This window comes from Lontra canadensis, unplaced genomic scaffold, assembly GCF_010015895.1.
Source record: "Lontra canadensis isolate GAN:19392208 unplaced genomic scaffold, GSC_riverotter_1.0 scaffold5, whole genome shotgun sequence".
In the NCBI taxonomy this organism is placed as follows: domain Eukaryota; kingdom Metazoa; phylum Chordata; class Mammalia; order Carnivora; family Mustelidae; genus Lontra; species Lontra canadensis.
This window is the reverse complement of record NW_022630999.1, coordinates 17,289,248-17,433,426: the sequence shown is the minus strand read 5'-3', so window position 1 is coordinate 17,433,426 and position 144,179 is coordinate 17,289,248. Positions and strand designations below refer to the sequence as shown.

The 144,179-nt window shown below is 46.7% G+C and overlaps 1 protein-coding gene across 1 annotated transcript; it reads left to right on the top strand.

Annotated features, from left to right (window-relative positions):
* Positions 1-56,046: 56,046 nt before the first annotated feature.
* Positions 56,047-135,295, top strand: FAT2 (FAT atypical cadherin 2). The gene is made up of 24 exons (XM_032851606.1): positions 56,047-56,250; positions 76,389-79,668; positions 81,517-81,831; positions 86,624-86,682; positions 88,060-88,371; positions 89,341-89,551; positions 91,100-91,239; positions 91,845-92,126; positions 93,196-93,406; positions 96,570-100,628; positions 102,350-102,546; positions 104,917-105,070; positions 106,888-107,121; positions 109,385-109,768; positions 111,732-111,946; positions 112,913-113,050; positions 113,655-113,798; positions 116,321-116,518; positions 119,783-120,593; positions 123,877-124,022; positions 127,790-128,231; positions 130,317-130,470; positions 132,077-132,534; positions 133,614-135,295. Exons 2-24 carry the CDS (start codon positions 76,410-76,412, stop codon positions 134,144-134,146), a joined length of 13,056 nt encoding a protein of 4,351 aa, XP_032707497.1. The 5' UTR covers positions 56,047-56,250; positions 76,389-76,409; the 3' UTR covers positions 134,147-135,295.
* The last annotated feature ends 8,884 nt before the right edge of the window (positions 135,296-144,179 follow it).

Below are 144,179 nucleotides of genomic sequence, written 5' to 3'. Positions count from 1 at the left end.
GCCATGAGACACACAGCCAGGCGTTGAGCCCTCGGGTGCCCAAGGCTGGCTCCTGGGCTTAGTAGAGAAGACAGTGTGCTAGGGGAAAAAGAGAGAAGCCTGCTGACCTGGTCCTGGTCCCAATCCTGGCAGTAACTGCAGGACTACCTGATTCCTGTCTCTGAGCCCCCAGCTTTCTGTCTGTAATCAAAGTGTGGTAGGGGCACCTTGCTGAACAAGGAGCCCGATGTGGGACATGATTCCAGGACCCTGTAATCACGACCTGAGCTGAAGACAGACACTTAACAGACTGAGCCACCCGGGTGTCCCTCTGGAGAAATGTTGTAATATAATACGTAAAGATATTTGTGTGTGCATATATAAGTATACATACTTTTAAAAAAAATTTTTATTTATTTAAGCAATCTCTACACCCATTATGGGGCTTGAACTCATGACCCTGAGATCCAGAGTCCCATGCTCTCCTGACTGAGCCAGCCGGGTGCTGTAATAAAATATACATTTAATAAATATACATTTAATAAAATATATATTCTATTACACAGATTGGATTATATTATACATTTTATTATGTGCTTTGTTTGTACTTTAAAGTATCACTAATAATCTTTCCTCAGCAATGATGTGTATTTGCCTCCCTCCTTCTGGCACCTGCATCCCATTCCACGATACAAATGTCCCACAGTTAAATGGCCCTTCTCTGCCCGTCTCCCTCCAGCCCAAGGAGTGTAGAAATCTCATGAGGTCGTCCCAGTTCTAGTTCCCGAGTCACTGTGGGAATCTTGTAAGTCTTTCCCTGCCTGCCCATCAATTTTCCCACCTGGTTTAGCAACTTCTGCCTTCCCTCCCAGGGGCTCCTATGAGGGTCTCTTGAGATAACATCTTACGAAGGCCTTTGCCAAAAGCATGCCTTTTTCTGCCCCTGGAAGGAATTATTTTCACTTGTTCTGAAGAAGAGTCTCTGCATGCACTTGTAACTCCTGCCAAGAAATCTGAGAGGCCCCGAATTCCTCAGCGCCTGGATCCCAGAATCACTTAATCTGCTAGCTGCTCCCTTCCAAGGGGCACTGAGATGAGGGAGTTACATGCTGCTTAAAGGCTTAGAGGGTGTCAGCTTGAAGAGAGGAGAGAGTGAGGGAGCGTCTGCTGCCACTTGGCTCGACCTCGCAGATGAAAAGGTTTGGGAGAAGCAAATGTTTACAGGGATTAGGGCAGACACACTGGAAGAGCCAGAGTTCCCCTCTGCTTCTCAAAGATGACAGAGGATTGTCATCATCAAAGCCCCCTGAGGAAGACTAGGACTCTTTCCACCCAGAACCACTTAGCATAGGGGACTGTGAGCACCTGAAGTTTTGTGGGGGTTGGGGCAGACCGTCAAGGCTGCTTTACCTTGCGCAACTCCAGGGGGCTCTGTTTACATTGATGGTGCTGTGAACAGTGCCCAGGAGAGGTACAAAGTGACGCTGATGACCATACTACAGCAGCCAGTATGATCTTTCTAAAATGTAAAAACAAACAAACAACCAAACCCCAAAACAACAACAACAACAAAACTAATGATTTCTTGTTATATCCCAAATAAAACCCATATATCTCTCTGCATGATCCAGCCTCATTTTCCTAGCTTTATGTCCTACCATCACCCTGGCTCACTAAATTGCAAACACATTGACCTTGCTGATCCTCACACTGGTCTAGACACCTTAGCTCCTACCTTTGCATAGGCTGCCTCTAGACCTTCCCAAAGTTGGCTGCTTCTTGTTATGGAATGCTCATCTTATTTTCAAACATGGGCCCTTTCTATTCACTCCCATCTTATATTCAAGTCCCATCCACAAGAAGCTATGTTCCTTTTGAATATACTCTTCCTTTTTCCAGCAGCTGGCAGATTAAGCTTATATCCATAGAATCTGCACAATGCAAGGGACCTTATAGACATTCACAGTTATTTATTGAACAAATATTGACTTGAGTCAGGGCAGTGATGACATCTTTGAAACTGTAAGGTGTTGTACTTGGATGAAAGCCATCCCAAGTAGCTGAGAGCAAAAAGAGTCAGAGGAAACTTAGTGTCTCCTAGTTTCATAAGTTCTTGAAAAACAGAACTTTTCTTTGGGGTCAGTCCATCATTTTATCCCTCCCTGCCTATATAGGCTTACAAATGGTGGGGCTAGCAGTAATGACCCAATCCAGCTCCTTTACTGTAATGACAGGGAAACTGAGACCTTCTCAAAGGGGAAAAAGACACAGACATTAGAAGTTGAGCTGGGACTAAGAACTACTGGGCCGGTGTCCACTGTATAGATGAAGAACTGAGTGGGTAATGTACTTTGAGGGGCACCCTGATCTGCCCCGAGAAACCCATCACAATGCCCCAAATTTCTAAGCATTTCTCTTTCATATGGGTAAGGGTAGTGTATCTGTAGAAGACTCCTATGAAAACAGAAATACTTTATCAACATCTCATCCCTCAGAAGAGATTTGCTTCTTAGATAAGCAGATGTGGAAAAGTGAAGGATGGGACCTGAGTGGGGAGAAAATTCCATGGGTGGTGGTGGCAGCGTTTGTGATGAAGGGAGAAGTTTGGGGGCCTAGGCTTGGGGGCAGGAGAGTGGAAGCGAGGTGTGGCACCCCTGCCAACCTCTGCCAATCTCATTTTGCCTCAGGCTGGCCTGAAAAGGGAACCACAGAGAACTGTTCGGATGCCAATAAATGAATACCAGCAGCAAACAAAGAGCTGTTTGTGCCGGGGAGAACCAGTCCCACGGGTGGTTTGGGTGTAGCGGACAGCAAGGCTTAGGTTTTGGGACAGATGGCATTTAGAAAGCTGAGGAGAGAGAGGGCCATCCCCTGTTTCTCTAGGCCACCCTGCCCATCACCCCTGAGTCTTGGGAACAGTCCGTATCAGAGACACCTCCCGGGGGGGGCTGCAGTACCCCATTGGAACCCCTGTTCAGTCACCCTGCCCCCTTGGAGGGTGAGGTGAGGGAGACCCAGGTCAGGGGGTCTATCTAGAGTGCTTGGACAGCTGGAACAGGCAGAAAACAAGCAAGTTCAGCAAGACTCTGATATTCTAGCTAAAAAGCTCGGAACTGTCCACACCCTACTCCCTGCAGTCCACAACTAGAAACATCTCCAAGAAACGCAGTGGAAGTAAATAATGTTACCAGTAGACCTGGGCCTGAGCATTCCCTGGTTCTGTCAACGAGGTCTGTTCCATTCAACCTCTGCTGCTCCAGGGAGGGAAATATAAGGCCAGGAACTGCCTCCAGGGCTTAGTCTGAGCTTGGCAGAATAGGCTTCCAAAATGCATGGCATTTCTCCTTCTTCTCTCCTTATTCAAAGCCTATCTGTTCCAAAAGGCTCTGCTAAAATCCTTTCTGGTCCACGGCAGCTTCTTTCCTTTGAGCTCTAAGGGCTGTTTTCCTCCCTTGGCACTTTGCACAGGCGGCCCCATATCACCACTGGTTGTTGTATCCCCAAACCCTCCTTGAGCTTCTTGAAGGCACCGTGCTGAGCACACAAGAGGATACCCCTGATTAAAGCCTGGAGCCAGATGGATCCTATGTCCCCATGATTGTCTCTTCCCCTCAAGTATAGATGCAGAAAAGTAGAGTGCAGCGTACCAGGGGCTGGGAAAAGGGGCAAAAGGGAGTTGCTGTTGAATGGGTACAGAACTTCAGTCCTGCAAGATGAAGAAGTTATGGAGACTAGCTGCATAACAATGTAAATATCCTTATAGCTACTGAACTGATTACGCTCAAAAATGGTTAAAATGGTAAATTTTATGTTGTACCTGTTTTTCACAAACTAAAAAAAATTAAATAAGTCTTTAAAGCTATTAAGTGATGTAGCAAACCATGGATGCTCCCCAAGGGCAGGGATTTTTATCTGTTTTGTGCACTTCCGTGTCCCTTGTCCCTTGAAGGGTGCCTGGCATGGGGCACGTGTTCAGTACATGTTTAGGGAGTGAGTGTACCCTAGCCACTTTGCACTGATGATTTATTCACAACCCCTGTATTTAAAAATTATTTTTCATTTTTAAAGTAAACTCTACCCCCAATGTGGGGCTCGAACTCCCAACCCCAAGATCATGAGTCACATGCTCCACTGACTGAGCCAGGTGGGCACCCCTATTCATGACCACTTTAAGTGTGATGATGATACTGCAACCACTTGGAAGGTCAAGCCAAACTCCAGAGTGTCTTATGGGACTTGCCCTTTCCCCTACTTCTTGCAACCAGCTGGTGCCAGAGCAAGGGAGCCAACTGTGCGTGGGCTGTTATAACTCAGAACCTACCTATCAGCAGACCTCACTAGCATTCTTATGGGGAACTTCAATAAAGAGTCATGTCTCAAAACACTCTTTGCTAACTTGCCCTATCAGACATGAAGATATCAAACCATATCTGAAACTGGACAAAACAAAACAAATAACTATGTCCGAAGGGCACAGTACTTCTCATTTCTGTTACAATGACTGTTTTGGCCATATTCCTTCTCTTTCCCAACATGCTTGGCTTGAAGAGGGGAGCTGTGATTTGCCTTCATCCTTTCTTCAGCATTCTTACACAATTTACTTCCATTTGCTCCATATCTACTCGCACCCACTTTCCCCCTTTTTATTGTTTATGTAAACTTTTTATTGAAGCAAAATACACACTCAGAAAAATGCACAAATCTTACGTGTACAACTCAATGAATTTTCACAAACTGAACACATCCATGTAATCAGTACCCAGTTCTGGAAACAGAACATTACCAGCTCTCCAGAAGTTCCTTTGTGTCTCCTGGAAAGACTCTTATTGATTTCTGGTCCAATATTTTCATTTTGCATGAAAAAAACCAAAAACCAAAAACCAAGGCCCAACAGGGAAAAAGACCCGAGCTGATAGCACAATGCTCTCCTGCTACCCTGTAGACTTGGAAATGCAACGTCTCTTGCACGGAACACACCCCCTGTGGTGCCTCCACAAGTCCCTGTATTGGAACAGTCTGGGCCCCTCATTCCCCTCTGCCTGGATGGTGCTGAAGTCAGGGCATGGGCTGTACCTGCTTTTAGTGGGACTGTTGCTATACCCTGGCCATTCCCAGGGTTCTGTTCTGGCCTCTTCCCCTGACAACATTCTCCCAAGAAGTTTAACAAGTTTGTGCCAGAAGGGCCCTAAAGATCTGATCATCTCATGGTTTGCAAAAGAAAGAAAAAAACAAAAGGAAAAAGAAAGAAAAAAGAAAGAAAGCCCTCAAAATGTTATTCTTAAAATTCCCTAAATTAGTGAGTTATTATTACAAAAAAAAATCTAAAAATAGAGAAGCATACTAAGCAAGCATAGAATATTCTCTTGTCTGGATTGTGAATCAGTCAGGGGTACAGGTGGCTGCATGGTCTATGGGCTTTATACGTGTGTGTCTGTGCAATTTTTTCTTTAACAGCTGCCTCTTTTCCTTTCCTCCTCCTTGGCTTTCTCTCAAAGTCATTGTTTTGCTGCCAAAAGCGGGATGAGAAGGAGATGGGAAAGAGATAGAGTGACTGCCCCTGGCCATGTACCACAAAAGCCCAGGCTTCTCATTCATTTTTGGTGTGATGACTTTGTGTGTGATAGAAACACAGAGCAACAAGGGTGTTCTTAGCACTGAGGTCTCTGTAAACAGGATCATGTCCTAGAAAACAAAGAAGCTAGAATGGGATGCAGCTGTAATGAATGTTCAACCACATAAGCCTTCATATGGATGGTGGATCTCTCCCACAAGAATGCAAATAAAACCCAAGTCCTTTGACTCCCAGGGCAGTGCTCTTTGTAGTCTTGCACCTCAGTTCTCGGGTAATTCTATTCACTTTTTCTATTCTGCCCTCCTTCCTCCCCAAACATCTATGGGTACTTGTACTATGGGTGCCAATTTTGGATTTGTGAAACAATGTCATCATGGCAATAATGCGGCAAGCTTGCCCTTGAAGAACTGAACTGGCTCGGGAAATCTGGCCAATAGCATGCATAGCAGTCAGAATAAATTAGGTTGCAAGTGACAGAAACTGAGATCAAATGAACTTAAGCAAAAAGGGAATTCATCAGCTCATGTAACTGATAGGTTGGGATTTCAGGCATAGCTGGATCAAGGGCTCTCTTCTCTCTCTCTCCCTTAGCTCTTCTCTCTTTGCCTGTTGGTGTTGGCTTCTCTTTTTTGCTGCTGCTAGGCTTCCTTGCATGGATGGGTGTGGTGGGTTGAATCATGGCCTCCAAAAGATGTCCATGTCCTAATCTGCAATTTGTGAATGTGTTACCATACATGGTAAAAGTGATTTTACATATATCATTAAGTTAAGGATCTTGAGATGGGGATGATTGTGGGTTATCCAGGTGAGCCCAATGTAATCATGGAAGTCCTTATAAGAGGGGGCACGAGGGTCACAGTAGAAGAAGGAAATGTGATGAGAGAAGCAGAGATCAGAGAGATAGAGAGTGTTTTGAAGATGCCACTCTACTAGCCTTGAAGATGGAGGAATACACAAGCCATAAGCCAAAGATTGGAGATAGCCCCTAGAAGCTGGAAAAGTCAAGTAATGAATCATTCCCTAAGGCTTCCAGAAGGAATGGGACACAGGTGGCACATTGAATTTAGGACTCCTGACCTCCAGAACTATAAGATAATAAATGCATGTTCTTTTAAGCCACCAAGTTTGTGGTAATTTGTTACTACAGCAATAGGAAATGAACACAATGGGCTTGTGTCTCCAGGTTTATATATTCTTATGTACTAACCCAAGTGGTCTATGGAGGTGGAGAAAGTTTCTTTCTCCCAAAGTCCCCAGGAGACTGCCAAAGATTCTCCATGGCCACAATCAGGTCATGGGACCAGTGTACCAATCACTGGTGCCAGAACATGCAAGTGAGAAAGCTGGCTCAGCCTGAGGGTTGTGTCTGGGGTGGTGGCTTGGGCGGGCACACTGTGACCCACAGGTCCCTCGGAATCACCTGAAATGGAGAGACAAAGGCCTGCTGGAGGGGTAAAAACAGGACACATTCCCTGCAGTAGGGAATATTTGGAGTGATGTGAGGAGAAACCAAAGGCTGGATTAAGAGGTGCTGAGGGTAGGAGGCATGAGTGAGCCAGAGGAGTGGCAGACAGAATTGTCTGAAAGTTCTGGGCACTTCTGAGCCACATGAGAATTTTTGTTGCTGCATTGCAGAGTTGTCCGTGTGAGAATAGCTGGAGGCAGATTCTGTGTGTGTGTGTGTGTGTGTGTGTGTGCATGTACACACATTCTCTGCACACATGTGCATAGGAGGTAACTGAGTATGGTGGGTAAGCTCTGAAAAGTCCGAGTTCCTAGCCCAGCTCTGCACACCGACTAGCAGAGCAACCTTAGGTAAGGCTCTTCATCTCTTCTGAGACTCAGACTCCTCATCTGTAAAATGGGGACACTGGGTTGGAGGTTAGAGTGCTTGCCTTTTAAATTTTCCTCTTGTTTGGGAAGCCAGGGGCTGTGAGCCCTCAGTAGAGGCTATCCCTGGGTGAGCTGGGCATTGCGGTTTCAGAAACTCCTCAGGCTCCGTCAAGTCCGCATGCATTTGGTTCTGACATGCCTGGCCTGGGATTTCTTCCAGGCTTTCTGCTTGCAGCCCCGGAGTTTGACTCCATACCTAACTTGTTCATCTGGAGCTCACGGAGAGAGGACTAGTTCATTTGTGCTCAGTAGCTGCCCAAGGAACCCCGTGCAGAAGGCTTGGGAAAGTAGCTTCTGTTTGGGAATAAGATGTCAGTGTCCCACTGGAGAGTTGAAACCATCAGCAGTTGGGCCTTTGACCACTTCCTGCATGCCTGGCCCTGTGCAACTCCTGTCAACCAGAATTCAGCTCCACTGCATAGCAAAATGCCAAGGAACCACAGCTTACGCATTAAGGGTTGTTTTTCTTGTTTATAAGGAGGTTTGACACAAGGGGTTCCATATTGATGTGATGGTGCTGTGTGATTATCAGGAATCTGGAATCCTGTCTTTTTCCTTTTTAGGGCAGCATTTCCCCAAAGTCTTCGGTCAGATAAATTTGAGCCATACTACCTACTATAAATCCCCTTTTAGAGATGGACTCACACTCAATCCCAATATGCTTTGGACCTGCACTGCTTCCCTGGCACTTTTTATGGATAATTTTTAAGAAGTATATGCTTTTGGAGGAGGAGCAAGATGGCAGAGGAGTAGGAGACCTAAATATCATTAGGTCGCAGAAGTTCAGCTAGATAGTTATCAAATCATTCTGAACAGCTACAAACTCAACAGGAGAGCAAAGAGAAGAGAAATTCTTTTTTTTTTTTTTTGTTCCTTTTTTCTAAGAAGAACAATTCTAAGAACAGAAAATTGACCACTTTCCAGAAGGTAGGATGTGTGGAGAAGGGAATCCGAGGCAACATTTGAGAAGATAGACCATGGGGGGAGGGGCTGGCTCCCGGCAAGTGAGAGAGCAGCGGAGCACAAAATCAGAACTTTTAGAAGTCTGGTCTATTGAAGGATATCATTCCAGAAGCTAAGCGGTGGGGCGGGGGGGGGGGGGGGGGGGGGGGGGGGGGGATGTGGAGCCCTCACGGGGACAGTGTGGTCTCAGGACCCACAGGGTCACAAAAAGACCAGGGATGTCTGAGTGTGGCAGAGCTCCCAGGTATCAGAGTTGGGAAGCTGGTTGCAGAGATGGAGCTGAGGAAGGGCTCTCAGCTCGGGATTACCTTAAACTGTGACCCAAGGCACAGCGGGGCCACTGCTTTTCAGGCAGGGACCCAATAAGTAGCAGATCTGGGGAGACTCAACTTCCTCCAGGAGGAACAGCTCAGGAGCACATTGCAGGAATCTGCTGGGTTTGGAGACTTTGAATGGGACCGTGAGCCAGGGATAAAAATGCTCGGTCACAGGCCAGGTGAGCTCGGAGTGCAGCCAGAGACCAGGGAGACAGGAGGGATCGACTGCTTTTCTCAGAAGGCGCACTGAGGAGTGGGTCTGAGCTCTCGTCTCCTCCAGGCCGGAGATTGGGAGACCGCTATTTTCATTTCCATCCTCCAGAGCTCTATGGAAAACATTCAGGGAACAAAAGCTACTGAGACTGAACCTGAGCAGATTGCTTAGCCTGGCCCCTGGCAAGGGCACTGCGATTCTGCCTTGGGCAAAGACATCTGAGAGTCAGTACAACAGGCCCATCCCCCAGAAGATTACCAAGAACACCCAGCCAAGACCAAGTTCACCCATCAATGAGAACTATAGAACTCTAGAGCTAGGGGAATATAGCACATAGAATTCATAGTTTTTTCCCCACAATTCCTTAGTATTTTAAAGTTAAAATTTTTTATTTTATTTTTTTCTTATTCTATTTTTAAAATTTCCTTTCCTCTTTTAACCTTTTTAAACTATTTTTTCTTATAATATCTCTTTAAAAATCTTTAAAAATTTTCATTGTTATAGTCATATTCTATATCTTCATTGTATTTAACCTTATTTTTTGTATACATATAGGTTTTTCTTTCTTTAAAATTTTGGGATACAGTTTCTTCTAATAAATCAAAACCCTAAATCTAGCACATGGGTTTATTCTAGTCTCCAGTCTGGTCACATTCTTTCCTCTTTTTTTTTTTTCTTTTAATTTTCCAACCAACTTCTTATCTTATTACTTCTTTTTTCAGAATCTTTTAAAATTTTCATCTTTGCAGTCATATTCCATCCCTTCATCGTGTTTACCCTTATTTTTGTATATATATGTTTTTCTTTTTTTATTTGCTTTTTTATTGTTTTAAAAGATTTTATTTATTCATTTGTCAGAGAGAGAGCACAAGCAGGCAGAGTGGCAGGCAGAGGCAAAGAGAGAAGCAGGCTTCCCGCTGAGCAAGGAGTCCAATGCAGGACTCAATCCCAGGACCCTGGGTTCATGACCCCAGCTGAAGGCAACCACCCAACCAATTGAGCCGCCCAGGCATCCCAAGTTTTCTTTTTTAAAAATTTTGGGAGGTAGTTTCTTCTAACAGACCAAATACACCCAAAATAAAGTGTGTGGCTCTGTTCTATTCACTGGTCTAATTTTATTTCCCCTTTCTTCTTCTCCCAGGATTGGGTCTCTTTGGTTAGTGTATATCTACCTCTGGGGTCTTTGCTACCCTTTTAGTATTTTGTTCTCTCATCCATCTATTCTTATCTGGATAAAATGACTTGGTGGAAAAACTCACCCCCCCCCCCACACACACAAAAGAACAAGAGGAAGTACCACCGGCTAGGGACCTAATCAATACAGACGTTAGTAATATGTCAGAACTAGAGTTCAGAATGACAACTATCAAGGCACTAGCTGGGCTCAAAATAAGCATGGAAAATACTAGAGAATCCCATTCTGGAGAAATAAAATCCCTTTCTGGAGAAATAAAAGAACTAAAATCTAGCCAAGTTCAAATAAAAAGCTGTTAATGAGGTACAATAAAAAATGGAGGCTCTTACTGCTAGGATAAATGAGGCAGAAGAGAGAATTAGTGATATAGAAGACCAAATGATGGAGAACAAAGAAGCTGAGAAAAAGAGAAACAAACAACAATCGACCACAAGGGGAGAATCTGAGAGATAAGTGATACCATAAGACAAAAAACATTAGAATAATTGGGATCCCAGAAGAAGAAGAAAGAGACAGGGGGACAGAAAGCATATTGGAGCAAATTATAGCAGAGAATTTCCCTAATTTGGCAAAGGGAACAAGCATCAAAATCTAGGAGACACAAAGAGCCACCCTCAAAATCTCTAAAAATAGGTCCACATCCTGTCATCTAATAGTAAAACTTACAAGTCTCAGTGACAAAGAGAAAATGCTGAAAGCAGCTTGGGACAAGAGGTCTGCAGCATACAAGGGTAGAAATATTAGATTGGCAGCAGACCTATCCACAGAGACCTGGAAGGCCAGAAAGGACTGGCATGATATATTTAGAGGATTAAATGAGAAAAAATATGCAGCCGATGTTACTATATTGAGCTAGGTGGTCATTGAAAATAGAAGGAGAGATAAAAAGCTTCAAGGTCAAACAAAACTAAAGGAATTTGCAGACACTAAACCAGTCCTACAGGAAATATTGAAAGGAAACCTCTAAGAAAAGAGAGAGCCTAAAAGTAACAGACCAGAAAGGAACAGAGACATATACAGTAATAGTCACCTTACAGGCAATACAATGGCACTAAATTCATATCTTTCAATAGTTACTCTGGATGTAAATAGGCTAAATGCCCCAAACAAAAGACACAGGGTATCAGAATGGATTAAAAAAAAATGAGACCCATCAATATGCTGTCTGCGAGAAACTCATTTTCGACCCAAAGACACCTCCAGATTTAAAGTGAGGGGGTAGAAAACAATTTACCATGCTAATGGACATCAAAAGAAAGCTGGGTGGCAATCCTTATATCAGATAAATTAGATTTTAAGCCAAAGACCATAATAAGAGATGAGGAAGGATACTATCATACTTAAAGGGTCTGTCCAAGAAGACGATCTTACAATTTTAAATATCTATGCCCCTAACATGGGAGCAGCCAATTATATAAACCAATTAATAACAAAATCAAAGAAACACATTAATAATAATATAATAATAGTAGAGGACTTTAAAACCCTCATCGAAATGGAGAGATCATCTAAGCAAAAGATCAATAAGGAAATAAATGCTTTAAATGACACACTGGACCAGATGTACATAACAGATATATTTAGAACATTCCATCTCAAAACAACAGAATACACATTCTTCTCTAGTGCACATGGAACATTCTCCAGAATAGATCACATCCTGGGTCACAAATCAGATCTCAACTGCTACCAAAAGGCTGGGTTCATTCCCTGCATATTTTCAGACCATAATGCTTTGAAACTAGAATTCAATCACAAGAGGAAAGTTGGAAAGAGCTCAAATACATGGAGGCTAAAGAGCATTCTACTAAAGAATGAATGGGTCAACCAGGAAATTTAAGAAGAATTTAAAAAATTCATGGAAACAAAGGAAAATGAAAACACAACTGTTTAAAATCTTTGGGACACAGCAAAGGTGGTCCTGAGAGGAAAGTATATAGTGATACAAGCCTTTCTCAAGAAACAAGAAAGGTCTCAAGTATACAACCTAACCCTACACCTAAAGGAGCTGGAGAAAGAACAGCAAATAAGGCCTAAACCCAGCAGGAGAATAAATAAAGCTCAGAGCAGAAATCAATGAAATAGAAACCAAAAGAACAGTAGAACAGGTTGATGAAACTAGGAGGTTGTTCTTTGGAAGAATTAAAAAGATTGATAAACTGCTGGCTGGAGTTATCAAAAAGAGAATAGAAAGGGCCCAAGTTAATAATATCATGAATGAAAGAAGAGTGATCACAACCAACACCAAAGAAATACAAACAATTATAAGAACATATTATAAGCAATTCTACAACAGCAAATTTGACAATCTGGAAGAAATGGATGCATTCCTAGATATGTATAAACTACCACAACTGAACTAGGAAGAAATAGAAAACCTGAACAGACCCATAACCAGTAAGTAGATTGAAGCAGTCATCAAAAATCTCCCAAAAAACAAGAGCCCAGGGCCAGATGGCTTCCCAGGGAATTCTACCAAATGTTTAAATAAGAATTAATACCTATTCTAAACTGTTCCAAAAAATAGAAATGGAGGGAAAATTTCCAAACTCATTTTATGAGGCCAGAATGACCTTGATCTCAAAACCAAAGACCACATCAAAAAAGAGAATTACAGCCCAATATCCTTGATGGACACAGATGCAAAAATTATCACCAAAATACTAGGCAGTAGGATCCAACAGTGACTAAAAGGATTATTCTCCACGACCAAATGGGATTTATTCCTGGGTGGCAAAGTTGGTTCAACATCCATAAATCAATATAATACAACACATTAATCAAAGAAAGAACAAAAACCATAAGATACTCCCAATAGATGCTGAAAAAGCATTTGACAAAGTACAGCATCCTTTCTTGATCAAAACTCTTCACAGTGTAGGCATAGAGGGTACATACCTCAATATCATCAAAGCCATCTATGAAAAACCCACAGTGAATATCATTCTCAATGGGGAAAACCTGAGAGCTATTCCCCTAAGGTCAGGAATACAGCAAAGATGTCCACTATCAGCACTGCCATTCAACATAGTACTAGAAGTCCTAGCCTCAGCAATCAGACAACAAAAAGAAGAAAAATGGCATTTGAATTGGCAAAGAAGAAGTCAAACTCTCACTCTTTGCAGATGATAGGATACTTTATGTGGAAAACCCAAAAGACTCCACTCCAAAATTGCTAGAACTCACAGAAATTCAGTAGAGTGTCAGGATATAAAATCAATGCACAGAAATCAGTTGCATTTCTTTACACCAACAGCAAGACAGAAGAAAGAGAAATTGAGGAGTCGATCCCATTTACAATTGCACCCAAAACCATAAGATACCTAGGAATAAGCCTAACCAAAGAGGCAAAGAATCTGTACTCAGAAAACTATAAAGTACTCATGAAAGAAATTGAGGAAGACACAAAGACACAAAGTTCCATGCTCATTGATTGGAAGAACAAATATTGTGAAAATGTCTATGCAACCTAAAGCAATATATACATTTCATGCAATCCCTATCAAAATACCATCAATTTTTTTCACAGAAATGGAACAAATAATCTTAAAATTTATATGGAACCAGAAAAGACCCTGAATAGCCAGAGGAATGTTGAAAAAGAAAACCAAAGTTGGCGGCATCACAATTCTGGACTTCAAGCTCTATTACAAAGCTGTGATCATCAAGACAGTATGGTACTGGCACAAAAACAGACACATAGATCAATGGAACAGAATAGAGAGCCAGAAATGGACCTTCAACACTATGGTCAACTAATCTTTGACAAAGCAGGAAAGAATGTCAATGGAAAAAAAGAGAGTCTCTACAACAAATGGTGTTAGGAAAATTGGACAGCCACATGCAGAAGAATGAAACTGGACCATTTCCTTACACAACACATAAAAATAGACTCAAAATGGATGAATGACCTCAATGTGAGACAGGAATCCATCCAAATCCTTGAGGAGAAAGAACACAGGCAGCAACCTCTTTGACCTCGGGCACAGCAACTTCTTCCTAGAAACATCTCCAAAGGCAAAGGGAAGCAAGGGCAAAAATGAACTATTGGGACTTCATCAAAAACAAAAGCTTTTGCACAGCAAAGGAAACAGTCAACAAAATCAAAACACAACTGACAGAATCAGAGAAGATATTTGCAAATGACATATCAGATAAAGGGCTAGTATCCAAAATCTATAAACAGCTTTTCAAACTCAACACCCAAAGAACAAATAATCCAATCAAGAAATGGGCAGAAGACATGAACAGCCATTTCTGCCAAGAAGACATACAAATGGCCAACAGACACATGAAAAAGTGCTCAACATCACTCAGCATCAGGGAAATACAAATCAAAACCACATTGAGATACCACTTCACACCAGTCAGAATGGCTAAAATGAGTAAGTCAGGAAATGACAGATGTTGGCAAGGATGTGCAGAAAGGGGAACCCTCCTACACTGTTGGTGGGAATGCAAGCTGGTGCAACCACTCTGGAAAACAGCATGGAGGTTCCTCAGAAAGTTGAAAATAGTGCTACCCTACAACCCAGCAATCGCCCTACTGGGTATTTATCCTGAAAATACAAATGTAGTGATCTGAAGGGGCACATGCACCCCAATGTTTATAGCAGCAATGTCCACAATAGCCAAACTATGGAAAGAACCTAGATGTCCATCAACAGATGAATGGATAAAGAAGATGTGAGATACACACACACACACACACACACACACACACACACACACACACTGGAATACTATGCAGCCATCAAAAAAATCCTGAAATCTTGCCTTTTGCAATGATGTGAGTGGAACTAGAGGGCATTGTGCTAAGTGAAATAAGTCAATCAGAGAAAGAAAATTATCATATGATCTCTGATATGAGGAATTTGAGAGGCAGGGTGGGGGGTCATGGGGGTAGGAAGGGAAAAAATGAAACAAGATGGGATTGGGAGGGAGACAAACCATATGAGACTCTTCATCTCAGGAAACAAACTGAGGGTTGCTGGGTGGTGGGGGGTAGGGATAGGATGGTTGGGTTATGGACATTGGGGAGGGTATGTTGTATGGTGAGTGCTGTGAAATGTGTAAGCCTGATGATTCACAGACCTGTACCCTTGGGGCAAATAATACATTATATGTTAATAAAAAAATAAAAAGACAGAAATAAACCCCTCTCATATGGTCAATTCATTTATGACAAAGGAGGCATGAATATACAATGGGGGAAAAGACAGTCTCTTGAATAAATGGTGCTGGGAAAGCTGGACAGCTACATGTAAAAGAATGAAACTAGACTACTTTCTCACACCACACACACACACACACAAGAAGTATTTGCTTTTTCATTCAAATAGTTCATATTTGCTGTGACAACGATTTAAGTACAAAGTGACAAAAAAAAAAAGAACAGAAAAGAAATTGGTGTTATCTTTTCACCCAGAGAGATACTTTATTAGAAAATTGGTACATTCCTCCAGACTAGATAATAAAAAAATATGCAAACACAAGTATTCCCCCAAATGGGATCATTCTCACATACTATTCCATAACCTGTTTATTCCATTTAACAAAATATCATGAACATCTTCCCAAGCTCAGAAATATGGTCATAGTACCAACTTAATTCATTTGTGTCTTCAACAGATTATTTGGTGTCTAAGCAGTGACAGAGGTGAGCTACTCCAGGTAGGTTGGACACTATTAGAATCTACCCCTTCCTCTTGGGGCTCCGCTTTGCTCTACTGTGCCGTGTTCCACCTTGGAGACTCATTTCCTCCCTCCCTCTTTCCCTCCCTCCCTCCCTTCTTTTCTTCCTTCCTTCATTCTTTCCTTCCTTCCTTTCTTTTTTAGATTTATTTATTTATTTGAGAGAGCAAGTGAGCACAGGCGGGGGTGGGGTGTGGGCAGAGGGAGAGGGAGATGGACTCCCAAGAGGACTCCATGCTGAGCTCATGACCACCCTGAGATCATGACCTGAGCCAAAACCAAGAGTCAGATGCTCAACTGATTGAGCCACCCAGGCATCCACCTTGTGACTCTTGATCACACACACACATATGTAGACACACATGATTTAGATAGATATGACTGTTTATCAAGATATACATAGAGGGGTCAATACCTCATGATAACAGCTTGACCAATTTTTCCATAAATTCCAAAATTTCCCTGTAACCACCACTCACATACAGAACATTCCTGGTACTCAGAAAGTTCCTTCTTGCTCTTTCTCTAGTCACAGACCCCTCGTAACTGAAACATATTTTGGAGTGTGTGGATTTTTCACAAGGGTGAGTTCTGTTTCTGAAAGTGGATAGAATTTGAGCACTTGAGCACAGACAATATGCTGTGCCTGGGACAGACAGGGTAGGCCAGTGAGCATTATTGAGGACTGGAATGTGCTCCATGGGACCTTCCACCCACCCCTCCCAGCTGGGCATGCTGGAGGCAGAGGTTTAAGTGTCTGAGCTCCCAAGTCGGAGGAGGCGAGCTGTAGGGCTCATGGCAGCACTTCCCATCTGTCTGGTCTGGGCATGCCCAAGTGGAGAGGGCAGTGGAAAGGGCAGTAAGCAGGAGGTAGGGGGTGGGAGAGAAAGGATGAAAGGCCTTCTTCATGTTGCCTGGGGTGGAAAGAGGGGGGTGCCTGGACCCAGTAGTACTGAGTAAAATAATAACCAGTTCTGAGGTGGGGATGGGGTTGTGTGGGGAACGAGTATGGAAATTCAGATCTGGAGCACAATGTATTAAATAATGGTAGTGTATCAAAGTTAAATTTCCTGATTTTGATCATTATACTGTGGTTATATCAGGGAACGTTCTTACTTAGGAAATACACACTGAAACACTGCTGTGTTTGATTTACTCTTCAATGGTTCAGATAAAAATAGACGTGGGTGTGTGCAGGCGGGCACAGAGGAGAGGATGGTAGGCAAAATGAGGCTGTAAACAAAGGATGAATCTGGGTAAAGGGTTTGTCTGAATGTCCTGCACTATCCCTTCAACTTCTGGGGTTAAGTTCGAAATGACAACAAGATACAAAGTGACAGAATGTAATGGTGTCTGAGACCTGCCTGGGTTTTGGATGTGTTCGCTCTGACACTGGTGAACAGTGTGCTCTTGAAAGGCTTCCCCTTTCTCTTTGGTCAGGAGGCTTTACCGTGTAGGTAAGGAAACTGCATACCAGATGGTCTTCATGAGACAGCAGCTCTGGCTCTGGAAACCTGAGGCTGTGGGTTTGTGGGATCACGGGACCAAGCAGGTGACCAGCACGCTGCACGGCTGACAGTGTGGAGTCTCTCTGTTTTACCCTGCCCATTTTTATCAAATACCCTGAGGTATGGGGTTTCTTCCTACAGAGGAGGAAGTGTGGGTGGGGGGAGGCAGTGACTCTTCAGGGGTTGTCTTTCTCCCTGATTTAAAGTAGTAATGGAAAAATTTTAAGTGTGGAAAATAGGAAAATGACAAGCAAGAAGCCCAGGCATCTATACTCCCATTCCCTAATGTTGACACCAGTTTCACAGGTACGGGCTGTTAGACTAGGAGAGAATCCCCACTTACCCTGTAACAGGGAAAACTGAGGCTCAAAGCAGGGATGGGGCAAGAGGGAGGTTGGGGGTTGACTTGTTCAACATTACAAAGATGCCCCCTGATGGCACGATCAGTTTTAGAGACCATGTGCTGTGAATCTCAGACAAGCCCACTATTGCTTTTTAATATATAAATGTTATTTTTTCTAATTTCTTAAAAACTGCCTAAGATTTGAAAACACAGAGAAGTCTGAGGGGTCGTATCTGGTGGATTTGCTTGCTGGTTTTCCTACTCTAAGGATCTCCAGAGACCAGATGGAGCTCTCGTCTCTACCTTTGGGTCCTACACCTGGCCCTTTCTCCATCCAGCAGCCGGGGCAGGGCAGGGCTGGGCAGGGCAAGGCAAGGCAAGGCAGGGTGTGACTCTGCTCCTTAGCAGGGTGTTAGCAGCTCACCATCAGCAAAGCACCAAGATCCTGAGTCTTCCCTGCTGATTCCTTCTCATACCCCCATTGAAGGTTGAGTTGGGGCTAGCCCAAGGACTGGGTACCACTCCCAGAACCTGACCGTGGGGGCCCAGCACAAAAAAACCTCTGTGCCTTGTCCTACCTGGAATTTCACAATTAGTGCTTCAATCCTTTAACTTAAATTTTGGCCAAATTCCATGGGTAGGTATGTATACCTCTAGGGTTTATCAAGAGATTGGGTCATTCTGTTTGTGCTTTTCTTTTTCTCACTCGCTAGAACACCTTTTGTTCTTTTCTCAAGCACATTTAATATCTGAGTTCTGCCCTGGACCCATCCCTGATGGACTTTATTGTGAACCTTAGGTAGGTCAAAGGGAGACTGCCTGAGGGTGGATACATTTAAGTTGTCTTACAAAATAAAACAAAAACAGTGGCAAACAAGATGCTTATCCAGCTGGTATCTTGGGCTAGGCAGTCTGCTAAGCACTTGACTGGCATTACTACATGAATCCTTGCAATGACCCCATGAGGTATATTTCCTTCTCCCTGGTTTATTCCTGCAGGAAACCTGGCTAGAGAGGTTATATGTAGTTGGAAAGAGAAGGAGGGATGGGGTCAGGGATGCAAATCCAGGTCTGGCTCTGGGAGAAGGAGGTCACTGTCGCAACAAGCTCCTAGACCTTCTTTTCGCGCACCATCTCTGGCAGGGGACAAGTGCTGTGTCTCTGTCCCTCCTCCTGACCCAAAGCCCTGCTCAGGCTGTGGCACAATGAGACTTGGAATGTGCCAAGCTCGTACAGCTGAGGAAACAGAGCAGAGGCAGGGCTGCTGGCCTGTACAACCCTGGGGGCATCCTTTCATTGTGTTCCAAATGACAGTTAGGTCTCAGAGTTGTGAAATGCAGGGCCTGTGAGAGAGAGGCAGGGACTAGCCCAAGTCACGCAGCCCCTCTGAATTGGGAAAGGACCCTGAAGCCCAGACAGCCCTATCGGTGTGCTGCGGGGGAATGGGGAGGGTAAGGCTTGCCAGATGGCTGGATGCCTGGGGGCACCTAGGCAATGTGGTATCACTCCAGCCATTCCTTAGGGGGAGGCCTTCTCTGCAGAAGGATCCCCAGCCCCCTGCGTCTGGCCCCACAGGACAGGGAGGCACAGGTGCTCGGGTGTAGCTGTGCAGCCTGGCCAGGAAGCCTTCTCACCCTGGTTTTGGGCAGTTCTTCAGGAAGGCCTGGCCAACAGCAGTGAGTGGTGAGGCCCACTCCTGGAGCCAGCCCTGGCCTGGAGCCTGTCCTTTCACATGCAGTGGGGAAGGAAGTTCAGGTCCAGCAGGTCATTCCTCCCTTATAGAACCTGCCTGTGGTGACCCACCAGCTGCAGGGTGGAGAATTCCAGACACTTCTGCCCAATTTCCAGGATCTGCCCTGGCCTGGTTCTACTTTTCCAGTTGCATCTCAGACCACAGCCCTCTTTGTGCTCTATCAACCCCAGACTACTAACATGTTTTGCCGAGCACCTGAGCTCTCCTGCTGCATGCCTCAGCTTGGGTTGTTATCACCTCCCCAAACACTACTCTCTAACTTCTGTTCTTCCCTGGCTGAAATCCTACCCACTCTGGAAGACAGTCCAAACCTAACTTCTCTAAGAAGTATTATCTTAGCATCCAAATTATTTTTCCTTTGGGTTTTGAAAATATTCAACTGTCCATCCATCCATCCATCCATCCATCCATCCATCCATTCTTCCATCTATCCATCCATCCATCCATCCATCCATCCATCCATCCATCCACCCACCCATCCATCCATCCATTCTTCCATCCATCTATCCATCCATCCATCCATCCATCCATCCATCCATCCATCCACCCATCCAACCATTTATCCACCACGACCACTGTGTCCTAGGTTTAAGGATTAAGCAATGAATATTGCATGGTCACTGCCCTCCATCAGCAGTTGGTGAGGGAGGCAGACCCCTAAGCAAGGAATGTAGTTAAGTGCCACCCTAGAGGAAGGGAGGTCAGCAAAAACCTCATAAGCTAGGACAGTTTATTTCACTTTAGTATGTATGGGGCATCCACATGGAATCAGCTCCACACTACATTTGGAATGAAAAGAATAGCCATTGGTGAGAGGCAAGCTCTCCAACACACACTGACTGTCAGCAGTGCCATTCTGTGTCCTTAATAAGTCCTCATGCTAACCTCATCCTTCCTTTACTTTGCAGCCTGCTTTCTTATACACCCTCATTTGGGTCCCACAATAATCTGGGCTCTTTACAGATGAAGACACTGAGGGTCAGAGGTCAAGTGACCTGCCCACACCACACAGCTAGTAAAAGCAGAGCCCAGACCAGAACCAGGTTCCTTGACTTCTAATCCACTGGCCTTTGTCTGTGTTCCTTTCAGTTGCCTTCCTCTGAGTTTCTTGCTTATTCTTTCTGCCTCCCTTCACCTCACGGTTGCTGAGGGACCCTCCTCCCCACAGGCTCAAACCTTATGATAGCTTATTTCCCCCTGCCCCAATCAAAATGGCCAATTCCTGTCCCCTTCCATCCTCACTGGGGAGTTGGGGGGAGGGCAGAAGGAGATTGAAACAGTTCTCAATGGAAGTGGATCACTAAGAAATGTTCTCTACTTTCATGCTCAGTCTCCTTGAAATTCCTTACTGACCTAGTTTAAGCAAGGGCCTCTGCATCTCTAGACTTGGATTGGCCCACTTGGCCTAGCTGATCTACAAAACCTCTTCAGAGGTGATCACTGGTCAGCGTTGCTATCCCTCATTTCCTCTCTTCCTCCCAGTTTTTCATGTGCTCAGCATGCACTGGGCACTGTGCCTGGAACTAGGGAAACAGCTAATATGATGGACACTCCCTACCTTTGTAAACATGGACATCACAGCCTTTCACCTCTAATTTATTGAGGAGGAGTCTCTTCTACTGGGAACTTGGACTACAGGCCCCAAGGTTCGGTCATCCTGTCTAGGGATTCTCTTTCTGGTTAGTCATGTTTTGGCTGTGTGACCTCGGGCAAGGAACTTAACCTATTTGGGCCTCTGTTTCCTTATTTAAAAAGGGGAAAGAATCATAACTTCCTCAAAAGGGAGTTGGGAGTTTTAAGTGAACATATATAAAAAATAAATATAATTATTTAATGTTTACATTAAAATAAAATGTATTTGTTTATAGAATAAAGTGATTTAAAGCTTGGACTCTGGAGTCACACAGATGGAGATTCAAATCCCAGATCTGCTACTAACCAGCCCTGTGACTCTTTTTGTGTCAACAAAATGGGGATAATAAGAGTAAGGACCTCACAAGTTTGTTGAGGGGATCAGAGGAGGTCATGCATGTGAAGAGGTTAGCTCAGTGCCTGGCATTTTATAAGCCCTCAGCCTTTCTGGTTCCTTCCTTCCTGGTTCCTATAAGGCTCTGTCTTCTTATAGTCCTCCTCCGACCCCCATGCTCTCTTACTTCTTCTTTTCCATTGGAACTGTGTTCTAGTTGTCACATGAGCAGGCAATTCAGACAAAAACATATGTGAAAGATCCCCTCCTTCGACCCTATTCCCTTCATCTCCAGGGTTTCTCTATGTTGCCAGTTCTTTTCCCTCTTTCAGAGACTTGTGTGTGTGTATCAACAAATTGTTTATAAGTTCTCTCCTTCTTTACACAGATGGCAGTTTTTTTTCCTCTCTCTCTCTACGTATATAGTTCTGTATTTAGCTTCTTACTATTTAATACTGCAATATGGAGGTCACTCCATAGCATATATAAAACACCTTTCCATTCAATTTCTATAAAAAGTTGTACAATGTTCCGTTACATGGACGGCCCATAGCTGATTTAAACAGCCGGGTGCTGAGACATCTAGGCTGTTGGCAATCTTTCCCAGTTAGAGACGGAGCCCCAGAGAAAATGCTGTCCTTTTGAAATGTCTTCCCGCCTCTCTCAGCCATGCTGTCCCACCCGAAGGGACATGGGGATGGCAAGACACAGGCAGCAGGCAGTACAGCCTGGAGGTGAAACGTGTGAGCCCCAGAGCAGCCAGAACAGGGTCTGACTTCTGGCTTTACTACCTGCTGCTCTGCTGCCTCAGACCCCTGTGCTCAGTCTCTGTAAGGCAGTGGGGCCTGGGAATTCACATTTCTAACAAGTCTCCGTGTGATACTGGCATGAAGACTATACTTCGATAACCACTGTGCTAAGCTACTAAAATGGGGAATCTGGTAATTCCCATCTCAGAGGTTTATGTGGGGATTAAGGTACGTAGCCCCTTAGCACTGTTCTAGTACCAGACTAAGAAGTTAATACAACTTAGTGATTATTTTTATATTGGCCGCCTCACCACTGAGAGAAAACTTAAACAGACACAGGAATGATGCATGGCGATCCCTTCTCCAGGGACTTAGGGGTATCCTGGAGCTTCTCCCCCAAATCTGCTTCAAAACTTAAGTCTGGAATGGCTGGGGAACTCTGTCAAGCTGCCTGGCCATCAGAAATTGTCATTTTTATGGTAGCTGGGAATGGAGAACTGGGGGATAGAAGCCCAACCTGGACCTAGCCCTGACTGCAATGATGGATGCTTCTGTGGTCATCGTCCTGTGTGAGCCTGCTCCCTGGTTAAAGGGTGTGCACAAGAGGACAGAGAAGGGGCTCGTCCCACCCAGCTCCTACCCTAGCCATCAAAGGGCTCTTCCATTCTCAGAGCCCTTGTAATTTGCTCTCATTAATAGTGCTTTGTTCTTGTGGGGTGGGGTTGGGGGAGCAGTAGTGGAGAACCCCAGGCGGCCACTGCAGGCCTGATCATGCTTCCACCACTCTCTCCTTCCGGCCCTGGGAGGGGGAGCCTAGAGTGAAGGCCATGCTTTGCTCCTTCCCACGCCGCCCTCTCTGCAGAGAGATAGGGACTCAGGAGAGTTGGTAGCTGGTGGAATTGTGTGAGTCTTAGTTGGAAGAGGGGCACTTGGCAGAGCACCAAAATCATGGGGGTGGAAGAAGGGTCTGGGTTGGGTTCTAATTTGCTGTGTTACCTTGGGTAAGTCCTTTTCCCTCTCTGAGGCTCAGTGTTCTCTCTTGTAAAATGAGATGTGCTCAGGCTCTGCTCCTGGTACCTGAGCCAGTGTCGAGTCATAGAATTAAGAAATCAGCAGCATTTTCCTTTGGCTCACTGGTGCGCTGTGGCAGAGACACTGAAATTCTGGCACCTGCCATGGGGCCTCCTCGGCTGCCTAGTGCCCCAATCTGCTGCCCTCTCATCCTACCCTCCTTCCACCCCCGCAGGTGTGCACTCTCTTTCCGAAGTCTTGCAAGACACACCTCTGTGAACCTGTGCTTCTCACTGGCTGGGGGACATCAGGCGAGTCACTAGAGCACTCAGGGTCCCCATGTGTAAAGTGGAAATTACAGCATTATATGCTGACCAGGGTTTTGAGAGCATTCAGGGAGACAAGACATGCAGGGTGCTTAGCGTGGTGCCGGGCACAGAGCAGGTTCTCAATACCCGTAAGCCATTCTTGCAATTATTATCATTACTGCTTTAAAAGCTGAGCAGAGCCAGGGCTTTGGACAGACAACATCTTAAGTCTTGAGACCCTACTTTGCATGATTTTCTGTTTCAACATTTTACCATTCTCTCCTCCTCTCTCCACTACTCCTAACATCTACTTACCCAAAACTATCCAAGTTATCTCTTTTTTGTCAATAAAAAGATACAGTTTTATTCCTTTTTGCCTTCAACAAACACCCAAATATTTATAAGAGGCCCCTCTCACATCCCAGGCAACCATCAAAACAAAAAAGGCCGTCTCCTCAAATAAGTTAATCAGTAATTATAATCAAGAAGTGCTCTCTGGATGGCATGGTAGAGGGAGGAAGGAGCTGGGGCATCTTAAACCAAGGTCCTCTGCAGGCATGGTTTGGCTCACAAGTCTGCAGAGGGGGCACTTCTCACATCAGCACAAAATCAAATACTACAGGATCTCTGTTCCAAGCGCGCACGGTGGCCTTTAGAGGTGGCCACATGTGGGTGGAGGAGGCCGTGCGCAGCTATGACAGTGGGGACAGTGGGATTTGCTAAGTGACTGCTAAGTGACTAAGGCACTTGGCCTCTCTGATCTGATTAGCTTATTTAATCAGGGCAAGAAAACTGACTTTTCTCCGTCCCAGGAAGGACCGCAGAGTCCTTTCACCTGACAGAATGGCTCGTGTGTGTCTTTTACTCATGACCGAGAACCCGAGTGCCTTCTCTGGGCTCTTTACTGGGGGACCGATGAATCCATGTGCCCAGCTCTTGAGAGAGGCTAATAGGAACAGCCAGTGTTTACTGAGCTGCTACTATGTTTCATGTTTACCCTTTACCCATAGTAAGTCACTTTATTGTCCTAAGAGTCTTACAATGACAGCTATTACTATCCATATTTTGTAGGTAAGAAACTGAAGGCATGGAGAGGTTAGATGCCTCACCCAAAGTCCTAGAAGTTTGGCTTCAACTGCTACACTGGAGATTCTCATGGAGTGGTCTGGGGACCTCTGGGGTCCCAGAGACCCTTGGTTGTGGTCCACAAGGTCAACATAAATTTTGTTATTACTAAGAACCTGCTTGCCTTTTTTACTCTCATTTTCTCATGAGTGCACCATGGAGTTTTCCAGAAGCTACATGACTTGTGATATCAACCCCTGCCCCCACAAGCCCTGCCAAAAAATGTTGTTTCCTACATAGCCTATATTTTACACAAGACGCTCACAAACATTTCTGCCAAATTTCGTGACCACCCATTTAGTTGTTCTCACTTGGTATGGTGACAAATGGAACCTGAATAATGAAAATGACAATAATATCAGAAATTCCAGTAAACATAGATGTCCTGGAGACAAATGCCCCATCACGGCAGATCTAGAGAAAACTTTCTGGAAATGTTCACAGGTGTCTCTTGCTGCGGAATCTGGTCTTCCTGATGGCGATCTTTTTAATCTTTCCTATTACCTTTGATCTGGAACTCTGCAGGAAACTTCTGGGAGAAATTCCAAAGGACAAAAACATTTGAGAGGAATTTCATTCCAGAAATATTAAGTTAGGATCTGCCATGAACATGATTCTAACTTTCAGTGTTTCCGTAAAGATTTCTTCAAACGATGAGAGCTATGTTTTTCAGCCGTGTTTGTTCAATGACTACAGTCTTACGGGATGTGTGGCTATCTCGATGCATCCCAGAGTGTTCTGCATCATGAGTGGCGATTTGGCTCACCTAGCTCTGCTTTGAACTCTGTAACCCAAGCAGAGTCTTGCCTGAGAGCTGCTCCTGTTTTGGAAACTCACGATGGCACAGTGTCAAAAGGAATGAGCTTCAGATCTGACCTGAAAGGTAGTGATCCTGGCCGGGCAGGTAGACATTCTAGAGCCTCAGGTCTTCAGCTGTGAAATGGAAAAAGAAATCGACCCTTCTTACCCTTACAGCTTTGTTCTAGGGATCAGATAAGGTAAATACTTTGAAAAACAGAAAGTGCTTATCTCTCTCTGGAGGAATTCCCGCATGCCGATCTGCCTCCCTGGACGGAACCCACTCCGGCCATATAGCGGTGTAACCCCAGAAGTCCTACAGTATCCCTTGCTCTGCTGTAGCCGAGCTGGCCCAGGCCCGCAAGTTAGTTTCAGCGCCTTTATACTTGTTACACGTTCTTGCATGGAATGTTCTTCCCTTGGGTACCTGCATGGCTGAACCTGATTTCCCTCCCATCTCTGTTCAAATGTAGCCTCAGCAGGAAGGCCTTCCCTGACACACCCTCTGTGGCCGACCCCCAGGACTTCTCTTACTTCCCGTACACCGCATCACTGTTCTTTGTCACACGCGTGCATTACCTGTCGACTACAGGTAATAGGAAAGATTATCTGACTACAGTGTCAGTTCCACAAGAGTGGGCACTTTGCTTCGTTCTGCTGTAATCCTAATGCTCAGAACCTCGCAGGCACACCCTACTCCCCCAGAAAAAAAAGAAGCAGCAGACAATAAAAAGACAAGAAAAGTGCAGCCTGCCATCTCAGACTGTGAGACAGGGCGGGCTGGCTGGAAGAAACTTCAGCGGGGCAGACACAGAGAACAAAGAAGAGGAGACCCCATGTTTCCTCCTGCTCCCACTCCCACCCCTTGGCTTAGATGTATTACAGCAAAGCCTCAGTGTAATTATGGGCATTTAGATTGTTTACTCCTTGCTAACCACCCTCTTTGCTCACTAAATTGGTCCAAAGCCTATGGCGTGAGTAACTAAGCGTGCGGCAATTTGGCACGTGGTGTGCCGCAGCAGCAATGGGGTTCAGAGACACCGCTGCCTTCACGCTAACTGGGCTCCGGGGACAGCCCTCTGCCGATGCGGGGCTCAGACAGGCAGCTTCCACTGCCCGCGGCATTTTGATGTTCTGGCAGACATGCAGGGGGACTTGCTCAACCCTGGGGTTCTTCACTCTGGGCTTCTCACAGGTGCCTGATTGGTCTCCCAAATTTCAGGCTTGCTCTGCACCCTACCCAAGGGGGCAGAATAATTCCTCTCCCCACTTCCGGGGGAATAACATCCAAGCTGCATCTGCCTGGCCTGAATTTTGCATGCCTAGCTACCTCACCTCACATGTCCCTCCTCCTCATTCATCCCTTACCTGCTTCCCTATACAGGCCTACCTCAGGCCATTGGCACTAGCTGTTCCTCTCACAGCTGCCTCCTCTTATCCATGTAGTAGTTTATATGAATGATGGAATGGATGATATGACTGAGCAAATCCTTGTCTCTGTCTGTATCTTCATTTCCCCATCTGATAAATAGGTAGAGGGATTTAAGTTCTATGTTCCCGTCCAAAATGAATGTGTGAGCATTAGGCAAGTCGTTTAATGAGGTCACAAAATTTCTTTTTCTTGGAATTTTTTTTTAAAAGTAGGCTCCACACTCAGCGTGAAGCCCAATGTGGGGCTCGGTGTCAGGACCCTGAGATCAAGAGTCAGATAGTTAACTGACTGAGTCACCCAGGAGCCCCGAGGACACAAAGATTTTTGAAGACTACTTGGGCACTGGGTTCTAGGGGCTATATAAATAGTGGTGAAAAAAATAAGATGGAAATCCTGCCCTAAAGGGACATACTTTCTAGTGGATGGAGATTGACAGACAATAAACATAGAAACAAGATGATTTCAGTTACTGGTAAGTACTGTAACAATGAAAATAAGGGAATGTGATGGAGAGTGAGCTATGGTAGGGGCTTTAACTAGAGTAGTCAAGGGGGGCCTCTTTGAGGAGGTGACTTTTGAGTTGAGACCTGAATGACAGAGAGTTGAGACAAACATTCCAAGGAGGAGCAGCAAGTACAGGAGCACAGAGAAAGAAATGCGTGTGTTATCTTCAAGGAGCAGAAAGAAGGCCTGTGCAGCAGGGGACATTGTCTGGTGGGCAGGAGATGGGATGAAGGTCTTGTCCAGAGGCCCTGGTACACAATGTGCTGGGGGCTATGGGACATCCATGGAGGGTTTTAGGAGGAGAGTGACTTACATCTTAGAACAGATCATTCTGGCTGCTTCTTGGAGAACAGACAGAAAGGAGATAGGAGAGGAGGTGGGAAGAACAACCATCCACAGGAGAAAAGAGGGCATATGGGTCAAGGGTGAGGGGCTGGTAGAAATCAGGGTGTATGTTTTGGAGGTAAAGCTGAGAGGACTCATAGATGGGTTGAATGTGCTTGTGAGACAGAGAGAGGCACGTGGGTTGTCATTAATAAGCAATGAGTAATAAACATGGCTCCGTGATCCCTGAGAGATGCTAGTTTGCCAGAGAGCTCAGCATTGGAGTTTGTGCACATCCGAAAAATAGTACGGTGACCTCTGTGTTTCCTACTTGTAGTTGTCTTTGAGGGTAGGAACCATGTGGGTTTTGTTGCTTTAGCCTTGATGCCTAGCACAATGCCAGGCACAGAGTGATGCTCCTAATGGACATGAAGAGTCCCCAGAGCTTGTATCTCTCCCAAAGTCCTCCCAGGGAGGCTGGGCCAGGAAGGCATCCCTGGGCTCACAAGCCACCTGCTATCTCATAGTCCCATCAGTCCACAGTTAACCAATCAGAGTAGGTAAGACAGCTGTGCTGCATTCCCACTGCCACGTTCAGGTCACCCAGAGCCTTCTCCTGGGCCTGTGCCCCCTCACTGGCTCCAGGAGCCCAGGAGCCCAATTTTGATGCAGTCTGGCTGCTTTCCCATCTTAAAAAATATGCCCCCTATTTACATTCACCAATAGTCTGGGCCCCCATCCCTTTCTTCTCTTGTGGGTTATACACACATGCACAGAGGCTTTGGGGAGACCTAAGAGTCTGCCTCATACTAGCGGTGAAATGTCAGTTGTATGGGGAGGTGGGGGGATGTTAAGGGCAGGGGGATGATCTGCATTAATACATCCTTCTCTGAGCTGAGGAGATCCCACTTTGCCTATGATTAAGGAAAAGATATTCCTTCTCCAGAAGGTCTTCCCCAGGATGCTTCCAGAGGGGAAGAGTGCTCCCCCAGAGCTTCTCAGCGATGCGACTCTTGAGCATTCTTGGCTCAGACTGACTGATTATGCAGGCTTCACCCTGTTCCAGGGCTAATAAAAAAGCACAGCCCCAAGGTACTGGGGCTTTGTGTTAAATTTTTAATAGTCACGGTGGGTTTGATCCCACACTCCTGGGCAAATTAGTCACTGCAGGTTCAAGTGAGGAATTTATAGACAGGCCTCAACAATCTGCTTCTAATTTTGGGATGGAAACTTTGATTTAGGAATCCTAAAAGGCAATATGGTATCGTCAAGGAGGCCTAGGTTCCTGCCATTCAACAAATTTTATTAATCTATGTGTCTGGCACAATGCTGATCCAGGCTCCTCCCTCTGAGTCTGGAGCTATGTAATTCTGAGCAAGTTATTTCCCATCTTTGGGCCTCAGCCTCCTGACTTGCAAATGATGGAGTGGGGCTCTTCCCAGCTCTTTCCAACTGTGACATCCTGTGTCCGGGTCTATGAAGGACAAATGGCATCTCCAGAGCTGCAGGTGCTCCCTGGGAGGCCTCCCTTAGGGAATGTTGGCCTTGTGTGTAGAACAGTTCCTAGAAGCCCAAGCTTGCCCTGCCCTGAATCCCTGCTTGCCCTCCTGCTGCAGGGCGAGGGTGGAAGGGGTTAAATTTGGCTCAGCAAGGCAGGAATAGACTTTCCCAATCCCCTCCCTCTTCGGGTCTCTCCCCTTTTTGTTCTCAGGGATTTGCTCAGCTTGCTGAGGTTAGGTAAAACTCCTTGCTGGGCTGGGAGCTGTGAGAGAGCTGAACTGTAGCAACTTGCCCAGGCTCTTCCCCCAGGCAAGAAATCTGAAGCTACCACAAGGGGTGGAGAAATCTTGGAACCTGAGACAATGATTCTGGCTGGAGCCAGAAGTGCCTTTGGAGATTACTGAGTCCACTTGGTTTGCAGGTGGGGAAACTGAGGCCCAGAGAGGGGGCTTTTCTTAGGTTTACCCAGTGAGTTAGAGAGAGAAGCAAATGCAAGTTCCAAGATTCCCAGGCCAAATCCTTTCTCCTGGGCTGATGCCTGGACTTTAGGAGACAGTCTTTTGGGGCTGAAGCTGTCATGAATAGAAAATTTGGCGGGGGAGGGGCGCCTGGGTGGCTCAGGGGGTTAAAGCCTGTCTTCATCTCAGCTCATGATCTCTGGGTCCTGAGATTGAGCCCCGGGGTTGGGCTCTCTGCTCAGCGGGGAGCCTGCTTCCCTTCTTCTCTCCCTGTTTGCCTCTCTGCCTGCTTGCGATCTCTGTCTGTGAAAGAAATAAATAAGATCTTAAAAAAAAAAAAAAGAAAGAAAGAAAATGTTGGGTGGGAACAGAAGGAAAGGAGAGGGAACATAACCCCAGGTGTCATGAAGCAGGAGAAAGGGGCTCTTTGTTGAGGCTTTTTGGGGCTGCCTTCCTGATATACATCCTGCCTCTGCCAGGCTGTCTAGGCATCCCAGATGTCTACCCCTTCAATCCTCAGATTATAGCAAGCTGGTTTACTTTTACCAAGAACCCAGCTTGGGTGGTGCCTTCTTTATTTCTTTAGGGCTCAGTTTTTTAAAACAGACTTGCTTCAAGTCACAGCTTCTCTTCTTACTAGCTGTGTGATCTTAGGCAAGTTGTTTCACTTTTCTGAATCTGAGCTACCTGTTTGTCAAATGGTAGTGCTACTAGTACCTTCTTCACAGCACCGTAGAGAGATGAATGAGGTAATGCAGGGCCAAATGCAAACTAAGCGCTGGAGAAATGGCCACGGTTACTGGCACTCCTCTGCCTTTGGGTGGTCTATCACCATCTTTCTCGTCTTCTCTTTCAGTAGAATGGACCAATCTCTGGGTTTGCCCTCCTCACAAGGTAGTATGAAGCTCTAGTAAGATAACAGAAGTAAACAAGCTTCATAAAGGACTATGTGGAGCCAGTAGTCTCTCTTGGTGTTTCCTCTATCTAGTTTGTCCCATGGCCCCATGGCTCCTGAACAATACCCAGGTTGACCAGTTGTCCATCAGCTCAGGCTGTGATATAGGAGAAACACTGGGAGCCCAGATGCACTGGATTCATCCTGACCATACATGAGTTAAACAGCTCTGGGCATATCATTTTGCCTTTCTAGGACAGTTTTTTGCCCACTGCAAGATGGGGCCCTGTTTTTCCCAATTCATAGGTCTATGTTGGACACTGCAAAACTCTCTGCCTGCTCTGTGTCCATTCCCCCTTCCTCTGTATCCACACCTGATTTCCATGAGATATCCAGCCTCCTCTGACCTCCAGTTTTGACCAGTGGTTTGGGGCAGCTGACCCAATCTCTGCTCCAGTGTTGGGTCTGAGACCACCCTTGCCAATCACAGCCCTAAATTCCCTTTGGTCACTGTGATTGGTTCAGGGTTGGGACTGGGAGCAAATCACAGGCAACCAACATTTATCCTGGAACTTTGGCTTATAGCGATAGGGAGAAATGACTCATTCTTTTTTCTATTTGACAAGAGCCTGGGAGAATGAGAATTTGGGGCTCCCAGACACCATCAGGTGTCAGGAGAATCTACCTGATCATTAAGCAAATGCAAAGCAAAATAGACAAAAGGCAGAGAAGGGCAATCTTCTGCCAGTGTTGTTCGCACATTGAGTCCTAGACCTACCTAAAGCCAAACTATTCCTGGACTTTTTGGGAATGTAAGTCAACTTATTTATATATAATATATATAACTATATATAGTAATAAAAAATTATTTCCTATCCTTCTTTATTTCCTGTTTCTATTAATTGCTCTCTCTATCCATTTTTTTTTGCTTAAGTTGGTCTGATTTGGCTTTTTTATCACTTGCAATCAAAATTTCCTAATTAAGGGGCACCTGGGTGGCTCAGTGGGTTAAAGCCTCTGCCTTGGTCTCAGGTCATGATCCCAGGGTCCTGTGATCAAGCCCCACATCAGGCTCTCTGCTCAGCGGGGAGCCTGCTTCCCCCTCTCTCTCTGCCTGCCTCTCTGCCTACTTGTGATCTCTCTCTGTCAAATAAATAAATAAAATCTTTTAAAAAATTCCTAATTAAGACAATAAAAGAATTATGATACTCATTGGAATAAACAATGTTAGCTGTTGACCCAATTTCCATTTCCCTTTCTTCCTTGCTAATAGAACCCTGGATGGGGGATGGGAGCAGGGAGAGAGTGTGGTTAAGTCCTAGAAGAGATGTGATGTTTGATCTAAGTTAATCGTGACAATCCTGTTTCTTGTTTTTCAGAATCATTGCATTAACTGTGATCATGTGACCCAGTTCTAGACCATAAAACAAGGAGAAATCCACTGGAAAGTAGGTGTCTGGGAAAGTAGACAGCCAGCATCACCCTTTCTCCTTCTTCCTGCCTTGAAAAAGGATATGATGACAGGAATTGCAGCAGCTACATTGTGACCATGAGGCAGAGGCCAAAAGAATTACAGAAGTACCTGTTCTCATGTCATTAAGGCCTAAACTAATACCAACAGCTGTCTGCCTGTATGTTTCTTATGAAAGAATAAAAACAAACATCTATTTGTTTAAGCCACTGTTAGTTGGATTTTCTGTTATTTGCAGCTCAAAGCATTCTTAGGAGTAAATCATTTCACTCACAGAATTCAAGTAGCTATCCAGCAATGTCACTGATTTCCAAAACTCAGACAAGAATGCTAGTTAAGAATAAAAAAGCCCAGCTGTTTTTGCTCCTTAGGGGAAAAAAAGGTTGGGCGGGGGGAGAGAAAAATAACATTTATCGAGTAGTTACTATTGCCAGGCAGTGTGTTAAGTCCTTTAGTAGCATATAACCCTAGGTTCAGTTGAAAATACTATTATTAGTCCCATTTTATAGGTCAGAAAACTGAGCCACAGAAAGATATTTTTTAGGTCACTTGGCTAGGAAATGCTGGGGACCAAAAGGGTTCTGAGTAGCCACAGTGGATTCTACCATGTATTTTATTCATAAAAGAGCCCCATTGCCCGGAGTTGATAGATGCATTTTCTACATGGTATAGGCATGTAGTTCTCTAACAGACTTACTGTTGTAAAGAATGGAGAGACAAGGGCCCCTGAATTAGGTGACAGCTGACACTCTGTCACTGAACAATAATAAAAATACAAAAAAAGGAAACCCTGGCTTTTTCAGTGTAGGCAAAATAGCCTAATAGACCCGCATAGCCCTGAGGATACTGCTGTATTAAAACTCAATTCAATGATTAATGTTTTATAATGGCCCTGAGTCATCAAGGAAAGATGAAATGATGTTTCACTTCTTGCTTGAGAAGGCAGGGAAGCATGCAATAATACATCTAGGGAAGGTTCCCACCTGAAATGCTTAGAACAAAAGAAAATTTTAGCATTTTTATCAGCGATATCTCCATTTCCTGCTCCTCAAGCCAACTTTCTGGAAAAATCAGCTCACAGAATGCTTTCTCCCCTAGAGGCCCAGAGGCCAAGGTGTTAGGGGACTGCATTTCTCATCGCCACTGTCCCAAGATATTCCCTTCTCAAGCCTGTAAATGTCAACCTGTGTGCTTCTGGCAAAGGTGCTCTGAATTCTCATGCCTGGGGGTTACACATGGGTGCGCATGGTGGAGAGCCCAGCAGCAGTGTGAAGCCTTGGAGAGCAGCAGTTAGGGCCTCTGCCTGCTGCCTGAGCGGGGCCCACGGAAGGCTGCACAAGGAGCAGGCTCTGAGAGGCAGTTTGTAGACCTAGTGTCCAGCTTGGTTGGGGTGGGGGGGGTCACTGAACAAAGTACCTGAAGGGAAAAACCACACTATGCTGAGACTGGACGTGGCCTTCGATGTTTGTAATCCACCCTGTTCTGTGAAGATAAGGAACCTGAGGTCCAGAGAGGGGAAGGGGCTTTTCAAGTTCACACATCAAGGTTATGGCAGGGCTCAGAGCCCTGTTCCTGACTTTGGACCAGGCAGAGGGGAACATCAAATAAAAGTCTGAGTGCTGGAGAGGTCCTCGGAGACTTGTGTCCCGAGTGAGGCATGGGATCAGCCTAGCTGACGTTCCTCTCCCAGCCTTGGCCTCCTCTTTGGGACTTCTGGGGCTTCCCAGGCAGCTGAACCGGGGGGTGGGCTCTCTGAGATATTAATTTAACAAATTTATATTTTGTATCTAATATGTTCTCGTAATAGTGAGAAAAATCACAACTGCTCCCTGTCCTCAAGGGGCTAACAGTAAAGTGTAGTGGCTGAGATGGTAGGTTCTGGTATCATTTGCCAGGCACCAAGATTGGGGGTCACTTGCTCGCTGCACTTAGACGCAACCTGAATCACAGAGGCAAAGACCAACATATAGACCAACAGGACAGCCACACAGGCATAGGCAGAGGGACCTACATCTTCACACACACATACTCTGTACACCCACAGACATACACTCACAGATGTATGTATAGACATGTGCCCACATCAGAGACACAGACACATGAATATATGGACACACACAAAGCACACACGTGTGCACACACGCAATGTGCTCTTGCATTCCTCCCTGCCCCCCATGTGCAAATTGCAGTTTTAGCAACACTGGAGACACCGTCTACAAATTTCCTGGTAAAACACTTCCTCAACAATGCCTGACCCCAAACCAGGCGTGCCTGGGTCCCTGCCCCACATCCCTTGGTGCTATAGGTATTTGCTGAGTGGAGGCTGGAAACCAGGATCTGAACCACTCCTGCCTGATTCACTCCTCTCTGGGCCACAGAGCTTCCTCTTCCCTGCTCAGGGCAGCTTCCCAGGCTCAGCACCTTGAGCTCTGCCCCTGACTCATCCTGCCTTAGCGCAGTATGAGGCCTGCGGTTTGCACAAGCTGGGGCATGATCTGCGGCAGGGATGGGGTGATTCTGGTGTGGGGAGGGGGGTCACTGTTAGGTAAGGGCCCTGGAGGAAGTATAGGTATGAGTTGTGTGTGGGTAAGGGCACAAGGAATGTGTACCAATCAGTCCTGCTGGAAAGTTGCCTTGTGGGGGCAAAGGGGGAACCCAGCAGTAACCCCAGGATTGTCTGCAGTCTGGATTCCCCTCACCCTGGAGCTTCAGGGCCCCGCCTGCCCCTTCTGCCCCTGCATTCTCCCCATGGAATCGAGAGTCTGTGGAGCCAATGGGATGGTTCATCCCAAGCCTGGGACCCTCACTTCCCGATCACATTCTGGGCACCCAGGATCTGGATTTCTTGTTCAAAGACCCCCAGCTAGTTTCTGGGGGCTGTGCAGCAAGCCTCTGGCAAGCATCTTCCTCCAAGGGCAGGATGTACACCCTTAAAGGGTGGGGGGGGGGCAAACTGGTGCTGTTTGCTGGGCAGGAGCTGGAGTGGGGTGGGTGGAGCTTGGGCTGGGAGGTGTAAGCACCTTCCTTGTGGGAGAGCAAGGAGCAGGGAGGGAAGGCAGGCAGACTGAAGCCTTGGGGCTCTCCAAGGGCGCTCTTGCTTAGTGCCTTGCCTGAAGTCAGTCTGTCCTGGTGCAGGGATACGGAGGCCTCCTGGTGGCAGAACCATGAAGCTGAGTGTCAGGGAACCTGGACTCTGGGCAACTTCTGCCACTGAAGAGGGAGGGGCATAGTCTCTGAGGTCAGTTACCTGGGTTCCAAATTTCTGGGGATGTCTAGCCATGCGACTCCAGACAAGATGCCCTCTGTGAGCTATAGTAGCACAGTAGCTGGTACATAGTAAGTGATTAATGAGCATGATTATTTCTGACCTTGATAAGTCCCTTACTTTTCTCTGAGTCTCGACTCCCTTTTAGGAAGAGGAGGGATGACGTTAACCCAGGATTAGGCCCAGGGTAGATGCCTCTCAGTGCCTGGGAAGCCCCACAGACAGAGCACAGCAAACACGTTGAGTACTCTCTGGGTGCAGAAGGCAGCCCTCTGCTCTCACTGACGGCTTGGACCTGCGTATCCCCATCAAAGGGCTTGGAGAGAAAAATGGTTCCCAGACAGCTGTCCTCCCTCATCTCAGGGCTTTGGCATATGCCCGTCCCATTGCTGGGAACACCTGCACTATCTTTCTCTTCTCACCAGTTAACTGCCATGTAGGTTTCAGATCTTAAATATCACTGCCTTGGGAAAGCTCAGATCTGCTGTGACCGGTTTACATTGTTCCTTGGATCTACATTCCATCTATCGTTATATCTAGGTAGGTGATCACTGGATGCCATTTCCTCCAAGGGCCTTCCTTTCAACCCTGTCGAAGTTCTGTGCCCTCCCGACGTACTCCCAAAGCACCCTGCACTTTACATTTCACATTTCATCTGTGAAATCTTTGTATTTCATCTCTGAGGTGTAGATGAAATGTCGCTTCATCGTGGAGTTCCTGGATCAAGGTCGGTTCCCCTGCTGTGTGTTCCCATGGTGCTCCTTACACTCCTTTCATAAAATGCACAGAACTTGTCAAACTTGTCATGACTTATTCAATATCTGTCTTCTCGCACCAGAACAGGAACTTCCCGTGGCAGGAACATACTTGCCTATCCACAGTTGTATCCCTAGCATGTAGAACAGTGCTTAGCATATTGAAAGAACTAATAGCTATGTGTTTATCCTTTCCCCTCTGCAGGGAGTGTGTCTGCACACACACTCACAAACCTACTTTTACTCTCAGTGCCTGTGACAGTGGCAGCTGGCACGAGGTAAACTCTCAGTTGGCACTTACTGAATGAAAGGATGAATAAGTGAGTGTATTCTCTTCTACTACAGCCGAAGCTCGGGAGGCCAGAGAGCATGTCTTCAACGATGGTGTTTTCCATCTCTTGTGAAAATGGGATCAAGGGAAGGCTCCAAAGAATGTCCCTGTTATAGGACCAGATGTCCAGACTCCCACTCCAAACAGACACAGTGGGGCCTCCAGGGCAACCTGCCCCATTCTCCTATCTGGCCCCACACTTGCTTTCCAATCTTAATTTCCACAACTTCCTCCTAAACTTGGGGTCTCAGCCATGGACACCGTCCAGGACGAAGGAGGTAAAGGTACCTGGTTTTCTCCATTGTCCAATGTCTGCCATGGAGAGCCTCACGGGATAAAGGCAGGAGGAGATGTGCTAGTTCAGTGGGACAAAGGAAGATTCATCAAATCCATGACATTAGAGCCCAACTACATCCCCCTAGTCTCAGCCTGGCTAGATAATATCCAACACCTAAATTGGGTATTATCTAATATCCAACACCTATATTGGGTATTATCTAATATACCCAATACCTAAATTGGGTATTATCTAGCCAGGCTGAGACTAGGAGAGGTGTAGTAGTAAAGAACAAAGGAGGACAGGCATTTCATGCAGAGAAAATAATCAGCAAAAGCTCAAAGCAGGACCCGTTGAAATTTCTGGCACTGTGGCTCCCCTTAACAACCCTCGGGTCCAGCGCTATGCAGGGAGCAGAAGAACTGCCAGGGGCTGGAAGAGAACCCGGAACTGGTATAATTTTAGAGGAAATAATGGTAAATAGGTAATAATGAAATAGGTAAAAGGAAATCATGGTACCATCAGCAATAGCAAAAATAAGATGTGGCCTTTCTTTCAAAGAGACCATTCATGGTGCAACCGTGCATGGGACCTTGCCTTTCCTGGATCTCAATTTCCTGATCTACAAAATAAACGTCTTGGATGAGATGGTGCCTCCAACTCTCTCCAGCTCTGTAGTCCTGTGACTGAAACTAAAGTCTCCCTTGGCTTCTCCTTCCAGTTCTGGATCAACACCAAGACTTGTGACCAGATATGAGGTCAGTCTTGATGATTTCAAGACAAATGAGGGTTCTGTCCGTGCAGCTGGTGCCCATTTCCTGTGCCCAGAGCCCTGTCCTTGTGCTCGATGTAGCTGGCTGTCACCATGCTCACGACATCACCTGCCCCTACCAGCCTTTCATCCTCTGGGCTCCTGGAGCACCCCCAGAGCTTGGCCAGGGGAAAGGTGGCACAGCAGGTTAGGGAGGGTATGTGGACAAAAGGGGACCTATGGAGGGCTGGCAGGGCCTGGAGGACACCCTGATGATCCTTGGCTCGATGGCCTAAGCTTCCGCTTTCCTTTCCTATGTCCACATATGTTTCTTGCAGCCAGTAGGTTTTGGAATGAGTCAGACCTGGCTTTGAATTCCTTCCTTGCCACTTACTTATTGTAGGCATTTGGCCTAGTTTGCTTGTTTTTTACTCATTATTTCATTTGCTCATTAGCTCAGTTTGTTTGTTGACTGATCCATTTATGCAGTACTCAATAAATGTTTAAGACTACCTACTAAGTGCCCACACAAAGCAAGGAATACAGTGTTCAACAAGCTGACTTTGTCACTGCCCTCATGATACGGTGCATCAGGAATGCTGGCCCGTGAGTCCAAGGGGAGAGCCACTAACGTGTGGCTATCAAGCATTTGACATCTGGTTGGTGTGACCAAGGAACATTTTAAATTTTATTTAATTTTTATTAATTTAAATTTAAAAACAGATACTTGGTTTGCTTTTAAGTATGCTTGAAATAATGGGATTGTGAAGCTACTTTTCAACTGCAAATTTTGTGAAATCCAAACACAGATCAAATATTTAGGATTTAAGTCAAGATGTACTGGACATGTTTAAAAACACATCAGATTTTAAAGTAAGAAAATACTTTAAAATCAGATTTTAGTAAGAAAATAGGAACGAGAAATACTCCACTAATAAATGTTTAGATCTTGATTACATGTTGGAAATAACATTTCAGATACATAGAGTTAAATAAAAATATATTACCAAAATGAATTTCACCTGTTTCTTTTTACTTTATAAACATGGCTGGTGGCAATTTAAGATCACATATGCAGGTCACAGGGTCTTCCTGCTGGACAGTGCTGTGTTCGATACCTCAATAGGCTCATGGGATTGCAGGGAGCAGTAAATGCAATGCTACATAGAAAGGGCTTCCTTCAGGGGAAGTACTCAGTCAGTGTTAACTACACCTGACCTTCAAACACTGGGCGGTACCCCAGATCACTCCTTTCCCTCACCTTGACAAGCGGAGCCTATTGTAGCACCAAAATCCAGTTCCCTTTGCTGACTGTGACTTTCCCCCCCAAGCCTTGCAGGCCTTTTATGCACAGGGCCTTCCATGTCCCACCTCTTGTCCTTAGGACACTCCTAGACCTACGTTACAGCAGGGGCCCAGGGGCCCCTCAATGCTCCACTCGATGTCATCTGTTTTCCTTCTTCTTCCTCCTCTCCAGCAGAGCACTACCTCAAAATCTGGCCCACACTCCAGGACTTTCTAAGTCACTTTTGGATTTTACAGATTGGTAAAATGCTCCACAATTTGGGGGATCTAATACAGGATTGCTTTTCCCCCCCGCCAAATAGGGTCATTGAAATTAAAAAAAAAATTATTGTCTCCTATCACCATATTTCATAAAACAATGCTTTTAAAAGTGGGAGTTATTATTATTATTATATTTTTTGGCAGAGTTTGACCATTCTAAAATTCATGTAGAAATGTAAAGGACCCAGAAAACACAAAACAAGCTTGAAAAAGAAGAGCAAAAGTGAAGGACTCAAATCTCCCAATTTTAAAACTTAGTACAAAGCTATAGTAATGAAGACAGTATGGTACTGGCTAAGAATAGGCATCTGGGTCAATGGAAGAAAATGGAGAGTCCAGAAATAAACCCTGACATTTATGGTCAATTGACTCTGACAAGGGTGCCAAGACACCTCCATATGGAAAGAACAGCCTCTTCGACAAATGGTGTTGAGACAATTGGTTATGCAAATATAGAAGAACAAATTCGCACTCCTCTATCTCATGTACACACACCTTAGCTCAATATGGATGCTTGACCTAAATTTAAGAAGGGTATAAATATAGGGGTAAATCTTTGCAACTGTGGATTAGGCAATGGATTCCTAGATATGACCCCTAAAGCAGAAGGCATAAAAGAAAAAAAAAAACTGATAAATTGGACATCATGAAAGCGAAAACTTTTGTGTTGTAAATGACACGATTGAGAAATGAAAGGACAAGCCACAGAATGGGAAAAATATTTGCAAACTGTATATCTGATGAAGGACTTGTATCCAGAATATATAAAAAGCTCTTCCAACTCAACAACAACTAGAAAATGGGAAAGGGATTTGAACAGACATTTGTCCAAAGAAGATATACAAATGGTCAATAAATACCATCATACTTGGCTTATGGCACAGGCTCAGGAATGGTTAGCTGGATACATAGAAATAGACGAGTTCATTAAGTAGATGACAGAAATAAGCAAATGAAAGTAAGTTGGCAGGGATGCCTGGTGGCTCAGTGGGTTAAGTCTCTGCCTTCAGCTCAGGTCATGATCTCAGGGTCCTGGGATCCAGCCCCGCATCGCATCTGGCTCTCCGCTCAGCAGGGAGCCTGCTTCCCTTCCTCTCTCTCTCTGCCTGCCTCTCTGCCTACTTGTGATCTCTCTCTGTCAAATAAAGGTTTGAAAAAAAACAAACAAACAAACAGAAGAGCAGGCCAGAGGATGGACAGCCTATTAGGGAGGCGTGCAGAGCTCTGATGTGAGTCCCAGATGAGTCCCAAGTCCCCTGCTTTACAGCTGTGGGCCTTCGGGCATATTAGTGACCGTGAAAACCCTCAATGTCCTTAGTTATGTGGGGGATGTGGTGAGGAATAAACAAGAGCATCTGTGTCAGGTGACATGACACAGGTCTGAGACACGGTGAGTACCCAAAACTCACCAGCCATATCTGTTGTTAGATAGGCCTTCATCTCTGATTCAAGGACAGTCCTTTAAATGAAACAAAGCGAGCTTTATGAAAATCTCACTGGCTTGTCCTTCTTTTTCTCATTTTGTGAAAACTAGTGAAGGCTTCTGTACTGGCCACACCACCCACCTGTCCCCCTTACCCCTCACCCCCTGGGGGAGCAGGGTGCTGCCCCCGCCCCCCAGCGTCATCCCTCCCTCTGAGCAGGAGACTGCCAGGGCTGGAAGAGCTGTAGGGATCCAGACACACTTTAGGAATGGAATCAGTCTTCACATGACATGAAGATACTAATAATCATAATAATAATCATAATAACAGCTAACCATTCCTGAGCCTGTGCCATAAGCCAAGTATGATGGTAAACGTCTCATGTGTATCATCTCCCTCAGTAACCCTCCAGGTACTCAGGGCCACAGTGCTAGTCAGTAGTGGAACCCTCAAGAGCCTGCCAGCTTAATGCAAAACACTCCTACTCTTGATCAAGGGGCAGCTAAACGGGGCCTGACTGCAAGTGTTTGCATCCTCGCTCAGATCCTGGACGAGTTATCAGCAGCCCCGTTTTCCTGTAAGGTGTGTGTCCTCACGATACAGTGTTACTGCGGTAAGCACTTGGCCCACGGTACTGCATGGAATCCACCCAACGAGGTGTGAGGGCTCAGTGTTGGCTTTCATTATCACTCCGCATAGCTCCTCCTTAGGAGGAAGCCCAGAGGGAGAAACAGATGACACTCGGGCTGTTCTGGTTGGAAAAGGGGGTGAGGGTCCCAGTTCAATCTGTTTTCTCTTCTGCTGCCCCTCCCTGCAAGGCAGACCCTAAGAACCCCTCTTTGGGACCCTAGGGCTCCCCAAAGCATAGTTTGAAGCCATCTTCTTACCCCCATCCTTATTCATTATGCAGATAAGAGCACTGAGGCCCAGAAAGGGGAGGACACTTGCCCAAGGTCACACAGTCACTCAGGGGCAGAGCTAGGATTAGACCCTTGGCTCTCTGCCCCAGTTGGGGGTCCCTAGTCTCCCTGATGCCTCACAGAGGTTGTGCTGTTGCCAGAACTCCCAGGTTGGGCTCCCTCCCCTCCCCCAGTCTCAGGGATAATCCTTTAATGAATTAAGTGGGGCAATTATGGGAGGGGAGAAGGAGGCTTTGTTGCTTTTTGGTAACCAACTGGCAACGTAAAGAGTCTCATTTACCATCAGTGGAGTACTCAGACATAAACCCTCCGACTTTCCACGTCTTCACCAGCATTTCCTCCCCTCCACGTTCCCCTTCAGTTCACAGCAACGCCCTCCCGTTGCGCCCTGGGGACAAAGTGGTGAACAAGACACACACAGCACCCCTCTTGTGGGGTTTCCATCTAGTACGGCAGTGGGACGTCAAACAAACAAAACCAGAACAAAACCCAAAAAGAGAAATACTCTCAAGCTATCTGCCAGTTTGCAGTTCTCTTTCGTCAGAGTGGAGTCAGGGGCTGGATCTTGGAGGAGGCACAGGACAAGGCCTGGCTGTTGCTCCTCCTTCTGCCTGGAATAGCCCCTCTCTGATCAGTGCCACTGGCTCTTGATCCCTCCAGGTCCCCTCATGGGTCCTCTGGTCAGAGCGGCCTTCCCCGGCCATCTTACCTGAGCAGTTCCAAGCTACTCTAGCCCAGGCTCTGCTCTATTTTCTCCCTTCCTCCCTCCCTCCTTCCTCCCTCCCTCCCTCCCTTTCTTCCTCTCTCTCTCTTTTCCTTCCTTCCTTCCTTCCCTTTCCTTCCTTTCTCCCTCCCTTCCTTCCTTTCTTTCTTTCTTTCTTACTCTCTCTTTCTTCCTTCCTTTCTTTTTTCTTCCTCTCTTTTTTTTTCTTTCTTCTTTCTTAAGATTTTACTTATTTATTTGAGAGAGAACGAGCACAAGTGGGGGAGGTGGGAGAGGCAAAGGGAGAAGCAGACTCCCCATTGAGCAGGGAGTCCAATGTGGGGCTTGATCTCAGGACGCTGAGATCACGACCTGAGCTGAAGGCAGACACTTAACCGACTGAGCCACCCAGGCGTCCCTCCGCTTTATTTTCTTTAGAGCACACAGCTCACTGAAAGCAAGGTGCTCTGATGTCTCTGATGTTCCGTCCAGGGCAAGTGACTTGGGGTTCTAGCGGGACAATTAAAAGAGGAAGTGGGAATTCAAGTGTCTCCTTTGGCACTTTAGCTTGGACATCTATCTTCCTCACAGCCTTTCTGAATCCACTACCAGGGGTTCAGGCTCTTCCTGCTCTCCCACCCCCTAAGGCAGAGAACAATTTTCTCCACCAGAGTGAAGGCCATGAGGGAGTGGTACGAAGGAGACCTATGACACCATCTCATTAAAGAGTATAAGACAGGGCCAATTATCACATGATCCGAACAGCAAAGTATGCCAAGGCGACCCAGCCACAGTCCTGTGGGAGGCAGGGGCCGGAGCAGTTTTCAGCTCACTTCTTCTGGAAAAAGCCAGATAGTAAGGGTTTTGCGCTTTGTGGGCCACACTGTGCCTGTGGCAGCTCCTCACCCCTGCTGCGACAGTCCCACTGGTTACAGACAATCCATCATCAACCGTGAGGGCTGCTTCCTGGTAAAACTGTGTATAGACAACTAAATGCGTTACAAAGTATCAGACTTGACTCTATTTCTTCAATCATTTAAAAATGAAACACAGTGCACGAATATAGCAGTGCACGAACAAGTACAGAGAAGACAGTGTTGGGTGGCCTTTCTGGGAGGCTTTCTGAAGGAGGGACATGGAAGCCAGGGAAGGACTTGGATGGGGAGTAGCAGAGGTCTGAGTCAGAGGTAAGAGCAAGGACACATACTCATACACAAGCAGGAGCTAGAGGAGACTCCGGAAGAATGAGTAAAGCAGGCCGGGTGGGACTGGGGGCCTGGGGAGACTTAGGCGCTCACGTCCCATTGAAAATGTGGGGCAACTGAGCTCTAGTGCGTTGCTGCCCACATACCCCCTTTTGAGATCATCCAAACTGTCAAGAGAAGTCTGGGTTTTGGGGTAGAAGTTCCCAATTTTTAAAAAATTGTCAACAACATAAAGCTTTTATTGAAATTAAAAACTAAAAAAAACTGAGAGCGGGTCAAATAGAACACGAGAAGGGGGTGATTGTGGTTCATGGATCATTAGTTTGCAACTCGTGGCTTCCCAGGTTTATGGAAATCATGCAAATTGGAATGGGGGCGGGGAGCTTCTTAACCAGGGACTGTGCCTATGAAGGCAGGTGGACGCCTGGAAGGGGGGAGTGAAATGCACCCAACAAACAAGACCTATATTCCAGGAGAGTCCATTCCACTGAGATGTTTCGGAAGAAATTCTTGTTAAAGTAAGCACAAACATATTTAGATAGATTGCAAAAATTACATACTTTTCCTTTTCTTTAAGTTAAGAAAATTATTCATTGGCATTACATACAATAAAGTTCACTGGTCTTTATAGCGCAGCTCAAAGTACCAGTTCTGCCTGTTCCTGAACTCCACATATCACAGAGCATATGCCGTCTGGGGTCTGGATTCCTTCTCTCCACATGTTGTCCAAGAGGCATCCACGTCATTACGTGTGGTGGGGTTTGCTATTTCTCCTGGTCATGCAGTCTTGTTCCATTTACCTGTTTTACTACCAGTGGACATTTGACTTGTATCTAGTTTTTGGATTTTATGAGTGACACTGCTATGATGATTTGTGGACATAGGCACTGGCTTCCTGGGGTATATGCCTCACGTGGACTTGCTGGTGGCGTGGCTGTTCTGTGGATCAAAGAAGGCAGTACCATGGGGAGCCTGGGTGTCTCATCTCAGTTGTTAAGTGTCTGCCTTTGACTCAGGTCATGATGCCAGGACCCTGGGATTGAGACCCACATCAGGCTCCCTGCTCTGTGGGAAGTCTGCTTTTCCCTCTCCGACTCCCCCTGCTTGTGTTCTCTCTCTTGCAGTGTCTCTGTCAAATAAATAAATAAAATCTTAAAAAAAAAGAAGAAGGTATTATTTGCTGTGAGTGGTTTCAGACTCTATCCGCAGGCCCCTGGGACTCAAGTCCACTCTCCCTTGCAGTTAGGTGAACTCACTGGAAAATTTGAGAGCACTGGTGTAGGGGAAAGGACATGGAATGAAGTGGCAGAAGGCAGAGACCAAGAGATGGCCCCATTATTAGCATCATTTTGTACATAACCACATCGAGCAAGCTGATCTGTCTGAAGCCAAGTAAATATTAAGGGGAGACCCTGGATTTAAATCCAGAGTCCGTCAACTCCAGAGTCGTGTTTTTAACTGCTCTGCTCTAAAACCTGGGCATGAGACCCTATATTTCACCTGCCCAGCCTCTAGTTCTCTCCTCTCACTAACAGCATCTCAGTGTCTTTGGGGAGGTAGCCAGTGGCTACTTGATGTAGTCTCAGTGGGCTGTCACTCTAAATGCCCTCCACCCTGGGCCAAGGTGCAGGCCTGGGACCCGGCCCAGCACCCAGCACTAAGCTGAGGGCACCAGGTGTCTAACATCCCTAGGGTGCAAAATGTAAGGATGCGTTCACTCTTAGGGTCAGACAAGCACAGGGTCAGCCTCCCTTCATTCCAAACCCTGCAAGGGACCCAAGCTCAGCCAGCTCCACCTTCCTTAAGCAATCCGGATCTCGAGAGGAGGGACATTCGTCCTTCTGAGGATTGCCCAGAGTGGATTGCCCACTCCTTTCTTGTTCTCCTCTTTTTGGGGGGTTGAACTGTAACCCTACACTCTTATTCATCCTCTGTGCTATTCATACCCACGCATTAAATTCCCTTTCTGCACCAAGTAAGCAGGTGGAGTTGGTTTCTGTACCTTTTATTTATTTATTTTTTTAGAGAGAGAAAGTGCAAGTGGAGGTGGGTGGGGGCGGGGGTGGAGGGGCAGAGGGAGAAGGAGAGAGAGAATCTTAAGCAGCTTCCATGCCCAGCGTGGATCTCACAATCCTGAGATCATGACCTGAGCCAAAATCAAGATTCGGATGCTTAACCCACTGAGCCCTCCAGGTGTCCCTATTTCTGCCCTTTTGAAGAGCATACTATGTGCTCCAGGACATGGTGCCCAACATTTCTGAGTCTCATTTTCTCCATATGGAAAATGGGGATTCATGGCTTAGCACTCCAGCTGGAAACAGAGCAAGTCCCTGGGGAGAAAGTGCCTCTGAGCCCTGCTTCCTAATTCTGTTTCTACACTGGCACCACCGAGGGAGTCTTCACAGTCTGATGTCCGGGCTTGCACCTCATCCTGATGCTTTCAGAATCTCAGGGTGGGCCCAGGCACTTTGTAAAGCAACCCCCCTGCCAACCCTGGCCCCGAACATGCTTGAGGTGGTTATTGTAATGAGCACCCAGGGCTGAGAACACTGTGGGAAACAAGCCCGGGGTTCATGCGAGCACTTCTGCAAGGCTCCGTGGCTCCATGCCTGGGACTTTACTACAGGCATTAGAGTGGCCTTCATCTGGGCAGCAGCCAGAGGGAGGAGAACAAGAACCACTTATCTTCCTTAGGCTTCCCTTATCCCTGGGTTTTCAAGGTTCCCACCAGCAGCCTTGAGAAAGCCAGTGGGATTAGCTCAAAATCCTTAGGCAATCGGAGCAGCCTATGTCTCGTAGTTGCTGAGGGGTCTGAAATCTCGGAGCGTAGGGCCATCAAGAGGTCATGTGGGCCATTTCCTGGCCCCTGTGCAGGAGGCACTCGTAGGCACCCTGGAATAGGCAGCAGGAGAGCAGGGTTCAAATCTCAACCCTGCCAGACACCAGCCGGCGAAACTGCGCAAGCCACAGCAGCTTGGTACCCTCGAGCTGGGCACGTCCAAGTACTCTGATTCAGAGGACAGGAGAGGGACCCCACAATCTGTGCTTGTCTGTGCGCACTCTGGTATTGCTGGGCTCTGCAAACTGCCCCCAAGGCTGAATTATCAGGGTAGTTCTGAAGAGGGAAGCAGAGCTGAGCATCACAGCGGAAGGGCTGTGTCAGGGAGGATGGGCGTGCTTTGGATGGCGTGACAGAAGTGGCTTACAAGCCAGACACTGACCTCAAGCAGTCCCAAAACAGCAGGCCCTTGGTTTGCTCAGCTGTTACTCGATGGAGTAGGACGTACTGTGTATAATATAAATTCCAACTCCCACATCTATCCCTCTAACAGTCATGCTATTTTTTTTTTAATTTTTAGAAATTTGAGTATAGTTGACACACAATGTCACAATAGTTTCAGGGGTATAATATAGTGATTCAACTTCTCTATGCATCATACTATGCTCACCTTTATACTATGCTCATCACCAGAGTACCATCTGCCACCACATAATGTTGTCACACTGTTGTTGACTCTGTTCTTTATGAATCTCTCACATTGTCCCATTTAGGTATACCTAGGCCTGCGAAGTCCTTTAGATTCACTTACAACCACTATCCGCTGACAATTGCAAGCAGCTTTATGCAGAGCTATCCTCCAGTATTTCAGGCACTGATTATCATTATTTGTAGCACAAAACCCTCATTGGTTACATGGTAGTAAGAGTCAGTAAGCAGAGGGGCCCAATCTACCCTTAGATACCTGATCCAAAATCCAATAAACCTGGACCAAAATGATCTATCTCTCTGCTTGCCCATCCATCTACCCATCCAACCACACGTCCATCTGTGTGTCCATCTATCCATGCATTGCCAACTTTCTTTCTTTTCTTAAGATTTTATTTATTTATTTGACAGAGATCACAAGTAGGCAGAGAGGCAGGCAGAGAGAGAGGGAAGCAGGCTCCCCGCTGAGCAGAGAGCCCTATGTGGGGCTCGATCCCAGGACCCTGAGATCATGACCTGAGCTGAAGGCAGAGACTTAACCCACTGAGCCACCAGGCATCCCTGCCAACTTACTTTCATTTGCTTATTTCTGTCATCTACTTAATGAACTCATCTATTTCTATGTATCCATTTATCATGAGTTGGGCTCTATAACAATCTGTCTATTCAATTTAGCAAACATTTATTCAGAGCCTGTCATGTGTCACACACTCTCCCGACTTGAATCTCCTGCTGCCAGTCTCTGTATACCTCTTCCTCCCTCTAAATGCTTTCTCCTCTGACCCTTCTACCAAACCTATAATCTGTGTGATCACAATCTCCATTTGCCTCTCTCCTGATCCCCACTCTTCCCTGGTGGCATGTGAATAGACCCCTGGTCCTTTCTTGACTGTCCTGACCTGGTTCCTCCATTCCTGCCCCATGCCAGACTCCAGAGAAATACTGATTGACTGGATCCCCAACTAGGCTGTTTGCAACATTTCTTTTCCAGGGTTCTGTCCTCTTCAGTTCCCCATCTGGGACTATGGACGGTGTAAATATTTTATTCATAATGGGTGCTTTGAATTCATAGTTCTTAGGAGTTGGAAAGGACTCTTCAACTTTTAGTCATTCAACAAAACTTGCATAGGTTTGCTTGCTAGGTGTACTTATCAGGCACAGAGTTTACGGACTACAGCCTTATTTTACAGTTGGGGGAGGGAAGCTCTGAGAAGGGCAGGGGCTTGCTCAGGGCCCCACAGCTATAGCAGAACCTTGAGGACAGTGAAGAGATTGTCACTACTCTAGACCCAGACAGCTCCTGAGTTCCCCACAGACAGATGTTGTGTGCTTGAAAGTCCCTAGGTAGGAGGCGTTGGGAAACCACAAACTACCTCACCAAGTCAAACCAGTCAGGCCTCATCAAGAGCCATGCAGAGCTGCCTTCTGGGTGGCAGGGAGAGAGAACCTGAGTCAGTCCTCGCCTGCACAGATGCCATCAGAGTGACCCGGGCTGTCAAGGGAAGGAGGAGGTGGCCCCAAGGGAAGGGAAGTGGAAGGAAAGGGAAGGGAAGGGGACCAGGAGGAAGTGAAGGGAAGTAGGAGGCCTTATCTGAGCAGTGGAGTGTAGTTCCAAGGACTGGACTCCAATTAGACCAGACTTTCCCTCATTCTTGGAAAATATCCTGCTAACTGCCCATCTCTATGTTAAAATCAGACTCAGAGGATGTGAGATCAGTGTTTATCTAGCTCAGAAGTTCTTAAACTTGAATGAGTCCCAGAATGACCTGGGAGCTCCAAATGTGGGGGATCTATGTGTACACCATGAAAAGACCCCAAGACAACTGTTGAGTATGTTGCAGAGTGACACACAAGATACTATGTTAACAACCCCCCCCCACAAAACCCTCCAAATGCTGTTTCCTTCTGGTATATTTATGTATGAATACAAATATCTGAAAGGTTACACACCTGAGTGATTTTATTGGTTGCCTTTGGAGAAGGTATTTGTGGTGGCAGCAAAGAGGGCTTTAATTTTCAATGTACTGCTTTATTATTTCACAAAGAAAATGAATCATATTTTACTTGTGTATATGCAAAGTTTAGATAAGATTTCTCCACATTTTTTTTTTCCATTTAAGTTTCTGGGGGCATCTGTGCAGCTGATGCGTGAAATGCACTTTGAGAAAAGCTAGTCTAGCCCACCATTGTACAGATGAGCAACTCAGGAGTCAGAGAGGGTAAGGAACTTGCCTAAAACCACACAGCATGGAAGTAACTGAGTTGGGACCTGAGCCCAGGATGTTTTACTTCAAGGCGGTGCTCTCTCTTCTCCACAGTGACTCAAAGGAAAGCCACCAGGGGAGGCAGTGCAGGCAGTAGACATGTTTCTGGAGCAAAGTGGGCGGTGCTGGGACTCCGTGCACCCCTGAGTCAGGCTGGTTGGCAGCCACTCGGGGGGCGGGAGGAACACAAGGACAGTGGTGGAGCTAGAAGGGCAAATATTGCCCATCTTTCTAACTTTTCTTTGAGCTGCCCTGTTCCAGCCCTCCACCCTTCTGGATACCCCGGCTTTTGTGCGGTGTGCATCTGAGCACTTCCCGTTTCCAGAAGGCGCAGTGGCTCCTGTGAGGTCGGCCTTGGAGGTGATGGCTGTAGACAACTCCTTCTGTCTCTCGACCTCGGCTTCGTCATCAATCACCTGTGCAGGGGACCGAATCAGCAGCTCTTAAATTGGGCTGCGCACCCTCTTGGAGGCTCACTTAAGAAGCAGAATCCTAGGCCACTCTGTAATGGGGAGTGGGGCCTGGAATGTGCCTTTTTTACACCCCCTCTCCCCCTTCTCACCAGATGATTCTTACAAGTCTGAAGTTAGGAAACTATTGGGCTACTAGTCTCTCTTCCCTGAGTGGTCTTCCCTGGACAACCAGCCCTGAGGCCTGGCCTGTGAGGAGAGCCTGGGGTGCTGAGGAAGCCAGTGCGGCCAGAGATCCCTGCTCCCAGGAGACCCTGGCCCTTCTCCCTGCTGCTCTGTCTAGGCCTTGGTTCCGGGGTTCCAGGCCGCAGGGTCGGCCTCTTCCTAACCTGGGCAGAATGTCTGGAATGTGGCTGCTGAGGGAGACAGGGCTGCCTGGGCTGCCAGAGCAGTCTCTGGAATTCACGCAGCAGAGAGTAGACTCCTGCCCCTGAGGGCCTCTGCCCTGCTTGCCTTCAAGTGACCCAGCAGGACCCAGGCACCAAGGGCGGGGAGAAAGGGAGGGGTGCGAGGCCCTGAACAGGCCAGCAAAGCTCACTAGGCCTCCGTTTCTTCATCTGTAAAATCATACCCTCCTTCTCAACATGCGTGGCCCTGCCACACCTCCAAAGCCATTTTGCATCTATCCATCCTCTGCACCGCACACATCCCAGTAGCACCATGGGAAGAGCTATGGGAAATTCACAGATGAATTCGACACCAGACTGATCCAGAAAACGACCACTTTTTGCCTCAGGCACCCTGGTTAGTGTTTTACTGATTCATCCCTTATTTAATTCTGACAATTCCTGCAAGATAAGGAAAGCTACTACCTCAGTATGGCAGATGAGGACATTGCTACCCAGAGAGGCTAAGTCACTTGTCCTAGGCCACACAGCTGTACACACAGATGGCAGCAGATGGGTTGAACCCATCCGTCTAATTTCAAGTCCAAACTTCAACCTGTGCTCCACTCCTCTGACAAACAGGGTAAGGGGGATGAGGACCATACAGGGATCCCCCGCCCTGACCTCACCCAGAACAGGGCAGTCTGCTCCACAAGGGCCCGGGGACCCTAGCAGTGGGTGGGGAGGCGCAGTGGGGGCGATTAAGAGATGCCCGTGTGCAGGTGGCCTTGTGGTGGACCAGGGTAGGTGCACACCAGGTAGATGCAGGAGGGATGGCAATCTGGACAGAGGCCCAACTAGCAAAGGGGGAGCGTTGGGTCGAGGTTGGGGAGCAGAAGGCTGGCCGATGTGCCCAACTGGCTGCCTTCCCTGCTGGGCCCAGTGCAAAAGGACAATGAGAGGAACCTGATGCCAAAGTATCGAGATTCCGAGACAGAGATAGCAGAGCACTGAATTAAGTGTAAGCCTTTCTAAATGCGGGTGGCAAGTCCTTGGATCCAAATCCTGTGTTTTGGTTGGAGCATCACATAAGGGGGGGGAGGCTAGAAGCATGTTTTTGTTTTTTTTTAAATAAATAAAGTTGTTTTACTTGAAGAACCTTTAACAGAAAAGTATATAAAGTCATTCCATAAATGTTGACATAGAGATCTTAAAATATGCCTTTGGAAGAGTCCTCAGTTAAGTCCCTCTGCTTTCCAGAATTAAATAAAGCCAACAATCACCCAACAATCATTTCCTAGAAACAGTTTAAAAATTAAAACAAATAACAAGAAGAAAAAACCCAGCCACTGTCACCACTACCAGCAGCAGCAGCAGCAGCAGCAGCAGCAGCAGCAGCAGCAGCAGCAAAAAATCCTTCAATAGGCTCATGCTTGAAGTGGGGACACATCCCACTTTCATGTAAATGGAGTGGCCTCAATGTTTGCTTCCACACTCGATTAAAATTTTCCATGATAGAAGCATGGGTTTTAGAACTAGATAAACTGAGTTCAAATCCTCACTCTCCCACTTAAGGGTATGATGACGTTGGACAAGTCACTTTGAACTTTCTGAATCTCAGTTCCCTCCTCTGCAAAACGAGAATGAAAATAATAGTATTGCATCAGGAAGATTTATTTGAGGATCATAGGAGATGATGCTTAGTCTAGCACTTATTAAATTATAACAAATTATAACCACAATTATTATTATTGCTGTTGTCCCTACACAAGAGGGAGAAAGGGGAGATGAAGCTGGAAATGCAGTACATGGTTGTGGAAAAGGGGATGTGGGAAGGGTACTGGTTCCCTGGCAGGAACCACATCTGAGCCCCAAGTCTGGGGGCAGGTAAAGGTGGGGATAACAGCAGAGGTTCTGTTTCAAGACCTCAGAGTGACTCCCCCCATCCCAGCTTCCTATTGGGGTGACCTAATCAAGGCCACAAACCAGCCAGCCTGGCTCCAGCAGCTCTCAGCACCAGAGCCCCACCTGCCAGCACCAGCCTGGGGCAGGCTGAGTGAGGGCTGGATTGGCAACAGATGAGCTCATGCCCACCGGCCCGGCCAACAAGGCCGGACGCTTCTCCTGGCAGGAGCCCGTCAATACTGCCAGCTGGGGGTCAGGATGAGCTGGAGGGCCTGGTGGCGCCCAGATGCCCACGGCCAGCAGGTCTGCTGAGTGTTTGATTACATTCCCGAGCACCCCAGGCAACGCCAAGGCTGGCTGTTCCAACTCCTGCTGGGTCCCGTCTGTCCGCTGCAGAGCTGACATCCCAGGCTCGGCCCCCACGGCCCACCTGCCTCCACCTTCTGCTTCTCCCTCTCGGCTGTAGGCTGCAGCCCTCATGAAGCCAGGTGGCCTCAGCCCCCAATGACTTCATCCTCCTTAAAGGCATCATGTCCCTTTGGCAGCCAGGCCTCTGGAGTCTTTCCTGTCCACAGGTCCATAGCCCAGACTCCAGGGTCTCTGCTCTGTACCTGCTGCTCAGCCTCACTCCCATCCCGCTGGGTGACCCTCTCCAGTGTGATGGAAGGGACCCCAGGCCTGGAAATGATAGCCATATTTCAAGTTCATTGACACACTATCTCAAAGTCGCCAGTTCCTCAGCCAACTGTCCCCAGTGAACTGAATCTTCTCTTGAGGCTGGTCTTCCAGGGTGGACACCGCTCACTGGACACCTGCTCTGGGTATGCAACACAAATGGGTAATGCAGGAACACAGCAGTTCCCTTCACCTGGGTGACCGCCATTCCCGTTTCTCTGGGACTATCCTGGTCATAGCACTGAAAGTTCCGATCCCTGGAAACCCCTCTGCCCTGGGCCAGCCTGGATGCTGGTCAGCTCACCCTGCACATGCACCTGTGTGATCCTGTCTGTCTCTGATGATTTGTGTCTGATTTTCACTGAAAAGATCTGAGACTTGAGCCTGCCCCAAAAGGAATCGAAAGGGTGCAGTGTGTTGAACATGAAAATAATATGGTCTGTGCTTTCAGACGTTACAGGCACCCTAAAGTTGGCCACCTAATCAGAATTTTCCTCACTGCTCAGGCCCCCCGCTTTATACTCTGCCCTATGGCAAATGTGGACAGATTGCTCTGGAAAGGAAAATCGAGGAGGGAGAAGGAAGAGCTCATCCGGTCCACAGGGGTAATGCGGCTTTCCTCAGGCCCGTAGGGGGAGAGGACAGAGACAATTTGCTAGGTCTCTCTAGTCTACAACATCCTTGTAAAGAACATTAGAATTTTAGAACGTCAGAGCTAGGACTTAAAGATCTGAGTTCAACACCTGCTTTGTTGAGATAGGGAAACTGAGGTCGCTACAGAGGATTCGGATCAGATGACATTCCTTTCAATGCCTAATGCTGTGTAGGAAACCCTGGTTAGGGCCCACCCAGGTGACGCTGGTGAGGCCAACGAGCAGTCTTGGCTGAGAACCACCGACTTAGACAGAGATCCATTCCTGAGCAGCTTACAGTGGAATGGACCAGTATGAAGTGAAGAGAGGCGCCTAGGAAGTAGAACCCAAAGCAGAGGGTCACACAGGAGGTTCTGTTGTGGGGGCTGCAGGGGGTGGGGGACAGATCCAGGACAGTGCAGCCCAGTGGTTCAGGAGTTCAGACAGATGGGAGGTTGAAACTTAGCTTAGTCTAGGCCTGTGACCTTGGGCAAGTAATTAAAGCTTTTTGGAGTTCAGTTTCTTCATCTGAAAAATAGAACATAGTAACAGTGCCTAATCCACTGTGGTGGTGTTTGGAGAAATGAGATAATCCCTGCAGCTGAGCACTGAGTCAAGTACCCGACATAAAGACTAGCTATTATTGTTACTATTACTTCTCCCTCAGGTCAGGGGCACTGTCGGGGGCGCTCATGGAAGGGAGGTGGCTTATGGGCTGTACCGAGATGGATAGGGACAATCTTCGATGTCCAGGAAGCTGTCCTCGAGCAGTTTCCAAGGTATGCTGGGGGGGACACTGAGGAGGCCAATTTCCCCGGTGCATGGGGCACTAGAGGCCGGCAGATGCCCCGGTCAGGTCCTGAGGCCAGGAGGAGGAAGGTCCAGGGCCTGGGTCAGGAGTGACAGGGGAAGTAGAGAGGGGATGAATGTCAGTGGCATTACGGGGTTCTGCAATCCATACCAATATTCATCCCTCCCTTCCCTCCCTAGGCTGCAGGCAGTCCTGGACAGGCTGGAGGCCAGCTTTGGCCCAGATAGGGACCTGAGGGAAGACAGCCGCCTGCCACTCCACACATGACTAGTCAAAGGGCTCATGGGACCACTCAGCCACCTTCCCTTGGGTTAATGCCTAATCGGCTCAGACTCGGAGACTTGGGCGGCAATCATTCAGGTGGATAATTGCCGAGGTTGGTCTTCCCCCTGGAGCTCCCTCACGCTGCATACCCCCAGGCCTCTCATCCAAGTCTGAGGCAGCTTGCAGGATAGAGGCCTGGGGGATTCTCCCCACTACTGGGGAGCTCCTCTGGATGTCTTGGCCAACATACCACGGCAGCCCGCTTGGCACCATGGTCATCCCCAATGCTGGTGACAGATCCCCAACTGTATGGCCCACAGTGGCTCCATGAATGAATAGCTCCCGAGAGCTGGAAAATAGCCAAGAGCCTCATTACTCCTTCATAAGCACCAAGACCAGAACCTTAATGCTTGCAGTTATCCTTAGGATCCAGCCTGAACTTCTAGAAAACGGCATCCTAGCCATAGAATCAAGCTTCAGTTGTGGTCACATGGCAGAGAAAATAGATCTGTTCTGAGCAGCCCCAGGAATTACCAGCCTATTTAACAATCGAGGAAACAGAGACTTAGCAAATTCAAAACATCTGCCTTGGGTCACATAGCCACTCTAATAGTAGTAATAATACAGATATGTAGAATTCTTGTTTATTGTCCAGGTCCAAGGGTTGGGGCTCAGCTGAACATCAGATAAAGATGCCAAGAGTCAGAACTGACTGCTGGGATAGGTAATGAGCTCCCTATAATTAGAAGTATGCAAGCAAAATCTCACTCATCAGGGAAGCTGCAGAGGGGCTGCAAGTCCTAGGGAGTGGGGAGGGAATTGGATAGGGTGGTTGTAGAGCCATTTTCAGCCCTGGAGGGTGGGGGCGGGAACTGTTTCATTTACCTCTACATCCCCAGCACCAGGTACAGTCCCTGGAAGAGTGTAGGTATAGAGCCTCACACAACACAAGCAAATGAATGCATTCTGTAACTAAAAAGCACAGCAGTGAGAGAGGGAGGAGGGCTAATTCCTGTCTGACTTTTCTTCCCTTCCCTTAAAACACCAGTTCTCAGCACAGCAAGCACATTAGAGTCATTTGGAGAACGAGAGCAGAACGGCGCCCCATAAATTGTACCAAAACTAAGATGTCCTGCTTCCCGGTGAGATGCAGGCGCTGTGCCTGGCACTTCACATACATTATCTATCCCACGAATCTGCACAACCTTATGAAGCCAGGATTCTTGTTACCCCCCCATTTCACAGATGGGGCAGCCAGAGCTTGGAGAGGATAAGCCGTTTACGAAGAAAGTCATAGCTAGTAACAGTAAGAAGAAGAATTACCAGGAGACTTAGGGGAGACTTTCTCTGTTAAGTGACTTCCATTTAACCTTTATCTCACTGAGTCCTCATGAGGTAAGAGTTACTGTTTACTCCCATCTTTTCTTTTCTTTCTTTCTTTTTTAAAATATTTATTTATTTATTTGACAGAGATCACAAGTAGGCATGAGGCAGGCAGAGAGAGAGGAGGAAGCAGGCTCCCCACTGTGCAGAGAGCCTGATGCAGGGCTCTATCCCAGGACCCCGGGACCACGACCTGAGTCAAAGGCAGAGGCCGCAACCCACCGAGGTACCCAGGCGCCCCACCCCCATCTTTTCAAAGAAGGAAACTGAGGCTCTGACTCAGTATCTCACCCAAGGTTCCTGAGCTCCTAGGTGGCAGCACTGGGGTTTTGAATCTGGCCGGGGAGGGTCTCGGATCTCAGCAGTGTCAGGGAGGAATGTGGAGGGAACACTGGCCGAGAGCTGAGCAACCCAGGTCCTTCCCTAGTCCCCTCATGGTCTCTGTGTGTCCCCCCAAGAGTACTACCTGCCTAGGGCCTCAGTTTCTCCTTCTGTCAAACCTAGGAGGGAGGTGGAGATGGGCGTCATTTCTTAGCAACTTTCCAGCCGTCATTTTCCATGACTCGATTCCCCACTGAGTTCTGGGCCACAAACCAGTTGGCTTCCTCCTTCCCTCTCCGTGAGACAGAGAGCCGGCAGGAGGGGGATGATCCGCCTCAATTCTCCCACCTCCTTTTTCCTCCTCCTCCTGGGCTGGGACACACCTACTCAACTTTCTCAGCAGCCTCCTCGGAGTGCGAGTGCACCGGGCTTTCCTGCTCTGTCTCTGCACCTCCCTCGGGAGCCTGTCAGCCCAGTGCGTGTGGAAAGGGCTCCAGCCCAGCAGCCCACCCTGGGGCACCCTCCCCTACCTGAAGGGCGTAGGTAAGGACGGCTGGAGGATGGGAGGTTGGGGGAGGGGGTTGCGAAGCGAATCCATTCTTGTGCCTTGTTCCAGAGCAGGTGGGGGTGTTCCAAGGCTCTTGGAAGGTGGGGACGGGACCAGGATTTGAGAGGGGCAGGCATGGTGGGGGTAGGGAAACCTGGGCCCTAGGTGCCTACGTATACTGAATGAAGCCAGAAATGTAGCCAGCCCAAGCCTGGGGGCTGGGGGCTTGGGGCCCAGGAATGGACAAGGCCAGGGTTTTTGATCTCATGAAGGAGCAAGGTCATATTTGCACGTGTGAAAAGTTGGAGTTATGTCCTTGGAAGAATGAAAGTGTCCGCGTGGGCTTTCTGGGGCTGAACCTTCCGGGGGGTGTGGTGACATTTTCCTACATGCTTTAAGTGGGGAAGTGCTGCGGCCAGGGAACCAAGAGGTGCTGGTTTCTTGTGTGTGTCCAGGGGGGCAAAGGAGTCCTCTTACAGAAAGCACCTGGTGTGGAGGAGGGAAGGAGCGCCCGAGGGACAGTCAGATAACCTGGCCGGCCCTGGCTCTTGTGTGGCTCTTGAGGCACCCTGATTAGAACCTCAGCTTTCCTGGCTATAAAAGGAGGGTGCTCACCATCTGTAAGGGCTGTAAAAGGCTGTGAGTCTGAGAGGCACCAGGGGCAGCCCCGGTGCCAGTGCCGGGTAAGTGGGAGCAGTTCTTTCCCCCGTCTTGGGGGAAGCAGGAATCTGATGCATATCTTTGGAGGCAGGTGAGCTGGAGTGGAACGCTGAACAGAGCCACCAGGCCAGAGTTCAGCCCTCCACTGGAGAGAGGGTGTGCTATATGTCCCAATGTGGGGAGCAGCAGAGCACACTGGCGTTTGCCGAGGGCTCGGAAGGGCTGCCTCTGTCCCCTGCCACATTCCGGTGCTGGTGGCCTCAGCTCGGAGAGAGGAAGGAGGCAGAGAGGCAGGCTTGGGGTTCCTTTTACTGATGGGGAGCTGAGCCTGGGCAGACTAACAGAACCCTTCACTCAAAACACTACTAACTGCTGCTGTTACTGTTGGTACTTGCTGGATGCTTCCTGTGTTCAGGACTGGGCTGAGTATGCACGGTCATTTGAAAATCGTGAGTTTTTGAAGGAGGTTGGAAAGAGCATTTCATTATTCATGTCTCTGTAACTCACAGGCTGTGTGCTCTAAGATGTTTCCATACCTCTTTGGGCCTATTTCCCTACATATAAAATAAAGGTGGCTCAATTAATATTATGATCCATTCTTGACTGCTTCACCCCAGTAAGCCTGTTGGGTAGGCAAAGCAGGAATGGCTGTCTATGTTGCAGATGAGGGACGCGGGGCAAGCTCAGGTTTCCCCCAGTGTTCTCCACGGACCACAGGTTATACTGTGGCAGGGAGGTGCTGAGTCCATGACATTGGCTAGCCTGACAGAGTGCAACAGTGACACCCCCCTCCTCCAGGAGCTCCCAGGGCCTCAGGTTTCTCATCTGTAAAATGGAAGAGGAGCTAGAGGGACTCAAGGTCTCTCTGGAACCCCCTGTGATTCCATGACTCTTAGGGTTCTCCTTAAGGACTCAGGCAACAGACCCAGAAGCGCAGGGACATTCTCCAGCCCCTCTGTATCAGCTGTGGCTGTGCCTTCTACAGGGAGGGTCGGCCAGGCTCACTCTACATCAGTCCTCTGTGAGTTGGGCCACCACGCTCCTGTCCCTGCACACTCTTCCTTGGGTGCAAATGAACTCACCTCAGGCTAGAAGTTCTCCTTCCAGCTGCCCCATGGTATGCCATGGTGCTGGCACTCCTGCTGGCTAGGTGGGGCCAGGTAGGAGAGAATGTGGGGCAAGGGCCATGTCTTGAAGAAAACCAGGCAATGATGTCGGTATGATCAGGGACCTTCTGTACCCCCTGGATGGGCCTTGCCTTTTGGGCCCATCAAAGATGCTCATTGCATAGCTGGACCGGGCAGAGCCTCTGGAATTTCCCATGCTTCCTGGGTTCCCAGCACAAGTAGAGTTGGCTCAGAATATCAAAGCTACTCTTTCTATGGCTAATGGTCTTAATGCTTACATTTATAATGAGGGTTTCTAGACAGGCTTACAAAGACACGTGTGTATTCAAATCCTGGATGTTATTAGTTGTGTGACCTGGGCCTCAACTTCTCTAAACCTCAGTCTCCTAACTGGAGAAAGAGGGCTAATGATAGTCCTTTTCTCAGAGATGGATGTGACATTTAAGTGAGTTCATGCAGGTAGCACACAGGATCGTATTCATTACGCTCACAGTCATCAGGTAACCAGATCTCTCTGCCTCCCCTTGGTGGAGACCAGCTCACAGCTCCCTGAAGTCTTCCTTCGTAAGACAAATCAGAGTTGGAATTATTAATTATTTGAGGGTTCTTTTTTTTTTTTTTTTTTAAGATTTTTATTTATTTATTTGACAGATGGATCACAAGTAGGCAGAGAGGCAGGCAGAGAGAGAGAGAGAGAGGAGGAAGCAGGCTCCCCGCTGAGCAGAAAGCCGGACGTGGGGCTCGATCCCAGGACCCTGAGATCATGACCTGAGCCGAAGGCAGAGGCTTTAACCCACTGAGCCACCCAGGCGCCCCGAGGGTTCTTTTTGGACACTCTCTCTCCTACTATGTGTTGCTTACTGCTCTGGCCCCCGTGTCCAGCACAGCGCCTGGCCCATCAAAGATGCTCATTGCATAGCTGCTGAGAGAACACATGAATCTCTATCTCTAATTCATAGATGAGAACTGTCACTTAGAGGAACTAAACATTAGCCTGACCCATCACAGGTCAATAAGAGCGGGGCACAGAAGGATCCTTAGAGATAATCGAATCAGACAGATGGAGGTGCCACAACCTGGCCAGAGAACGCTGAGCCCTTGGCTGAGGTCACACAGCAAGTGAGCGGGGAAGGCAGGATTACTCCCCAGACATTTTCACTCACCTTTGCTCCTCTCTGTTGAGCCCGGTTCAGGAAAGGGCATTGCTTCCTAGTCAGGTCATCCATCTAGGAGGCGGGAGAATCATCTTCACCTCCGCAGAACACAATTTGGGATCCATAACCAGGAGGATGGCTAGACTGAGTTGCCCTTCAGGGGATTGGGGACATAAACCTCATCAATCGGAGCCCTGCCCCAACGCTCACCAGCACACACACACACATAGGCACACGCACGTGCATGTGCACACCACTCCATCACTACCGCCCGCGACTTGGCAGGTATCTGTATCTGTACAACTAGAAGGGTCCTCAGGAGTTCCCTGAAGTCTCCGAGAATCGTTGGTCCCATTAATGGATGGAACCATAGATTCTGAATTACTTGCCTCAAGTCACCAGTTTGTAATGCTGTCCTGGGTTGTTTGCAGCCCTCAGGGAGCCATTGCTGAGCACGGGATTGAAACACGGAAAGGGGAGCTCTCATTTACCGGCCTTTCTGTGTGCCTGACGCCAGGTTAGACCCGTGCACAAGGACCTTCTGTTCTGCATAACGGCCCTGCAGGCCAGTAGGCCCTACCCAGTAGCTCTTCCTCTGATTTTCTGCGTGGAGACAGGAGACACTCAGAGAGGCTCAGCCACTTCCCATCCGTCCCACAGCTTCTGTCCTCTGGGCACTGACTTCACTACAACTAATGAGTGTGAGCGTGTCTCAGGCCCCCAGAGATTCATGGTTGGGGGAGGCAGGCCTATTAATGGATGGTTTAGTACCTTGAGGGAGGTAGTAAAATAAAGGCAAACTCAGACGGGCCTGGGGGCCCAGAAGTGATAGTCAGCCCAGTTATAGAGTCAATGAAGGAAGGCTTCTTAGAGGAGCTGGCATTTAGTATCAGTTTTGAAGTCTGAATAACGAAAATGAGGAAAGGCAATTCAGAAAGAGAAAGTAGCATGTGTCGAGGTAGGGCAAGTGTGTGCAGGAAACTATCAGCTGGGTGGAGAATGCTCAGAGTGTGCCCTGAGAGATAGGATGAGGCCAGGTCACTGAAGGCCCTGTATGACAGGCCAAGGAGTATGAAAGAGGTGATGCTTTAAACATTTTCCAGTTTGGAGCCTGTGGAAGAGAGAAATCCCTCCCCTTCTCTCAGTCCTGAGTCTTTTCCCGTTCCTGAGACTGGAGTGGCCCCCGCGAGGCACCTATCCATCCCCTTGCTGGGGGCAGGAAGCCCACAGTGGAGAATTCTCCATTACCCAGTTCCCGTTCAGCTCCAATGCCCACAGCAGCTGGCCTGGGTGCAAGCTGAGCAGGAGTGTACATGCCTGCTGTGGGGTAACCTTAGTGTGCGTGTGCTCACGCGTCCCAGGTCAGGGCTGCTGTCTGTACCTGCGGCGTCCTCTTTCCTCTGGATCCTCTTAGCAAATGCATGACTGCGTGGCACAAAATGCAGGATTTTAGATGCGCCAGGAGCTGAGCCTTGGGAAGTGGCCGAGCTTGATACCAGTATTGTGCCAGGGTTGGGCACATGAGCTCTGGAGCCAGGGTACTCCAGCTCCAGTCCTGCCTGCACTGCTGTCTGTGACCTTGGACACATCACTTCACCTCTCTGGGGTGCAGGGTGTACAGTGCTATCCACCTCACGGAAGTTGTTAGCATAGCAGCCAGCACATACTAAAAACTTGCTAAACGTTAGCTACTGTGACAGATTTGGGGGCTCCTGAAGTCTAGGGAATTGGTGCAAGAGAATCATAGCATTTTGGAAAATTCAAATCCTAGAATCTCAAACTCTTGGAAGCACATAATTAGAAGAACCCTATTGGATCCCTCGTGTAAGTCTCCACTCTGTAATGATTCCTTATATAGCGTCTCCACTGTGCTCTTTTTTCCTTCTTGCACACATTCAAGAACAACGTGCATCACTTGTAAGTTACAACTTGACGAATTTTGCTAAGTGAACACAACAGTGGCTAACCAGCAACCAGAGCAAAAACAGACACCCCCAGCTCCCCAAGAGCCCTCCTGATGCTCCTCGCTAGTCACTCCCCCATCTCCTCCCACACACAAACATGATGATTACCCAGCCAGGGGGGCTGTTGTCAAATACCTTCTTGTGGGGTTATGTACCATCGTTAGGAGGATTCTGATTATTAGAGAGGCTCAGTGAGGTAATTTGGAACTTGTAAATGAAACTTTACCTTTGAGTTATTTTTACTGTCCTATTTCAGTGGTAGCCTAGTTTAGGGCTGAGCTACCCAAATGCCTAGGGCTGTTTTTAAAAATACAGATTCCTCAGCCCCATCCTGCATCTACAGCACTAGAATGTGGGATCTGGGTGTGGGGCCAGGGAATCTGCATTTTTAACAAGCTCCAGGGGAACTCCAGGTGAGGTCCAGCTTGATTTGGGAACCACTAACTAGTGTTTCAGAGCTCAGACTCTGTTTTTCCAATCCACATGCCATCTTGCTGGATATTGACTTGGGACAAGGCACTTGGATTCCTGATCCTTAGTTTTTTCATCTGTAAAATGGGGATAAAATGATAGCACCTCCATCCTTGGGTTGTTGAAGGACTCTGACATCCACAGACATCGTTAAGTGATGAAGCTACAATCGGTATGGCTATTCCTGAGAAAAGCCCATGTGGTGTAGCCCAAGGAATATTGGACTTGGTATCTGAAGACTTGTGTTTGAGCCCTGACTGGGCCACTTGCTAGCAGTATGACCTTGGACAAATCTTCTGACCACCTCCCCACCTCCAGGTCTCAACTTCCTTATCTATCAAATGGAAATACTTTTTGCTCCCCTCATAGGGTCTTTGAGGGGATCAAACAAGAGAATAGACTGGATAACTGCTCCGAGGATAGAAAAATGCTTCAGGAAGTAAACCCCAGCGAATGGGGACTCAGCTGAACCTGGGAACCTGGTAGAAAGCGGGTTTGCCTTGCCCTTGCGGTTCTGTGGAGGGCGGGCCGGATGGGGGTGGGAGAGGGAGCTGCTGAGTCGTTGGTGTTCCACGGTCCTGGTATGCCCTGGCACAGCTCCCGTGCCTCTTGGTTTCTGAGAACTGTCTCCTTCCTGGTCCTGGGGCAGGAAGAATCCAAAATCCTATAAGCAATGAAATCCTGCGCCATGTGCCATATTCAGAATGCTTTTATTATTTCAATGTCTTCCCTTTTATTAGAAGTTCTTTGAAGTCCTTTACTAGCATTTCCAGAAAACTTTTTAATGAAGTATAATATGCATACAAGAAATGCACAAATCATAAGTGTATGGCTCAATGACCTTTATAGAAACTAACCAGTTCCCAGATGAAGAAACAGAACATTACCACCATTCCTGAAATCTCCTTTGTGCCCCTTCGAGTCACTAACACCCTCACAAGGGCGACTTGATCTTACTCTAATCCACAGATAAGTTTGCCTTTATGTAGTTAGAAGAGTACACCATGCATTCTTTTGCATATGGCTGTGTTTGCCCCAGACTACGTCAGTGGGATTCATCCGTATTTTTGCCCAGAGCAATACTTCATTTCTGTCGCTGCTTAGTATTCCCCAAGATGAGCATCCTACATTCGGCTTTTGGTGGACGTTCAGGGTGTTTCTACAGCGGGGCTATTATAATAGTGCTCCTCTGAAGATTCTGTGTGAGTCTTCGGTGAGTGTACGTGCACACTTCTGTTGTGTCTCCTAAGAGTGGGACGGCTGGGTCATGAGGTGTACGTATGTGGATGGAACCCTTTCGTTTTCCGGTTCGTTTCTATTCCCTGCAAGTGGAACATGGTTCACGGGGCTGAGTGTCTATCCGGAAGATAAACAGACCTGACCACAGCAAGACAGTCGCCTCTGGGATGCTGATGCACAGGGAGATCTGCAGACTCAAAGACTCTCGGTGAAAGTCGGACACAGGAATCAGACCTGTCACTTTCCCTATCCTGTCTGCTCTTCTAATTGACGCTAGAGATAACCTTGTGTCTGCTTTGCCCGAGGGCCAGTGGAACACTGGCAGACCACCTACAGGGGACAGTGTGCACTTGAGTGCACACAGTCCTACTCAATCAGACTTCTTGAGATGAGGCTGTGATCTTGAACCCACTGACATTTGAGAAGCACTTCTTAGGAGCTTCCCCACCTCTCTGCACTGGGGCCTTGGAGAGCATCACATATGGGATACCCACTTTGAAAGGAGGCCCGGTAGAACACAGGATCTTAATGGAAGAGATGACCTTGTTCAGCAGATCCCAAACACCAGTCCCACCAGAATCACCCTGGGAGCTTGTTAAACATCTATTCCTGAGCCCCAGCCCTAATGGTCTTATTTAGTAGATCTGGGGTGGGCTGGCAGATATGTCTTTTGAACCCCCACCCCCTTAGTGGGAACCACTAGTCCCATTCAGTGGTCAGCCCTGTCTGGTGAGAGCACAGTGGGCCCCGTGGTTTTATTCTGTGTCTGCCATGGAAGAGTGGAGCAGAGTCACTGTGGGAAAGAGGAAATCAGTGTGGACTGAGCTCTGGGGGCTTGGAACTCCAGGCCTTGGCCTGGAGCCTACCAGCAGATACTGGCTTACATCTCATTAGTATGCACCTTGCTGCTCACAATCATCCCTAACCCTTTCCTGCCTCTAGCCTGCCGTCAGGTTCAGCCAGCCGCACTGCATGGACAGGGGCCTCAGAGAGCGGAACCTCTAGTCATGTCCCACTGCTAGAATGCCGCTCCCTGCCTGCCCGGGCCTGCATGCCTGCCGGCTTTGTGCTAGGCAGTTCTGCTCAGAGTGGTTTGGACTTGGCTGGACAGACAGCACGGCTAGGCTGGGCCAGGCCAGAGGGAATGGGATGGAGAGGGAGGGCTGGAAATAGAGCCTTTGCTGAGAATCCGTGTTTGCGGGGCTGAGAGGACACATGGTTACGTGATCCCTCTCCTCTCCCAAGTGCTATTTCCAACCCCGGGCACAGAGAGGCAGGGGATCAGGTCACACAGAGGTGATTTGAATTTTAATCCCGCCTTGGCCACATGCTGGCTATGTGCATTGGAAGTTAGGGAACCTCTCTGAGTCTCATTTACCTCATCTGCAAAATGAGGATAATTATAGGGCTGCTGTGAGCAAGTTTAAAAGCTGTAATGCATGCCGAGCGCTTACTATGGGGCCTCTCCGCATAGTAAATGTTCAATAAATGTTAGCTGTGACCAGTGTCTACCTCTGTAAACATTTTGTCTTCCCCAAACCTCGCCATCCTCCGGGCATCATTCGACCATAGCTTAGTGGAGGGTTAGCTCTGCTAAAGGCCAGAGAGCAGGGACCCGTCCCAACTCCCCGATAAACAAGTGGAGGTCCCATAAAATGAGGGGGTTTTGCTCAGCTCCCACTGGGTCCCCTGGTTGGCCTTCTGATGGGTGAATGAGGACCCTCGACCCCAAAGGAGTGGGGCTCATTTTCATCACAGTGTTTGCAGGTGTGATGGTGTGTGTGATTGTGTGTGTGTGCAGGTGTGAAGGTCCTGTGTGAGCCATTGTGAGGACGGTTTTAGGCCCTTCATTTTAATTAAGCTTCACTACACCCTGATGATTATCTTCTCCAATTTACATGTGAAGAGACTGAAACTCGGTCAGGATGACTAGTTTACTTCAGGTCACACAGCCAGCAAGGGTCAGGTCACAAACCCAGGCTGGACTCAAAACCCGGTGGCCCGAGGCCGGAGCCTGAGCCAGTGACCACCCTGTTCGATGGCTCTGACAGTAGCCTCCCCACCCCCCAGGGGGGCCTGACTTGGAGGTAGACCTGACCGGGAGTGGCCACAGGGAGGGGGGGGCGATGGTATCATGAATGAGGAGTGATGAGAAGCTTCCATTCCAGCAGCTTCTCAGAGCCAGCTAGGAGGAACAGGGTCCACTTGACTGGTGGCTATGGGGCCTGGGAAGGCAGTTATGTCCCGGATAGAGAGGGGAGCTGTGCTGAATGGCCTTATGCAGATTACAGAGGACGGGGCCTGGAGAGGCCAGCCCAGCAAGCCAGTGTCAGAATGAAAAAGATCAGGAAATTCACGTTGTTGGGTGCGTCCCCAACATTCTCCACTTTCTGTCTTCACTGCCACCTCACACCCACCACACTGCCCCCCTCATCCTCTGACTGACATCACACGGATTAGCTCTCTGCACCCACTGAGGGGTGGGGAAGATGACGGGAATAGAAATTACTCCTTTTTTTTCTTTTTTGAGAGAGAGAGAGAGTGCACGTGCATATGAGCAGGGTGAGCGGCGGAGGCAGAGAGACAGAGAGTCTTAATCAGGCTCCACGCCCAGTGCAGAGCCTGAAGCAGGGCTTGATCTCATGACCCCGAGATTATGACTTGAGCCGAAACCAAGCGTTGGACGCTTAACTGACTGAGCCACCCAGGTGCCCCAGAATAGAAATTATTCTTATTATTTTGATGCTGTTCAGGCTGCTGCTTAAACTTTGTTATAGACCATCGCAAGGAGAGAAGGGATATCACAAAGACCCGTGTGTGTGTGTGTGTGTGTGTGTGTGTGTGTATAGAAGGGTGCTATGGCAAGGAGCTCCTGGAACATAGACTGGGACTGGTACACATACAGAGAATAGTTCCCTCTTTCCACAGATTCTTTTTGAACACCTAGTGTAATAGTAGTAACATTACTGTATTTTTACAATAGTAATAATTGATAATAGTAATAACACTAGCTACTTTCTGTGTGCCTGGCACTATGCTAAATGTTGTCCATGCAGAAGCTCATTAAATCCTCCATGAGGTAAGAACTGCTATCACCACATCACAAATGGGGAACCTGAGGCTGAGATAGACAAAACCATCCCCTAGATACAAGCAGAGGCAGGATGGAGGCCAGGTCTGACCCTGAGGCCTGGCTCCTTACCCATGCAGTCTCCTCCTGGCTGGTGACTTTGTGGGTTACCGAGGAGCCTGCAGGTTGGGAGAAAGGCTGGGTTGAGGGAGCAGCTTGGTCAGTGCGGAGAGCCCGGGAGAGGGAGACTGGGATCTGGTTCTAGTTGTGCCCACTGCTGCCATATGTGATTTAGTGCAATGCCTTCCCTTCCCTGGGCAGAGTTTTCCCATCTTTCCAAACAGATTAGACTTCAAATCATTTTCCAACTGTGCCCTCAGGAGGCCTGAGGCTTGTGGTCACAGAGATGCCTGGGAGGGTGGAGGTGGCGGCAAATGGGATGCAGGGCTCTGCAGCCCCAACTCACATCTACCACAGCACCAGCTCGGTTGGATCCACTTTACAGAATGATAATGATGGTTTAACAGTAACAACAGCTAACATTTACTTCGTGACTGCTGGGTGCTATGCACTGTGTTAAACATTCAACACGAACCATCTAGTCAAACCTTCCAAACCACTGCCTCAGGTGGGTTCGCTTATTTTCTCCCTTTTAAAGATAAGGAAAAGCAGAGGCTCAGAGGTCAGGTTACCTACCCAAGGTCATTCAATTTGGAACTTGGTGTCCCTATGTCTGAAAACTCACCCCTTTGCAAAGGATTCCACTGGATCTGAGTGGCAAGAAGCACAAACAGGAAGTGCCTCCACTAGACGAGGCTATGTAGCCGGGACGTTCCAGCCTCTGCAAGCAGTGCTGCTTTCTGGAAGAGGCTCTCCAGTTCCCTGGGCAAGTCTGTCCCATGACTTCAAAATACAACCTTCCTCCCTCCCAGAGAGCCACCCCAAACCTAGACCTTCAGGACAGCCTTTCTCCCCCTTCCTACCTCTCCTCCCATGCAGGGATCTCCTAGTGCCTTTCCAGCCAGGAGGAGAAAATCGAGGGTTCCTGCGGGCCTTCCTACAAGGCTGACCTCCCACTCATGTCCCCATCTGGCCCAGGGCACAAATGTAGAACCTAGAGGAGTTGCTCAGTTCCCTTGCTTGGCTCTCAAGCTTCTAATCGATAAGTATCATTCTCCACCCTGCTGAGTGGGAGCTGGTTTTCATCTTACAAACCACTGTGGCCAGAGAGCCCCCCAAGAAATGGGGCAGGACTCCTCCCCTCCTGCCTCTCCCCCCGAGCCCACTGCTTCTGGGGTGCCTTGGGTTCAGGGAGTTTTCAGCTCCAAATGCAGAGCCCATGGATCCATACGGGATCCCAAGAGGAAGAGACTTTGCTCCCTCTGGGCCTCACTGAGGGTCAGGGTCCGCAAATCAGAATGCCTGCAGCCAAACTGTCCTCACAGTGTAGACAGAGATGTGAGCATGAATGGGTTTCTCTTCCATTAGAAAATTGACCTTGGTGACAAACAGTAGCTGAAAGACCCTCCGTGTCTGGGAAGCAGTCTCACGACTTTGGAGTGTGCACGACCTCCTTGCTCCTGCCTTGGGGACTCCGCACTGCCTCTTCTTTTCTGTCTGAAACCCTTTCTCAAGAAGACTCTGTAGCTCTCGCCCTGCTCAGATGTCACCTTGTCACCCTGATTTATCATTCCTTCCTTTCTGTTACTAGAATAGAATCCCCACACAAGCAGGGACCTCATCTGTCTTGTTTTCTGTTCTGGAATGCCCTCACAGGGTGGGCCTCAATAAATAAGTATTGAATGAATGAATGAGTGAATGAATGAATAAATGAATGACTTTGGCTGAGAAGGCCCAATAATAAAACATTTTCTCATCCTTCTCCACTTCGTCCCTTTGTGTCCTCAAAACCCAGGTGCCTGGAAGCCCTTTGTTTTCCTCACATAGCCATCTCCCCACGGTCCCATCAAGATGTTCATGGGTCCTAAGCATCATAGCCCCTTCATCCATGAAAAAATATTAGACGTTATATCTTACGGTAATGTCGGTATAAAGATAAATATATTTTTCTATATGAAAATATTTCCTTCAACCTAAAAGTTTGTTTTCTTTCTTCTGAATTTAATAGAAATTCAGAAACAATTTCAGGGGTCCCTAAAAGTACCATGAGCCTTGGGGTGCCCACTTGGGTGTGCCTACCAGATGGAGGGACCCTGCATCCTTCTCTGAATCCCAAGCATCCTTGGTTCCTGGTTCCTGTGCCACGTTCTCTAGAGCTGAGGTGGCCAATACAGTAGCCAGGAGTCATGTGTGCCTATTTAAATTTAAATGAAATAAAATTACAAACTCAGTTCCTCAGTTGTACCAGCCACATTTCAAGTCCTTGATAGCTACAGATGGCTAAGGGCTCCCATCCTGGACGTCTCAGATATAGAACATCCCCACCATTGCAGGAAGTTCTTTTGGAGAGTGCTGTTCTAAATAATTGGGTCCAGCTACACCAGCCCTCTCTGAGTCTCTCTTCTTGGAATATGGATCCCAGGTCTTGGATGGCACTTGAATCCATCACCTATTAGGTGGATGAACCTGGGCAGAGCCTTCAAATTATCCGAGCCTCAGTTTCTCATTTACAAAATGAGGGTCATATTAAGTGTCATAATAATGATGGTGATGTTGGTACAATAATTAACTTGCATTGAGTATATTCCAGTGCTGGCTGTTTGTCATGCATTGACTCATTCAGCCTTCTCAGCAACTTCATGAGATTGGTACTTAGACCATATCCCTGGGACCAGAGAGGTGACATAACTGCCCAAGGTCACACAGCTGGTGAATGGGAGAGCTGGGATCGGAAACCAGGCCTATCTGACTTCAGAGCCCACTTTCTTGACTATCAATTCTATCCAGTGCTGCACCCCTTCCCTCAAAGCCAAGTGAGATAATGCATGCAGATTTTTTTTAACTTAAAGATTACGTTTAGATACAACGCATATTTTGTCATCAACAACAGTATCAGAACACTAACGACGAAGGGACCCCCTCCAGTCCCAGGTCTCTTTACCCCATGACCTAAGTAAGGACTTCCTTCGTCAGTCAGCTCTGCCTTCTAATTTCAGGCGTGGGCAGGCCCGACCTTTGACAGCTATCTTGAGGGCCTCTCAGGCCGCTGGTGGTTCGGGCTGCCATTTACCAAGCCATTACTGGTCCTAATAAGGTGTTCCTCTGCGTCTTTTCCTCCCTGCACATTCAGCTATCGTATTATCTGTCCCCCCTGCAGCCCTGGGAAGTAGGTAGGAGTAGCTATTATTATCTTCAGTTTACAGACAGATAAAGTGAGGTTCAGAAGAGGTTCTGTGGCCTTTCCAAGGTCATACAACCCATCAAGGGCTCAAGCCACTGGCTCCTTTCCTGCTTATGTCCAGTTCTTTGACTGTTTTTTTTACAGGAGGACCCGGCAGGGGCTGCCTACAAACTAGCAAGTGACTCAAGGGGTTCATCCAAGTTTCTGAGAAGGAAATCAAGCCTCTCTTCCCACAGGGAATTCCAGTTGGCTTAATCCCATAGAGCTGCTGTTCCAGCACCGTCCACACCAGATTGGGAGTCTTGAATGGAAAAATCTCCTTTTTGATCTGATATAAGACCTCAGCATGTAATTCTCTTCTGGTCCTGCTGCTTCTCAAAAATCTTTAGTGGCTCCCTACTACTAAGAGGAAAAATAACCTCAGCAGCTAAAGACTTCATGACTAGCGGCTACCTAGAATGTCACTATTCTTTCACTGATGATTTTAATTCTGGTTCAAAGGCACCATCCCACCTCTCCCTCCCCATCTTTCAGCCATTGTCACAAGTAGAATATACTTGGGATTCTTTCTTGAGAGGGAGCAGAAGCCAGCCCTAACACTGATGCTTGAGGCAGACACCATGGAGAGAAGGGGAGTGGATCAGAGAAAACTTACTGAGGGCACCCAAATCCACAGTAAGTTTACATTTGGATTTTGGGGGGAGTGTGGACATTCTCTAATCCAGAAAAAATGAATCCAGGGCCTCTTTTTCTCATGAAAGGCTCTCCAAACTTTAAATAATATCTCATCTCCTTGTTTCTTCCTACAACTTAGGAAATCCAGAGCACCTAGGTTCAGGAAGTCTGGCTGTGTGTTTTCAGTTCAGCCACTACCTTTCTTGGTGGTCTTGGGTGTGCTGTGCAAATCTCAGGGTCCCTTATCTGTGAAGTGGGAGTAAAAGGACAGATGTGCTTCCTAGGAGTATTAGGCAACTACTAATGAATATTTGGGACATGCCACAAAATGGGATGGTGTTGGGCCATGAGGGAGAATGTCCTCACTGGTCTGTGCCTGGGTACTTCTGGGAAGGACATGTGTGTGGGGGGGTTGGGGGGGGATTCACTGCCAGAAACAAAGCCTGACAGTTTCAAGAAATCTGGTAAAAGCTTCTTTAGTGGGAGTTTGATTTGACTTTGAATTCCTCCGCGTACATCTGATTCCCCATGGAAGGAACAGAATTAGTCACAGACTTCTAGAACTAAGGACTAAAGTCACTGCACATGGGCCATTACAAATATAGATCATAGTACATTAGAATCCTAGTGTATCCAACTGTGTGTCTTAGGACTTTTTTATGACAGGACACAGGACACTGGAGTAGCAGAGCCCCAGCTTCTCAGATCTGGAGGGGCTCCTAGAGGCCAGCTATCTAGTTATTCAAACCTGCGCTCCCCAGTGGGGGTGAGGGGCAACACTGTGGGCAGGGCCCTAGCCCTCAAAACCCCTGCTCCTAATAGCATAGATCTGCTTTAATCTATTTACAATTTCATTAGGAAAAGAGAGATTCTGCCCCTGAAGGCAATAGAGGGGTCTGAAATCACAGATCCTTTCCAGCCCCTTCACCCAACAGACAGCACATCATTTACAGAGGAGGAAAGAGGTTCACAGGGCTTAGGTGACTGACTTGACCAAGGCCACCAGGGAACAAATGACTTTTGACCCAGGTCTCCCAAGAGCCAGGGTAGCTTGTCACAAGGACCATTGTGTAAGCATCAGTGACTGTGCAAGCCTGATTCACAGCCAGAGGAAATCCATTCCTTGCTTTAGGGGCTCTTTTAGGGGTTAGTAGAGACCACAGGCCTGCACAGGCCAAAGAATCATACCTGAATGAGTTGGAAAGGACTTTAGAGCTCTTCTCATCTCCCCCAAGGGCAAGAATCCCCCTAGAGTAGCACCATCCTTCACAGGTGGCTACCCAGACTCTACCCGCGCTCCTCAGTGACGAGGAGCTCTGTATTCTGAGATGACTCATTCCAGAATGGCACTGGAGGTCACTAACCAAAAGAATGACGAAGGAGCTCAGAGCATTGCTCCTCCCACTTGTGCTTAGACTTTTTATCAACGGCTTGGATAAAGACACGGATGTCACAACCACCAAGTTTCTGAATGCTGGAATCCAGATTCTTTTTTTTTTTCCCTTAAGATTTCATTTATTTACTTAACACAGAGAGAGAGAGAGAGATCACAAGCAGGCAGAGAGGCAGGCAAGCAGTCTCCCTGCTGAGCAAAGAGCCCAATGCGGGGCTCGATCCCAGGACCCTAAGATCATGACCTGAGCCAAAGGCAGATGCTTAACCCACGGAGACACCCAGGCACCCTGGAATCCAGATTCTGAGAAGTTGGAGCAGTGAGTTGAAGCACAGGGTGAAATGCATCATAGTCTCATTAAAGTCCTACAGCCCTGAGTTGGAGGAAATCAGCTCATGAAGGACAGATTGGGGATGGTGTAATAATACACATGAGAGTTTTCATTACCTACAAACTCAGCAGTCAGTAGTATGAGCTGGCTGCTAAAAGAAATAGTACTTGGTAACATTTGTTGAAAACTGTGTCACATATTACATTCAGCATTTATGTACATTAATTTCATTCTCAAAATAGTATTATTAAGGAGAGAAATGAAAATCAGACAGTAAGCCACTTGCTCAAGGTCATACAGCCAGAAACTGTGCTATGAACCACTTTCTGCTGTCTTCCCCATCTGGGAGACGGGTCTGGGGATTTCCAAGGAGGCAGATCTGATTCAGATGTATATTCTAAAAGGGTCCATTCGTGTGCCCTCACCCTTGCATTTGCTCACACCTGTGCACCCACAAGCCCCATGGCTACCAACTTATTTGCTCATACCATATTGATTCTGTCAAGCAGGCACATACCATTAATGTATCCATGCAACTATTCAAAAATTGCCACCTAAGTATGTGTGTTCTCTCTTGCAAATGTGCACATTCACCCTCATGCAGATTTTCCTCTGAGTCTGGGGAGCCAAGAACAGGAGGCCCCACCCCAGACAAGCGCCTGCTCGCAGCTTACCAGAACAGCCTGTGGCTGGGCCAGCAAGCTTAGACTCGACGAGAGACCAGAGGCTTCCTGCTCCGCTGAGGCACAGGCTGGGCTTTCTCCAGAGGGTTACGTGGACCCCACCCACACCCCAACCTTAAGCAGGCTTTGATTCAGCCTTGGCTTTGCAAACTAATAATAACTAATATTTACTGAGTTGTTTTCTATGGGCCAGGAGCTGTGCTAAGTCCATTAATGGGCATGATTTTCTTTATTTAGTCTTTATAAAACCCTAGGAAAGCAGTATTCTTAATAGCCCCATCTTACAGATGAGAAAACAGAGGTTTGAGGAGCTTGACTTCCCCAAGGTTATGTAGTTGGCAAGCAACGGAGCTGGGACTTAATCCCAAAAGGTCAGATTCACAAAGATCCACAGTTTCTCTTTCTGGCAATGTGGTCTGGAGGAAAGAACCTGGCTCTGGTTCTTACCCTATGACTTTGGGCAAGTCCCTTTCTTTCCTTTTCCTTTTTCTTTTTTTTTTAAGATTTTATTTTATTTATTTATTTGTCAGAGAGAGATTGAGAGCAAGCGCAAGCAGGGGGAGCAGCAGGCAGAGGGAGAGGGAGAAGCTGACTCTCTGATGATCAAGGAGCTGGATGTGGGACTCGACCCCAGGACTCTGGAATCATGACGCTTAACTGACTGAGCCACCCAGGCATCCTGGGCATGTCCTTTTCTTTTGGGGGAACTTCATATTCCAGCTTCAGAAAGGAAAGGATAATCACTAATGGTTCTTTCTATTTTCATTCTGTCATTTGCTTTTCCTAAGTCCAGATCCTTCCTGTTTTCACCTATTGAGTAGGGTTATATACCTGGCACTGGGATTTCATGCATGAAGAAGATACACTTGTATCTTCTCTTGTCTTCATGGAGCCCAGTGTCCAGTGCAGGAGACAGTCACTAAACAAATTAGCAAGAACATACTGGGTGGTGCTAAGTGCCATGGAGAAAATGGGGTGGTATAATAAAGAAGGGTTCTAGTAAGGAGGCTATATCAAAATGGGTGTTAGGATGTGACATTTGAGAGCTGAGCCAGGAGGAAGGATAACAAGAAGGAGCCAGCCATGTGAGAATCTTAAGTAAAGAGAAACAGCAATGCAAAGGCCCTGAGGCAGACCCTAGTTTGGCATGTTTGTGGAGGAGAAAGCCCATATGGCTGCAGCTTGATGAACAATGGGGAGAGTGCTGGGAGGTATCATTAGAAAAGCAGACATGCATGTGGACCCACATGGCCTTGTAGGTCATATTAAGGAGTTTAGATTTTAATCTGAATGCTCTGGGAAGCTACTGGAGAATTTTAAGAAGGGAAGTCATTTGAATTGATTTATGTTTTCACAAGATGTTTCTTTTTTAAAAAAATATTTTATTTATTCATCAGAGAGAGAGAGAGAGAGAGAGTGAGAGAGAGAGAGAGAGAAAAAGCAAGCACAAGTGGGGGAGGGATGCAGAGGAAGAAGCAGACTCTGTGCTGAGCAGGGAGTCAGAACACAGGGCTCTATCCCAGGACCCTGGGATCATGACCTTACTCAAAGGCAGATGCTTAACTAACTGAGCCACCCAGGTGCCCCTCACAAGACATTTCAAAATAATGGTCCTAGGCTTTGGGCTGGGAGGGAAGCCCAGGGAACCCAACATGCCTCTGCACCTTGAAAACCTGTTCACTTGCCCAGGCTTGGTGCCAGGAAACAAATGTCCAGACACAGGCCCTTCCTCAGCAAACCACTCACCTGGTCTGTGGGTCTTAAAGCTTGAACACAGCCCTACTCACCAAACCCTCATCCATGGGTGCATTCTCTTTGCATCTTATCCCCTTTCAGGGAGACCCTCTCCCTGCTGCCTTCCCTAAGCTCATCTCTGCAAGGTGCCTGTGCAGCGGCTGAGTGGTGTGTCTTGTTGGGGCCTGCCCTATGAGGGTGCTGACCTGGTGAGCAGGAAGCTTTCTGCAAAGCAGGGCAGGGCAAGCAGGGAGGCTGTGTGCGCCCTAGGCTCTCTGGGCTGCAGAGTGAGCAAACCTGGGACTGGGGTAAGAACTCATTTTTCCTTGGGGCTTCAGCTTCCAATGCAATGCCACCCTGGGGCATTGGGGTCCACATGACTCAGAGGTCTATGCTCTCTTGCAGGAGACTGTGTTGGGGATGGGGTGAGTGGAATGCAGGGAATATGGTTTTTGCCTGGGGCCAACTCCATTGTGAGCTGCAGTGGTAAGTGATGGGGAAGAGTGGAAGGCAGGAAGGATGAGGAATAGACACCCCAAGTACAGAATCTGCCTCCATTCCTGCCCTCTCTTCTCTGAGGTGCGGGGCCTGGGGTGCCACCAATAGGATTTCAAGAGACAGATAGTGGTAGGGAGGCTGGAAGGACTGGGCACAGTCAAATTCTTTTCTGTCACAGACTTGCAGGTCCCAAGTTAGGCAGACTTTTCCACTCCTGCCTCCCAGGTTGCGATGCTCCCCGCGAGGTCTTAAAGAAGCTGCATTCAGCTCCCTCAGGACTCTGGAAAGACAAGGATGCAAGCCTCTCCTTTCCCCTCTTGCCCTGGGAGTTTAACTCTTCCTTGCCTTTGAAGAGTGAGGCAACTGGAAAAACAAGTCTTGCCCGTTTCATCCAGGAATGCTCTGCACATCTGGCTGACAGCCACAAAGCTCCTTGGAGTCAAGACTCATGGGCAAGCCAGGCACAAGCCTGGCGTATGCAGCCTCATACTTTGCTTCTGGAAGGTCGAAGTCTGGCAACCAAATTTTGCCCTCCCTTACTCCCCTTCTATCTTCTCCCTTTCCTTAATCCTGAGGTTGGACTTTTAACCCAGGCTGGACTTTAACCCAGGCTGGAATTCATGGATGATCCATGTGGGAAATGGCACGGGAGAGAATGGGAGCCACAGCAGGTCTTAGGGGGAGAAGTACTCATTCATGGCTACTTCAACAACCCCCAGGGACTAGTTCTTTCCTGGCCACCCACTATGTGAAATGGGGCAAGACTCAGTCCCCGCTCTGGGGCTCTATTTCCCCATCTATATATGAGTCAGGTGAGCACTCCATGTCTCAAAGTTCCATTGTAGCTCTGATATTCCAGGAGATTTGAAGTTACAGGATGAGTCAGAATCAGGCCCTATCCAAAGGGACAAGTGGTGGGACGGGGCAGATAGACCTGGGATAGGGGAAGCAGCCCTGACTTGTGATGCAAGGAGCCCCAAGTCTAATTCTTGTTTTGCCTCTATCCGGCTGTTCAGGCCCTGGATGGGTCCCTTCCCTTTATGAAACTGAGTTTCCTATTACTAAAAATAGCCAATATTAAGTTAAAACTTCTATGTCCCAGGCACCCTGCTGAGTCATTTCCCTTTATTTCATTCAATTTTCACAACAATCCAATGAGGTAGATAATATCCTTATCTCCATGCTAAAGAAGAGGAAATCAAGGCTCACAGAGGTTAAATAACCTGCCCAGAAAATCACCCAGCTAGTAAGTGGTGGAGCCAGGGCTGCTGATGGCCAAGCAGCCTGATGCCAGGTCCACGATCTTGGTCACTTTGCTTTTCTGTAGCCCCTGTAGGTACTGACGCACCTCAGTTTGCCCAGACCTCAGCCTTGATGGGAGGGTCTTGTAGGAAGTACCTAGAGCCAGATTGCCAAGCTTAGATCCCTGGAGGAAACTATTACACCATCACTGGGGAGCCCTTCAAGGTTTTTTGGGAAAAGGAGTCAAGTGGTCAGTGTTGTATCTGCCAGGGACCCCTGAGAAAGCACTTAAACTCATCGGATAGTCTTCAAATACGGGGTTTCTCAACCTCAGCACTATTGACTTTTTTTTGTTGTTGGGGGGCCGTCCTATGCAATGTAGGTTGTTTAGCAGCATCCCAACCTCTATCCACTAGATGTCAGTAGCTTCCCCTCCCCCACAAGCTGGGAGAGTGGAAAACATCTTCAGACATGGCCAGGTGTACCCTGAGGGGCAAAATCACCCCAGCTAAGAACCACAGCAGTAGGAGCCGTTTCTTTCCTAACTTATACCCTTCCTTTTTTTTTTTTTTTTTTTTTTTTTTAAACCTAGGGCTTCGGGAGTTTTTCCATCATGATTATTGCCTTCTTGGGCTTTGTCATTTTCTTGCTCCATTGTACAACCTGTGAGAAGCCCCGAGAAGGGCTTGTCTCCTCCTCCACCTGGCGCTTCACACACACTCTGTATAATGCAACCATCTACGAAAACTCTGCCCCCAAGACCTACGTGGAAAGCTCTGTGAAAATGGGCATTTACCTGGCCGAGCCCCAGTGGGCAGTGAGATACCGGATTATCTCTGGCGACGTGGCCAATGTGTTTAAAACAGAGGAATATGTGGTGGGCAACTTCTGCTTTCTGAGAATAAGGACAAAGAGCAGCAACACGGCCCTCCTGAACAGGGAGGTGCGAGACAGCTACACCCTCATCATCCAGGCCACAGAGAAGACCTTGGAGTTAGAAGCTTTGACCCGTGTGGTGGTCCACATCCTGGACCAGAATGACCTGAAGCCCCTCTTCTCCCCACCCTCATACCGAGTCACCATCTCTGAGGACATGTCCCTCAAGAGCCCCATCTGTAAAGTGACTGCCACAGATGCTGATCTGGGCCAGAATGCCCAGTTCTATTATGCCTTTAACACGAGGTCAGAGATGTTTGCCATCCATCCCACCAGTGGTGTGGTCACCTTGTCTGGGAAGCTCAATGTCACCTGGCGAGGGAGGTATGAGCTCCAGGTGCTGGCTGTGGACCGCATGAGGAAAATCTCAGAGGGCAATGGCTTTGGTAATCTGGCTGCACTCGTTATCCACGTGGAGCCTGCCCTCAGGAAACCCCCAGCCATCATCTCGGTGGTGGTGGCTCCACCAGACAGCAGAGAGGATACCACCTATGCCACTGTGATGGTAGACGCAAACAGCTCAGGTGCTGAAGTGGACTCCCTGGAAATTGTTGGTGGTGACCCTGGAAAGTACTTCAAAGCCATCAAGTCTTATACCCGCAGTAATGAGTTCAGTTTGGTGTCGGTCAAAGACATCAACTGGCTGGAGCACCTTCATGGATTCAACCTCAGCCTACAGGCCAGGAGTGGGAGCAGACCTTCCTTTTATTCCCAGATCAGGGGCTTTCACCTACCGCCTTCCAAACTGGCTTCCCTTAAGTTTGAGAAGGCTGTTTACAGAGTGCAGCTTAGTGAGGTCTCCCCTCCTGGGAGCCGTGTGGTGATGGTGAAGGTAATCCGAACTTTCCTCAACCTGCAGTATGTTCTAAAGCCATCCTCAGAGAATGTGGGGTTTAGACTTAATGCTCGCACTGGACTCATCACCACCACAAAGCTCTTGAACTTCCATGACCGAGCCCACTACCAGCTGCACATCAGAACCTCACCAGGCCTGGCCTCCACCACTGTGGTCATCGATATTGTGGACTGTAACAACCATGCCCCCATCTTCAACAGGTCCTCCTATGATGGTACCTTTGATGAGAACATCCCACCTGGCACCAGCATTTTGACGGTTAGTGCCACAGACAAGGATCATGGAGAGAATGGATATGTCACCTATTCCATCACTCATCCAAAAGCTGTGCCCTTTTCTATCGACCCTTACCTGGGGATCATCTCCACCTCTAAACCCATGGACTATGAGCTTATGAAAAGAATTTATACCTTCCGGGTACGGGCATCAGACTGGGGATCCCCATTTCGCCAAGAAAAGGAAGTGTCTATATCTCTTAGGCTCAAGAACTTGAACGACAACAAGCCTATGTTTGAGCAAGTCAACTGTACTGGGTCTATCCGTGAAGACTGGCCAGTAGGAAAATCTGTAATGACCGTGTCAGCCATAGATGTGGATGAGCTTCAGAACCTAAAATATGAGTTTGTGTCAGGCAATGAACTACAGTATTTTGATCTAAATCATTTCTCTGGAGTGATATCGCTCAGACGCTCTTTTATGAATCATACTACAGGTCAACCCATCAACTACTTCCTGAAAATTACAGCCTCAGACGGGAAACACTATGCCTCGCCCACCACTTTGAATGTTACTGTAGTAAAAGACCCTCGTTTTGAAGTCCCTATAACATGTGATAACACAGGAGTACTGACACATTTCACAAAGACCATCCTCCATTCTGTTGGGTTTCAGAACCAGGACTCCAATGATGAGGACTTCATTTCCTTAAGTGCATATCAGATCAATCACCATACCCCCCAGTTTGAGGACCATTTCCCACAGTCCATTGACATCCTTGAGCGGGTTCCTGTCAGTACCTCCCTGGCCCGCCTGGCAGCCATTGACCCTGACACTGGTTATAATGGCAAACTGGTCTATGTGATTGCAGATGGCAATGATGAGGGCTGCTTTGACATGGAGCTGGAGACAGGGATGCTCACCATAGCTGCCCCTCTGGACTATGAAGCCACCAGTTTCTACATCCTCAATGTAACAGTGTATGACCTGGGCACTCCCCAGAAGTCGTCCTGGAAGCTGCTGACGGTGAATGTGAAAGACTGGAATGACAATGCACCCAGATTTCCTCCTGGTGGGTACCAGATAACCATCTCAGAGGACACAGAAGTTGGAACCACAATTGCAGAGTTGAAAGCAAAAGATGCTGACTCGGATGACAACGGGAGGGTTCGCTACACCCTGCTAAGCCCCACCGAGAAGTTCGCCCTTCATCCCCTCACTGGGGAACTGGCTGTCACAGGACACCTAGACCGGGAATCAGAGCCACAATATATACTCAAGGTGGAGGCCAGGGATCAGCCCAGGAAGGGCCACCAGCTCTTCTCTGTCACTGACCTGATAATCACATTGGAAGATGTCAATGACAACTCTCCTCAATGCATCACAGAACTCAGCAGTCTGAAAGTCCCAGAGGATATGCCTCCAGGAACTATTCTAACATTTCTGGATGCCTCTGATCCTGATGTGGGCCCTTCGGGAGAAGTGCGTTACGTCCTGTTGGATGATGCCCATGGGACCTTCCATGTGGACCTGATGACCGGCGCACTCAGTCTGGAGAGAGAGCTGGATTTTGAGAGGCGGGCTGGATACAATCTGAGTTTGTGGGCCAGTGACAGTGGGAGGCCCCTGGCCCGCAGGACCCTCTGTCACGTGGAAGTGATAGTCCTGGATGTGAATGAGAATCTCCACCCTCCTCGCTTTGCCTCCTTTGTGCACCAGGGCCAAGTGCAGGAAAATAGCCCCTCGGGCACCCAGGTGATGGTAGTGACTGCCCACGATGATGACAGTGGCTTGGATGGGGAGCTCCAGTACTTCCTGAGGGCTGGCACCAGTCTTGCAGCTTTTAGCATCAACCAAGACACAGGTACTGAAAGTGGGGTGGATGGGAATGCCAGGTGCTGGGAGACAATGGCTTAAAGAGATCAGGGGCTGTCCTGAAAGAAGGCAGGCTGCAGGCTAGAAAGAAAGGCAATAAATAGGGACTCTCCTTTTTGTCCCTTTTATTTTAAATTTATCTTTATCATACTGGAGATGTTTGTGTGTATGTGTGTATGTGTGTGTGTGTGTGTGTGTGTATCTGTTGAAGTCAAATCACCCATCTCATTGGCATCTGTGTATACATTTATATACATACATATATTACACAGTACGTATTATATATTATATATAACTATTATATATAACATATTATATGTATATGCCTATAGAGGTAATGCATCATGGTTATAAATTTTTATATATAATTTTAAAATGAATGTATTTTTTTGTGTCTCACCTCCCCAGATATAATCTTTATTAACAATTTGGTCTATAATCTTATAAATTTATCATCACTGCTTATTTTATTGTATGAGAAAAGAATACAAAAGACACTAAGACTGCAATACTTTTTTTCTCCATAACATTACACCAGAATATCTCTTATCTCAATGCATATATTTCCCTTTCTTTTTTAATAGCTGCATTTTATTATATCATATAGATGTCATATCTTTGATCGTATACTTTTGCTCATATGCATGAATCTCTATAGGAAAATCTCTTAAAAATGCAGTTGCTGGGTCAATGGATAATGCATATCTTCAGTGTTAATAGATAATTCCAAATTGCCCTCCAAAAAGGTGGCACCAACTTAGTTATTCCTTTTAAGCTTCATAGAAAATAAGTATAATTCAACAAATACTGGCAAGCACCCTCTGCTTTTGAGGTTCTGGACTTTAGGCACTCTAGGGGAGCACTTTAGACACTTTAGGGGAGATCCCAGTTGAATGAAGGTAGGTCATTGGCGAGGCCAATGGCCTCGGAGCTTATAATCTGATGGGCAGTTTATTTCCAGGGTGAAGGGTAGGGTGATGTGGTAGAAAGAGCATTAGACTGAGATTCAATGACAGAGCCAGCTCTTCTGCCCACTTGCTACATGATCTTGATCAAATCATATTCTTTCTCTGGGCCTCAACTCCCCACCTGAAAAGGCATGGGGTTCCTTCAGTTCGAACATGCTATGGCTGTGGACCTGGGCCCTGTCCTCTCACAAGTCCTTCCAGCTGAGTGTGACCCATGAGAACTTAGGGTGTAAGCTTCTTTTGCTTACTATTGGACCATGGACCTCTAGAACAGTGCTGGCCTGTAAGGAAGCAATTCATGGAGTGAGTGAACTAATGAAGATTCTGAAATCATTAAGATGCTGGAAAGGGGGACAGCAGTTTATTCATCAAATCTTTAACTCTCAAATTGGCACCTATAATACCTGAAACTTGAAGGAACTGGTTTAAGGACAATTGCTATGGGCCTATTTTAGCAAAGAAAGGCTCCGAGAGCCTCTGCAAAAGGATATGAATTCCCCTGTTTGACTCAGCAGCTCCTACGTGACCTTGGCAGCAGTCCCCTTTTCTTGTGGAATTCCTATTTCCATAGTACCATTTGGGGACTATTAAGTAAGGTGATTTCTTTTTTTTTTTTTTTAAGATTTTATTTATTTGACAGACAGAGATCACAAGTAGGCAGAGAGGCAGGAAGAGAGAGAGGAAGAAGCAGGCTCCCTGCTGAGCAGAGAGCCCGATGTGGGGCTCGATCCCAGGACCCTAGGAACATGACCTGAGCCCAAGGCAGAGGTTTTAACCCACTGAGCCACCCAGGCGTCCCTAAGTAAGGTGATTTCTAAAGCTACTGTGGGATCTAAAATATTTTGGGTTTGGTGATCAACTGTCTCTAGGTATGATTCAGACTCTGGCACCCCTGGACCGAGAATTTGTGTCCTGCTACTGGCTGACGGTACTGGCAGTGGATAGGGGTTCCATACCTCTCTCTTCTGTAACTGAAGTCTACATTGAGGTTACGGATGTCAACGACAACACACCCCAGATGTCCAGGCCCGTGTTCTACCCTTCTGTCCAGGAGGATGCACCCTTGCATACTCCTGTGCTTCAGCTGGATGCCCAGGACCCAGACTCCAGCTCCAAAGGAAAGCTGACCTTTAACATCACCAGTGGGAACAACATGGGATTCTTTGCAATTCACCCTCTCACAGGTAAGGACCTCAGAAATCTGGGTGAATCGTGATCTCTACCACAGTGCTTTTCTAAGTTTGGTCCTAGACCAGCAACATCACCATTGAACTTGTTAGAAACTCAAATTCTGAGGCCCCACGTTATACCTACTGACTCAGAACACAGGGCTGGGCCCAGAAATCCGTACTTTATTTAACAAAATATCTAGGGGATTCTTATGTGTACTAAGTTTGAGAATCACTGCTCTACTAAGTCTGTGTCTCTGGGAAAATAAGAATATGTTGGATTTCTTTCCTTGGGGCCTAGGGAAGCTAAGAAGCTTGTCTCATGGTCAAGCTGGGATATTTCAGACCTGTGAGTGTTCCCAAACCCACCCCTTCCCTGAGTCATAGCCACAGATGGAATCTCTTAACCCTAGTTCTAAACTGATCTCAAGCCTGCCCACAAAGTGGTGGCAATGGAGGGCCACTTCAGCGGAGTCAACTGTCTCACAAACACCTATCCTTGGCTCAAGGCCACTGGGACAAAGACAGTGGATGGTTTAGAGGAATCCACAGGTCATGAGCTTGTAGCAGTGAGCCAGTCAGAGCTCACAGAGGTGTTTTATTTGGCCTGTGCAAGTTTTAAGCAATGACTTTTCAAGTTGTTGCCAACACTTAAAAATTAGAAAATTCCATAAAACGTGCCAGATTTCTGGTTGTTCATAAAAAAACAGTGTGGCGATCTGGCCACACTGACCCCATATTTGCACAGGGCTGCAACTGGCTGGAGCCAACAGCAGCTTCCAGTGCAGATTAGGTGTATGTCCTCCCATCTCCACAGTTGTCTCACTCCCTGTTGTACTATTCCCAGCCTGCTCCCCGAATCTATGCTATCTGCCTGGCTCCTATTGGTGTTGGAATTTGGGAGCTAGCTCTCACTACTGTGGATGTGTCTTCAAGGCCACATCTTTCTCCTAGAGGATGAACAACAATCCTATAACAGACGAGGCTGATGCTTTCTCCTCTGAACCCAAGATCCTATCCTCTGGCTGCAAAAATTCACTTTTTTATTTTTAAAGATTTATTTATTTATTTGAGAGAGAGAGTGAGCAAGCACATGAGGGGCCAAGGAGGGGAGAGAGGGAAAGAGAGAGAGAATCTCAACCAGACTCCCTGCTGAACACAGAGCTCAACTTAGGGCTCCATCCCATGACCCCGAGATCATGACCTGAGCCAAAATCAAGAGTCGGATGCTCAACAGACGGGTGTCCCTCCAATAATTGACTCTTGGAAGGACAGAACCTTGGTGAGATTGGAGGAGGTGGAAAGGGAGAAAACTAGTCTCCCATCTTTCAGACAAAAGGAGACAAAGGGGAGCATGAGCCTGGGACAGACAGTGCTGGAGGACATGAGTGTCTTTGCACAGACATTAACTTTTGACCTCCGGGAATGGATTAGTCCTTTTAGAAGGACCGTTTCACCCTGGAAAATAGGCCCAAGTTGGCTCTCTACCTGAGCCCATCCTGTCCCTCCCCTTTCAGAAGAAAGAAGAGATCTCTCACCTAAGGCACTGGCTTCTCAACATCTTCCAAATCCCTACTCTGTTTACTGTCAACAGTTCCTTGACACAGGGTCTGGCAAAATGCCCTAGAGAGAAGAGATGTTCTTAGTCTTCCTGCAGTTGAGGAGAAGAAATTTTAACCAGCATGAACATTTAAAAATAAAATAATTAAGTCAACAATAGAACCCCCAGTCCACCCTTCTTACCACCATTATATTGTCCCACTTCCTTGCTTAGATACCTTGGATGGTTTCCCTACATTCCTAAGATAAAGTCAGATCCTAACATGTCTCACACACTTGGGTCTGACATGGCCCATGCTGACCTTTTGGGCTTTATCCTGCCTTTCTCACCCTGCCATGCTCTGGTTTCAGCCATGTGACCTATTTCAGTCCACATGGCCTTTGCTCATGTTGTACTTTCTTCCAGAAGTTTCTTCTCCTCTCCTTTTGTCTGGCTAACTTCTGCTCTTCTCTTGGATCCTAGCCCAGCTGTTCTTTCTTGAGAGGAGTTTTTCCTGACACTATAATACATCTCCTAGCACCATCCACCCCTTTCTTCTTCTTCTTCTTTTTTTTTTAAAAGATTTTTTATTTATTTATTTGACAGGCAGAGATCACAAGTAGGCAGAGAGGCAGGCAGAGAGAGGAAGGGAAGCAGGCTCCCTGTTGTGCAGAGAGCCCGAAGCAGGGCTCGATCCCAGGACCCTGGGATCATGACCTGAGCCGAAGGCAGTGGCTTAACCCACTGAGCCACCCAGGCGCCCCAACCCCTTTCTTCTTTAAACACTTATCACATACAACATTATGTTCATTTGTGTGATTATTCCATTAATTATCCCTGTCCTCCACTAAACTTCAAAGGCTTTCTAGAAAAGGAACCTTGACTGTTTTTGCCCTCTACAATATCTTCAGTGCCTGGCACACAGTAGGACCTCAACAGATAAGATGGAAATGAATGAATCTCTGCCAGCATCTACAATCTCTAGGGAATTGAGAGATTCACACATTTGTTCTGCAAATGTTTAAAGGTGTCTGTCCTTATGAAGCATTTAAACTATGTTCTATGTTGAGATGCGAAGATAAGGAAACACAGTTTCAGGCATTCCACCCATCATGAGCATGAAGATCTGGGTATAAAAAACTGAAGGAGCCAGTGCAAAGGAGCCCTGCTGTAAGATATGTGTAGACATGGTGCTGCGACTGCTCAGAGGAGAGAGGGAGATGCTCGGTGTGGTGCAGTAGCAATGGTTGCATGAAGCGGGGGTGGGCATGCTGAGTGGAAGGTGGGGGAGGACTGACAGGCAGCAGTCTGCGAGGACCCCTGGGCAGGGAGAGCCACCGAAGCAATAGCCAGTAGGGAGGATGAGCCAGTAAGTAGGTCACTTGTCTAAAGGCAGATCCCATTTCCCCACTTACTCACTGTAAGATCTTGGGACAGTTACTCAGCTGCTCTTTGCCTGAGTTTTCCCACCAGTCAAGTGCAGAGGATAATGGCCCCCTCCCGACTGGTTGTGAAGATTAGATGAGTTAATTGAGAGAAGGAGAGAGAGAGAGAGAGAGAGAGAGAGCTTGGAAGAACAACACACAGGAACTCCATGAGTGTTGGCTGTTACGATCCCGAGGGAAAGGGAGCTGGGCAAGTGGTTGGGGTAAGACCTAGACGGTGGTGGGCCAGGTGAATGGTGTAGAAGGATCTGGAATCCATCAGAAGAGGAATTGACAGTGGTTGGAAAATCACTGGATGAGGAAAAGTCAAAGGTGGGCCTGAGATGGGTGATGGGAAACATCTGTTTGGAGAGGAGAAATGATGAAGCCTACCTCATGCCAGGAAGGGCACTCAGTTGGCCCTCACACAGCCCTGTGGGTGGCTCTGCCATGTCCTCATTCTACCTGGTGCTTCCTGGGAATCCAGACACTGACCTCAGAGAGGGGGATGAGGCTGACAACAGAGGCAATGACCCAGAAGCCACAGGCAGCAATTACAGGGACACTGGCTCTTAGAAGGTCAGGGGATGTGGTGGTGAGAGAAAGGAGAGAAAGAAGAAAAATCAGAGAGACAGAGAAAAAAATGTGTGATTCAGAGAGGTAAACAGGGGAAGGGAGAGCGGCAGAGAGGGGTAAGGGAAAGAGAAGGAGGATGGTGAGGGAGAAACAGAGAGAGAGAGTCAGAAAGGAAAGGGACAAGAGGGAATGGAGAGAGAGAAGGTGCAGGGAGGAAAGCCAGCACGGAGCCAGAGGGAAGGTTTACCAGCTGAGGCCCTCTCGTCCCTGCACTATTTCTGGGGGCCCCCTAGATCCTGGGTCCTTCCTTGTCAGGCCCCTCATCTTGGGGATAAGCTGGGTGGGGTCACCTGGGACAACAGTCACACTGTCCCAGCGGAATGTGTCTTTCTTCCCTGACTGGAAGGGAATCTGGCTGTGGGGCTTTCCAGAAACCTTCTCTGCTCCCCTGCCCCCATGTCTGCCCGCAGCAGGGAAGAAAGAGTCCCGCGGAGAGTGCTCAGAGGAGAGAGGGAGTTTGGTTCTACCGGTGACTGGGTTCTATTGCAAAAGGCAAGAACACTTACCTAACAGAGGTCGATCCCATTGCTGGCGCTGGAGGCTCCACCCCAACACCAAATCCCCTCCCCTCTCCTCACTGAGCCCACAACCCCACACTTCATTACTCCATCATTTAACTGCCTAAACAAGAGAAAAAAACTTACTGAAAATTTCAGATGACCCCCTGACCTCTATCTGCTCTGCTTTCTCTTAAGAGACCTTCCCTACCCAGCCCTGACTGCTCTGTCTGTGGGCTTGGATGCCCCTCTTGCATTACCTCCATCTTGACTTCCCTGATGCCTGCAAGAGAATCTTCTCTCTTTCGTGGCCTCAGGTGGCCTCAATTTATAGCCGTAGTGACTCAGAAAATTAAAACTAGACTTACAGATAACCAAATCCACCTTCCTTAATTTACAGGCAAGCTGAGAGGAGCCCAGAGGACACAAGCTGCTTCCCCCTCCCCACGTAGTACATTGCACACAGCATCCCTACTATCGGTGAAAACAGGACATAGGTGGGAACCTCCACTGATCCCGTTATCTCTGCTGTGCTCTCCCACCTCCTCACCTCCCTCTCTTCTCCAGAGTCCCATTCCTCTGTAATGTCCTTATTCTCCAAAGACCAGAAAAATTCTGCCCTAGGATTTGATGTATCTGAGAACTCACTTCCGAGAAAGTGGCCTGGGGAGCCCTTTGCTTAGGTCTCCATCCTTCCACCTCTCCCCCAGGTCTCCTATCCACCGCCCGGCAGCTGGACAGAGAGAACAAGGATGAACATATCCTGGAGGTGAGTAATGGTGTGAACTCATTCACTGGATTCAAAAACCTCCTGAAGGAATCCAAGCGGAAGCTGAGCCAGGCCCTGAGGCCACACGCATGTCTCCAGGCACTGTGGCTGACGAGGGCCCTGGGCTCAGGGTGGAGGAGTTTCTTAGGCTGAGTCTTGCCCTGGTTGGTGGCCATGACTCTCAGGGGCTTCCCTGGCTCTCCAGCACAGGGAAGGGAAGGAATCTGAAACCATGTCTGGACTGGGCAGGAAGCACTGGTTGATTAGTAAAGCCTGCAGTGAGTGCTGGAAGAGGGAGTGGTACACACGTGCTATGTACGTGTTGACTCTGGTTTCCAGCCCATCCCTATAGCCAGAGAGAGAGTCACCCCAGGTCAAGTACTAGGGCAGTAGCTGAGCCCTGATGAAAACCCAGACCTTTGTTCTCTAGAGCTGTGGGTTCTAGGATGTTTCTAAAATCACATAAACATCCCTGGGGCCCAATCCAACAGGAGGAGTCAGTAAATCAGAGAAGAGGGGAGTAAATCAGAAGGAATCTAGTTATACCCCTTTTGCAGCCATCCGTAACTGATTAACAGGCATCTCTTTCAGTCTTAAAGACGTCGGGTGGGAGGGACACACATTCTTCGGCAGAATTAAAATAAATTGGCCTTCTGTGCTCCCAGGTCTGCACATTCCCTTTGTCAGAAATAGGTAATATTAGTAATCAGCTGCTAAATGGCCTTCTGGGACGGAGGCATTCTCCCTAGTTCAGTAGAGGTATTTCTCTTTAGACACCAAAATATTTTAAAAATTCAGAACCACTTAGAGTGGAAATGTCCTATCTTGTAGGATGCCCTTGAGGCTATTGATGCGTGGGACGATTTGCCCCTACATGTAATAGCCCCTGATTCTGAAGTTGTCTTAGTGCCTTTTCTCTCCCTCTGGATTTCATTTCATGCATCGGTCCACATGTCTGACTCAAAAGGTACCACCCACTCCTTCATAAACATCTTCTCATTTGTTTTTTTTTTCTAACCTCCAGTAGCTTAAGGAAACCGGAGAACAAAGCTCATGAGAATTACAAGCAAATAAAAAGTAAATGGTTTCCAAGAAATGGCCCATGGGCCTCCTGAGTAAAGAGCACTAGCTTCTCTCTAGAGCCTCTGTGGCTTTGTTTTCTTCCAGTTCTTTCTGGCTTTCCTGTGGGTGAGATTACTGGAGAGCTGGGTTCCAAGTAGGTGAAGTGATGATAATAAAAATCATAAGCATATACCAACGAACGGACCAACTACTATTCTCAGGCCGTCGAAGGGAGGGGCGGTGGCAGGGTTGCAGTGGGTGGAGATGCATACTCATGCTTTGCATTTGGCGATTCATACCCTATCCTGTCCCTAGGTGACTGTGCTGGACAACGGGGAGCCCTCCTTAAAGTCCACCTCCAGGGTGGTGGTACGCATCTTAGATGTCAATGACAACCCCCCTGTGTTCTCGCACAAGCTCTTCAATGTCCGCCTTCCAGAGAGGCTGAGCCCGGCCACCCCTGGGCCCGTGTACAGGCTGGTGGCTTCAGACCCCGATGAGGGTCTCAATGGCAGGGTCACCTACAGTATCGAGGAGAGTGATGAAGGGAGCTTCAGTATCGACCCAGCCACAGGCATGGTGTCATCCAGCAGCACCTTCACAGCTGGAGAATACAACATCCTCACGGTGAGGAGGGGATGGAGGCCTCCGAGGGGGGACTGTCATATCTGCTAAGGGATTTTTTTTTTGAGGATACAGGAGAAGGGAAACAGGCATGGTGAAGGCAGGTACTTCCTTCCCTGGCTTTCTCTGAGAGAAATGGGAGCCCTGACATCAGCCAAAGCATCAGAATTCTGGGGCTTTCTCTTTGAAGGCAGTAAGGTTCTTGCCTGAGAAATCTGCTCTATTCTTAGAGGTAAGGATTTTGGTGAGGGTAGCCTAGACTTTGGATGTAAGCCTTGGTTCCAAGCCTAGCTCTGCCCTTTTACACCTGTGTGACTATGGACAAGTCCGTGAGCCTCTTTGAACTTTGTTTTATGATCTGTAAAATGGGGGTAAGAACATTTTCCTTGTAGGAAGCCAACATAACAAGTGGCTAGGACAGGGACTCTCATGGCTGACAGCCTGAATCCAACCCCAGCCTCATTGCTGGCCAGGCAGCTGATCTCAGACAGCTGAATGCATTTCCTCCTGCTAAAGGGAGATGTAATGGTACCTCTCTCAGGGATGTTATGAGAATGAAATTAGATAGAGCACATATTGCTCTTAGAGCAGGGCCAGATACTAGTGAGAGCTCCATAAATTCTATTTAGTTTATTTATATGGTTGTTAGGAAGGACCCCATATGCCAAGGCCAGCTTGAGAATTAGCACGCAGCAAGGCTTCAGTTAATGGTGGCTCTGATATTTTTTCACTATGCATGAAGTTCTTGGGCCCAGGTTATTTGTTTAGTTCCCCACTGTGCCTGCAGGAACTAGCACGGTGCCTGTTCACAGTGAGCCTTCAACTGCGTGGTGAATGAATGCACTAGTGGCTAAAAGCCCAGCTCCACCGGTCACAGGGTGCTCTGTCTCTTGGCTGACCACCCAGGTCTTCTTATTTCTTGGCCCCAGACCTGCAGACAAAGCCTCAATTTCAGGTTTGGCTTCTTTTCAGATCAAAGCAACAGACAGTGGGCAGCCACCACTCTCAGCCAGTGTCCGGCTACACATCGAGTGGATCCCCCAGCCCCGGTCCTCCTCCATACCACTGGCCTTTGACGAGCCCCACTACAGCTTCACAGTCATGGAGACTGACCCCGTGAACCACATGGTGGGCGTCATCAGTGTGGAGGGCAGACCGGGTCTCTTCTGGTTCAACATCTCCGGTGAGAGCCCTAGGAGGGCCAGCCTCTCCCATCCTTATAGCCCAGCCTTGGTGCTCACAGCCCAGTCCTTCTGAGCACTCTCATTCCGGTCATGCTCCCTGGCATCCCCTCCTCTGACTACGAGTAGTGACTGTCTCTTCCCTTACTCTCCGGGCCAGCGGGTGAGCAGAAGCAGCACTTCTGCCAAATTTGCCTTCCACACTAGCTATGATCTCAGTGAGAGCCTCCATGGCCTCCCTGGTACCCCCTCCCCCACCAGCCCCAGTTGGTCAGAACCTCAGTTACTCCAAGGGCCTGGGAGACTTGGGAGAAAGCACAAGTCTTGTGTTTCCTCTCCTGCCTCAATGTGAGATCCATGTAGAGCTGACATCATTCACCAGGAGCCTGAGGACTGCTGTACCCTGGGGCCATGCTCAGTATTCTAATCCCAGGTTCTATCCTCACAATCATGGGGAAGTGTCCATTTTCTTTATAGGAGACACTTGGGTCCAAGCTCTCATGGTCTTCTCTGCAATTCCTTTGAAGACTTGTTAAAATATCTGGGGAGAGGAGAATCACAGACCCCTTTGGGACTCTGATGAATTGTTTGGGAATCTTATGAATGCTCAGGCCCTCTTCCCAGAAAGATGTGCATGTGCGCGCGCGCACACACACACACACACGTTTGCATACAAATATAAGGGTTTATAGATTCTCTGAAACCCAGCCAGGGATTCCAGGTTAAGAATCTCTGAGGGTTTCAGGGCCACATGAACTGTGGAGTCCTATTACAGAGATTCCAGGCCTGGTTCAGAGATTAAATGTACACCAGTCCCAAGCTTTTTGACCTCCTGGATCTAATTTCAATTCTGATTCACTATTCTTGTTTGGCTTTTTCCCCCCTTTGTACAAAATTAACACATGTACTCCATAAATCATTAAAGAAACACCAATGAGTGTGAGAAGAGAATTAAAATCACTCAAACTCCCGCCAGTCAGAAGATAATCCACAGCCAAAATGTTGATGGCTTTCTGTTTTAGTCATTTTTCTTTACACACACACACACACACACACACACACACACACTTAGGATTATATTAAAGTATTGTTTTATAACCTTTTAAAATATAAGGTGAATATATTTCCACGCCACTAAACAGATTTCTATTTAGTAGACACTTAAATAGTTGTATGTTAATTCTATATTTTAGATTCATATAGTTTATGAAATCAATTCCCTCTTGTTGAACAGAGTTAGTTTCATTCTTTCATTCTTTCATTTAGACTCTGCAAACTGTCCTATAAGCCATGAGGTAGAGCTCCAGTACTCCTGCCCGCTTCAGTCCCGGCAGCAGAACACGTTCTATGGAAAACACTGGACTTCCTCTGGCACTCGTTTGTCCTTATACATTTACCTTTTTCTGTATCATCACTCAGATCTTAAAAAATTGGACAATAACTTGACAGGACCTACTACCACCTCCTGTCAATCTGCCGGCCAAGTCCTGGGGCACTACTACCGTCACCATCACTGAGGGTGTGTGCTTTCCCCCCTGCTCCCACTCCAGGTGGTGACAAGGACATGGACTTTGATATTGAGAAGACCACAGGCAGCATCGTCATTGCCAAGCCTCTGGACACAAGGAGGAGGTCGAACTATAACTTGACCGTGGAGGTGACCGATGGGTCCCACACCATTGCCACTCAGGTGAGAAGCCTCCCCAGGGATCCCTGAGCTGAGAGCGGATGGGAGGCCTCCTTGGTTGGGATGAAGCTACGGAGGGCTTGCAGTGGATGTGGTGTATCTCAGAGGGCACTGAATATGGAATCAAGGTTTTGCCCTCCAGTCTTACCTGATACACTTTCTACTTCTGTGCTCTTGGGACAATTCTTGTTTCCACTGTGGATCTCTGTGTAATGAAGGGCTTTGTCTAAACCAGCAGTTTTCTCAATTTAAGATAGAGTTCTATAGGGGCTACCATGAGTATGAGAAATGATGGTCAGTGGGTTCCTGGATTTCTACTATGGCTTCAGCCTGAGTTTTACCTATTTCAGGTGTTGGAATTTCATAAAAAATTTCACTTGAAGAAAAAAGCCCTTTGAACCAGAATTTTGTGTTTTGAAAACCACTAGACTGCATGTTATTTCAAAGCTTTGTGATTTTGAAACCCTATCATTCATTCAACAAATATTTATAGAGTGACAGCTGTGTGCCAGGCACTACGCTAGGCACAGATGATATGGTGAAGAACCAGATAGAAAGACAAGGTCCTAGAGCTTACGGTCTACCTTCTCTTTCATTCTCCTCCCTAGGTCTACATCTTCATGATTGCCAATGTTAATCACCATCGGCCCCAGTTTCTGGAGGCTCATTATGAAGTCAGAGTTCCCCAGGACACACTGCCTGGGGTGGAGCTCCTCCGAGTCCAGGCCACAGATCCAGACAAGGGCAAGGGCCTCATCTACACCATACATGGCAGCCAGGACCCGGGAAGTGCCAGTCTCTTCCAGCTGGACCCAAGCAGTGGTGTCCTGGTAACGGTGGGGAAGTTGGACTTGGGCTCGGGCCCCTCCCATCACACTCTGACAGTTATGGTGAGTAAACAGAGAAATCCGGGAAGATGCACTTGCATGTGGATGTGTGGGGGTGGACACACACAGAGGCATGATGAAGGTTCCCTTTCCCCTGGTGTGTACGGATGCCCGTGATGATCTATGACATGAGATATGATATTTCACAGCCAGCCAGAGGCGCCCATAAGGGATGTCCAAGAGTAAAGAAGAGGGGAGAGCTGCCAAGGAAGCACATGCAACCCCAGCTTTCTCTGGGCTCACTCCAAATACTCCCCAATAGTTCTCTCCCTGCTCCATGACTGCATGAGCACAATGGGGCCTGACATCGTGTCAGAGGTGGGAAGGACCGGAGACCATCCCCCACCCCCCCACAGCAAGCACTGGGGTGAGGAAGTGAGGTGTGCAGGGCACAACATAGAAGAAAGACTCACTTTCAGGGTTCTGTGTCTACGATTTTGTGACCCTGAGAGGGAGCCTCCCTCAACCTACGCCCTGTGTGCCTCATGTGTCTCACTGGGTCTCAGCCCTGACCCGGCCCACTTCTCTCATCTTATACCTGAGGCCCACAGAGGGACAAAAACTTGCTCACCATCATACAGTTCTTTATGATGGAACCAGAATCAAAGCCAGCCTCCCTGGCTCAAGTTGCAGGGTTTTATGTGCTAGTTTATCATCCTCTGGGCACATAAATATACAATAAAAGCTCTGAAAAATCCTACAGCAAAGAAAACTTTAGCTTCATTTAATTCAGTGTCCCCTAAATTTAGTAGAATTTCTTCCCCCTGCGTAACATGTTAACATCTCGAGGAACTAATAGTCTCTGAGACCCAATTTGGACAATACTGTTTCTGTGCTTATTTCTGCCTTTCTCCTAAAGTGGGATTATCCATGAAAACAGCTAAGCCTAATAATCACTAATTTACACATTTATTTTTTAAAAAAGAGGATAAATGAGAGCAAAATTTAAAAGAACACAGAGAGTTACAATTAGATATATTTTCCACCAGCATTCTATTTCATTGACCTTAATTTAACCCTGCCTCCTCCCATTCCATTTGCTGCTCATGGCATTAACCCCTTGGGCCCATAGGTCCGAGACCAGGAGATGCCCATCAAGAGGAACTTTGTGTGGGTGTCCATTTATGTGGAGGATGGAAACCTCCACACACCCCACTTCACCCAGCTCCACTATGAGGCAAGCGTTCCTGACACCACGGCCCCTGGCACAGAGCTGTTCCAGGTCCGAGCCATGGATGGTGACCGGGGAGCCAATGCTGAGGTCCACTACTCCCTCCTCAAAGGTGAGAGGCTTGGCCACGAGTCCAGAGCATGAGGGAAGAGTCTCTGGCAATAAGAAAAAGGCCCAGGGGCATGAATTTGCAAGTAGATCAAATGCCAGGTTCTCTAAGCTGTGGCAAATACCATTTCTAGAGCATTCTCTGGGATTATAATAACCTAACTTAATGTACTTCTGAAGGTGGTAAGGATAATAACTAAGGGCCTACTTAAGTTATGGAAGAATTTACATACATATTATATAAATTCACCAATAACCGTATTTGTAAAGGATGCTTATGAAGTCCACGCAACATTTTAAAATGTAGTATCTGTGCCTTTATGACAGAAAGGACCTATAAATACCTTATAAGATGGATGGCACAGTTTTAGGAATTACATTTAGTAGTAACATTTTCTATTAAGGCTGTATCATTTTCGTATCTGTTATACAGTTTTCCCCTCTCAAAAATGGGAACAATATTCCCCGTGCCAGAAAGCCTTTGTAAAGATTAAAAGAGAAGATATATGTTAATACATGTTGTAAACTGTAAAATATTATATGAATGCCAAGGGTTTATTGCTATCATTGATAAGTGTTAATTGTACATAATTAAAGAAACAAAAAATGACAATATCTAGAATCCAACTAATTATTAATGACAATTATGTTTGATAATTCATAATTAATGATACTTAATACTTATTATCTTTAACAAAGTTAATACTCCATAGAGCTAGATGCTGTGGAGGGACATAGTGAATGTGACTTGCCTTGTGCTCTCATAGAGCATAATGTTCATTTATTGCTTATATACTTTCTAGAAATCAGAGCTTTTGCATTTTTTTAAGAAACAGAATTGTTATATCTTGCCACGTGGCAGAAATCTATGCATCACTGAAAAACAGTAATACTAACCCATTAGTTGCTTACTTTCTGTGATTTATAAAGCACACTCACATCTTTTACCTCATTTTATCTCATTGACAACCCCATTGATGGAGGTACTAATTTCATTTTCCAGATAAGTTAAGATTAGTTTTAAGATAGTCTTCTGATTATAGCAGTAACACACACTTATTTTTTAAAACATGAGAGAGGCAGGAATATATGAAGAAGAAAATAGCATTCAGCCACAGTTTTCAGCACAAACAAAATCATTTTGTGTCTTTCCCGCTTGTCTTTTTGGTGCATCTTTTTGCCATAGTAAGATTGAAGTCAATATACAATTTTGTGCCCCAATTTTTTCTCTTAGTGGTATAACAAATTATAATTATGCTTAGGTGGTCTGCTTGGCTACTTTTAATAGAACTACTTTTAAACTTCAGTCTACCTATTGAAACTGTATTCTTTGACAGAACTTAGGGTTTGTATCACATGGGCAAATTGGGAATCACCTCACTGGTCAGCTGGAGAATGGCTTCCATGACCGGGGGGGAATCAGGTAGAGTGTTTTGTGATGAAGCCCAGCTATTTGTTTGCCACTGAAATAATAAAATATGCACCTGAGTGCTAAACAGCATAAGAAGAGTAAAAGAGCAATACTTCCCTGAGGGGAAGACCTGCACCCTGTAGTGAGCAGAATTATTCAGGTGTTACTGAGCCATGGCATTAAATAGGTAATCATCTCATTATAAGAAAAAAAAATGTGCCTATGCGAGATGATGGATGTTAGCTAAACTTATTTTGACAATCACTTTGCAATATATATGTACATCAAATCGTTATGTTGTACACCTTAAACCAACACAACATCATATGTCAATTATATCTCAGTAAAATGGTGGAGGGGAGTGTCAGTTATGCAAGATGAAATTCTAGAAATCTTCTATGTGACATAGTGCCTATAATTAGCAATATTTTGCTATATCCTTAAACATTTGTTAAGAAGGAGCTTTCATGTTATCTGTTCATACCATAAAGAGAAAGAGAGAGGGAAAGAGGGAGGGAGGGAGGGAAGGAAGGAAGGAAGGCAGGCAGGCGGGAAGGGAGGGAGGGACAGAGGGAGGAAGGGGGGAAGGGGGGAGGAAGGTAATGTTGTTGTCTAAATAAGGTCAGACTTTTAAAACTGTGATAACTTTGAGACACTTTTTTTAAGGGAAATACAATTAATTTTCAACATTATTTTTTGTGAATCATATAATATTGTTTAACTATAATTTTCCTTGAAACTTAAATTTGAAATCTTATTATACATTCATCAAAATAAATATTAAATTTTAAAAGGGCTACAAAACATAGGCTACCAGATGTGGAGAAAGTACTCCCCTTTTATTCTCATTTGGGCTTCCTGATTAGTCAAAGACAAAGCTTTCCCTGGGTCCTAGAATCTCTTTAATTCTTCTCTAACACTTTCTATTCTTTGTTTTTACCATAGAAAGAGGATAGGTCTCCGGCTCACATCCTTTAGCAAGCAATAAATTTTTTCCAGATTTTAATAAGATATTTTTCCCACTGTCTTGTTCCTGTAGTAACCTCTGGTTTATGGCAAGCAATAATGATTTTCTTTTTTAAAGCAGCGATACAAAAGTTGCCTGTTAAAATACTTTAAATTTAAGACAATGAATCAATTTGAAGGAAAATATCCATTCAATAATAATTCAAAAGAATAAAGGTAGGGACTGGGTATTGAAAAAATTGTAAAGGCAATGTGAGAATGCCTGAAGTTTAGGAAATCTGGGAGTGGTAGAAAGGGCATTTGATCAGGAGCCTCAAGGTCTGGGTGTTCTATCCAGTCCCTCCCCACTCAACTCTGTGCCACTCAACCCCAAAGCCTGACATGGAAGGATCTTCCCACTATAGACTATATGGGGAACAGACAGAGTAGTGTTTTAATTCTCTTCTATAAAGCCACAACTGAAATAGAGTGGAGTGTGCTTTTCCTATAAAGCATACATTTCCTTTTTTTGCTTTCAAGATCTTCTGCAGCTCTGGTTCACAGCTTAAGTTGTGACCCCCAAACTGAATGATCATTTAAGTTGCACTTATGGAATACCTACTATGTACCCCATGTAAGGTATTTTATAAAGTAGGTACCTTCCCTATAAACTACATCATAACTAGGTCCATGGTAACAAGGGATATAGATGTTTGTCCTGTCCAAGTTTTGTGTGATAGCCTTTTTACTGATCTAGAAAGTATATCTTGAACATGTGGCAAATTTCAGTTTGTCTTGTCTTTTGTTTCAGGGAATAGCGAGGGTTTCTTCAACATTGATGCCGTGCTAGGCACCATCACTCTGACCCGGAAACTTGATCAGGCAAATCATGCCCGGTATAGTCTGACAGTCAAGGCAGAAGATCAAGGCTCCCCACAGTGGCATGACCTGGCTACGGTGATCATTAATGTCTACCCCTCAGAGAGCAGTGCCCCCATCTTCTCCAAAGCTGAGTACTTCGTAGAGATCCCCGAATCAATCCCTGTTGGCTCCCCAATCCTCCTTGTGTCAGCCACAAGCTCCTCAGAAGTTACCTATGAATTAAGAGAGGGAAACAAGGATGGTGTATTCTCCATGAACTCATATTCTGGCCTCATTTCCACCCACAAGAAACTGGACCATGAGAAAATTTCATCTTATCAGCTGAAAATCCGAGGCAGCAATATGGCAGGTGCATTTACTGATGTCATGGCTCTTGTTTACATCATTGATGAAAATGACAATGCTCCCATGTTCTTCAAGTCCATTTTTGTGGGCCAAGTTAGTGAAGCAGCTCCCCTGTACAGCATGATAATGGATGAAAACAACAACCCCCTTGTGATTCGTGCTTCTGACAGTGATGAAGAAGCTAATTCCTTGTTGGTCTATGAAATTTTGGATCCAGAGGCTTTGAAGTTTTTCAAAATTGATCCCAGCATGGGAACCCTAATCATCATATCAGAGATGGATTATGAGAGCATGCCTTCTTTCCAATTCAGCGTCTACGTCCATGACCAAGGAAACCCTATCTTATTTGCATCCAGGCCTGTCCAGGTTATCATCAATGTCAGAGATGTAAATGATTCTCCTCCCAGGTTCTCAGACCATGTATATGAAGTAGCAGTAGTGAAGCCCATCCATCGGGGTATGGAGCTCCTCATCGTGCGGGCCAGCGACGATGACTCAGAAGTCAATTATAGTATCAAAACTGGCAATGCCGATGAAGCTGTTGCCATCCATTCCATCACAGGTCGTATATCTGTACTGAATCCTGCTTTCCTGGGGGTCTCTAGGGAGCTCACTATCAGGGCTTCTGATGGCCTGTATCAAGATACTGCACTTGTAAAAATTTTTTTGACACAAGCCCCTAACACAAGTTTACAGTTTGATCAGATTGTCTATAGGGCAACAGTGAAGGAGAATTTACAGGATAGAAAGGCAGTGGTGATTCTTGGCGCCCAGGGCAATCACTTGAATGACACTCTTTCCTACTTCCTGTTGAATGGCACAGATATGTTTCATATGGTCAAATCAGCAGGTGTGTTGCAGACAAGAGGTATGGTGTTTGACAGAGAAGAGCAGGACACTTATGAGGTGGCAGTGGAATTGAGGGACAATCGGACCCCTCAGCGGGTGGCTCAGGCTCTGGTCAGAGTCTCTGTTGAGGATGTCAATGACAATCCCCCTCAATTTAAGCACCTGCCCTACTACACAATTATCCAAGATGGCACAGAGCCAGGGGATGTCCTCTTTCAGGTGTCTGCCACTGACCAGGACTTGGGGGTAAATGGTGCTGTAACATATGCATTTGCAGAAGACTACACATATTTTCGAATAGACCCCTATCTTGGGGACATATCACTGAAGAAACCCTTTGACTATCAAGCTTTAAATAAGTATCACCTCAAAGTCATTGCTCGGGATGGAGGAACCCCATCCCTCCAGACTGAGGAAGAGGTACTTGTCACCGTGAGAAATAAATCCAACCCACTGTTTCAGAGCCCTTACTACAAAGTGAGAGTGCCTGAAAATATCACACTCTATACGCCAATTCTCCACACCCAGGCCCGAAGTCCAGAGGGACTCCGACTCATTTACAACATTGTGGAGGAAGAGCCCCTGATGCTCTTTACCACTGACTTTAAGACTGGAGTTCTAACAGTAACAGGCCCTTTGGACTATGAGTCTAAGACCAAACATGTGTTCACAGTCAGAGCCACAGACACAGCTTTGGGGTCATTTTCTGAGGCCACGGTGGAAGTTCTGGTGGAGGACATCAATGATAATCCTCCCACTTTTTCCCAATTGGTCTACACTACTTCAATCTCAGAAGGCTTGCCTGCTCAGACTCCTGTGATCCAACTGTTGGCTTCTGACCAGGATTCAGGGAAGAACCGTGATGTTTCCTATCAGATCGTAGAGGATGGTTCAGATATTTCCAAATTCTTCCAGATCAACGGGAGCACAGGGGAGATGTCCACAGTTCAAGAGCTGGATTATGAAACTCAACAACACTTTCATGTGAAGGTCAGGGCCATGGATAGAGGAGACCCCCCACTCACTGGTGAAACTCTTGTGGTTGTTAATGTATCTGACATCAATGATAACCCCCCAGAATTCAGGCAACCTCAGTATGAAGCCAATGTCAGTGAGCTGGCAACCTGTGGACACCTGGTTCTTAAAGTTCAAGCTCTTGACCCTGACAGCAGGGACACCTCCCATCTGGAGTACCTGATTCTTTCTGGCAATCAGGACAGGCATTTCTCCATTAACAGCTCATCAGGAATAATTTCTATGTTTAACCTTTGCAAAAAGAACTTGGACTCTTCTTACAATTTGAGGGTAGGTGCTTCTGATGGGGTCTTTCAGGCAACTGTGCCAGTGTATATCAACACTACAAATGCCAACAAGTATAGCCCAGAGTTCCAGCAGCATGTTTATGAGGCAGAATTAGCAGAGAATGCAAAGGTGGGAACAAAGGTGATTGAGTTGTTAGCCATAGATAAAGATAGTGGTCCCTATGGTACTGTAGATTATACCATCATCAATAAACTAGCAGGTGAGAAGTTTTCCATAAACCCCAATGGCCAGATCACCACTCTGCAGAAACTGGATCGGGAAAATTCAACAGAAAGAGTTATTGCTATTAAAGTCATGGCTCAAGATGGAGGAGGAAGAGTGGCCTTCTGCACTGTAAAGATCATCCTGACAGATGAAAATGACAACCCTCCACAATTTAAAGCATCTGAGTACACAGTATCCATTCAGTCCAATGTCAGTAAAGATTCCCCAGTTATTCAGGTGTTGGCCTACGATGCAGATGAGGGTCAGAATGCAGATGTCACCTACTCAGTGGACTCAATGGAGGACTTGGATGAAGAAGTCATTGAAGTCAACCCAACTACTGGTGTTGTCAAGGTGAAGGAGAGCTTGGTGGGATTGGAAAATCGGGCCTTTGACTTAAAAATCAAAGCCCAAGATGGGGGCCCTCCTCACTGGAACTCCCTGGTCCTGCTACGACTTCAGGTGGTTCCTAATGAAGTATTCTTGCCCAAATTTTCTGAACCTCTGTATACTTTCTCTGCATCTGAAGATCTTCCAGAAGGGTCTGAAATTGGTTCTGTTAAAGCAGTGGCTGCTCAAGATCCAGTCATCTATAGTCTAGTGCAGGGCACTACACCAGAAAGCAACAAGGATGGTGTCTTCTCCTTGGACCGAAACACAGGAGTTCTTAAGGTGAGAAAGGCCATGGACTATGAGTCCACCAAATGGTACCAGATTGATTTAATGGCACATTGTCCCCATAATGATACTCACTTGGTTTCCCTGGTCTCTGTCAATATCCAAGTGAAAGATGTCAATGATAATAGGCCTATATTTGAGGCTGATCCCTATAAGGCTGTTCTCACTGAGAATATGCCAGTGGGGACCTCAGTCATTCAAGTGACTGCCAATGACGAGGACACTGGCAGTGATGGCCAGGTGAGCTACAGGCTGCCAGTGGACCCTGGTAGCAATATCCATGAGCTCTTTGCCATTGACAGTGAGACTGGCTGGATCACCACACTCCAGGAACTTGACTGTGAGACCCACCAGAACTACCGTTTTTATGTGGTGGCCTATGACCATGGAAGGACCATCCAGCTATCTTCTCAGGTTCTTGTTGAAGTCTCCATTACAGATGAGAATGACAACGCTCCCCAATTTGCTTCTGAAGACTATAGAGGATCTGTGGTTGAGAACAATGAACCTGGTGAACTTGTGGTCACTCTTAAAACCTTGGATGCTGATATCTCTGAGCAGAACAGACAGGTCACCTGCTATATCACAGGTAAGGATAACTGCCTTGGAATGGAAGCACTGGAGTACATTGAAAAAAGTATAGTAGGAGGTGCCCTAAGACATGGATTCAAGTCCTGGCTCTGCCACCTATTAGCGATGTGACCTTCCAGGACCTCGGTTGCTTCATCTAGACTTTGCATGCCTGTTCTCATTCACCTTATGAGGATGCTTGTAAGATCTAACTTGAAAAAGGTCTTGAGAGCCTCCTATAAATTGGAAAGTGTTTTGTAGAGAGAATTTCTTATTTCATTAGGCAGAGTAGACAGAATAGAAGGGAGATACTGTAAATGGTCTCAGTTTCTAGGGGATGGAGAAGACATCAGTAATGGTGTGATCCATGAAAACTCTGTCAGTTGACGTCCTTGTGGAGTGTATTCCACCTAGAGCAAGTAGTGGATACTAGAAACACTCCTTAAGTCAATCACAAGACTTAAGTGTTAGAGTAAAACCCTTCCATAGATTTGATTCCAGCTCAATCCTTCATTTCACACACAGATAGGGGCAGAAATTCAACCAAGGTCACACTCCAAGCTTGAGTCAGGTCTGTGATTAAAACCACACCCTGTGAACTATTTTCCCCAGTGGATACCTACTGCAAACCTAAATTACCCCAGCCCCTGTCCAGTGGTTGAACCAGCTAGCCAGTGGCCAAAAAAGACTTTCTTTACTTCTCTCTCTCTCTCTTTTTAAAAAGATTTTATTTATTTATTTGTCAGAGAGAGAGAGAGAGAAAGAGAGAAAGAGAGACAGAGAAAGCATAAGCTGGGGCAGAGGGAGAAGCAGGCTCCCACTGAGCAGGTAGCCCAATGTCAGACTCGATCCCAGGTGGGATCATGACCTGAGCCAAGGGCAGGCACCCATGCATCCTAGGAGTTTCTTTACTTCTCAGCATCCCTTTCCCCCTATCGTGGGGGTGCCATGTCATCCCATCCCTATAGACGTGGCTCCATCTGCTATCACATCTCTCTGACCAGAAATTAAGAACCTAAAGTTCCAACCAAGAATCAGAGACTCTTATAGAAACAGATCCTGGAACAGTGTCATTAGAAATATGGAAATTTAGTGAAATAGAATCTTATAATATCAGACTATGAAAAACACAAAGTCTTAACATCTCTGAGTAATAGAATAAATGTCAGTAGATCATCAATTCCTGGAATAGTTGAGTCTCAGAACTCTGGAATCTTGGAATCTCATAAATCCATCTCCTCTATCAGTGATTGGGGTCAAGGAAAGATGTCTCAGAAGCAAACCCAGTGATCCATGGGAACCTCCACTTAGTCGGTGTCCTCATTGGTAAAATAAAACCTCAGAGAGCTTAGTGTTGTTGATCACTTCCCATTCCTCTACTGTTGAACAGATACTAGATATAAGAAGGTTTTTGTATAAAATTGAAATATGCTTCTTTTTTAACTTCCCACAGTCTTCCCAAAGCACAAAAATATAAGAAACCTGTACCTCAGCTACATATTTTAGAGTGGTGCTTCTCACAGTGATAATTCCACTTAATAGGAGGCCTTTGAAGTCAGAAGAACCTCTGTAACACCAAATAACTGACTCAATATAGACCTGTGGGTCTCTAGTTAAGGAAGGAAATTTTTGTCTTTCCTAGAAATCCTAAAAAAAATTGTCATGTGGGCAGCCACCTAAGGCACAAAGCCTGGTACATTCCTATTCCTTGACTTCTGGAAGCTCTGTCCATCTTTTTAGAGGGAGATCCCTTGGGCCAGTTTGGCATCAGCCAAGCTGGAGATGAATGGAGGATTTTCTCAAGGAAGACCCTGGACCGTGAACACACTGCCAAGTACTTGCTCAGAATCACAGCTTCCGATGGCAAGTTCCAGGCTTCAGTCCTTGTAGAGATCTTCGTCCTGGACATCAATGATAACAGCCCACAATGCTCACAGGTGAGAGCCTTGTGAGGGTGAGGTGGCATTAGAGGCAAAGAAGCTGGAGCGAAGGCCAAAAGGAAGGAGGAAGACTCAGGGGACTATCTCTGAGGCTGGGCATCACTGATCAGTCCTTGCTTCTCCTCAGCTAGCCTCAGACTAGTATCCTAGGCAGGGTGCATTCTGGGTAATTCCATCCCTTCCTCCCCAGCAAAGGGCTGTTACCAAGCTCTTTAGAACTTTTGGTTCATACTTGTACCCCTACACTCCCGTCAAAAGTCACTCTCTGCAAAATATATCCAGAAAAGTAACTTTTTTAAAAAAAGATTTTATTTATTTATTTGACAGACAGAGATTACAAGTAGGCAGAGAGGCAGGCAGAGATAGAGAGGAGGAAGCAGGCTCCCCCCACTGAGCAGAGAGCCCGACACAGGGCTCGATCCCAGGGCCCTGGGATCATGACCTGAGCCGAAGGCAGAGGCTTTAACCCACTGAGCCACCCAGGCGCCCCCAGAAAAGTTACTTCTTCATTCTCCAAACAGTCTGCTGTGCCCAGTGGGAAAATCCCTCCACCACTCAGCTTGGGCTCATTATCAAATACATCCAAGGATAACTGTCCTCAGAGACCCCTCACACTGCCCCCATGCCCATATTATGCATATCCCCACATCTACATGGGTGATAGAGACCACCACAGATGCCCTCCTTGAGGTTATATGTATACACAAACATGCAGACAGGACAGTTACATTTTTGCTGAGGACTTCATTTAATTCAACCCTAAATTTCCTGTGAAAACAAATGTTGAATGGTGGTGGTAGTGTGTGTCTGTGTGTGTTAGGGAAGGAACTGTGTTCTTAGAGGACATAAATGAACAAGCATTGTGCTATAGCTTTGTGTTTAAACATATTTTTAAAAATACAGTAGATAGTTTTTAACTTTCGGGGATTTGCATTACCTCAAAGTTTTCAGATAAAGTTAAACTATTAACATTTTACTTTTATAACATTTTAAGTTATAATAATTCAAATTTACATTAAAAAATCTAGCCATTTAGTATATATACATAAATGCAAACTTACAGATACTCACCCATATACCCATATGCAAAGGATCATCTACAACTCTATATATACATGCAAATACCTATACATATATACAACCAGATACATAAGCATATACCTATAGACCCACAACATTCAACCATCTGTATACCCAGCCATACATGGAAATATATGTATGTAATTCCCACAAACATACTTACACATGTATTTGCATATATACACTTCACTTATTTGCACACATGTAATACAGACCCTGTAACAAAAAAAATACACATGTCCCATCACCTTTTCTTCCTCTGTCTTTTACACTCTAACCACATAAAATCATAGTAGAAAAAGAGAACCTATGTTATCAGGATGCATGGAAAATGCCTTTTCAGGATCCAAGATGACCACCTTCTGGGTGGTCTCAGAAGGGCAGCCCTTTTGGGGAGGATGGTGGCCATATTTCTTCCTCTTTCCCTTAGACAGCCTTACAACCAGGCTTCATCCTCCCCATGCTGGAGGAGGCCAGGATCAAGCCCACCCTGGCCTTCCCACAGGTGGTCAACAGCATCACTAGAGCCAGGGAAAGGAGGCTTGCGGAGTCCATCTCTACAGCCCACTCAGGCCCATCTCCACAGCCCACTCAGGCCCAAAGCCTCCATCCAGAGCACTCACAGAGGTTCATGTTCACCTACCCCCTGCAGTGGGGGAAACCAGTTTGCTTGGAGCCTGTCCCCAGAGACAGCAGCTATAGAAACACTGGGCTTCCAGGGAGCTCCAGCCTCTCCCCTGTGCCACATCACCTGCTATGAAGGCACCTACAGTGGAGGGAGGGTGGGACAGGCCCTGAGGGCCATGGGGGTCCACACCTATTCAAACGGCCAAGAGTCTGTCTTGCGATGTGTACGGGGGTGAGCAGGACAGCATGGCCTTACCACAGAGACGAAAATGCTTGGCCTGGAGTGAGTAGCTTGACCTGACACCTTCCAGAATGCCTCAAATCAGGCCCATCTCAACCTCATCCAGAAGTCTCGAAGGGCTCCTGTGGAGTAGGTGGTAGCAGGTCCTTCTAGCTCCAACTGTGGGTTTTCATTGGTGGAATTCTCACTCATTCTGTCTTTTCTGACTAGTCCTCTTGTCATCCTGCTTCCTGTTTTTAATCTCCATTTCCTTGCATTTTTCAACTTATTCTGTTTCACCCCTGCCCTGATTCTCTCTTTCCCTCTTCCCCATCTTGCTTTCTGATCTCTCTCAGCTTCTGTCTCCCCTGTCACTCTGCCTCTCTCTCGATCTAGGTGTATCTTCCATAATCTCCCTCTTCTTTTTCTTCCATTTCCAGCTTCTCTATACTGGCAAAATCAGTGAAGATATATCTCCAGGACACTTCATTTTGAAAGTTTCTGCAACAGACTTGGATTCTGATACCAATGCTCAGATCACATATTCTCTGCATGGTCCTGGGGCAGATGAATTTAAGCTGGATCCTCATACAGGTGGGTTTCCTGAGCTGTAGGATCAAACTAAGGACTTACTTAATTAATATCAGTGCCCAATACCATGCTAGGTTCCTTAGGGAAGAAACAGAAATTCACCTATCCATCCATCTATCTGTCCATCCACCCATCCATCCATCCACCCATCCATCCACTCACTCAGCAAACATATTGGCAGCATGTGCCAAGCATTGCACTAGATGGTGGGGACATAATCAACGGACAGATAAGATCTGGGTCTTGTGGGAAAGGCAGTTATTGAATCAGTGGTTTGAAATGTGCCGAGTTAAGAAAAAAATGCAGGATGCTAAGGGGAGGTTTGACAGGAGTGAGGAGGGGTGCTTTGGAGCAGACTTAAGGGAGTGGTAGGGATGGATGCTCAAGGCAGAAGGATAATCTATACAAGAACTTTATTTTAGGAAAGAGTGCGTACATCTGAGGTCATGATGGAAGACAAGAAACTTGTGCACAGAGGGGTGGAGAGAGGCCAAAGGTGGGGATGGGGGTGAAAATCCCTCCTTTAGAGCCACGAGAGGATTTGGGCAGATGAGCTTCATGGTCAAGGACATGATCTCAAGAGGCATATGTTGCAGACCTCAATGTATTATTGTAAAAATCCCAAGAGATGAAGTATACAGAAGTCCTGAGCAGGTCTGGCACATTATAAGAGCTCAGTAGATATGGTTGCCATTGTCATTATTGTCAGAGGGCAAAGCACAGAGGTGGAAGCAGAGAGCCCTGCTGGGTAGACCACCAATACCTGGGAGAGGTTGGGCTGTGAGAGTCTCGTGGAGAAGACAGGGTGAGGTCTGCTTCCTTTGGAAGAGCAACCCCACAGTGAGATCCCTGTCCTGATGCTATGGGGGAGAGTGTGGGGACGGGCAGGACAGAAGGCCCAGGTCACAGAGGACTAGCTGCTAAACTTGGCTTAGAACCAGTAGTTCAAAGGATGGCGTGGAGATTCCTGAGCAGGGAGGTGGTAGGTGAGTAGTGTCCCAGGAAGCTGTCTGGATAGATAGAAGACAATATTGTCCTTTTTCGTTCCAGCATGGGCATGCTGAGTCACCCCAGGAAGGTTACCTAATCTCTCTCTGCTGTTTGTTCAGCTGCAGGATGATTGGTGGGGTCTTGAAAAAAAAAAATGCCGGGTGGTTTTTCTCAATGTGGAAATAATACATGCTCATTGTATAAAAATTCAAATGCTGTAGGCATATATTATGCAGAAATTGGATAGTCTATATGGTAACAATCCCCCCCAAAGATAAGCACTTTAGAATACCATTTTGTGGCTTGCTTTTTTTTTTTTTTTTTTCATATAGCAACACCTTGGAGGTAATAACAAGGCATTACATAAAACTCTATCGTAATTCCTTCTAGGCTGCACAGTATTTTACTATTTTCCATGGCTAAATCATGATCTATTCAGCCAGTTCCTTTCTGAAAGACATACGTAGTATTTTCAGTATGCTGCTATCATAAACAATGCTGGAGAGAATATCTTTATATATACGTTTTTATCCTGGGGTTGACTATTCCACTGGATATGTAATTGTGAACCAAAGGATAAACACATTTTATGTGTTGTCAGAAATCGCCTCCTTGCCCTTTAAAAATGTCGTGCCTCTCTGTAGCTTGTTGGTAGACAGGTGTGGGACTGAACTTCTTTCCTAACTGTACTGTAGGCAGGACTGACCCCTTTATGTCACGGAGTGACAAAACCCTGTGTGCCTCTGGTTGTCCTGCATAGATACCTAGAAGGCAAGTGCTGGAGTAATGTGCCCCAGGGAAAGCTCACCTGCTGTCGTTTCTCTGGCCAGGGGAGCTGACCACCCTTACAGCCCTGGACCGAGAGAAGAAGGATACGTATAGCTTTGTTGCCAAGGCGACAGATGGAGGTGGCCAATCATGCCAGGCAGATGTGATCCTCCATGTGGAGGATGTGAATGACAACGCCCCCCATTTCTTCCCCAGCCACTGTGCTGTGGCTGTCTTCGACAACACCACAGTTAAGACTCCCGTAGCTGTGGTGTTGGCCCGGGATCCTGACCAAGGTGAGGAGGAGGATTGGAAGCTGTTCACTCACAGGGTCACCTGGGGTGAGGGTTTGACTGTGTGATGCTCTGGGAGGTAGCAAGGACTCTGCCTCCTTACTGAGTCCATGAACACTCACAAGAGGAAAATGTTTGCCCACAAACCGCATACCTAAGTGCTAGGTGACAAAAGATGTGGGCAATGTTTTGAGGCCTGTACAGGGCCTTTCAGCCTCATTGTTTCTCACTGGCTCTCAGGCCTGGAGCCCTTTCAATTCTGCCATTTACACTCAGAACATTTTAAATGCAAACATCCAATCTGAAATACACCAGTTGGAACTATTCAACTCCAACTAATTTGCCACAAGAAAGGAATTTTGGGCACAAAGTCTATTAAGCGCATTAAATTCCTTGATCCATTTTCTATACAATAAAGTGGAATAATTCTCAGTATTTTACATTTGCCTTGTAATGACATTATTTGCACTAGAGTTAATTCCTTTTCTTTAGAATTTACAAGGCAAATTAGATTCATGCACAATTATTTGTTCCATATTGTACCAATTATAATTTCTGCCGCCATGAAGCATTTTGTGTGTGTGCATATATATGTGTATATATATTTATGTCTATATACAGTGCATATGTCCAATTTTCTTGAGTTTTAGCTTGGCATTGAAGGAGATGGGAGATTTTGGGAGGGAGGCAGGGGTCAAGAGGGGGGGAAAATAGAGGCATCGAATGGCTACAAGGCCCTAGAGTGCTCACTAGCTAGTACTTGCACACTTTCAGGGACAGGAATCTCCCTAGTTCCTAGGCAACTACTCAACTCACATTCCATGGTATCCCCCCTCCCCCCGCACTTCCTAGCAGCTCCCTACCAACCTTTGTGGTACATCAGAGAATTATCAAGTGCTACCTATTTTGAGTTGGCACCCGTCAGTCCTAGTCTGGCCCTCTGTAGTCACACACATCTCCTAGACTTCTGCCCATGAGAGCCCTTCCAAGGCCGGGAGGTGGTGATTATCTGCTCCAGCCCCAAGCTTTCCTTTCTGGGTGAAGGAGACCTAGTTATTTCAATTACATGCTGCTTCTCACGCCCTTTTTCCAGGGCACATCCTGTGGCCTCGTACCAGTAACCCTTCAAAACTGTTATCATCCTAATCCAGATATTCCACCCAGATATTCCAAATGTGGCCTGACCAGAAGCTCCCCCTCTCTAGAAAAATTACGGTCTCTCCAGAAAAATGTATATATGGGGAAACTGCATGGTATGCACTTTTAATTTATGTAAATTCCACTATTGTAATAGGCAGTTCCTGCCACCATTCCACCAAAAGGGTGTGTGCCCCTACGTGTGTGTGTGAGATGTGAGACCCTCAGGCTCAGGGCACGCACTCCTCCCACTGGGTGAGGACCTCACGGCTGAGCAGTCAGTACTGGTGTTCTTCCTACACAATGGCCCCTACTGCTTCATCTAGTACATCACCAAAGAACATTATAGACTCTGAGCCAGAGGTGAAGAAACACTGCGTGTTTTGATTTGCTAAGAACTTTCCATGGGTATGTGTGTTTCCTTAACTTTTTATTTTGACATAATTACAGGCTCATAGGAAGTTGCGACAAGAGTACTGAGAGGCCCCTGTACCCGCCCCTCCAGCTTCCCCCAATGGTGGCATTTTAGCGGCTGTAGGAAATTGGTACTGGGACATTCCTGGTAACTGGATTATAAGCCTTACTCAGATTTCACCGGTTTTTATACGCACTCATTTGAACGTGTGCATGTGAGCACATGTCTTTGTGTGTATAGTTCTATTCAGTCTTATCCCACATAGAATGTCATGTAACCACCAGCGCCATCAAGACATAGAATTGTTCTATCACAACCAAGGAACTTGCTCTAGATGGCTTTGACCTTGCACAATTTTCACTTTATAAGCTGGCCTTGGACTCTAATCTCCACATAAACATTTTCAGATAATTTTATAGGTTTGCAGATGCCCCACCCCCAAGAACCTTTCTATGGAGCCTTGGACCCCCCTCTCCCCCAGTAAAGAATCTCCCACTGAGAGATTCTCACTCTTTTTTTTTCAGTAATTATTTTTATTAATATGTAATGTATTATTTGCCCCAGGGGAAAGATTCTCACTCTTAACACAGCCTGAGCATGTTAGCCTCTATGGGGACCCTCTGCACCAGGCCTTCCTGTGGCTAGAAAGTTCGCTACAGATGGGGCCAGAGGAGGGTCTCTCAGTATGAACTGTACCCTTGGTCTCCCCAACAGGTGCCAATGCCCAGGTGGTTTACTCTCTGACGGACTCTGCTGAAGGCCATTTTTCCATTGAGGCCACCACGGGTGTGATTCGGCTGGAGAAGCCACTACGGGTCAGGCCACAGGAAGCACTGGAGCTCACTGTCCGTGCCTCTGACCTGGGAACCCCAATACCACTGTCCACTCTGGGCACAGTCACTGTCTCCGTGGTAGGCCTTGATGACTATCTGCCGGTGTTCCTGAACACTGAGCATAGTGTGCAGGTGCCCGAGGACGCCCAGCTTGGCACAGAGGTGCTGCGGCTGGCCACCCTCACTCGCCCCAGTGCCGAGAAGACCAGCTACCGTGTGGTCAGTGGGAATGAGCAGGGGAGGTTCCGCCTGGATGCCCTCACAGGTGAGCCAGTGCCGAGGCAGCCCCACCCCCTACATGTACCTGCACACACAGGTCTTGGGGAACACTGTCTTCTTCACACATGGGCTGTGTGTGCTCCATACAGACCCTCCCAGGACAAAACTTCTTTGGTTCTTACTTCATTCTGCATCTCTCCAGGTCCCAAGTCCCTCTTCCACTCTGGGGCCAGCTTATGTGGGGACACCTCTTATTCCTCCATGTCCCCACCCAGGATGCTTGACAACCCACTCTCTTCCTACAGTTTGTAGCTTCATGGTCCCAGCTCGGGACCAGCCCCTGGAGGCTGAGACCACTCTCTGTCCTTGGGTGACCAAGCACTTGCTGGAATCTGGGGCATAAGCTTCCCAGGGCAGGGCTACCTGCTTCCCTCCTACAGCCGTCCCCAAATATCCCCGCCCCCTCCGACTCTCCCCTTATTCTCATGAAGAGAACTAGGAAACGGTCTCTTCTTTCTTCCTAGCCACAGAAGAGTCTAAGTCAGACTCACAGAACCTCATGGAAGGGCCTCAGAGGCTGCCCAGGTCAGGTTCCCCCTCACAGCACCCTTGCAATGGTACTCTCTAACTCCTAGAGCAGCTGTCTTATCATTGAGCAGTATTTTTGAATGGTTGTACTATGGAGATTTTAAAAATATAAAAAATAGAACAGTGTAATGAACTCCACATTCCCATCACCCAGCTTCGGTAATTGTTAACATGTGCCCATTTGATTTCACATTTGCCCTTTGCCACCACTCCCATGCATACATATTACATTTGGTTGATAGGCAGTATTTTAAGTCTCTTTTAATCTCTAACATTTTCCTCTCCCTCTCTATTTCCCCCACCATCTAACTAATGAAACTTGAGTCATGTGTTGGGCAGAATTTTTGCTATTTTGGATTGACTAGTAGTTGTATCTTTTTGATATCATATATCTCTCTAGCCCCTATATTTCTCATAAATGACATCTGGATTTAAGACCTTGATCAGGTTCAAGCTTAATTTTGTGGCAATAGTACTTCATAGATGATGCTGGCACTGTTAGGAGGCATATAATAATTAATTATATAATTAATTTTGGCTTTCCTGAGGTTAAGATTGACAATGAGCCTGACCCATTCATTATAGAGTTCTTCGTCAGCTGTCCTTCTAATGGTTTTAGCAACCTTACATGATCATTTCCTAGGTAAATTATTTCATTAGGGCCAGCAAAATGGCGATCATTCCTCATTCATTTACTAACTAGAATTTTTTCATAAGGAAGCGTTTTCTACCATTAAATATTTGGTTATCCAGAAACAGTATGATAAATCCTTCTTCTTTTCCAAATTTCAGAGAAATAAATCTATGCTCTAGCAGTTCATTGAACAATTTTGGGTATTACAAAACTTTATAATCTAAGTTCTGTCATTTACTAGGCAGGTGAACTTGAGAGCATCAGTTGACTCACCTAGAAAATGGGAACCATAGTTGTTCCTACTCTACAGAATTATTATTGATCTATGTGAGAAAGATTTAGCATTACAGATTGAAATGAGATTTCAATGAAATAGAGATAAATGAGGGAAACACTGCTTTCGAGAATGACAATAACGAAAATGAGAGGAGATGGAGGGGGAGGGGTGGGGAAGGTAATGAGGAAACAAAACAAAGACGGTGATGTAAGAGATGAAAGATGAGATGATGGAGGAGATGAAGGACGAGATGATGGATATGACAGAGGAGAAAGAGGAGATGATGGAGGAAACGATAGAGTAGATGATGGAAGAGAGGAAGGAGATGATGGAGGACTTGGTGGAGATGATGGAAATGGTGGAGGAGAAAATGGAAGAGATTGTGGAGGAGATAGAAGAGATCTGTCTCCCAAACCTGTGCCTCTCCTTGGGTTTGGCCCAAGACCCCTCAGATCTCTGCCTTTGCAGTCCCAAATGCTTCATTGCTCCCATCATCTCTTGTTTCCTCAGGGATCCTGTATGTCAACAAGAGCCTGGATTTTGAGACAAGCTCCAAGTTCTTCCTATCCATAGAATGCAGCCGGAAAGGCTCTTCCTCCCTCAGTGACATGACCACAATCGTGGTCAACATCACTGATGTCAATGAACACCGACCCAGATTCTCCCAGGATCTGTACAGCACACGGGTCTTAGAGAATGCCATCGTGGGTGACGTTGTGCTCACAGTAAGGACATGTAACTTTCCCCTTCGGGGGGGGGGCATGGCCTTGGGTGGATTCTCCCCACCCTGATGTCTATGAGGATGGGTTAATTGATCAATTTATACACTATAGATTTAACTCTGACTTGCAGCCACTTGGTCAAGCTGTTTCTCATGACAGAGGGTCTCAGGGCTATGTTTGATAAGGTCTAGATCAGGTACTGATAGATTGGGACATAGGAGAGACCCCAGAGAATCACCAGAGGCTTCAAGGTCTGGGAAGGGCCTGGAGTATTAGTGTGTGTATAGGGGGAGGAGCACCAAATAACACCTCTTTGCATTTAAACATGTAAATGCTCCCCTACTACATAGAGTGAAACCAAACTCTGGATGCCCATATTCAAGATTCTCTATGACCCCTCTTTATTCTGCTTTCTGGTCTTATCACCTTTCACTCTCTGACATGCATCCTATGCTCCAACCACACAAGATGTATCTTTCCCTAAACAGCCTCTGTACTTTTATACATTCTGGGCTTATGCCTGGAATGGCTCCATTCCCAGAAGCCCTCTTTATCCTTCTGAGACTCACGAATGATTTTCTAATCTCCCCAGGTAGAATTTATCCCTGTGTTCTCTGTGCTGTTATAAAGCTGATCATACTTTGCCCCAAATTAGAATTACCCATAAAATTAGACATTAAACTTCCTGTGGGTATATTCACTTTGGCACATCCCTCACTTCCGAGCTCAGGACCTAGCACCCCGTCAGTATGAGTGAAGGAGTAAATGAATGAACCATGGCATGCTGAAATCTATACTAGGATATAAAATGAAGATATTTCTTTGGTAGGGATGACTGTGGCCCAGGGACTGTCAGCCCAGTGGCAGTCATTGGCGTAGGGACATATCTGCCCCCTTACACTCCCAGGGACAATTTTCCTTTCTGGTCCCTCTTGCCCTACATTCACAACTACCCTCCCACTGCTGCAGGTGTCAGCAACTGATGAAGATGGACCTGCAAATAGTGCCATCACCTACAGCCTGGTAGGAGGGAACCAGCTCGGACACTTTGCGGTCCATCCCAAGAAGGGGGAGCTACAGGTGGCCAAGGCCCTAGATTGGGAACAGGTGAGTCATGTGGGAGGGGCCCAATCTGAGCTTATGTGAGGAGAGAGATGGCGCCAGTGCAGGCTCAGATGATGAACTGTGGTCAACACACCTTGCTGATTTCTTCAGACTTGTCTTCAGTGCCTCACACTTGTTTTCTCTGTGTGGTCTCTATGGCCTGTGAGGCCAGAGGCAGGAGAGAGACTAAGTGACCCTTAACCTTCACTGGAGGAGCCCAGGCTAGCTTCTTAGTATTGACCAGGAATCATTAGATCATTATAATAAATTATCATTTGTTGATCGCCTGCTCTGTTCCAGGAACTTTGCTAAGTGCTTTATTACATTATGCCATTTGGTTCTTAAAATAATCCTAGGGGGTGGGTTCTGATATCCTCACAGATGTTTAGTCACCTTCCCAAGTTCTCACAGCTGGTAAGTGGTGGAACTGGAAATCAGACTTATTTCTTCTTGACTCCAAAACCTGGACCCTAAAATAGCATGGGTGGCTAATGGAGGCGGGCATAGGGGAGTGTCTCCATCTTATTTTTCTGAAAACATTAATGATGAGTCATGGGGCAGAACTGATAGGTCTTGTTGCTAACTCTTCACTGGCATCTTGCTATAGATTTCTAGCTATTCCCTGAGGCTCCGAGCCACAGACAGCGGGCGGCCCCCACTGCATGAAGACATAGACATTGCTATCCAAGTGGTTGATGTCAATGATAACCCACCAAGATTCTTCCAGCTGAACTACAGCACCTCTGTCCAGGTATGCTTGAGCTTCCAAAGACATCCTGAAGACTTCCTCCTTCATTTCTCTCCTAGTGGAGGGTGCTCACTGCTAGTATCAGTCTACCCAAACAGTTGCTGTTATCTTGCCACTAATATCCCTAATGGCAACACAGCCTGCTAAAGGGAATTATGAATTATAGAATTAAAAATAATCAGACACTGTGCTAGGCACTTCCATCCATTATCTCATTTGGGACCCACACAGCTACATGAAGCAGGTAGTACAATAGTCCCCCCCACCCCCGCTTATCTGTGGTTTTGCTTTCTGTGGTTTCAGTCAGGCTAATCCCCAGTCAACAACAGTCCAGAATTTTGATCCCCCTCTGAGGTATTATCAGAAGGTCAATAGTAGCCTAATGTACATCACATATTCTTTTTGCCTCTGTCATTTACCTCATTTTATCTCATCACATAGGCATCTTACCATCCTCACATTATCACAAGAAGAATAGGGGAGTACAGTTTCTTTGAGAGAGGGAGACCACATTCACATCACTTTTATTATAGTATATTGTTATAATTTACTATTTTATCATTAGTTATTACTGTTGATCTCTTACTGTGCCTAATTGATAAACTTTATCATTGAGATGTATGTATAGAAAAAGCAGTATAAATGATGTGATACTATCCATGGTTTCAGGCATCCACTGGGGGTCTTAGAACACATCCCTGTGGATAAGGGGGCCTACTCTGCCCACATCATAGATTTTTTAAAATGGAAATGCAGAAATGTACCATAGCTAGAATGTGGCAAACTTGGGATTTAAACCCAGGTGATTTTCCAAATCCCCAAGCTATTTCCACCATACAAATTGTTTACAAATGGGATCTGGAGAGGGCCTAGAGATTCAATGGGAATTGTGACCATAAGAGGTGAGGGAGGTGAGGAAGAGGATAGGAAGGTAGAATTTGGGTCCTGCTATGTATTAGCTACAGTCACTCCACTTATACTTTTTGTATATTGTATTAGCTATTAGCTAATTTTTATTTTATTTTATTTTTATCGTATTAGCTATTGTATTAGCTATGTATTAGCTACAGTCACTCCACTTATGCTTTTTGTATATTATAAGTATTAGTTAGGGTGCATTGACTGCCAATAACAGAATATCTGCCTAAAATGTCACTAATAATAAGGGCTTATTATTTCACATAACAAAAGATGTGATGGTGGGAGGTTCTATTCCAGAACTGGTTATCTCAGCAGAAAAATGGAATCATAGCTTTGGGCTAGCTTCTTTGAAATTCCCTCACCTTCTTTCTCCTGGTTACAAAGTGGCTGCGCGGCTCCAGCATCACATCCTTGTCTACCATCTTCGAAGGCAAACAGAAAAGGACTCCCCTCTCCTCAGGATCTGTTTTTATCAAAGAAGAAAGCTTCTCAGAACCCTCACCTGGTTGACTTCTCCAGTGACCAGAATCAGATTACATGATCACAAACAAACCAAAAACTGGCACAGGGAATCAGATTTTATAACTTACTTAGACCAATCATAGTTCATCTCTCTCCATTTTTTTTTTTTTTGAGAGGGAGTGAGAGAGAGCATGAGTAGGGGTGGGCAGAGGTAGAGAGAGAATCTTAAGCAGGCTCCATGCCCAGTGAACTGAGCCTTAGGCAGGGCTCAATCTCACAACCCTGAGATCATGACTTGAACTGAAATCAAAAGTCAGACATTTAACAAACTTCAGACTCTCAGGTGCCCCAGTCCCTCTCTTTTTAATAAGGGCATGGAGAACTGTGTGTGGTACATGAACAATGAATTTTGGAACACTGAAAAAAAAATAAAATTAAATAAAATTTTTAAGAAAAGAAAGAAAAAGAATAAGGGCATATCTTTTCTGAGTATATTGCCATCCTACACCTGAACAAAAGTTGGGTTTGTAAGAAAGGAAGGAAGGAATGTTTGTTGGGTAGACATCCATTAGTTTCTGTCTATAAGGTTCTGTTTGTAGATAGGATTTTGTTGCAAAAAAAGGCAGTTAACAACCAATGTGTTATAGATACTAAATTCCCATTTTATAGAACAGAGACTTTTCTTAATTGAATGCTTACTCATTTTTAAATTTTCTCATTCCATTGAGTGTTCCATTGGTCCTCTAAGCAGGAAATCATTTATAGGTGTTTTGTTGACCCTATGAATCACAAAACTTGTGCATGGATCCCCATGCACTAATTTATATACATGAATCCTCAGCTATGTGACCTTGAGCAAGTCACCTTCTATAGGATAAAGGGACTCTAAGGACCCTTCCTGCCTTAATGGGTTTTGTTTCTAAGATCCAGCACTGCCCTCAGGAAGCTCCTGTCCAGATTGGTGAAGCAAACAACTAATTCACAGGTTGGCAGAATGATCGAGTGATAGCTTGAGGTCCAGACATATCCTGAGAATAGCCAGAGTGCTGACGACTCATCCCAGATGAGGGCATCCAGAAAGATGCGAAAGGAAGGACTGGAACTCATTTTGCTCTTTGATTTTCTGGCACTCTATATCTTAGGAGAACTCACCCCTTGGAAGCAAAGTCCTACAGCTGATCCTAAGTGACCCAGACTCCCCAGAGAATGGTCCCCCCTACTCATTCCAAATCACCAAGGGGAATGATGGCTCTGCCTTCCGAGTGACCCCTGATGGATGGCTGGTGACCACTATGGGCCTGAGCAGGAGAGTCCAGGAATGGTATCAGCTTCAGATCAAGGTGAGAGCTGTGTTGGGCCCCTGGTGGTGACTATGGGGACAGTAGTGTGCTGGCGAAAGCACTGCTAGTGCTTCTATTATTCGGGGGAAATGTATAGAGCTCTTACTAGGTGCTGGGCACTAGGCTAAGTGCTTCACATGCATTATTGCATTAAATCCTCACAACAGGCTTTAGGGTGGGTACAGTTACCACCCTTGCTTTACAGATGTGGTAACTGAGGCACAGGGAGGTTGAGTGACTGGCTTAAAGTAATACTACCAATAAGTGGCAGAGGTGGGTTGCTTCAGACCAAATACTCTGACCCTGGAGCCTAAGCTCTGAATTCCCGCACAGCTTCCAGGTAGAACAACTCTCACCCTGGCTCTATCTCCTTCAGTTTGGCCAGGACAGCTCTCTGAACCTCACGGGAACTGCTGTGGGGTCCAAACTGGAGAAGATATATACGTGTTTAGGGTGTTATGGTGGTGCTGCAAAGGGTAGAGTGAGAATAGCCAAAGGGAAGTGTCAAGTTAACCATTTTTCTTCATTTCATTCCCTCAAAATCCCTTCCTAAATCTCAAGTCCTAGTGGACCCTAGTGGGCCCTGTTTACAGAAAAGTTCTGTGAACTTTTCTGGGTTCAGGATGATATATCCATCCATTCACCCAGCTGGCCAGTCAGTGATTTGCTAAGCCTTTCAACAAATATTGAACACCCATCCTGTGCCAGGCCCTACACTCTCTGTCCCTTGTGTTACAGCAAGGGGAAAGGAGGGAAAGATCCCTGTCCCCGGGGGCTTTTGATTCTAGTCATGGAGATAAACAGTAAATGAACGAAGAAAGAAAGTGCTTTATAAAAGGCACAGAGGAGACATATTCAGAGGGTGGCTGCCCTCATGAGGAAAGGACATTTGAGCTGGGACCAGAGAGGAGCCCATCGTGTTGAAAATGGGCAGGAGAATGTCGCAGTTGGAACAAGATAAGCCAGCTCTTGAATTGGGAAGGAGCTTGAAGTGACCTGAGATGGGGCCAATTTGGTCAGCATAGTGATCTTACTGGGAATAAAGCTGAAGAGATGGGTTGGGTAGATCACGGAGTCCTCTTGGCTTGGGTGACCATACTACTTGAGGTCCAAACTGTGATGCTCTTGAGAGGGAAAGAAGCCCTAAAAGTAGTTAATTGGTGATCACTGAGCCACAACAGAGTCAATCAGTGAAAATCAAGACCGATCTGGGCAAACCAGGATGTACAGCCATCCTAATTATAAGGCTTGGTAATACTTTTAGCATTACTTCCAATTCCAGCCGGACAGAGTGGTGCGGAAGCCTTGAGCTGATAACAAAGATGCAAGAAGTGGACAGACTAGGGACAAGCTCTGCACGGAAATAAACAGGAGTCAGTGATAGACTGGATATGGGGAGAGAGAGAAGAATCAGGGGTGACTCCCAGGTTTGGAACCTGGGAGTGAAGTGAAGACTGGGCCGTGGGGCCATTGCTGAGGCCAGAAATATGGTGCCGTGGGGGAAGGACAGGTTTATGAGTAAAATGAGGACTCTGTTTTGCACATGTCACCTTTTAGGTGCCCAGGAGACACTGACATGGAGGTGTCCAGTAGGTAGTTGGGAATGGGAGTCTGCAGCTCAGAGGACAGGTGTGGGCTAATGTAGAGAGTTTTCAAAGCTAAGGGCATGGACATGATTGCCTTCCAAGCAATGACCTCTGTCTCCTGACCCAGACAATCACAGTAATTATCTGCCTCACCTTCTCTTGCACTTTTCTTGTACTTCCGCTTTCATTCATTAGGAGGCACTAGAGGCCAGCAAAGAAACAGACTATGGACACAGGTTCAGATACTACTCTGGCCTTACCTGCTCTATGACCTTGGGCGAGTTACTTGACCTCTAAGCCTCAGTAATAGTTTTTGTAAATGGAAGACTTCCTGGTATCTATCTCATAAGAAAGGTTAGGGTTAGGGTTAAGGTTGATACGCTATCTCAGATCACGCATCAGAAGCATTAGAAGTGACCAGCATACAGTCTGCGCTCAGTTGATGCCAGCTGTATGTTATGCTTAGCAGCAGTATTAATTACTGTTGTTGCTATTCGTATCCCACCGGTGTTACACACAAATCCCAGCACTGGGTGTAATTCCACAACTTGTTCACCCACTCAAAGCACTAGAATACACGTGAACAAGATATTATTGTAGAGAAAGTTGTGGAGACTCCTGGCGACAGCTGTGAAAGAGATAAAGTCACTGAATGAAACTTCGTCCTTGCTAATCAGGACAGAAAGTTGCAAGGATGCTTGGCAAAATATGAAAGGAAAAGGCATTTTCAATTTACATTCTTTTCCTTGTGCAACTGTGGTCATAGCATGGCCTTGTTAGAACCTTCAGTGGCTTTCCATGGCTCTGACATAAAACCCGACCCTGTACTCCTCAGCCCATCAGTGACGGGGCGGCCTCCCTTGCGCCCCTGCCTGGTCCTCAGCCCTGCCCACTTCCTCCAGCAGCCAGGGCCCTTCTGCCCTATTGAACTCACTGCGTTCTTTCTACTCTGGGGCTTGACATTTGCTGTTCCCTTTGTCACCTCCTCTCCTCACCTCTTCTCATCCCTTAGGACTCAGTTTAAGTGTCATATTCTCCTCATGTGTTATGACTTCCCTCCCACCCGATCTGAGTACGGAAGCTCTCACTCTTCAGATCTCTGTCCCATCCTCCACTTTCCTCCTTTACAGCACTTTATCCATGTCTGACATTGTCTTGTTTATTTTTAGTAACGTATTGATGGTCTCTTTTCTCCTGATCACAGTAGAGGGCCTGGCCTGTAGAAAGCAATCAGTATGTATTTGTTGGCTGACCTGAGAAAGAAACACCCACTCTAGTCACTGGTAAAGGGGGATCTCAAACAGAAACTCCTTAGGCTGACGGGGGCCACAAAGGATGCATACTGGAGTCAAGAAGGGACATTTGATGACTCACTTAAGGATAGAGACATAATGAGAGATGTTGGAGAGGGAGAAAACATGAGTGCAAGTGGCTGGAGAGATTTAGGAAGAGGCTCAGAGAGCTGTCAGATGAAGAAATGGAGTTGAGTTTGACTGTGTGGTATGGGCTATAACGCCCTCCACAATACCTTCAGTGCTTTGGAGTTATTGTTCTCTTTCTCGACTATGATGATGTGGTGAGCCTGCCCTCAGGTAGAGAGACGTGGCTGCCCCAGGAGACCACAGACAGCTGTGGTAATGCAGTCCTGTGGCAACGGCCATGATTGTTTTGTCCACAGGTGTCAGACAGTGGCATCCCTCCCCTCTCGTCTTCGACGTCTGTCAGTGTCCATGTCACGGAGCAGAGCCACTACCCACCTTCTACCCTCCCACTGGAGATCTTCATCACCATTGGGGAGGAGGAATTCCAGGGTGGCATGGTGGGCAAAATCCATGCCACAGACCGAGACCCGCAGGACACGCTGACCTACAGCCTGGCAGGAGAGGACAACGTGGCCAGGCACTTCTCAGTGGGCGCACTCGATGGCAAGATTATCGCCGCCCAGGACCTGCCTCGTGGCCGCTATGCATTCAACGTCACAGTCAGTGATGGGACCTTCGCTGCCACTGCTGGGGTCCATGTCCATGTGTGGCACGTGGGGCGGGAGGCTCTGCAGCAGGCCATGTGGTTGGGCTTCCACCAGCTCACCCCAGAGGAACTGGTGAGCGACCACTGGAGGAACCTGCAGAGGTTCCTCAGCAACAAACTGGACATCAAACGAGCTAACATCCACCTGGCCAGCCTTCAGCCTGCAGAGACCACAGCTGGGGTGGACGTGCTCCTGGTCTTTGAGGGGCATTCTGGAACCTTCTACAGGCTCCAGGAGCTGGCATCCATCATCACTCGCTCAGCCAAGGAGATGGAGCACTCGGTGGGAATTCAGATGAGGTCAGCCATGCCTGTGGTGCCCTGCCAGGGCCCAAGCTGCCAGGGTCAAATGTGCCAAGAGACGGTGCACCTGGACCCCAGGGTGGGCCCCACGTACAGCACAGCCAGGCTCAGCATCCTGACCCCGAGGCACCGCCTGGAGAGGAGCTGCTCCTGCAATGGTAAGGACCAGGCTTCCCCAAGACAATCAGCACTGCAGGGCTTAGCCAGACTCACTGTAGGGGTGGAGATCCCAGGGGGGCCCCATGGGGTAGTTAGAGGGGTGTTTTAGCTGGGCTAGGCCATAGGCAACCAGGGATGGGTAGTGTCCTCACAGAATCTAGTCATGGAATAGCACCCTATTCCTGGCCACTTTTTGGAGTTTTGAAACTAACAGTAAGGATACAAGAAGCTGTTAGTAGGATGACTGAAAGCACAGACACTGGCATTAGACGCCTGGGTTTAAATCCCAGCTCTGCCGCTTGTGAGCCAAGTGACCTTAGGAAAATTACCTAGCCTCTCCGTGTCTTTGAGCTGTTATAGGGGTTAAATGAGTCTTAAATATCAAGAACTTGCTTAGAAAAGTGCCTGAAATAGAAAGTAGTCACTAACATGAGTTACTAATAGTATTACTATTACTACTACCGCCTGGTGGTTATAACCTCAAGACAGCTCAGATTTTAACTCCAGCTCCCTCTTTTACTAGCTGTGTAACTTGGAGTGGGTTACTAAGTTCTCAGAGCTGTATATTCTCATCTATAAAATAATGAAAATATTATCATCTGCCTTCTAGAGTTGGTTTGGGGAGTAAATTACTCAATAGATACAAAAGCACTTAACTTTTGTCTGGTCCATAAGCACAATGTCCATGATGGCTGTCATTCACATGGTAGCAGTTGTTGCTAGCTGGACTCTGCCATGTGCTGGATGCTGTATATGTTACCGAAACTGATTGTCACCGACATCCTACGAAGCAGGGGCATTAGTTCCAACTACCGTTGAAACTGAGGGATGGGGATTATATTAGTTCACCTGAAATTTCATGGCCTCCTGTGAGGGGCTGGTTGTCTAAATACCTGTGTGTCCCACTCTAAAGGCTGAGCTCTTCACTGAGATCTACAGGAAGTCAGTTTCTTCCTGTGGACTCACCCCAGCACCCCTGGCATCAAGAATCCGTGCCCTTGACCAGCTCAGGAGCATCGGCAAAAGTCTCCAGTTCACCATCACCCCCTGCCTGGCCTGGTCTACCCTTTATGGGTCCCCCCTGTTTGCATTAGGGAAGTTCTTTCTCTAAAGATTGGTGGACTTTCTCCAGGTCTCACTGTATTTAGGCTGGGTGAGCTACTCTTGGCTGTGTGTGTGTTTATGGGGCAGGGTGGGGGTGGGGGAGTGCTTCCTTTCTGTGTCTCTTGCTCCAGAGTTGCCTGCAAGGAAAGCCATGATGGTCGAAGGTTCTCTCTTGGTCACCTGGCACCAGACAGCAGAGGTTCTAAAAATTCATGCTTATGCAACATCACCTGGGGAGTGTGGTTTTATTTTTTTATTTTTTAAAAAGATTTTACAGACAGAGATCACAAGTAGGCAGAGGCAGGCAGAGAGAGGGGGAAGCAGGCTCCCCACTGAGGAGAGAGACTGATGCGGGGCTCGATCCCACATCGAGCCTAAGGCAGAGGCTTAACCCACTGAGCCACCCAGGTGCCCCTGGGGAGTGTGGTTTTAAGAGACCCACTCCTAGGGGTCACGTCCAGGTGTATTATTTAGAAGGTCTTGGGTGAAGCCTAGAATTGACCTTTTTTATGAAGTTTTTATTTTAATTCCAATATAGTTAGCATAAAGTGTTGTTGAAGTTTCAGGTATACAATACATCAATTCAGCAATTCTGTACATTGTTCAGAGCTCATCACAATAAGTGTGCTCAATCGCCTTCACCCATTTCACCCATCCCCCATCCACTCCCCTCTGGTACACCATTAGTTTGCTCTCTATAGTTACGTCTGTTTCTTGGTTTCTCTCTCCATCTCTCTCTCCTTGGAATTGGCATTAGCTCCTCAGGCAATTCGGAAGCAGGTGGTCCAAGGGCTACACTTTGAGAAGTACCAGAGGTTGGCTTGCCGATCGTCGGAATCACTTGGAGGGGTGATTTATTGTTTTTAGAAACATTTTGGTGAAATGAAATGCGGCATACAGAAAGGTCTACGTGCCACGGTTTTTATGAACCAAATACACCCGTGTAACTGGCACTTACAGCCAGGATCATTACATGCCCAGCTTCCCAGGAGCCCCTCTTAGTCTCTCTTCTAGTCAATACACCCATCATGGGGAGATTTTTTAAATGCAGCTTCTCATGTGCCTCAGGAACTAGTGAGTCTTACTCTCTGAGGATAGAGCCTGGCATTCTGTATTTTAAAGTTCTCTCCAGCTGATCTTCAGCAAGGTCTGGGAATTCCTAGATGATCTAGATCATCTTCAGCCTCCCATCCAGTAACGACCTACAACAGAATTGCCTGCAGCAGAGAGTTTTAGATGATGGACAGCCTCCGGATCTTGAAATCCCATGTGCCTCAGGCTTCCTGGTTCTTCTTTCTCCTCTTGGCTTTTGTTCCCTCTCTTCAACAGTCTAGGGTATCTGGGGCCCTATGCAGCTCCTCCCCTTGCCTGATGACTGATAAGCTTATTCACACTGAGGTTTTAGGGATTTAACTACTGGACTCCCTTCTGGGGAGGATAGTGGTTAATATATGTATAACACAGAATTCTCCAAGGTGGCCGGCAGAATGCTATTTCCTAGGGCTTGGAAGAGGTGGTCCCCATAAGAGGGTCCCATGGTCAAATGAGCTAGAGAAAGTCAAGTTGAAGTGGAGCCTCCTGACTCTGCAACTATGTGCTAGCAGTTGCTATGGGGGGATGCACACACAGGACTTCACAGAATTCTGCATCCCCTTCCTCGGTCGCAGTGACTCTCGACCTCTCAGCAGCGATGTGTCTGGTTATGAGCGTCTCAAACAGTTACACTCCTAATGACAAAGGGGAGATCTTGAAGCAAAGCACCTTCATGGTATTCCTGAAATTACACATATATGCAAAATCCTCTCCAATTCTGCCTCCTTCTCCCTGCCCAGGGATGTCAGAAATAACACAGAAACTATGTAGGATAGAAATTTTGATTTCCACACATGTCATTGGTAGCATTTCTGGCTTGATTCTTGCTTTCTCGGTGGTTTGAGCTCATAGTTCCTGAGACCCAAGGCAAGGGTCTCTGGGGACAAAAGAAGGTGTGCAGGGGAATGGCCTCTGTCTGGCTGCAGGATCCTGGACAGGTAACTCCCCCCACCCTGACTCACCAAGAAGCCTCACTTCTATAAGGTGTGAACAATGTCACCCAAGGGTTGAATGAGACAGAGTCAGTTCAAGGACTCTGTGGGGGACCTCGTCATGTGGAGCTGACATCTCTGCTTGCTTCTACAGGTACTGCCACAAGATTCAGCGGACAAAGCTTTGGGCGGTACAGTCTTCCGGAGGCGCAGAACTGGCACATCCGTTTCCGCCTGAAAACACTCCAATCGCAGGCTGTTGTCCTGTTCAGCAATGAGACAGTGCATGTCTCCCTGAAGGTAAGGTACTGCCAGCTTGAGAGATTTCATGTGGGCGTGCCAGGAGAGGGAGGTGGGGACAGCTTGAGGAATAGCTATGAAGCCCAATTGTTGGCAGAGAAAACCCTGCGTGGTTTTCAGGGATGCTGGTGTGACTATTAGTTTAAGGCACAAGACTTCGCAGTTGTGATGCGCAAGCCCCCCACCTGGAGATATATAGCCAAAGACAAGTTGGGCTGCTCTGTGGGAGGAGAGAGAGAGCCTCTGAAGATAGAGGGAGAAATGGAGGCCACCTAGTCATGGTGGGTTTGTTTTGTTTTGTTTTATAACTTTTGCTGAGTAACAAACCAGTGTTTTCCAAGATGGGTGGGAGGCTGGCTACCACTAGGGTGCTCAGGACTACAAACCTGGCATTAAGTTACATGGAATCACATGGAAGAAAAAGGAATTTCCTTTCTCATGGTCTTTCAGACCTTCTGATTACATCTTGTAGAATATCTTAGTTTGCCTGCCTGACTTTAACACCTCCAACACAAAAGCCAATCTCTCACTTTGACAAAGAACAAACAGACTTTGGCAGCTAGTTAGAAATTAATTATTCAATAAATATTTGTCAAGCATCTGCTAAGTAACAGGCACTGTTCTAGATGCTTGGGTCTCATCAGTGAATAAGACAAAAATCCCTCTGAGAGCTTTCACCCTACAGGGGAAGACTGACAATAAACATAAACATAATAGCTAAGAAAATTTTAGTTTGTCCAAATGTGATAAATGCTTTGGCTTTAACAACCAAAAAAAGGGTTAAGGGGGATTAGGACTATGGGAAGTTGCAATTTTAAGTAAGGTTATCAGGGAAGTCGTCACTGAGTTGGTAACTAAACCATAATATAAAGGGGGTAAGGGAATTAGGTAGCATTCTAGGTAGAGGGAATAGCAATGCAAAAACGTTTTGATAGGGGAATTTTTCACAGATTTAAGAACATCCCAGATGTGTATATGGCCTGAATAAAGTAAGTAAGGGAGACAGTAGTAGTAGGATTTGGGGTCAGTGATATAGCGGGCTGAGGGAGTATCCATGAAGTTCTCATAGGCCATTGAAGGACTTCAGCTTTTATTCTGAGCAAAATGGAGGGCATGAGAAGGTTTGAGCAGAGAACTGACATGATGTGACATTTTTAAAAGGGTCCTGATGGCTCCTGTGTTGATAAACAAGTTTAGAGAAACAAAGATAAAAGCAGAGACCCACCCAAGAGGGTACTGTGACAGTTCAGGTGAGGTGACAGATGGTGGTGGTCTAGATCAGGGCAATGACAGTGAACTGGGAAGAAGAGTTGACAGTCTAGATAGATTTTTGAACATAAAACCAAGAGGACTTCCTGATGAATTGAATGAGGGCTGGGAGAGAAAGCAAGGAGTAAGATTTGGGCCTGAGTAATTAGAAGGAATGGAGTTGCTGCCAACAGACTTGGGGAAGAATATGGGTAGAGCAGGTTTGGGGAAGATCAAAAGTTCAGTTCTGAGATGTAAGTTTGAGATGCCTACTAGACTTCCAAGTGGAGCTGGATAAACAAGTCTAGTGTCTGTGAGAAAAGTCTTGGATAGAGATGAAGATCTGGGCGCCTTCAGCATATACTTAGTATTGAAAGCCATCAAACTGGATGAGATCACCAGGAAGTGTAGATTGAAAAAAGAGTAGATGAAGGATTCATCCTTGTGATACTCCAAATTGAGATGTCTGGGGGAAGAGAAGGATCCAAAAAAGGAGACTAAAAATGTGCAACCAGAGATGTTGGAGGAAAACCAAGAGTACTGTATCCAGGAAGCTGAATGAAGAACATGTATCATGAAGGAAGGAGTCACCAGATGATAACATGCTGCTGAGAAATGAGTGAGATGGGTGATATTAATCACTGGACTTGGGAACACCGCAGTCACTAAATACCCTGACACCAGTGGTTTCAGTATCATGGTGGGTAGGTTGGAATTTTGCTGCAAAGAGGAAGCAAAGAAAGAAGGTGATCTCTGGTGAGAGAAGTGGGTTCAAGAAAAGTTTTTTAAAAGATTAGAGTAATAACAGCATGTTTGTGTGATGATTGGAATGGTACAACAGAGAATGAACAAACAAAGATGTAGGGAAAAGAAAGGAGAGTCAATGGAAACTAGTCCTTGAGGAGCTAAGGGGGGGTGGGACCAAGTGCATGAATGGAGAGACTGGCTTCCACCAAGGTGGATAGAGGTGATGGTAAGAGTGCCTGCAAGTCCCCACCTGACTGGTGAGAGCGAGGATGGGGAGGGGAGCATCAGGGGTTCGAGGAGAGAGAGGTTGTGAAAATAGTCATCTGGGAGAGTAAACCGAGGAAGATAGCATAATTAGGCACCATGAAGGGCTCATTTGAAACTTGCAGTCATGAAATTAAAGGGAGATCAATAAGTAAGGTTGTGTGTTTTCTTCAGCTATGTTCAGCTCAGTGATGCTCACATACAGTAGGGAGAATTGGATTTTGCCAGATTTGTGTGGTTTGCCAAGTGAGTTCTACCATGTAGGAGAGGACAGGAGTTTGGCTATGTAATTTAAGCTGATAAGGAGAGAGGTGAGAACCTTCCAGAGGTTGAGAGACAATGAAAAGTTGGTTGGACCAATGGATTTGTGGTCCTGGCTAAGTGAAAGGAGAGATTTAAGGACAATGTTTTGAGTCTACAAACTGTAATAATAGTAAATTTCCTTTAAAGTAAATATCTGTATAGTTAGTATTCAACCAGGGCAAAAATTGGGGAAGTGATGTACAAATGGCTAACTTCTGTAAAACACTGGATTGGATTTTCAAATTTCATCCAGAGAAGGCTCTACACAACCCAGACTGACCACAGCAGCCCTACCTCTTGGGTTTAGGTAAACCAAAGTGATATAACCCAGTTGTTCTCAGACTTCTTGATTTCAGGACTTTTTCACACTCTTAAAAATAATTAAAGATCCTAGGGACGTTCTGTTTATGTGGGTTAGAGCTAGCAATATTTTCAGTACTAGAAATTAAAACTGAGAAGTGTTAAAATCTTTATTAATTCATTTAAAAATAGCAAGAAACCTATTACATGTTGACATAAATACCATATTATTGTGAACAATAATTACATTTTCCAAAATTAAGAAAAAAGAAGAGTGGCACTGTTTTACATTTTTTGCACATTTCTCTTACATATGGCTTTATAGTAGATGGCTGGAGTTTCATATCTACTTCTGTGTTCATCTGTTGTGATAGCCATGTCTGGAAATCACTGCATATTTGTGAGAGAATGAGAGTAGAAAAGGCAAATAATGTTTTAGGATTATTATAAAAATGGTTTCCCCTTGTGGGTTCCCTGGAAAGGTCTTAGAGACCCACTTTGAGAACTGCAGAACTGTTGAATAAGAGAGTGGGAGTGAGAGGGGTTTTTGGTGTCCTTGAGGGCCAACTTGAAGAGCACAGAACATGGGAGAGGCCTACAGAGAAGAATCCAAAAGAGACAGTCTCAGTCAGCAAGGCTTCTCTGGGCATCAGTTTCCTCATCTGTGAAATGGAGATGCCATCCCTGCCCAGATCACGCCATGGAATATGGTAAGGGCCAAATGAGACCATAGACAGAACAGCTTTTATGCTCTACAATGTTTAAAACAGCCTTGAAAATCCCCAAATACTACTTCTCCCACCCATGAAAATCAACCAACATTCTTTGCACTGGTAGTCTATTAGCAGTACTTTTTTATAAGGACTTCTTAGCTTTGCTGATGACCATCTGGGTTATCTTTGCAGCTGGCTGATGGAATGCTCCAGCTGGAATACCACTGCCCGGGTGGTTTCTATGGAAATCTTTCCTCCTGGCTCCACGTGAATGACCAAGAGTGGCACTCCATTGTGGTGGAGGAGATAGACACTTCCATTCGCCTATTGGTTGACAGCTCAGGCAATGCCTCCCTTGTGCTCCCAGAGAACTGCCAGGGTCTCAGGCCCGAAGGAGACCTCTTTCTGGGTGGCCTTGTTCTCTTGCATTCTTCCCCAGTTGTGTCCCAGGGTTTTGAAGGCTGCCTGGATGCGGTTGTGATCAACGGAGAGGTGCTGGAGCTGCTGGTCCATGGCAAGAAGTCATCAGGGTTGCAAGAGAGGCAGGCCCTCACCCGGTGCTGCTCACACAGGGATGACTGCAGCCGAAACCCGTGTCTCAATGGCGGCAAGTGCTCACAGACCCGCGGGGCAGGTAAGGGCTGGAAACGACTCCAGGGTTTATCCCAGGAGGCTCTTCAGAAGACCCCAGCACATTGAACTAGCAATCATATATCACTGGAGAGTTTACAAAGTATATTCCTTCAGCACAGCCCCATGAGGGAGAGAAAGGTTGAAAGAAAGCTGTCAATGGCTTCATTTCATGGCACAGGAAACTGCTGGGCTATGTAAGCGCTGCCCAGATGGATGAAGAAACTCACCCAAGGTCACAAGGCTGTTAAGTGAGAGAGGTGCATTTGGGGTACAGATCTCAGTGGAGCACTCCTCCCCTGATGCCAGATGTCTCTCTCTTCCCCTTACTATCTTGTGAGTAATCTACTAGGTTTACACTAAGGGAAACCTTGTTCTCCCTCAACAAGGACTGACTTTCTTTCTACTTGTTTGGATGGGGGGCCGGCATGAACAGGGACCTCTGGTGCCACGGGTCAATTTCCTCACACACCTTAGTGTAACATTCGGTCCATGCCAGGTTTCTCTTTTATATTCCTCTTTACTGTGTACTTAGCTGCCTCTCCCCCACCCCAAACCCACAGGCAAACATCTAAAGTTTTTTTTTTTTTAAGATATTTATTTATTTATTTGACAGACAGAGATCACAAGTAGGCAGAGAGGCAGGCGGGGGCGGGGGAGCAGGCTCCCCGCTGAGCAGAGAACCCGATGTGGGGCTCGATCCCAGGACCCTGAGATCATGACCTGAGCCGAAGGCAGAGGCTTTGACCCACTGAGCCACCCAGGTGCCCCACATCTGAAGTTTTTAAATGAGTTCTTGCAAAATATATATCACTGGTTTTACATATGCTTGGATTTCTAACTATATGTGATACATATATTTTTTAGTTTTCCATCCACACTGCCACAATTCATATTCATTGCTTTTCTTGTGGCTCCATGCCCCAGTGTGTGTACTTGCACTCACATCTTCCTTCTCAACTCAGCTAGCAACCCTGGTGGCTTCAACACCCCCCTCCATCAACACAGCTGCGTGAATATCCTCATACATTCTCCTTATGAACCTCTATGAGAACTTCACACACACACACACACACACACACACACACACCCCACACCCAGGGATGAAATTCACATACCCGGAGGATGGGAATCATTATTTTGACTAACTAGGGCTAAATTGCTCTTCAGCCTGGCCACAGCAGCTGCCCTTCTACCAGCAATGCAGGAGGATCTGGTATCTCTGTCAACACTTGGCATTATCCCATTTTCTCATTTTTGCCTGGGTAATAGTACTGTCGTTTCCATCTGCAGAATATCTGATCACTTCTATCTATCCGCACTACCAGGCAGCTGTCATCTCCCCGCCTTGGGTCAGCTGCCTCCCCATTCTCTACCTTCTCTCCCTCCACCTGTGATTTCTAGCAGGGCACCAGAGTGACCTTTATACAGAGCAGGTCTGAGTGTATCACTCTCCTGCTTGGAAACTTGCAGTGGCTTCCCCCTTGCTGTTAAGAGTCCTAATTCCTAATTCCTGCATCTGGTTCATAGGGATGCTCCGGCCCATCTCACCTCCCTGGCCCGGTAGCCCCCTCTCCCCCTTGGCTCGCCAGGCTCTGTCATTTTATGATAATTACTAATATACTGATATTATACACAGTTGGTTCTATAGGTTTGAATCCCAAATTTCCCCCTAACTTGCTGGATGACCTTGAGCAAATGTCATGTATTCTTTGTGTCTCATCTCACTTGCCATCAACTTGTACCTGTTCCCTGATGAGGGTAACAGTAACCAATTTCAGAGCTGGCATGAGGCTCCAATGGGCTGATATGTGCAGATGGTTAGCACGGTGACTCACTTACTGAGTGCTGTCTAGGATGCCTACTATTCTTTATGGGCCTGTTCTCTGTAGCCTATAGGTTGTTTGAGGCTGGGATCACATCCCGGGCATCAGTGTCCTGCACAGTGCTTGTCACAGGAGGCACTCACTAACTGAACATGGACATGCAGATCTGCAGACACGCCGAGCCCCCCACCCCCCACCGCCTTTCCTGGAGGGCCTCTCAGCCTGTAGCTGCCTGACTCTTTTCCCCCTGCCCTCCTTCCCAGGCTATGTCTGCAAGTGTCCCCCGCAGTTCTCGGGCAGGCACTGTGAACAAAGAAGGGAGAACTGTACTTCAATACCCTGCCTGGAAGGTGGCACTTGCATCTCATCCCCTGAAGGCGTCTCCTGTAACTGCCCTCACCCTTATATGGGAGACAGGTAAGCACAGGGGAGCGACCTGCCTTTGGCTCCTCATCCTGGGTTTGGGACAGTTAGGAAATGATCTCCGCATTCCTGCCCATGGGATACCAGGAGCTGAGTGCTCCAGTGACCTGGCTTCTTGGTCTTTTCTACGTGCCAAGGCTTCTCCCTCCAGCCACCTGCATCAGAACATGCAGGGAAAGAGGGTTCTCAGTGATTTCTCTAGTCTTATTCTGGACGTACTGAATCAGACTCATTAGGCTGGGCTCCAGGAATCTACACTTCTAATCCACTCCTCAGGCATTTCTCATCTTTGCTGAAGTCGGAAAATGGCTGAAGTTCTTATTCTCTGGCACTGGGTGGTGACTTCCTAGAGAGTGGCCTGAGGACAATGACTCCACTAGGTACAAACACTGCTGTGCTGAACCCCACTGCAAGCTACCTGTGCCTTGTATTATGCTAGTCTGGGGGACTGCAAGAATCCTTAGATCCCTAGAATCCTAGAAGCAAAGAGTTTTGCTAATTATCTGGTTTTAGGGCTCCCCAGTTTGGGAGTCTTTTTAAAAATTATCAGGGACACTTGTGGAAAATACAGATTTCTGGACCGACTATATCAGAATCTCCAAGGAATGAGGCCTGGGATTCTATCTATAACAAGCTCCCAAGAGATCCCCTTGTTGTCAGCATGTGCATAAGAGAGCCAATGATGTAGTCCACCCACTCACTTTACACATGGGGAAACTGAGGCCCAGAGAAAGAAAGGGCTTGTCCAAACTGCCCCCCACCATGTGTTTGTGACCCAAGTCCTTTCTCTCAGCACCTGGCATTTCTGGCCCCACTGCACACCTTGCTCGGCAGGAGATGTGTTGGCAGGATACTTCCTGGCTGAAAGTGGTGGTGTTTGCATTTTAAAAGAGGAACTTGGGGAGGACGATGTCTAACCCAAGAGAATAAAGTGTTGGTGGTGAAACTGTAGACACTGGGACTCAAGTAGAATGAAGGGAGCCTTTCTTAATATCCCTCGAAAGTGGATGAAACTGGCCATGGAAGCCTCCTAGGAGCCTTACACCATGGCACGCCAAGCTGGCAGTGACCTGGGAGGTCATACAATTCCAAGTGCTCGCTCTGAACAGTTGTCCAATGGAAGGTTTGTGCAAGACCAACTGGGTTCCTGTGACCTCCTGAAGAACAGTGGGCAACAGTGGTGCCCAGCTGCCACAGCTGCGTGCTGCTGACTTCTGTCTGGGACTCTGACAATATTGCTGAGGACAGCTGGGTATGTTGGCTGCTTCCACCACAGTATGTGGTTGTAAATCTCACCTCAGTGGTGGAGGGTATATCCAATGCCTAGATCACATGAATGGAAAATCATGGATGTGCCCAGAGCCTAGATTCCAAATGGTCATGAATGAAGTTGTAGCTGACTCCCACACCTTCCTGGTGGAAGATGGAGAGCTCTGATGTTGATCTGTGTGATCGTTACCATCCATTTTCTTCTCTTTTCTTTTGGTTGAAAATTGGGGAAGGTAGTCTTGAGCCCAGGGGTCCATAAATCTTTGTGAGAGGGGACATGGAAAGGGAAGTATAATGACTCAATCCCCTGACTATTTCTCTCTCTCTGCAGGTGTGAAATGGAAGCAAGGGGCTGCTCAGAAGGACACTGCCTAGTCACCCCTGAGATCACAAGGGGCGACTGGGGGCAACAGGAGATTCTGATCATCATAGTGGCCCTGCTGGTTATCATTTTAAGCACCGTTGGGCTCCTCTTCTACTGCCGCCGTTGCAAGTCCCACAAGCCCGTGGCCATGGAGGACCCAGACCTCCTGGCCAGAAGTGTTGGTGTTGACACCCAAACTATGCCTTCCATCGAGCTCAACCCACTGAGCACCAGCTCCTGCAACAATCTGAACCAACTGGAGCCCAGCAAGACCTCAGTTCCAAATGAACTGGTCACTTTTGGACCCAGCTCTAAGCAGCGGCCAGTGGTCTGCAGTGTGCCTCCCAGACTCCCGCCAGCTGTGGTCCCTTCCCACTCTGACAATGAGTCCATCATTAAGAGGACATGGTCAGGCGAAGAGATGGGTCAGTATAGCCAGAGGCCCTTAGTCTCTGGAATTGATGGAATAGGGTGGTAGACCTAAACACTCCATTAGGTGAGGCCACCATCCAGTCCAATCCCTTGGGATCAGATATGAAGGAATGTGCTCAAAGTCACTGTGCACTGGTGGCCTGGACCAAATGCCAGCTCTCTGGACTCAGAATCTGTGGCTCATTCCAATGTACCATGATCTCCTCCTCTAAATTCCAACTCATTCCATAGGATTGATATCTATGGCAGAAACCTGTAGACCCTGATAGGGATAAATGGGATCCCTGGGGTGAAAGTGGGAGGGGGGGCTTCTGTTCCTTTGTGCTTTTCTGGGAAAGGAAAGAGCAGTAGTCCAAGCTTCTGGTCACCCATTCTGGAGGTATGGCAGCTTTGGGCCAGAACTGACTGAACTAGAGGACGGTTCTTCACCTCACTCTCATCTTTGGCTCAGAAGGAGGTGAATTTGTAAAGCACTTTATATTTTCTGGCTTATTCACCAATAGTTAAAAAAGGTGCTTTCATAAGCTTTTTGCTGATATAATCAGAGCCCATAAAGGCACAGTAGTAACATGTTCTAACTCACCCAACTATTCAGTAGAAGGGACAGAGCAAGGAACAGGGATGCCTGCTCTCCATTCTTTCAAGCTGCGTCTCATTTAATCACCCTCTGTGACAGATGCCATCACACTCCGCCAGTCCAAACTGTGTGTCCGTTTCCTTCAGTTAAGGAGACGTAAATCACCATTAGGACTTGTGTTGGAGTTGCTGTTTCCAGCAGAGGTGAGCGGACTGCTTGGAGTCATCCACATTTTTCCCTTATTCACTGAATCTTAGATCATCAGTACAGATTTGCAATATGAGCTGGCTTTAGCTTAAACCTCTGGCCTTGAAGTTGGCCCTGTTGAATTCTAGATACCAATCTAAACCGCCAGAAACAACACACATGAATGGTCACATACCCACCCAGTCTTTTGCCTGTTTCTACCAATGCTGAACTATGTTTAGTAGCTATAAGACCTGCTGAAACCTTCACCAGGGAAACTCGATGCTCACCCTATCTTGTCATTTTCAGTGTGCCCAGGTGGAGCTGCGGTCTGGCCTCCTACTTACTCCAGGAAGGAACGCTGGGAATACCCCCACTCGGAAATGACCTCTGGCCCTCTGCCGCCATCACCTCACCGCCACCAGGTCCCTCCCATGATGCCAGACCCCAGTGGCCTCTATGGGGGCTTCCCCTTCCCACTGGAGCTGGAAAACAAGCGGGCACCCCTCCCGCCCCGTTACAGCAACCAGAACCTGGAAGATCTGATGCCCCCACGGCCCCCCAGTCCCCGGGAACACCTGCTGGCCCCCTGTCTCAACGAGTACACGGCCATCAGCTACTACCACTCACAGTTCCGGCAGGGAGGGGGAGGGCCCTGTCTGGCAGAGGGGGGCTACAAAGGGGTGAGTATGCGCCTTAGCCGGGCTGGGCCCTCTTATGCTGATTGTGAGGTTGGGGGTGGGCATCCCACAGGGCGGGGCCAGACCCAGGCTCCCCCCAACTATGAGGGCTCTGACATGGTGGAGAGTGATTATGGGAGCTGTGAGGAGGTCATGTTCTAGCTATCCTCAGAGGAAGGTAGGTAGGAGGCCAAGGACTTGGCACCTTCCTCCTGTCTTGTAGGAGTGAGTTGAGCACGGCTGAAGAAGTGGGAGGGAAGCCCCCATCCCCAGTCCAGGCTGTGTAACTTGAAATGTGCTCTTGTGGACCCCCCAGCGAGTCCCTGAGGATGGAGGGAAGCTGAGAGTGGAGTTCCAAAAATATCACTAGGGCCCCCAGCAGGAAGGGGATGTACAGAACAGTTAAGCCTGGAAAACCAGGACAAACTGATTCCTGGGAGGGACAAGAGGGAGTCTGTCTCACTGACCGCCATCTCTTAGTCCCCAGGGAGGCAGCTCTGTCAGCGAGCGTTCTTACACCTGCTCAAGACTCCATTCTGGATGCAGAGGCAGGTCCACCCGACAGGCAGCTACTACATCAGCCCCAGAGACAAGGTCCAGGTCCTCTGACCCCGCAGGGCCACAAGATATCCTCTAAGGGCTGAGAGGTGAGCAGCAGGTGAGCAGGTCACCAAGTCACCTGCGCACCCTGCATCATTCCCACCTAACTGCAGCCTCTGCTCTGTGTGAGGCACTGTGCTAGGCCTGGGGTGACAAGGGCTCCTGAGGAGCATCACTTGGCCTCAGTCTCCTTGGGGTCCCACTCCTCTAACGCAGGGTCCAAGGAACTTGCTCTGCCTCTTTAAGTCACAGGACTTTCCACCAGCCAGGGCCTGCCAGGACTCCTGCAGCCCTGAACCTTCTTTGCCAAGGACTTCAGACCTCACGGAACTCTGGGTTCTTCACCCCAAGTTTCTCAAGCACTTTGGGCCAAAGGCAGGAAGGACATAATTATTCATTTTTAAAATTCTTAGGCACTTTTCAACCTTGCTGTCTGGATGAGTTGCCCCAAAGGGATTTTTCTTTCCTAGACACAAGGAACTAAAAGCTCCCCATTCAGGGCATCAGGGCAGGGTGAAGGCGTGGAGCTGGACATCGGTGTTCAGGGTGGACACTGCCTTTCCTGCCCCTCCATCTCAGATGCGTGCCAATCTAAGTGTTACCTGCAGTGACTCAACCCTATGCATGGAGGGTCAATGTGGGCCCGTGTCTGCACATGTGGGCACCTCATGTAGAGGATGTGTGTACATGTGTAGAAAGTATGTAGCCAGGAGTGGCAGGGATGGAGAATTCTGGTGGCCTTGCCATTCCTGCCCCATCAATCCCTTTCTCCGGTCCATTGACTTTTCAATTGTGTTGTTTCTGGAGAAAGAAGTGAAAAGGAAGAGCAATAGACACTCTCACCCACAGGGTTGCTGCTTACAGAGAGGGAGCTGTGTGGGTGAAGGCCTATTCATTGGAGTGGCTGGTAGCTGTGTGTGTAACTGTATGTGTGACTGACAGGATGCACAGTTTCACTGGCCATTTGTTGTTGTTGTTTTTTAAAAAATAATAAAGTCTTTTTTATGGTTATTTTGTATGTCACTTATCCTGTTTGGGTTAGGTCAGGGGAAGGGCATGAGGGTCTATGGGCCCTGCTAAGCTGAGGTTCATGGAATTTGGGGGCCAGAAGGGACTCACCCTCGAGGTCATCAAGCACTGGGATTCCCAAATCCAGCAAAATGGCAAAAATATAGCTCTGTGAGCTCCAAAGCCAGACAGAAAATCAGAACCTCTGCGGGCAGGGCCCAGACCACTCTTCGGGAAAACACCCCTAATTCCAAAACAACTGCCCGCAGTTAGTAGACAAGCCTGCGGATAAGCCCGTGAATGAGTGGCCTGGGACAAGGCTTCAGGACTGCTGACGCTGGCCAGCACCCTCCCCACTACATTGCACTGGATAGGAGTGAGCTTTACAGCACAGGCCTTGGGAAGCCAGCCCTCCCTGTGCCCAGAGCCAGCCTGTGGCTGCTGCTCCACAGCTCACTCCCAAGTGGATGTGAATATCACTGGGCAACTGTGACCCAGGCCTTGCAGGTGACACCGAGACCAGAGAGCCAGTCTCTGCTGTTGAGTTCCTGGTGCAGGCGGGGGAGGGAAGGCACATCCACGAGAAGCACCACAGCACACATACCACTGTGGCCTCGGGCAGGTATGAATTGGCTTCCTGTTGTTTAGAAGCATAAACAATAAACAGTGACCATTATACTAGGAAATACCAGATAGTATGTAGATAAGATTAACTTATCAGAACTGTGCAGGAAATCACATATAAACTAGTCCAGTGTTGCCCAGACTTCTGTTGTTTTGCTTACCACTGTTGGGATTTTTGTCCTAATACCACCTTTATCATTATATACTTAATTTTCTTTTAGTGCATTCCAATTTTTAAAAAAATATCTTTGTTCACCCTAAAATGACATATCCATACACTAAAGAACTCGAAAGTTACTGTATTTTTCTAGAACACATGAAAACACACAAACATTCAGACTTTTAAAATGACTATTTCTGATGTTCCTCGTCCCAAGTCCCACAGAGAAGGGTTTGTCTTAGGTCCTGCAAGTAGAACTTCACAGAGATAAGACCCACATTCAGGTCTGTACCCAGCCTGGTTATCCCCCCTACAACACAGCTTGCTCTCCTTCAGGAAGGGGGAGCCTCTTTCCACCCAGCCAGGCTTTCCACAATAGGCCCCTCCTTCCCTTTTGTCTTCCTGAGCCTGCACTTTCATATATCAACCATCAGAGGGCACTCTGGAATCAAAATTCAGCCTACTGAGCTGCTACAGACCTAAAGGTTTTCAGGGAAATTCTCCCATCTCAGGTGTTTGGGGGCTCTAATTCCAAACGTCCTGAGTCTTACACAGTGTAATAGTGGAAAAGAAAGGCAGAGATGCAGGTTTCCTGACTTCCGGGCTGGGCATTTTTACAGTTCACCATAATCACCTTCATTTCACTGGCACTTGCTATATGGCAAGTGCTGCGCAAGCACTTGACAGATCTTGTCTCATTTACTCCTCATAAAAACCCCATGAGGTAAGTGAGGACTCACAACCACGTCCAGGGTGGGAGGGCAGCTGGAATTCACTGGACAACAGCAAAGGAGTTGTGAGCCTGCTCATTCAGAGGGCTGTGGAGGAGGTCTGCACAACCACACCATCATGTGGGGTTTACCACGGGTAACAGAGAAAGCCAATGTGTCTTCCAGAAATTGGAGCAGTGCTGTGGAGGGGACACATGACTTAGGCCATGGCTAGGACCTCAAAATGGGTATCTGGGTGAGGAAGGGAAGAGCCCAAGGCCTTGGGGAGGAAAACCATTCTCTTTTGGGCTGAAGATTATGGGGACTCTAAAAGATAAAAGGAGAAAAATATGACAGTATATAATGCTTGGAGATATGGAGTGATTTGCCCAAGGCCCATGGCTAATTTGGTATAGAACAGGTGGCCCATCCTGATATCCCATGGTGAACTGGTGAATGTCAGCCTACGAGGGCATGTGGGCCCAGCTGCTGAATGACAACCCACAATTCAGTGTCGAAGGCCAGACTTTGGAAGACCTCGAGCAGCCTCTGCTAGCTCTGTCTTGACAATAGGCACAGGAGGTCTCACCGAGTAAAGAGCAGGAACTTTCTCAAGGACCCAGATGGGAAAAGACAAGCCTTTAGAATTTTCTTAAGATTCCTCAACAAATCTACAGGGTCCAACCAAGGAAAGTACTTGATTACATTGATACAAAATTAAAAGTATATATAGTGATGCCAATTTCTTAGAGGCCACGCTCCGTTCCCTACTAAAGGAAACCCCACTGAGTTTAGTAACCAGCTGATTCCAGATACACGGTTAGACCCCACAGACAAGCACTGGGATTTCAAGCCCAATCCAATCAGTGCCTCAAGCAGCCCAAGGAGGGAGTAGCCAAGTAGTCACAGCTCTCTAGCATCAGTAGAGATGAGGCTAACCAGAGAAGGGGGAGCCATAAATTATGACTGACATAGGTTCTAAAGAGGAGCAGCCATCTGAGCTGGATCTTAAAATAGAGCTTCAGATTTAGTGCAGAGAGAAGGGCCAGCCAGGTTAAGGGAAAAGCCCAAAGCAAAGGCCGAGAGATTTTACATATTTGGGCAATGGTGGGTAGTCCTTTTATGTGGGGCTGGAATATGGGAGGACTCAGGTATCCAGACTGGGGCCTGGAAATGCTCCCTGTCCACTGAGGGTTGTGAGTGACAGAGTTAGTGGCAGGGAGACAGATCTTAGAGGCAGTACGCGGTTTGGAGTCAGACAGACCTGGCCCCACCACTTAGAAAATGTGTGCGCTCAGGGCACCTGGGTGGCTCAGTCAGTTAAGTGACTTCCTTTGGCTCAGGTCATGATCCTGGAGTCTCGGAATCGAGTCCCACGTCAGGCTCCCTGCCTGGCAGGGAGTCTGCTTCTCCCTCTGAGCCTCCTTCTTCTCATGCTCTCTCTCTCCCTCAGATAAATAAATAAAATCTTTATTTTAAAAAAGGAAAAAAAAAAAGAATGTGTGTTCTCGGTTAAGCCTCAGTCTGTGTAGTGGGAATATTTTCTGTGCCTTCCCTCATTGGACATGAGTACTAGATAACATAGGTAACGTGCTTAGCATAATTGGCATAGTAAAGGCTCAAAAGATGTTATATATTTTATTGCTACTATTAAAAAGGCAGATCTTTTTGTAGTATCCATAACCACACACTTACCTTTGTTCCATGGCCAAGATAAAAAATACATCCCTCCAGCTAGGGGTGAGAAGGAGCTTAAATGTATCAAGGCAGTAGTTCTCAACAGGGGAGGGGGATGAATTCCACTCCCGAAGCCCCACACAAGGTTACCTTTGATAATGTCTAGAGACACTTTGGATTACCACAACTGGCATTTAGTGGCTAGAGACCAGGGAGGTTGCTAAACATCCTACAATGCATGGGACATTCTCCACAACAAAGAATTATTCACCCAAAATGTACATAATACCAAAGTTGAGAAACTGTCCTGAGGAAACACACGTAGGCTTTATGCAGCACTATAGCAGCTGGGAACCTGGCCTGAGGCAAAAGTACACTTAGGCCAAGAATAGCAGTTATGGCACATGGTTTTGCTCATTTACAGAAAGGCACCATTCTGGAGTCAACATTTGTCAGAGTAAATATCAAGGTGAGAACAAAACAGAAGATAATCCAACAATAGTTAAAAAGAATAACACACCATGATTAAGTAGGATTTAATCCAGGTAAGCAAGACTGGTCCAACATTAATAAATCAATCAATTTAATCCACCATATCAATGAGTGAAAAAAGAAAAATTGTAAGATCATGTCAATTGATAAAGAAGAAAACTGGACAAAATTCACCTAGTTATGATTTTAAAAAAATCTCTCAGGGGATGCCTTGGTGGCTCAGTCAGTTAAGCGGCTGTCTTCGGCTCAGGTCATGATCCCAGCATCCTGGGATCTAGTCCCACATCAGGCTCCTTGCTCCGCAGGGAGCCTGCTTCTCCCTCTGCCTCTGCCTGCCACTCCGCCTGCCTGTACTCTCTCTGTCTCTCTGACAAATAAATAAATAAAATCTTTAAAAAAAATCTCTTAGTACAGAAATAGAGGGGAACTTCCATAAAAATCTTGAAGCTTGCATCATACTTAAGGGTGAAAGACTGAATGTTCTCTCTGTAAGATCAGAGACAAGACTAGAATGTTTACTGTCACCAACTCTCTATAACATAGTGGTAGAAGTTCTAGCCACTGCAGTAAGAAAAAAAAGTATACAGGATGGGAAAAAAAGGAAATACAACTATCTCTATATGAGAACAACATGACTGTCTACACAGAACATCCCAAGAAATCTAGACAAAAACTCATAGAACTACTAAGTAGAGGCAGGCTGTAGGATACAAGATTAACATGCAAAAATCAGTTGCATTTTTACAGCCTACCAATGAACACATGGAAATTGAAATTAAAAACACATTACCATTTAGAATTGCTCCAAAGAAAATGAAATACTTAGGTATATATCCAACAAAACATTTACAAGATCTGACAAATGGCTAAAATGAAAAATAATGACAATACCAAATGCTGACAAGGGTAAAGAGAAACTAGGTCATTCACACATTGCTGGTAGAAATATCAAATGGCATGGCCACTCTGGAAACTGGTTTGGAAATTCCTTTTAAAGCTAAAAATGGGCTTACATACAACTCAGCAATTGCACTCTTGGATATATATCCCACAGAAATAAAAAAAAAAAAACAACTTATTTTCATGCAGGAACTTATACCCGAATGAATATTCATAGCAGCTTTATTCATAGCCAGACCCGGAAATGAAGCAGATTTCTTACTGTGGGTGAATGGCTAAACCAACCGTGGTACATCCATACCATGGAATATGACTTTGCAGTAAAAAGAGACAAACTATTAATATAGGTACCAACTTCAGTGATCGTCAAGGAAATTATACTAAGTGAAAGAAGCCAATCTCAGAAGGATACATACTGTGTAATTCAATATATATGACATTTGTGAAGTAGCATAATGGTGGAGAAGAAGAACGGATTAGTGGTTGTCAAGGGTTGGGGATGTCGGGGGAGCGCAGGAGGGGAGCATGTTTCTATAGGGGCAGCATGAAGGAGTCTTTTGGTGATGGCACAGATAAGCATCTTGACTGGGGTGGTGGAAGCTACACATATGATAAAATTGTTTACATCCACACATGCAAACACACACATACATACACACACACACACACATGCACATGTGACGGGAGAAACTGAATGAACTCTATATATTGTGCCAATGTCAGTCTCCCGATTTGGGTCATGTACTATAGCTATATAAAAAAATTTTAACATTGAGGGAGACAGGATGAAGGGTGAGCTGGACTTCCCCAGACATTTCTTTGCACCTGTGAATCCATACTTACTTCAGGACAAAAAGCTTTAAGATTTTTAAGAAGGCTAAATTTTAAAAAACATCACTAAAGAAGACAGGCCATTGGCAAATAAGGCAGGAAAAGGTGCAGGACATCACTAGTCATTAGGCAAATGCAAATTAAAACCACAAAGACATACTACGATATACCCACTAAGCTGGCTAAAATGTAAAAGACCATAATATGAAGTATTGGCGAGCATTTGGAACAACCGGAGCTTTTTAAAATTGTTGGTAGGAATCCAAAATAGCAGAGTTACTCTGGAAAAACAATTTCCCAATTTCTTATAAAGTTAGTATACACTTACATACAAACCCACGATTCCTCTCCTAGGTATTTTACCCTAGAGAAATGAAAACATTATGTCTCCAGAAAGGTCTGTACATGAATATTTATAGCAGTTTTATTCATCACAGCCCAAAACTGGAAGCAACCCAAACGTCCAACCATTGGTGAATGAATAAACAAATTATGGTTCATCCATACAATGGAGTATTATTTGGCAACAAAAAGAAATAAACCTAATGATACAAGGCACGATACAAGTGAATATAGAAAGCATTATGCTAAGTCAAAAAAGCCAGATAGAAAGGACTCTATACTTAACGATCACATTTATATGACATTCTAGAAAAGGCAAAACAAGAGACAGAAAAATCAGATCCATTGTTGCCAAGGGCCAAGTGGGCATGGGGATGGACCTGACTACAAAGGAGCACAAGAGAACTTTCTGGGTAAAACAAACATTCCATATCTTGATGGAAATGGTAGTCACACGCATTTGTCAAAACTCATCAAACTGTACCCTTAAGAAACAGGTGAATTTTATTACATGTAGATTATACTCCAACCTTTTCTCCCAAAATGGTGGGGGAGACCAATGACCAAGGGTCTAGTAAAGTGCACCAGTTAAAGATACACAGTTTCTTGCATATGTCTGCAACGGGCAGAGTCTGAGGAAGCAAGCCTCTTTAGCAAAGAGCCCTAAGTTTAGGGCCCAAACTCAGTCCACTGTCACTCAACTTAGGCCTCCAGTTCAGTGGGCTTACCTTGAGGGCCCTCGTTACCTGAAAGGAAGGGTTAGAGCCATTAAGTGTAAACATGAGCAGGAACAAACATGTGAAGAGGTGAACAATCTAAAAAGTTTTGAATGCTCTCCACAAAGGAAGTGAGCGAGATAGGACTATAATGAATGGATGTAAAACCACTAAACAAGTAAAACTGCTTCTGGGTCTTGGTTTTCTTCAATTTGGCTAGTATTTCAGAAAATGCTTCATAAGCTTTCATGCCAGGAAATTTAGAACATTCTCTAAAACCCTCACAATAATCCCTAAAGGCAGACCTCCCTCCTGAGGCTGTAACAAAGAGGCGGAGTCAGTCAGTGCCTTCGGGAAGCGCTTGGGTTCTGGAATCACAGGGCTTGCTACAGTGTGAATCCTAATTCTGCCACTTACTGGTTGATAACTTGGAACAGTTACTGAATCCCTGTGACACCCCCTCCCCCAGTTGCAGAAATAAGAGTAATAGTCAAAAGTAGTCATAATACATTCCCTGCCTTCCTCTCTCTGTAGAGTGCTGTACTTCAGTAGTGTGCCTCAAGGCCTCTGCTTTTCTATGAGTTTAATTCAGTAGCCACCCATGATTGGCTTTCAGATTACCTAAGGGATGCCTCAGGTGGTCTTGTTTTCCCTCTTAATGTGACAACAGGACAGGAGTGACAGAAATCATCTCTTCCACTGTCCTGAAATCAATCTCCGTACTTCAAATATATACACATGCATGGAGGGGGTGGGATTTCAAGAATTGGCTTATGTGATGGTCAGGGCCGGCAAGTCCAAGATTTAAAGGGCAGGCTAGCAGGCTGGCAACTCTTGTACAGGAGCTGATGCTGCAGTCTTGAGGCAGAATTTCTTCTTCCTCACTGAAACTTGTTTTCCCCTTAAGGCCCTTCAACTGATTGGATGTGGCCCACCCACACTTTGAGGATAAATTTTTATTTAAAGGCAACTGATCGTAGACAAAGGCCACACATCCACAAAATAACTTCAGAGCAACACTTAGATTAGTGTTTGACTAATTAGTCAAACACTAATTAGTGTTCAACATTAGAGCCCAGCCATGTTAACATGTGAAACTAACCATCATCTCTGTCAAGTACGGTCATCTGATACATACAGATAGGGCTGAGAGTTCCTACTCAAGTTTTCAAGAAAAGCAGGATTGTCTAACAGAAAAACAACTACCTGGCCCCTTTCCAGGGAACTCTCAATTTCATAGGTGGCTCTGTTGTTTGCACTACTTCCCCAGATGAACTCTGTGACACAAAACTACAAACATTTTGACCTACTAAGATCTAGTAAAGAGATCTAAGTGATACTTAAAAAGAAAAAAAGGCAAAAACAAAGATGCAGACCGCAACCTCTCAAAAATAAAAAATAAAACTCATTTATTGATAAAAGAAAAGTTTAACACATGATCCACATGCAGAACCCAAAACAAATTCTTCTGTGAGCTCCTGCATTGTCTACATTTCTACACACATACCATGCGAGAAACAGACACTCATGAAGGCATATACACAGGATAACATATGCAGTACTGTCTGGTTACCAAGACCTGGGGATGGTATCCCTCTTATTATCACATTCATTGTCAGGGTTTACAAGAGAGTTACATAGTTTTATTGTTCACTAAAACAAAACAGCTTCCCCACCATCACTTTGATTTAACAAAAGAACGTGGCTTAAAACAGGCACCCTCCACCCGCGTCCCCCACTCCCCGCTCTGATAACCACATATCAGCACCACTTACATCCCCTGGCCTGAGAATGGCCCAGTGGTACAAAGAACAGGGAAGAAATACCACAAGCTGATGCTGTCAGAGAAAACAGCCTTGCAAACAGCAGGACTAATTAAATTGTCTAAAAGTATTGACCATGATTTCAAAGACAAACCACACCCTCTCCTTTTCCCCTAATGGTCTTGGAGATTTGTAATGTGCTCTGGAAAATTGAATTCTAAGGCAGACTTGGAGCCGACTCCCTAATCACATTGTGCCACTGGCACTTTGTGTCTCTGCTGTCAGGAAGTAGCTTCGTGTTCCGATCAGGGCCGATGCTGGGGCCTGCCTTAATATCTGATCAGCTACGCAATAAAACCCATGGATAAGAAC

Coding starts and splice junctions, on each gene's coding strand:
- FAT2 (XM_032851606.1), top strand. CDS start 76,410: ATGATTATTGCCTTCTTGGGCTTTGTCATTTTCTTGCTCCATTGTACA. Junction 109,769..111,731: donor CCGCCTGGATGCCCTCACAG/GTGAGCCAGTGC, acceptor TTGTTTCCTCAG/GGATCCTGTATGTCAACAAG. Junction 113,799..116,320: donor ACTACAGCACCTCTGTCCAG/GTATGCTTGAGC, acceptor TCTATATCTTAG/GAGAACTCACCCCTTGGAAG.